Source organism: Peromyscus leucopus, chromosome 2, assembly GCF_004664715.2.
Source record: "Peromyscus leucopus breed LL Stock chromosome 2, UCI_PerLeu_2.1, whole genome shotgun sequence".
Lineage (NCBI taxonomy): Eukaryota > Metazoa > Chordata > Mammalia > Rodentia > Cricetidae > Peromyscus > Peromyscus leucopus.
In genome coordinates, this window is record NC_051064.1 from 54,355,825 (window position 1) to 54,477,720 (window position 121,896).

The following is a 121,896-nucleotide window of genomic DNA, read 5'->3' on the forward strand; positions in this document are numbered from 1 at the left end:
CCACAAAAAGAAATAAACTCTACAAAAGGAAAATTAAAATACTGTTCATCACTCATATCAACATGAAGAGTCACTGCACTTTCTTCTTTAAAATGTAATAATGTAATTATTAAATTAATTAAAATCCATTAACATTTCTTGTTCTGTAATTAATTTAAATTTGTTAACCATATACATTTCTATACTAGCATGCTTATTCATCTACAGAGTTCAATAATTTTAAAATTATATTCCTTGTCTGTGTCTTTCCTGGTTTATTTTTTATTTTATTTTATTGAAAACAATTTTGACATTTAGAGAATTTTTAAAAATATCTACTTGGAGGGACTGGAGAGATGGCTCAGAGGTTAAGAGCACTGGCTGCTCTTCCAGAGGTCCTGAGTTCAATTCCCAGCCACCACATGGTGGCTCACAATCATCTCACAACCATCTGTAATGAGATCTGGCGCCCTCTTCTGGTGTGCATGCATACGTGCAGATAGAACAGTGTATACATAATAAATACATAAAATATCTACTTGGGGCTAGAGATGTAGCTCCATTGATAGCATGGCTACCTAATAGTCACACCTCCCTGGGTTTGATAGCCAGTACTAAATAAATTGCACACCTACAATCCTAGCACTCCAGAGGTAGTAGGATCCAGAAGATCAGATGCTCAAGGTCATCCTTGCCTATATAGCGTGCTCAAGACCAGCCTGGATTGCACAGGTCTTGACTCAAACATTTAAAAAATCTACTTGGGTGTCAAACACACTAAGTATAGCATTGATTTCTTATCACCATTTAAAAACAGAAAGATTCCCAGCACTTGGGTGGTGAGATCGGAGGAGCATGAGTTGGAGGCCAATCTGGGCTATGTGATGAGTTCAAATTCAGCCTAGACTACATAGCATGAGCTTGTCTTTAAAAAAAAAAAAAAAACCACAAAATTTGCAAGCAAATGAATGGAACTAGGAAAAAAAAAATATCATTCTGAGCAAGGTAACCCAGACCCAGAAAGACAAGCATGTTATGTACTCACTCATAAGTGGACATTGGCTGTAAAGGACAATCATGCTACAACCCACAGACCCAGAGAGGCTAAGTAACAAGCAGGACTCTCAGGAAGATGCATGGATCTCCCCAGGAAGGGGAAATAGAATAGATTTTGCAGGTGGACTAGGGTGAGTGGGGATGGGAAGAGGGTGGGTCTGGTGGAGGGTGGGGGGAGGGGGAGAATATGGAGAGAGATTGGAATTGGGGGGCATGGGGGGGGGGCGATATGGAAACCTAGTGTGGTGGAAACTCCCAGGAATCTACGAGGGTGACCCTGTCAAAGACTCCTCCGTAGAGGATATGGAGCCTGGACAGGCCATCTTCTGTAACCAGGCAAGGCTTCCAGTGGTGGGACTGGGACACCAACCCTGTCACCACAGAACCTTTGACCTACACTCTGTCCTACCTACAAGATGTGCTGGGGTGATGGAGGTGCAGAACTTGTGGGCGTGGCCGACCAATGACTGGTCTAAATTGAGACCCACTCCACGAGAGGGAGCCCATGCCCGACACTGCCTGGATGCGCAGAAATCAGAGGCTGGATAGTCCAGAGACCTAGGATTAAAAAAGAAAATCAATGAAATAACTTCTAATGATACTCTGCTGTATTCATAGATCGGTGCCTGGGCTGGAGAGATGGCTCAGCGGTTGAGAGCTCTGGCTGCTCTTCCAGAGGACCTGGGTTCAATTCCCAGCACCCACATGACAGCTCACAACTGTCTGTAACTTAGTTCCAGGTGATCTGACTCTTCAGCACAGACATACATGCAGGAAAACATCAATACAATAAATAAATAGTCGTAGATCGGTGCCTAGCCCAATCATCATCAGAGAGACTTCCTCTGGCAGCTGATGGGAGCAGATGCAGAGACTCAGGGCAAAACGTGAGGCAGAGAGAGAGCCCAAATTGGAGATTCCCATTGGGTCCCTCCCCGTGGAGTTCGGGGAACCCCTGAGGAAGAGGGGGAGGAAGAATTGTAGGAGGCAGAGAGGTGGAGGACACCAGTGAGAACACGGTGGACAGAATCAACTAAGCAGGCCTCCCAGGGGCTCACAGAGACTGAAGCGAAGACCAAGGAGCCTGCAGGGGTCTGCGCTAGGTCCTATGCTACGGTTGTTTAGCTTGGGGTTTTTGTGGGACTCAGAACAGCAGAAGTGGGGGTGTCTCTGACTCTTTCACCTGCCCTTGGGACCCCCTTCCTCCTGCTGGGCTTCCTCGACCAGCCTTGATGTGAGGGTTTGTGCCTGGTCTTCTATCTTATGCTGTGTTCGCTTGATATCCCTGGGAATCCTGCTCTTTTCTGAGGGGAAATGGGAGAAAAGTGGATTTGAGGGAGAGTGGGGGGGCAGTTGGGAGGAATGGAGAGAGGGGAAACTGTAGTCGGGATGTACTGTATGAGAGATGAATAAATTTTTTTTTTTTGGAATGTAATAGGAATGTTTTTTTTAAAATTTTATTTATTTTATTTTACAATACCATTCAGTTCTACATATCAGCCATGGGTTCCCCTATTCTCCCCGCTCCCATCCCCTCCCACTCCCTCCCCTTCCCCCAGCCCACCCCCCATTCCCACCTCCTCCAGGGCAAAGCCTCCCCGAGGACTGAGATCGACCTGATAGACTCAGTCCAGGCAGGTCCAGTCCCCTCCTCCCAGACTGAGCCAAGCGTCCCTGCATAAGCTCCAGGTTTCAAACAGCTAACTCATGCAATGAGCACAGGACTCGTCCCACTGCCTAGTTGCCTCCCAAACAGATCAAGCCAATCAACTGTCTCACCTATTCAGAGGGCCTGATCCAGCTGGAGGCCCCTCAGCCTTTGGTTCATAGTTCATGTGTTTCCATTCATTTGGCTATTTTTTTTTTCAATAATTGAGTAAAACCGAAATTTATTATAAGCCACAGTCGTCTTAGGGACCTCCATGCTATATATATAACCTCCATGGTTCTATGGGTTGTGGTCTGATTGTTCTTTATTTTATATCTAGAATCCACTTATGAGTGAGTACATACCATAACTGTCTTTCTGGGTTTGGGATACCTCACTCAGGATGATTTTTTCTAGTTCCATCCATTTGCCTGCAAATTTCATGCTTTCATTGTTTTTCTCTGCTGAGTAGTACTCCATTGTGTATATGTACCACATTTTTTTTCATCCATTCTTCCGTTGATGGGCATCTAGGTTGTTCCCAGGTTCTGGCTATTACAAATAGTGCTGCTATGAACATAGCTGAGCATGTATCTTTATGGTATGAATCAGCATTCCTTGGGTATATGCCCAAGAGTAGGATGGCTGGGTCTTGAGGTAGTTCGATTCCTAATTTTCTAAGAAACCGCCATACTGATTTCCACAGTGGTTGTACAAGTTTACATTCCCACCAACAGTGGAGGAGTGTACCCTTTGCTCCACATCCTCTCCAACATTGGTTGTCATTGGTGTTTTTGATCGTAGCCATTCTGACAGGTGTAAGGTGGTATCTCAGAGTCGTTTTGATTTGCATTTCTCTGATGATTAAGGATGTTGAGCATTTCTTTAAATGACTTTCAGCCATTTGTGTTTCTTGTTTTGTGAATTCTCTGTTTAGCTCTTTAGCCCATTTTTAATTGGATTGTTCAGTATTTTGATGTCTAGTTTCTTGAGTTCTTTATATACTGTGGAGATCAATCCTCTGTCAGATGTGGGGTTGGTGAAGATCTTTTCCCATTCTGTTGGCTGTCTTTTTGTCTTATTGACTGTGTCTTTTGCCCTGCAAAAGCTTCTCAGTTTTGAGAGATCCCATTTATTAATTGTTGTGCTCAAGGTCTGTGCTGTTAGTGTTTTATTTAGGAAATGGTCTCCGGTGCCAATGCGTTCAAGAGTGCTTCCTACTTTCTTTTCTATTAAGTTTAGTGTAACTGGATTTATGTTGAGGTCTTTGATCCACTTGGACTTGAGTTTTGTGCATGGTGACAGATATGGATCTATTTGTAATCTTTTACATATTGACATCCAGTTATGCCAGCACCATTTGTTGAAGATACTTTCTTTTTTCCATTGTATAGTTTTGGCTCCTTTGTCAAAAACCAGGTGTTCATATGTGCATGGATTAATGTCAGGGTCTTCAATTCGATTCCATTGGTCCATATGTCGGTTTTGTTATTACTATAGCTCTATAGTAGAGTTTGAGGTCAGGGATGGTGATGCCTCCAAAGGTTGCTTTATCATATAGGATTCTTTTAGCTATCCTGGGTCTTTTGTTTTTCCATATGAAGTTGAGTATTTTTCTTTCCAAGTCTGTGAAGAATTGTGTTGGGATTTTGATGGGGATTGCATTGAATCTGTAGATTGCTTTTGGTAAGATTGCCATTTTTACTATGTTAATCCTACCTATCCATGAGCATGGGAGATCCTTCCATTTTCTGATATCTTCTTCAATTTCCTTCTTTAGAGATTTAAAGTTCTTGTCAAAAAGGTCCTTCACTTGTTTAGTTAGTGTTATCCCAAGGTATTTTATATTATTTGTGGCTATTGTAAAGGGTGATGTTTCTCTGACTTCTTTCTCAGCCCTTTTATCATTTGTGTATAGGAGAGCTACTGATTTTTTTGAGTTGATCTTGTATCCTGCCACTTTACTGAAGAAGTTTATCAGCTGTAGGAGTTCCCTGGTAGAGTTTTTGGGGTCACTTATGTATACTGAGATGAATAAATTTAAAAAAAATAAAAAAATAGGAAATGTCTTGTTGTTTTTGTCTTGTTTGTTTGTTTTCGAGACATGGTTTCTCTGTAGCTTTGGCTGTCCTGGAACTCGAGCTGTAGACCAGGCTGACCTCCAACTCACAGAGATCCACCTGCCTCTGTCTCCCTAGTGCTGGGATTAAAGGCATGCACCATCACTGCCTGGAAATAAATAAGAGTTTTTAAATCTTTTTTTTTTTTTTGAGGGTCTTACTGAGTACCTCTGGCTGTCCTGAAACTCACTCTGTAGCCCAAGCTGGCCTCAAACTCACAGAGATCCTCCTGCTTCTGCCTCCTGAGTGCTGAGATTAAAGGTGTGTGCCACTATGGCCTGACAATTCTTTAAAATCTTGATTGACTGATTCTCTGGAAGAAAGAAGTTGGAAGATGTGGCAATAGTGGACCAGGGTTCTCTGAGGTAGCAATCTGAGCCCAGGTGTTGTGACACATGTCGGAGGGATTAGGAGTTTGAATCTAGCCTGGACTATAGAACGAGACCACGTCTCAAACTAAAACTAAAACAAAGACAGTAGCTGAGGTCACAGCTAAATGGTAGAGTACCTGCCTACCATGTGTGAGGGCACTGGCTAGACCCCAGTACCACCAAAATCAAACACCAAGACCTCATTCTGAAGACCAGGTTTGGTGGCACACACATAGAGTCCCAGTGCACTGGACAGAAAAGCAGGAGGTTCAGAAGTTCAAGGCCATCCTTGGCTGTATACATAGTGAGTTCTGACTGGGCTACATGACTCAAAAATCCAAAGACAAACAAAAAGGCCACCTTCAGGTGAGAGAGATGTATCCCATAGAATGGGCCTGAACTTATTTACATGCACTGTGCCAACTGGCATGGACTCGAGGTTTGTATTACCCTACTCTCCCATCCCAGCCGTCTTGGAGCAATCAGACTTTGACAACTCCCATTGCCCTGCCCTGCCCTTCTGCCTCCCTTTCTGGAAAAACAAGAACAGACTCCCATATTTTATTCCTTTATTTAACACACGTGTACCTCTTGCCCGGTGATTGCCAAGCCCTGAAGCTAGATGCAAATGGAACATGCTTCTTCCCTTAGAGAGCTGTTCATCCCGTTGAGAAGATGGCCCTGTGTTGCCCAGCTAAAAGGTAACGGGAAGCTGGGCGTGTTGGCTGCAAACCTGGTAACCCCAGTGTTCCAAAGACCACAGCGGGAGGATCTTGGACTTCAGGCCAGTGTGGGCTACTGAGACTGTCTCAAACAAGTAACACAACACGGGGCGGAGGGTGCAGCACCATGTCCTAGTTCCTTCTTAGTTTCTGAGTCAGGGTCTCACTACGCAGACCAGGCTGAGCCTTGAACTCACAGATCCGCCTGCCTTTGCCTCCCAGTGCTGGGAGTAAAGGCGTGCGCCACCGCAGCTGGCAGTTCTGATTACTAACTAACCTTGTGCGGTGCCGCGAGGCTCTAATCCCAGCATTTGGGATGTGGAAGCAGGAGGATCAGGAGTTCTAGGCCAGCCTAGGCTACACCGGACCCAGAAGAACCTAGTTATATTTACCTTTCGGGTCGTTGTGAACATTCATTCATTCATTTCATTCGATTCCTCAAGCGTCCGCTAGTGACAAGTGCTTTGCTAGGATCGGACAGTAAAGTAGGAAAAGAGTCATGGCCATGCTCTCTTGGCACTAGCAGCCTAGTGGTATTAAAGAAAGAATTGGCCGGGCGGTGGTGGCGCACGCCTTTAGTCCCAGCACTTGGGAGGCAGAGGCAGGCGGATCTCTGTGAGTTCGAGGCCAGCCTGGACTACCAAGTGAGTCCCAGGAAAGGCGCAAAGCTACACAGAGAAACCCTGTCTCGAAAAACCAAAAAAAAAAAAAAAAAGAAAGAAAGAAAGAATAAATTAGAAGTTAAGTTTTGGGGGTTTTTTTAGATCGTGTTCTTGGAGTGACCTTGAGCAGGATTCCTGATCCTCTGGCTTCCACTAGAAGTCCCATTCACAGTCTTTAAGATGCGTATACGCTAGGCACGCGCGGGAGGGAAAAGAGCAGCCGCGCTGAGAATGAGCCCCGTGTGGTTGGTGCGCGCGCGGCGCACTGCCTGCGTCACTAGGAGAGCTGACGGCTGACGCCCCGCCGCACGCCGCTCGGCTCGCCCCGGGGGGGTCGCTTCTTGGCGGACTAACCGTGGCAGCGGGGTAAGTCTACGCGCGTGTGCACGCGGCACTCTCTGCCCATGGTCCGGGGACTTTCCCCTAGGCGGAAGGGTAAGGAACGAGTCCCTCGTGTGTAGCCTAGGAAACAGGCCTTCAGAGCGAGCTGCTCCACAGTGGCACGGTGCGGCCATTTTATAGCCCTACCACAGCGCTTATTTTTTACTTATGGTGACGAAAATTGGTCGTTTGCACTCTAAAACCTACGAGCCACCGCCTTAGGCATGATACTTTAGGCTGAACGGTTCTGGACCCATTCTTACTTAAGGAATATATAAGTAGATAGGAAATTAATTAATGTAGAAAAGCTATAAGGGCGTGGTATTATGCAAATATTATTTGGCCCGCCCCGTGAGGTGGGCGTGGCCACCCAAGGCGACCCAGAGCGGGAGCGGCGCTGGTCGCCTGCGCGTGCGCACTACGGCGGGAAGCCAGCGCTGGACCGTGCGGGCCCTGGGCGCACCTTCCCGGTGAGCCAGGCATGGCGGGCGCGGGCCCGGTGTCGAGCGTGCTGGGGCTGCTGCTCGTGTCGGCTCTGTTTGGGGCCCTTGGAGAGCGCCGCAGCCCCGATCCGGGGGCACACCCAGGTACCCGCGAGGGCTGCTGGAGGGAGGCTTGGACCGCCTGGGAGAGGCGTCCTCTCCGCTGACGGGTTGTGCTTCAATCCGCAGAACGCCGCTCCCAGGTCGGTCCCGGGGCCACCGAACCCAGGCGGCGGCCGCCACCCAAGGACCAGCGCGAACGGGCCCGGGCCGGAGCGCTGCCTTTGGGGGCGCTGTACACTGCGGCCGTCGTGGCTTTTGTGCTGTACAAGTGTTTGCAGGTGCGGTGTGGCCGTGGGGTGGGGGGGAGTCCTGGGTCTCAGTCTCCTGGGGGCGCCACGGGGCCAGGAACGAGACGCCGCTGCGCGACTGCCTGTGAAATGAAGACCAGTCCCTTGGTGCTCCCACACTGGGAAGTGACCGTTACGTTTCCTCCTCCCACAGTCCCGTGAAGAGCGATTTTCTTACTCGAGATCATCCACCTAGTGTCTGATGAGAGTGGGGTTTTAAACCAACTGAATGGTGTCTGCATGTGAAAAAAAATGCAGTTACTGCTGAGCCTCCAGCCATGGCCCCAGGGGTTAACCACTGCAGCAACAGTGTTAGTGTGCCAGACACCAAGCTGCGTTCATGTTCTCCTTGGGAAGGGAGCCCTGAAATGTGAACGGACAGCAGGACATTCTGACCACCCAGGGCTGTATCTTCAGCCCTGATCCATTACTTGTATTAGGAAATAGAGACTAATAGTGACATAAACTGAACTAGATGAGATGGCTAGGAACGAGGCCAGGCAGACTGGACAGGCTGGAGTGGGGATTGGAATTTAATGATTAGTAAATTCTAGCCAGGCGTGGTGGCACACGCCTCTCCTTTAACCCCAGCGCTGGGGAGGCAGAGGCAGGAGGATCTCTGTGAGTTCGAGGCCAGCCTGGTCTACAGAGCAAGCTGATAGTTTCCCAGTGTGCTATAATAACCTACTTTGTAATTAAAGGGTCCAGCCATCTCAACAGTGGGAGAATTGTATCCTAAAAGTAAACCTTAGGGCACCGACTTTAAGAACACTATATATTCAGTAAAACAACCTGGGGGCAATGGGAATTGAAAACTGACTTGACAGATTGGGGATTTTGTACCAGCAGAAACTGAGGGAGTTGGACATAGTGGCACAGACATGTTGAGGCAGGAGGATTGAAAGTCCAAAGCCTGTCCTGACATTAGCAAGACCCTATCTCAACGACAGCAAATAGCACGGAGGGTAGGGATGCTGAACAAGGAAGCAGGGATATGACCGGCCAGTCTTCAGAATCCTGCTGTAATTTCACATTCCAAAGAGTGCTTTAGCAGTCTGACCATATGTGGGCATGCCGACATGTTGTTTCATGTCCTGGGTAAGCAGCTGGACTAGAAACCATTGTGATTCTGAGGTGGATGCCCAGAGCTTTCTCTGGTTCCTGTCTTCACTGGCCTTGAGGACTGAGGTGCTGGGGCCTTGCTGCTGCAGCAACTTTACCCTTTCCTGCTTCCACAACAGGGCCCGGATGAGGCTGCCATTCTCCAAGAGGAAAAAAACAAGAAGAAATCCTTGCAGTCAGGTGGGCTGAGCAGTAGTAGTGGATTTTGTGAGGGAGTTGGTCAGGGGACTGCAGGAGTAACCATCCTGTCTACCTTCCTCCCAGAACAACAGCTGGTGCAGTTGACGCAGCAGCTGGCCCAGACGGAACAGCACCTGAACAATCTCATGACCCAGCTGGACCCCCTTTTTGAGCGGTGAGCATTTGTGGGGTGAGTGGGGAGCCACGGAGAGAGATGGAGCAGCCCCTGAGTGGGTGTTTCTGCAGGGTGACTACTCTGGTTGGAACCCAGCGGGAACTCCTAAACATGAAGCTCAAGACCGTGCACCAGCTCCTACAAGACTGCAAGCCTGGCACGGGTGTGCCAGTTCCAGGTACACGATCGGGAAGCGGTGGCTGGGAGACGGAGGCCCTGACGCTGGAGCAAGCCGGTCTTTCCCTCACAGAGGCCAGCGTACCCTTTCCTGAGGACGAGGGGCAAGAGGACCAACAAGAAGCAGAAGACAGTCAGGCCTGGGAGGGGCCCGTAAACTGGAGCCCAGATTCATGGAACCTAGCTCCTTCCTGGGAGGTGCAGCAGGGGCTGAGGCGAAGATGGCCCAAGACTGTGACAGAGGACCCAGCAGTGAAGGGGGGACAGCCACTGGAGGGTTAGTAAAACCAGGTCACCTTGTCCTGGGTGCTCCTCTGTGCTTTTCCTGCTCCCAGCTGGTCGGACACAGGAATACGAGGTACTGAAGCCGACTGAGCCTCCCAGAAAAGGTTCCCTTATTAGGAAAAGAGAGAATGCCTTCCAGAATTCCTGAGGCTCTCGATACGGCAGCCATCAAAGCTCAAACGCCTTTTTCTTGTGGTTTAGACAGAAGGGTCTTTCCAAAAACACAATAAAACGCACTTTATTAAAATCCAGTAGGAAAATAAATTATAGAACTTGTACAAAATAGGAGGTAGTTCAGGAAGATCTAGAGTTCAAGGACAGCCTGGGCTATATGAAACCTTGTCTCAAGAAAAGAAAGGAACTGTATACAGTAGCCAGGTGTGGCAGCATACACCTGTAAACCCAACACTTGAAAGGCTGAGGCAGGAGGATTTCAAGTTCACAGTCAGCCTGGATCACATAGTAAGACCCTGTCTCAAAAAATAAAAGAAGAAACCACAGGTAACAAAAAGTGGCCTTCTTTGCAAAGCTGCAAACTGAGTCAGTGTTGAGCCCCCATTGGCATGGTATTAAAGGAGCTGGATCAGCTGGGGCTCAGCTGGCTTGGCCTGCTTTCTACTTCTTGTTTTGTTTTTTAAAATGAGACAGGGTTTCTCTGTGGAGCCCTGGCTGTCCTAGAATTCGCTCTGTAGACCAACCAGGCTGGCCTAGAATTCAGAGATCCGCCTGCCTCTGCCTTCCAAGCGCTAGGATTAAAGGCATGCACCACCACCATCACCACCACCAGCTTGCTTTCTGATAAGCTAGTTAAATGCCCAGTGTCAACCTGTGGAGGGCTCTGTGGTTCCAGAGCTGAAGTTTGATTCCCTTTTGTTCTTGGCTCTGCCCTTCCCTGAGTATCCAGAGTTCGGGAATTTTAAGATTCTTAGGCATGTCCAACTGCCACATATATCCCAGGATAGCTATGAATGTGGCCCAGCACATTTATAGATGACAATGTCATGTCGCAGTGTCAAAAGGTTGGACGCGTCAGTGAGTCTGCCTCTTCTGGCTTCTGTGGGAAGGAAACCGTTCAGGCGCTGGGATGAGCGCTCTGTACTAACAGTTGCCTATGGGGCGGGGGAGCCCTGCCGTGAGGGAAGCACTCCTTTCCAGCTCACAGCTTACCTGATAGCCACAGTCAGGCTGTGGTGCCACCGTGACAGCTCCTCGTGGTCAGTGGACATAAGCAGTAGCTTCTCGTCGGGAAGGACAGCTAGGGAGAAACCACTTTAGTTCAGAACAAGTCAGGCTGCAGCTGTCGCTGGCTCCACAGCGTGAATTCAGGGATATGATGACGAAATATGAAAGCTTAGCCCTGACAATGCCCTTACTCATGCAAAGGGACCCAGGCCAGGGGGTACGCTGGTCTGTGAGTGCCTGGAGTCTGTTTGGGGCTCAGATTTCCCATCTGCAACTTACACTGAGCAAACCACCACACGCTCCTCCCGAGTGGCCGAAGACCCTGTTCAGTTGGCACTGGGACATGGGGTACAGGGCCCTGCAGACAAAGGTGCCACTCTTCAGCAGGTGCAGCGGGGGGCGAGGCTTGGCCATGAGGAGCGCATCAGAGAAGAGGAAGAACATGCGGGGTCGAGGCTCCCCGGTGGGAGGCACCACTAAAAGCCAGCCCTGTCGTAGGAACCATCGCCCTAGAAAATGAGAGCCATTACCTTGTACAGCTCAAGAACCCATAGGAACACAAAAAGGCAGAGGAAGTTCAGGGGCAGGGAGGTAATCTGCTGGCTTTGTATTTTGGTTTTTTGTTTTGTTTTGTTTTTATTGTGTGTATATATGGAGGTCAGGACAACTCCGTGGGGTCCGTTCTTCCTTCCACCTTTATGTGGGTTCCGAGATTAACTCAGTTCACCCAGCAGATGCTCTCACCTGCTGAGCAGACATCTTGCCAGCCCAAGAAGCTGGCTTTGTGGAGGCAGAGGGGTGGGTAAGCAGGGTCGACTGAGGACTGAGGGCAGAGTCCATGGTCTACCTGAAGTAAGCCCTTTGGCTTTGCGTCCGCTGAGTAGAGCCTGGACACGCAGGAGGTGCTGGGCGTTCTTCTGGCTCTGGCCAATGGCGTGGACTCCCTGGGCCGTCTCACTCACCAGGCGGGCAGCCCCTGGAACAACACCCTCCACCTCACTTCCAACAGAACTTTGGTGGTGAAAGATAGGCTAGCCTGGAGGGGCCTGGATCAGGGTCCCGCTTCTTGAAGAAGAGGCAGGGAGGGCACGTAGGGACACTGTACATGTAATGGAAGATGGGGACATACCAGACACTGTTGGAGGTCAGACCCAGAAAGGCTTTGGGACAGGCAGCCTCTGCCTGGCTTGGAGAAGAACAAGAACCTACGTGTGAGCTGGTGGTAGTCAGGGCTGTTGGGAACTGTGTTTTCAGCCAAAGCCACGACGAGATTCTCATACCTGGGAGTAGACAGTTGGTAGTGAAGGAAGAGAAGTAGAGGCAGGCAGAATGCCCTAGTTTCAGATGACCTGGACGTTCATTCCTTAACTGTAAGGTCAGAAAAGGCCCCTCTTTAACCCGGGACTTCGAATCTGGGCTCACACTACACAGGCCACTTCCATCCCACACGGAAGAATCACTGGCAGACTAGAGTTCACGAGGCTGGGCCAGAAGATGGAAGTTCATCAAACCAAGGAGGCTATCACAGACAACCTAGGAGCCCTGGGATAGAACTTCGAGACTAGGCTAACCCCTCATCCCAATGAGCTTTTCCAGATAGCCTGTCTCAGGCCTTAGTGCAGATCCCCCCACTTCAGTATACAGCCCCACAGCTGCAGACCTGGGTACCCCTGTACTTCAGTAACAGCCCCACAGCTGCAGACCTGGGTACCCCTGTACTTCAGTAACAGCCCCACAGCTGCAGACCCTGGTACCCCTGTACTTCAGTACCCAGTCCCACAGCCCCAGTCTGAGGCTGCAGACTCTGGGTACCCCGAGGGTTCACATTTCCTCTGATAAAAGCTCCTCAGAAGTCCTTGGGCCCAGAGAGGCAGAGCTGGGGTGGCATCCCCACAAAGCTGCAAGCAGCAGTTACGCAGCCTGGGAGATAATTCCAGTCTAGAGGGGTTCACTCACTGCTGGAGCCGCTGCAGAGGCAAAGGGAGCAGGTCCTGGAGCTGAAGACCCCCAAATTCAGGGCGGCCTTCCTGAAGCCGCACAAACCTCCGAAAACGTTTGTTCTTCTTCAGCTGCGCCTGGATGGAGAGGGAGAGTTTGCATCAGGGAAAGAAGTCACTCCTTATATTGCATGTATCTGTGTACACACTCCCAGGCTTCAGCAAGCTGTGCACTCCTGAGGGAAACCCGGCCCCCCTAGGGATGTTAGCAAAGAGCCGGGCTCTAACTGCAAAACACTATTTAGTTTAGGTCTCTGATTAAAGAGTTAAAGGAGGAAGCCAGGACGAGACAGTTACCTGAAGGGTAGTCTGAGAACTCTCGGCATTGGCAGCAAATTGAGTGTAGAGCTCCAGGTGGGAGCAGAAGCCCTCCAGCCCCGGCCCCCAGTGTCCTTCTTCCAAGTAGGGAAGCAGCTCTCTGTGTGGGCAAAGGACATGAAAAGGGCAGGCCAACAACTAACTACTCAAGCACTCCCTCATACACTTGCCATAACCCTGCCTCGGAGGCAGTGCTATTATCCCATTTTACAGCTGGAGCACAGGGAGGTTAAGGCACCGGGCCAAGGCCACAGGTGAGAAAGTTGGCAGATGAACTTGGCCTTTCTGACTCGGCTCTGTGGTCCCTCTCCAGGCAACGCTTCCACTCACAGGCTAGCGGCATAGATGCGCTCCCAGGGCCCAAACAGGGTCTGGCGCTCTGGTGGTCGTAGTGTCCCCTTGGCTTTCAGGATCCCCAGGAAGTACTGTGAAGGGAAAGAACACAGTCTTCTTAGTCTCTAGCAAGAGGACGCCAACGTCAAGGTGCAGTCAGAAACAACAGACGTCAGTCTGAACTCCCGATCCTGGGGAAACGAGGTCTGAGACCCTCCCACCGCCCGGCCGAGCCCCACCGTGGCCACCAGCCCCAGTTGTTCCTGGTAGCGCCGCTCGGTCTCCAGCAGCTCCCGAGCGGTGCAGACACGTTTCCGTTCCCATCGAGCACGCTGCTCCTGCAGCGGACAGCGCGCGGCGGCGCCCGGGCTCTCCATGGCCGACCCAGGCTTCCCGGCTTCCCGCAGCGTCGCGCCGCAGATTCAAATCCCAACCGCCCGGGGGGGGCGGGGCCGCGGGGGTGTGGCCCCGGAGCGGAGCGCTCAGCAGAGAGCATGCGCGGGCAGCGGCTCGCCGGCCCGGTCCCCTCCGCTGGCGTCCGCCCCACCCGCCAGGGCGGCGCTGTCGGAGCGCTGAGAGGTCGGAATGCCTGGTGTGGCCGCTGTGCACCAGGCGCCAAGGTGGCACAGCAGTCGGAACACGGAGACAAGCGACTCCAAAATGCAGACGTTGTCAGGGCCTCAGTGACCAACTGCAGAGTTGGGAATGTGGGGAGTAGTACGGCACACACCATGTCCTGATTCCATGCCGGACAGTGAAGCGGTTGGCCAGTGATTCCCAGGGCTTTCACTAATTAGGAACCTTGGGATCTGGACAGAAGTGCGCAAATTTTAAGTTACTATTTGTTTCTTTTTGTTTGTTTGTTTGTTTGGGTTTTGTGGTTGTTTGTCTGTTTTTGAGATCGGGTCCTATAATGTAAGTTGGCTCTGAACTGAATTTGAGAATGACCTTGATTTTATCCTTCTGCCTTGAGCTTCCAAATGCTGAAATTAGTCTTGTACCATCATACCCGGCTTATGAGGTGCGGGGACGGAACCCACTCATGCATGTTAGACAAGCACATATAGCTACACCTCCAGTCCTTTTTTGTTTTGTTTTTCATTTCATGCTGATCTCAGCTTGATCACAAACTAGCTTCCAGTAAGGAGTCAATAATGTGGTAAACTACTGGGTTTCTGTTGTTTTTTTTTTTTTTTAATTTTTCTCTCATACCATACATTCCAAATGTGCCCCCCCCCACTCCACTCAGTTCCCCAACCTCTCCTCTCCCCATTCTGATCAAAGGCAAGAGCTTTAATGTGTTAACTGCATTACCTTATCAAAAGGAGAATGCTCTAAATTTTCCTTAGGACTTTGAGGAATTGGGTATACTCCTGTGAGGTAAATTTGCAGGGACATGTTGTCAATATGTATCAGGAATCTCTTTTTAAAGATTTTCATTTTTAAAAAACATATGTTCACGTGGGAGGGTATGTGTACATGGGAATGGGGTATGTGTATATGTGAATGCCAGTGCCCAGAGTCCAGAAAACGATGTCCATGGAGCTGGAGTCATGGGCAGATGTGGCCACCTGGTGTGGGTGCTGGGAATCTCCCAGGGGCTGGAGTCATAAGCAGTTGTGGCCACCTGGTGTGGGTGCTGGGAATCTCCCAGGGGCTGGAGTCATGAGCAGATGTGGCCATCTGGTGTGGGTGCTGGGATTCTCCCAGGGGCTGGAGTCATGGGCAGATGTGGCCATCTGGTGTGGGTGCTGAGAATCAAATCCTGGTCTTCCTGGAATCAGGGAGCACTCTTAACTCCCCAGCCATCTGTCATACAAATACACAGATAATTTTAAAATAATAAAGATAAATATTTTTTAAACAGGGGGAGGGGGCTGGAGAGAAAGTTTATTAAGAGTGCTGGGTACTCTTCCAGAGTACCCAGGTTCAATTCCCACTACCCACATGATGGCCCATAACTACCTACAAGTCCAGTTACAGGGCATCTGACCACTCTTGTGACCCTCTCAGGCACCGGGTATGCATGTGGTACACAGACATAGGCAAAACAGCCAGGTGTGGTGGTGCACATCTTTGATCCCAGCACCCGAGAGGCAGAGGCAGGCAGATCTCTGTGAGTTCAAGGCCAGCCTGGTCTACAGAGCTAGTTCCTGGACAGCTAGGGCTACACAGAGAAACCCTGTCTCGAAAAAGACAAACAAACTATATATCGATATCTTCAGACACAGGTCTACAGAACATTGAGATTTAAAAAAAAAAAAAAAAAAAAAAGCAGCACCAGAAGACACCTGGTTTATGGAGATATGTACATAACTATCAAAATGGGAAACACTCATAGTGAGTATGATGCGGGGGAGGGGGGGAGCTACAGAGCTGCTTATGTAATGTGATTCCCCCTCTGCATAAAAAAGGACATGAAAGGCTGGAAGATCTGCATAAAAAGGGACATGAAAGGCTGGAAGACTCAGCAATCAAGACCTAATTATGGTTTCTAATCTCTGGGTGATGAAACTGAATATAATTGAACAAATGAGTCTACCTGTGCCAGGCAGTGAAATGCTGAGGCTAAAGGTCTATGTGAGAATGGGACAAGTAGGAAGATATTTTAAATTCCCAAAGACTCCTCTTCATTTTTCCCAAGTTTCCTGCATCGAGCATGCACTATTTTGTAATTATAAAATATATTTTATTTTGGGAAACTAAATGTAAGAAACATTAGACCCCATTTCTTCCATGGACTCTTAGGAATCTGGGCACCAAGCCAAAAAGCAGGGGATTGCCAGGGTTCTAAGCTCCTCCAGCTCAGATATTCTAAGAATCCTGAAAATGTTAAATGCTAGGCTTAGACCAGAGAACAACTGAAAGTCTTGGAGAAATGGCGAGTTTGGACCAGACTGTTTCTTTGGTTTGGGTTCCAAGAAAACTGGTGACACCCAGTCAAGGGCCAGTGACACTTTCAAGTGAGTGGAGAGAGCCTGGCCTGGTGGCTTACGTCCATAATCCCAGCATGTAGAAAGCCGAGGCAGGAGGATTGCTGAAAGTTTGAGGCTAGCCTGGGCCACACAATGAGACCCCGTCTCAAAAAAATCAACACAAAAGAAAAGCAAATGAAGGCCAGTCCATGCTAATAGAGCTCAAATGTAGAATAGCACAGACAATCCCATGTGGATCATGTAAACCTAAGCAGTGAGAGGAGAGTTCAGGGACTGGAGACGTGGCTTGGAGGTTAAAAGCACCGGCTGCTCTTGCAAGACCTGGGTTCAGTTCCCAGGATCAGATACCCTCTTCTGGCCTCCTAGGGCTTCTGCACGCATGTGGTGCTCACACAGGGACACACGTACACAGGAAGAATGGAAGAACTGGAGGAGGAGGAGGAGGAGGAGGAGGAGGAGGAGGACGAGGCAGTGGTGGTACAATGCCTGGGGCACAATTGGTCTTGGGTATGTTTGAGTATTGTGGGGCGTTTACCCACCACCCCCACAGCTTCCCAGAGTTTTCTTGAGTGCGAGCAGCAGGAAATATTAGATAGAAGGATTTATAGCGGAGAATCTTGCGGAGATAAACAGATAGAAAATAAAGGATAGCCTCGAGAGGGCCTGGAACCTATTCCAACGGGCCGGACTGTCTCTGGCCAGGGTTTTATAGAGACGCCAAGGGGGTGGAGCAAAAGACCTCCTCCCCCAGCACAGCCAAGTGCAGGCCATCTCAGACACCTGCACTCAGGCCCGTGGTCCTGATCATCCTCTCTATGTGGACCTGCTGGGTAAAGCCACAAGGAACCCCAGAACGGGCTCCCACAGAGTATGTCACTAGCTTGTGTTTTTTAGGTGGGTGCAAGAGGGGTTTGGGAATGGAGCTCACTATGAACTCAGGTTGGGAGTATTGTCTAATTGCTAAAAGAGGGCAAGGCTGAGGAGACACACTAAGGACTTATTAGTATCCACTCAGTTCCACTACACTGATGAACTAAATGGTGGCTACATAAAGACATGTCCATGGCCAACCCCCAGACCTGCAAGTGTAACCTTATCTGGAAAAGGGGTTTTTGCAAATATAACTCAGATTTTTGTTATTGTCACATGTTTTTTGTCTATTATTATTATTATTATTGACAGGGTCTCACCATGTAACTCTGGCTGGCCTCTAACTTACTATGTAGATCAGGCTGGCTTCAAACTCACAAAGATCTGCCTCCCAAGTAATGGGTTCTAAGGTACACACCACTAGAATCCAGGAGTGGCAACCAAAGAGTCTTCCCCTGAGCCTCTGATGTAGCCTGGGCCTACCAATACAACTTCAGACTTAAGGCCTATAGAACGTTGAGATTTTAAAAAATCACATTGCCATAAGACACCTGGTTTATGGGTCTATGGTGATTTTTATGATAGGCCTAGCAATAACAGTGTGATGGGCCAGAACTACAGGACAGCCTCAAGACCTCAAAACAGCTCTGTTCTTTGCTTCCAATTCATGACTAGGGAGAAGGGAACTTTGCTCCTGCTCTACCAGTGAGTAATTCCCTCTTCTGCAACCCAGGGCTAATCAGAAACCTGTTTTAGGAATGTGTTTCTCAGGGTTTAGAAACACAGATCCCGGTGACCAAAGACTTGGCTTTAACCACCGTGGAGGTGTCCTGTGCCAGGCAGGGAGTGTCCCAGGTGGTTAGATTCAGGATCCAAGAACTCTGAGAGCTCTAGCTTGTTTTAGGGTTTGGCAGATTCCTGATTATAAAGGTGTGATTCAGGATCAGAGTCCATATCTCCACCCGAACCAAGGAAATGGCCACACGGAGAGCTGGAAGACTAAGGGACACGGAGCTATAGAGAAGAACCCTGGGAAAGTTAGTGAACTAGAACAGGATGTTGCACCTACAAACACATCTGTGCTCTGTAGCACAGACACAAAGCCCTACGAAGGGGAGGAGAGATGTGGGATCGTGGTGTTTCCAGGAAGTAAGACTGAAATGGTCAGAATATTTAGAAAGAAGGAAAACGAACAAAGCTGAGCTCGGTGTTAGAGAAAGGATCCATGCGGCCCCCAGCTCCAATGTGCAGTAATGGTCATCTATGCTCCCGAGGCCTCTCCCTCCCAGACTAGTCTAGTTATCGCCACAGTCTGCCTTCAACAAGCCCATCCATTCATATATTACCATGATCCTTCCATATGCTAGAGTCCAAGCAAGGTTCTGAAAACAACCAACTAGCCAGAGTACATGATGGGTCAAAATGTCGTGGATAGTGCTGAATTTAGCTTCAGAAAGGCCAACCGGCCTTGTGCATGGTAGGCAAGTACTCTGTCATTGAACTCCATCCAAAAGGCAACCTAGGACCCTTGGCTACTTTCTACGGACATGGGGAGGAGAGCTTTATTCAGTCATAGACATCTTGATGTGCAATATGACTGACGGACAAGGCAGACAATTTGAAGTATCATAAAACTGATTTAATGTCCAACACGGTCACATGTACCTGTAATCTCAGTACATAAGAGGCTGAGGCTAGAAGAATATGTGGGCTTTGAGGATACAGAGAGTTCTAAGCCAGCCTGGACTACATAATGAGACCATGTCCCAAACAACAGCAGAAGGAGGGTTTTGTTTTCAGGGGGGGGCAGTTGAACCCCTAAGATAAGAGTACCTGGCAAGGTGTTCTGCAAGGAGAAAATGCTTGATAATAGTTGTTGAATAAAAAAAATGACTCAAATTTTGAACCCTGCCCTCATGGAACACAGGCTAGTAGAGCAGATAAAAGTGTCATAAATCGTTGTAATATGAATTAAAGTGTGAGTAAGATTATTAATGAGGTCAAGCACAGTACAATGGTAGTTCAGAGGCACCATTGAACTCTTCCAGATTGGAGGCAGAGGGTTGGTTAAGAAAGGTATCTTTGGGGTTGAGGATTTAGTTCAGTGGTAGAGCACTTGCCTAGCAAGCGCAAGGCCCTGGGTTCGGTCCTCAGCCTGGGAAAACAGAAAGGTTTCCTTGACCTTACTCCCATGAGGAGTGAATGGGAGGGGGATGGAAGAAGGGGGACGGGAACAGTGGTTTTGTATGTAAGATGAAAAAAATTTTAATAAAAAAAGGTTTCCTTGGGTTAGCAAGATGGTTCAGCAGATAAAGGCACTTGCCTTGCAAGCCTGAACATGAGAGGCAGCCTACAAATGAAGGCAGAGATACACCTAGAGATGTGATCATGGAGCTGCCAGGAAGTACACAGAAATCCTGACAAGGCGGAAATGTTCAGAATGTTTAGAAAGAAGGAAAATGAATAAAAGATGAGACTGATGTTGGAAGAAAGTATCCATGCAGCCCCCAAGCTCGAGCTTGCAGTACGGTCCTCTATGTGGCTGCAGACAATCTGAGTTTGACCCCTGGAATCCACGTAAAGGTAGAATTGACTCCACAAAGCTGGCCTCCAGATCCAAATACACACAAGCCCACACCCATGTGAACACAGGAATCCAACATCTCTGGCTTCTGTGGGTATCTTCTCTCTCTCTCTCTCTCTCTCTCTCTCTCTCTCTCTCTCTCACACACACACACACACACACACACACACAGACACACACACACACACACACTTAAAAATAAAAATTAAAAGCATGGTGGCGCACGCCTTTAATCCCAACATTCTGGAGGCAGAGGCAGGTAGATCTCTGTGAGTTCCAGGACAGCCTGGTCTACAGAGCAAGTTCCAGGACAGTCAGGGCTACACAGAGAAATCCTGTCTCAAAAAACCAAAAAGAAAAGAAAAGCTTCCTAGAGAAGTTGTTGGGATCTGAGTCAGAACAGAAAGGATTAAGAAAATGTAAGATAATGAAAACATTTAGCACCATGGTGGTTTACAAACATTAATAACTAAAGTTAAACCTGAGTCCCTCAGATGAGGTTCCTTGGACCTTCTGTCCTAGGTATTACCCTCTAGATCAGGAATCATCTAGAAGGTACTCAAAGAGAATCTGGGATAGCAGAATTACCTGGAGCCATGGGATAGGGATAACAGAATTACCTGGAGCCATGGGAATATGGCAATATGCTACAGGATTAAAACTATCTCAAGGTATTCTTTTAACCCATACAACCACTCTGCTGAATGTTTGTGGTATAATCTTAGATAGGGCATGAAATGGCCTTATTCTTTTGTGATTTGTTGAGGCCATGGGAATCTCCTGAGAATGTGAGCTGCAGAACTAAAAGTTGTCCTCTGTTCTATGTGGCAAGCTTAGGGACAATAGCAGCATCTGGAAGATTGGAAGAGGCTCAGTAAATGTTCATTAAATGGACAGCCTCACATCCATTCTCACTCTGTCCCAATTCTTTATACCCAGTCTCCCGGTCCAATCCATACTCATGGTAGACTTCAAACTGGCCTAACATGAAAACTGGATTCTGTCGCTCCCTTCAAGGGATTTCTTTTTAGATCTCTTATTATTGTGTATTTGCACATACACACGTACCATGGCACCCATGAGGGACAGAGGATAACCTGTAGGAGATGGTTCTCTCTTTCCACCATGTCAGTTCTGGGGGTCCAGCTCAGATCATCAGACTTGGCGCCTTTACCCACTGAGCCATCTGGCCAGCGTCTGTTCAAAATACCCCATGTCTCTTCTTTGCCCAGAATGCGATTCTCCTTGCTGTGATTAGCACCCACCTCCCCATGGAGCTCCTTCTTCAAAGGTGGGATCAGATTTTGCCCACTTCCATACTTTCTTGAGGCAGAATTATGATAATATGTCCCTGGAGTGAGAGAACTCCTCAGATAAGGACTCTTCATTTTTATTTCCGTATCCCTAGTCCACCGCCTAGCATGCTGCAGGTATTAAATGAATACAGAACGCAAACAGGAGTGGCCTTCTGGGCACTGAAACTTCGATTCAAAAAGGCAATAAACGGTTTGGAGGAAAAAAAAAAAAAAAGAATAGTTTAGGGCTGGGAGTGTGGGTCAGTGGAAGAGCACTTGCCTGGTACACATGTCCCTGGATTTAGTTTCCAGCACTGAAAAACAAGAACGAAGTGAGGGGGGAGGCAAAAAAGTGTACACACACACACACACACACACACACACACACAAATAATCTGACAGGAACATTAAGGGGAAAAGCAAGAGACAAGACTGAATGTTTCTTGGGTGAGGTTTTGCAGACCTGTAAGTTGGAAAAAGAAAATGGTCATACTTTGGCAGGCAATGGGGGAGCCATCAGAGTCTCTCATATACATATACACTCAAACATTCATGCTCAAATTTGCCTCCTGCTTACCCATGCGCCCCTCCACCTACTCAACCCTAGGCTCCCCCAAGTGTCTTTACCTGAGACCCAACTGGGGCAGGATTTATACACGGGTTTCTTGTCTCCTCAACTCAACTACACGGGGGCCCAGCTCCCTTCTTTCCCCTTCCTTCCCTGCCAGGGCTGGGAAGCAGGCCAGGCCTAGCAGAGACTGCCGGGCAGAAGCTGGGTGGTGCCACGGAGAACCTATACAGTGCCAGGTGGTGCCTTGGGCTCCAAGCTGAGCTGGTGATCCTGATAACCTTGTGCCTGTGAACACACACTTGCCTATCACCCCAACCCTACCTCTTACCCGACCTGTGTCCAGGCTTCGGTATCGGGGAGGGGGCACAGGGCCAGACAGACCTGTGGGACTTTGGCTCCATCTCTACAAAAGGGCATTCTCTGAGTCAGCCTGCTCCCCTCAAGGCTTGCTCCTCCCCCACCCAGCTCCTGTTTCCGATGCACGTACAGCCCGTACACACCGCGTCCTGGGACACCCCAGTCAGTCGCATGGCTGCCCTGGGCCCCAACCCCTGGCCCCCTTTACTAATCCCAGCTCCTACTGTACCACTCCTGCTGCTGCTGCTGCTGCTCCCAGCGTCTGCTCATCCCCAGGGCCTGTCCGGAATGCCGGGGGAGCCCTCCTTGGGAGAAAGTTCATCTGGGGAGGATGTTCTGGGCGTGGAGGATCTGCCCAGTCAAGAGGATGCACCTGGAGAGGCGGATCCACCTGGTGGGGAGGACCCACCTGGAGGTAATTCTGAAGCCCAAAAGGAGGATTCCCTGAAGTTAGAGGATCTACCCACTGCTGAGCCTCCTGAGGACAGTCAAGGTCCCCACAAGGACGGAAAAGGTAAGTGGTCATCAGCTTCAGCTTCCAAAGCGGGGCTCAGGTAGTTTCAGGCCTCCCCTCCCCACACCCCAACCCTAGCAGAGCGTGAAGGAAGAAAACTGTAGTCTAATAGGTAGCCCTTCTCCCTAAAGGAGAGAATAGTTGGGAGGGGGAGAGAGAGAGAGAGAGAGAGAGAGAGCGAGAGAGAGAGAGAGAGAGAGAGAGAGAGAGAGAGAGAGAGAGAATGATGAGGAGAGAATGGGGTTCTGAGAGGGCCTCCAGAGAGCATACAGCTGTCACTCATTTACAATTGCAGCGTAAGAAGAAGCAATCAACAGGTGGAGAACTTTGGTTTGCTTGGGGAGGCGGGCAAGGGGTGAGGCGGGGTCTTCTTGTTAGATCGGGCTGGCCTTGAACTATTTTCTGCCATCCCCCGTCTCTACCTCTGAGGTCTGGGATTTCAGGCGTGCACCGCCACACTGGACTCTAAGGTAGGAACTTTGGGGAAGAAGCTGGAGGCAGGGAAGAGACAGTGGGAAGGTGAGATGAGCCGAGAAAAGGACGGACGATCTACTGATTTGGACCTGCAGACTGAAGTCACTCTCCAGACCTGGCATTTGCCAACTTTCCCCAGTGTCCGAGTCACAGCTGGTGGCAGGCCACCATGCTTGGCACCCAGCCTGCGTCTGCTACCTGCACATTCTTGTCAGACATCCGGGGCTGTGAGGCCCCACCAGAGCCGGAGGGACTCTTTTTTCATTTGGGGCACTGGGAAGTGACTGGACTGTAAGAGTGGGCTTATTAATTCTTCTTATTTATGCAGGGGGTGGCCACAGTCTTTGGAGCTATAGAGGTAAGACGCTGCCTCCTACACAGACCTAGTCTGGGAGTCCAGCCCCATTGATCTGCCGTGTCCCCCGTCGTCGTCCCCCCCCCCCCCCCGTCCCCAATCTCCAATACTAGCTCTAGTCTGGACTCACGTCTCTGATCTCCAGCCCCATTGATCTGCCGTGTCCCTCCTCCCCCGGTGTCCCCCCCCCCCCGTCCCCAATCTCCAATACTAGCTCTAGTCTGGACTCACGTCTCTGATCTCCCCCCACCTCACTCCGGCCTCCAAGCTTCCTGACTCCACCCCCTACTTATCCTAACGGTTCTTGTCCCAATCATCAGACTTCTTGCACTTTTTCCCTCTCATCCCAGGCACCCTACTCTGGCCCCAGGTGTCCCCAGCCTGTGCCGGCCGATTTCAGTCCCCTGTGGATATCCGCCTGGAGCTCACCTCATTCTGCCGCGCCCTGCCACCCCTGGAACTACTGGGCTATGAGCTCCAGCCTCTCCCGGAACTCAGCCTGTTCAACAACGGCCACACGGGTGAGGTGTCTGGGGCGGGACCTACGGAGGGGGTGTGGCAAGTAAGCTGTGCCTGGGGGTTCTGCCGGTGCCCGCGGGTGGGTAGACCTTGCTCCCTTGCCACCCCCCACGCAGTACAGCTGACTCTGCCCCCGGGGCTGAAGATGGCACTGGGACCTGGGCAGGAATACCGGGCCCTGCAGTTGCATTTACACTGGGGGACTTCAGACCGTCCCGGCTCAGAGCACACTGTCAATGGCCACCGTTTCCCTGCTGAGGTGGGCATCGGGCTGTCCCAGGAGGGACAAGGAGGGTGTGCTCAGGGCTCTGGCCTCAGTCTGACCTGTACACTCTTCTAGATCCACGTGGTTCACCTCAGTACTGCTTTCTCAGAGTTTCATGAAGCCTTGGGTCGCCCGGGGGGCCTGGCTGTTTTGGCTGCCTTTCTGCAGGTACTGCACTTGACACTGTGTCCCATGGGTTCAGTGCATCTTGTTAGCAGAGACTTGATTCCAGCACTCTCAAGCCGGTCCATTAGCTGTCAGCTCCATTCACTCCTTTGTTCATTCAGCAGCAGCAGGGGACCAGGGAACAGGTTACAGGAAGGCTTCCTTTAAGGAGCCCACAGACAGAGCAAAGGCTGACTTGACAGTCATAAGTGAAGAACACTAAAAATCGTGGTCACAGAGGAGGTGAAACTTACATCCTTCACTGGTGGGAAAAAGGAGGAATGCCGTGCACAGAGAGAGAACACGATGAGCAGAGACAGAGTGTGGACCATTCAGGGAATGCCACAGGCAACACACTGGGCCTGGGGAGGAGTCACCTCTCTGCCACTTCTGTGATCCATCATCTCCCCACCATGAAATGCAGCATTCAGTGACCTCTTTGCACCTGTAGCGATCAAGAATGCACTTAGCCATGGTAGGAGGAAGCCAGGAAGTCACTCACTAGTGTGAGGTTCCCAGCACGAAGTGCCTCAGGTGTAGCATGCAGGACCACACTCCCAGAGTCAGACTCGTGAATTATCAGGGTGAATGCAGAGGTAACACAGTTCAATGTGTATTATGGTTTCCTTTGGAGACCGTGGAGTGTATTCGGAAATAGCCCAGATCACCGAGGGGCCAAGCATCTAGTAAATTTTCTCCTCCTCCTTCAGTTTGCCATTGAAATCCAGCACACCAGGCTAATTCATTTGTAAAGCAAGAGTGATAGAATTTGAATAATGAGATTTTTATATTCCCCCAGCATTCTTAGAGGCGGGGAGTGGGGAAAGACTGCCGGGCCCTATCCCGTGTTCGGGCCTCCACCTGTAGTCCTAGAAACAGGTCTCAGTCTGCCTTGCATTGCGTCCCACGCCCACCCTGCAGGAGAGCCCAGAAGAGAACAGTGCCTATGAACAGTTGCTGTCCCATCTGGAAGAAATTTCAGAGGAAGGTCAGTTTGGGGCGTCCTTAGGAACTGCACATCTGAGAATGGGGGTATGGGAGGAGTTGGGGTGAGCCGCTCTGAGCTTGGTAATAACTGTTGAGAGACAGGGGGAATGAGGAAACAGGAAATAAAATTAAACAAAAAAGCAAAGTTGAGGCTGGCCATGGTGGCATGTGTCTTAAGTTCAAGGCCAACCTGGTCTACATAGTGAGTTCCAGGCCAATCAGAACTACATAGTAAGACCCTGTCTCAAAAACAAACAAAATAAAATCAAAGTAGAGAGAAAAAAAATGTTTAAAACATATGATTGAGTATGGAAAGCTAAACTGTTTTTGAGAACTGTCTACCATTTATAAACACCAATATTTTCTATTTATAAATGTTTTAGAGCAGGGCATGGTAGCGCACGCTGATGGAACCAGTGCTTGGCTACATTCCAAGTTGGAAGCCAGCCTGTGCTACATGAGACCATGTCTCAAAAAAAAAAAAAAAAAAAAAGCTAGGGATATAGCTTGGCAGCAGATCGAGGGCATGTATGCGGCCCTAGGTCCAGCATTGAAAACCCACGTTAGCTGGAATCTAGTTCCCTTCTCAGTGACTGAATTATTCTTTTAAATCTCACTTTACTAGACTTTTAGGTTTTTGATAAACTGAAACTCACAGAGCTTTTGTGTCTGTTTTTTTGTTTTGTTTTGGTTTGGTTTTGGTTTTTCGAGACAGGATTTCTCTGTGTAGCTTTGCGAATTTCCTGGAACTCATTCTGTAGCCCAGGCTGGCCTCGAACTCACAAAGATCCGCCTGCCTCTGCCTCCCGAGTGCTGGGATTAAAGGCGTGCGCCACCACCGCCCGACTGTCTGTTTTTTATAGTTACAAATATTAAATATATTTACAAGTTATTCTATGTGTGTTTGCATGTGGGGGTGTGCTCACTAGACAGAATACAGGGCCTCTACCACTGAACTACATTCCAGCTCCATTCCCTCCTTTTATTCCAATCTGGGCTTAAGTCAGCTGCCCTGCCTGATACGGTAGTGTACTCAGAAGAACGAAAGGAGGGCTCGTGAACTCTCTTCTTGGGACTGTGGGGACCTCATGATTCTCGGCTACAACTGAATTTCCGAGCCGCACAACCTTTGAATGGCTCCGCAGTGCAAGGCCCCTCTAACTGCCCAAAGCCCTTTCCTTCCCTTTGGATTAACCACACACAGTGAGAAGCAGTGACAGTATGCTTGTGCTGGGAGCTTCCGGGCGACGGGATCCAGGCGAGAGACCTCAACCCCGACCCTATCCACAGGCGCGAAGATTGAGATCCCAGGTCTGGATGTATCTGCTCTGCTGCCCTCGGACCTCAGCCGTTACTACCGATACGAGGGCTCTCTGACCACACCCCCCTGCAGCCAGGGGGTCATCTGGACGGTGTTCAACCAGACAGTGAAGCTGAGCGCTAAGCAGGTGAGTGTGGGGTGTGGGTCGACGCGGAAACGTTGGAAAATGGGCATGCGGGAGGAGAAGAGGATGGGCCAAGGGGATAGAGGTTTGGGGACCCCTTGCTTCTTTTTGTCTTGTGCTACCTATTGACCCTCCCTCCCCCAGCTCCATACTCTCTTTGTTTCCCTGTGGGGACCTCATGATTCTCGGCTACAACTGAATTTCCGAGCCGCACAGCCTTTGAATGGGCGAGTGATCGAGGCCTCTTTCCCCGCCGCCGGAGTGGACAGCAGCCCGGAGCCAGGTGCGCAGATGTCTGATAGGCCACGCCGCCGCCCCATCCCTTAGCCATGGGCCCCCCCCCCTTCCTGCGCCTTCATTGGTGCCACAGCCTGTCACAGGTACTCATGGTTCCCTTGTCTCTTTTTCTCTCCAGTCCCCATGAATTCCTGCCTTGCTGCTGGTGAGTCAGGGTCCCTCTTGTTCCTGATGCTGAGGGGGACACCCTTTAGTAAATCATTCAGCCCAGGAGCTAGGATAATAAATGTCCCCAAACCAATACGATAGGTCAGGTGGGGGACCCTCTCCCCAGCCGCCACCTCAGCCTCCTTGTTTCTCTGGTTTAGTTTATCAGAATGGAGCTCCAGAAATCTTCTGTGATGCCCCTCCCCCAGCATCCCTCTCGCCTAGCTGCTAGAGGGAAAATGGTGCCTGTCTGCATGGTTCTTGCTGTCCCCCGTCCCCCTCCATCCTCCAGCTGGCCTGTTCTGGAGACGGAAGCCCTGGGGACTGCCTGAGCACTCACTCGGGGGAAAGGGTCAGGAGTACAGGAAGCCAGCTTGGAGGGAAACCCACGGCACTCCCTGAGGCGGCCCCTCCTTTCCCCTAGGTGACATCCTGGCCTTGGTGTTTGGCATCCTCTTTGCTGCCACCTGCGTGGCCCTCCTCATACAGCTGTGGAGGCAGCACAGGTATCCACGGCCCCTCCCTTGGCACAGCCTTTTTGGTATAAGCCGGAATTTGGTATATTCCGGGACTGCAGATGAGCTCATTCAGGGCCGGGTTTCTGACTCTAGTTCCCTGATCTATAGGTACAGAAGTGAGACCAAAGACGGAGCCAGCTACAGCCCAGCAGAAATGACAGAAACTGGAGCCTAAGAAGCAGCCAGCTGGAGGATGCTGGGAACCCTGTCCTGTCCCGCCCATCTGCCCCTTATACAGCTTCTTTTAACCACCAAGGAATCTTTCTCATCTTAACTTTTCTTCTTTTCCTTAAAGTACTGTCATGGGATCTTATAGTGAAAAGGCAGGATTGGACTCAGTTCTTGCTTTTTTTTTTCTTCTCTTTCTTGAGACAGAGTTTCTCTGTGTAGCTCTGGCTGGCTGTCCTGGAACTCGCTCTGTAGGCCAGGCTGGCCTTGAACAGAGAGACCTGAAGGCCTCTGCCTCTGAGTGCTGGGATTACAGGCATGTGCCACCACCGCCTGGCATGATATTCTTGCTCTCACTATGCAGTCAAATGCTCTACCACGGAGCTATACACCCCTTGATCTTACTATATAGCCCAGGCTGGCCTGGAACTGAGTGTGTGTGGTAATGGAGTTTGAACCCAGGATCTTGTTCCAGCTAGGCAAGTGCTGTACCACTGAATAAGCATCTAGTCCCTGAACTCTCTACCCCTGTCTCAGCCTCTTGAGTGCTGGCATGACAGGCATGCACCATCATGCCTGGCTCATCTCGATTATTTTTAAAATAAATATTTCTAGTAAAACACGTATAAACGGCTTTTGTCCGTGAATCAAAGGATGTTCTATTAATTTCCTATGGCTGGGGGGGGGACAACTCCCACGAGCTCAGAGGTGACACTCTTACAGGTCCCGAGGCAGGGATGTCCAAGATGAACTTTATGTGCTAGTCCAGGTGTGAGTGGGCTGTGTTCTTCCTGAGTTTCTCGAGGGGGACACGCCCACTTCCAGACTCTAGCTGCCCCCTGCACTCCTGGCTCACGGCCCCTTCCCACAGTACCCCGACTGACTCATTCCCGCTGTCACACCTGCACCTGCTGCCTTTCACCTTATCCCCACCCCCACAATAGCCTTTCCGCTTCCCTTCCAGACAGTCTTACTCTGTAGCCCAGGCTGTCTCAGGACTGTCCTAGCCTCAGTCTCCCGAGCGCTGGGACTACAGGCCCGCACCATCATGCTCGGCTTTTTCCTGACCCTCTGAGCCTGACCCGCTAACCCAAGATGAGCCCCTCCATTTCAGATTCTTTGCTCAGCCACACAGAGCCTCTTTCTGGCTAGCGTGGCATTTCTTGGGATTAGCATATGGATCTTGTTGGGGCAAGAGCACAGAGCAGTCTGGAGTCAGGAGGAGGCTGGCGTGGCCACACCCTCTAAACTTCAGTTCGCACCCAGTGAGCCTTTGCGCTTTCACCCTGTCGAGGAAACTGTCCTTTCTGGCAGATTCGCCTCTAGAATGTCTGCCCAGTGACTGTTGAGACAGAGTTGTGCCGTGGATGGTGGCTTTGCCCTGTGAGGCCTGGAGGCCAGGACAGTTTCCTAACCACTAGGAAACAGTTGTTTGCTGAGTCCAGCACCCACAGCTCAGAGCTCCCATTAAAAAGGGGACCCCGCTGCAGGGACGGGGGCCAGGCCCCGCTCATTCAGGGGTCTTCCCAGCACTACAATCAAAAGAAGACTCCAGGCCCTGGCATGCCAGGAACATCAGTTTATTGGCCTGAGGAGGCAACTGTATAGTCTGGTAGGCGGCAGGGCCAGCCCTCACAGGTTGTTGAGTTCCAGAAGGGTCTGGTCCAAGGTCTGGTGAATCTCCACGTTCTCTTCCTTGGCACTAGCCAAAGTCTCTGTGAGGGGAAGCAACAGGTGAGGTGGGGGAGGGGAAGCGGGAGGGAGGGAGGGAGGGAGGGAGGGAGGAACATGAGGGAGCCAAGGACAGGGAGGGAGGGAGCCAAGGACATGGAGAGGCGGCACACACAAACATGGTAGGAGACACTTGTGGACCTGGGGCCTGTGGCTGGGCAAACGGGCCGACTGACAGACCCAAATCCTACACCAGGCCGTGGCTGGGGTAGTGTCCGTGGCGTGAGGAGGCCTGTGTTGTAAACGGGGTTGTCTTCCTTTAGGTTTAGGAAAGTTGGAAACGGAAGGGAAGACACAGGTTCAGCCAGGAAAGGGAGGGTCAGACAGACAGAACTGGGACAGAAAACAGACCTGCGGCTGCCGTGAAAGCCCCTCTTGCTGAGATCCAATACCTTTCCGACTTCACGCCAGACCTTTCCTGAGCTTCCGACCCCTGCCCTGTGCCTCACCACCCCGCTGCTTCCCTCCCAGCCATTCCATCAGATTCTGGAATCCCAGTTCAGTGCTCCAAGGTCAGTGATGGGCGGCAGACGAGAGGGGAGGTGGTGCTCGAGAGACCCCCATGTGTCACGTGCATTGATTATCAGAAAGTGACAGGCTGGGAGTGTCATGCAGAAGGAGCTGTGAGGGCCACAGTGTTCCGTGGGAGGGCCGAGGGTCACAAGACTGGGGACGTGGGTAAAAGCCAGGGTCTCAGGAGTAAATCAGTGCGTCTGACAGTGATGAAGAGCTGGGGGGGGGGGAGAGGGCAGGAAGACAGCGTGGAGACCAAGTTCAGAGTTTATTAAGTAGTAGTAGCGGAGGTGGGAGGTCAGTGGATGGTGGATAGAGAGCAGGATAGAGCCAGTGCCAGAGTGGGGGGGCTGGAGTGACAGGGGCTCCCTCCGCTGCCCGGGGCCTGGCTACGCATGTTGCCCATTTGTGCTCCTCCTGGCTGCCCCGCCCCCGGGAGAGAACGGAAAGAGAGAAGAGAAGAGGGTCTGCGAAGGCCACAGCAGCATGGACTCAGAGGGAGGTGATGTCATTGAGTGCGTTGTCCAGCTCCTCGCTGATGGCCTTGTACTTCATCTTCTGTGCGTAGACTTCGTCTGGGGAGTCCGAAGAGGGCGAGGGCGGGAGGGAGGAGCATGGGGGAGGGAGGGCAGAGCATGGGAGGGGGGAGGAGGTGGAGGAGGACAGGAGGGCAGAAGGAGAGAAGGGAGAGAAGATGATGAAATGGAAAACAGAATCAGAGAGATGGATAGAAGAGAGAGGCCGGAGGATGGCAGTCAGGGCTTCCTCTTCCCCTTTCTCTCCCCTGGCTTCTCTTGGTCCTCTGCACCCCAACTTCTCACTCCCCGCTGCAGCATCTCCCAGGAGCCTGTGGGCGGTGCTCTGGTGCTCTGAGCAGGCAGGCATGCATGCTTAAGACAGAAAGGAAGCGTGCTGACCAGGAAAGTCTAAAGTCCTGAAGGTGGAGATAAACGGTCCTGCTTGCCTGAGAAGACTGGGAAAGGAGGCATGAGGGCTAATGAAAGGAAAAGGTTGTCAGAATAAAAGAGAAAGGCGACCTCCGCTGATACGCGCAGTAGCCACAGACCAGCCAATACCTGGATTTCCGGTTTTGCCAAGTGTAGCTCAAAGTAGTATCTTCCATTAACAGTATTGCGTAAATCCTGATATTTGATCACATAGTGGCTGGGGTATAGCTCAGTGGCAAAGAACTTGCCTGACATTTATAAGGCCCTAGGTTCAATTCCTAGCACTGAATAAAACCAACGATCAGATAGCTCTGGATTCCGTAAAGAAATCTCGGGGCTGCAGGCAGGTCTGTGGTAGAGCACTGGTCTAAAACATACAAGGCTGGAGGTTCCATCCCCGCACAAGGGGGTGGGGCGTCCTTACAATGCAATAAGATGATTTTTTTTTTTTTGTCCTTGGACAATAACGGCATCAGCATTAAGGAGCTGGTGGCCCAAGCCTGTAATACTAGCATTGTGGAGCCAGATTTGCCAGCCTGGTCTACAGAGTAAGATCCTGCCCAGGGCCGTGCGGTGGTGGCCCATGCCTTTAATCCCAGCACTTGGGAGGCAGAGGCAGGCGGATCTCTGTGAGTTTGAGGCCAGCCTGGTCTACAGAGTGAGTTCCAGGACAGCCAGGGCTACACAAAGAAACCCTGTCTCAGGGAAAAAAAAAAAAAAGATCCTGTCCAGGGAAAGAGATCATTTGGAGTAGGATCTAGAATCTGTTTTTCTTTTTTCTTCTTATTTATTTATTTACTCATTCATTTATTTCCATTAAACCAGGGCCTCCCATGTGCTCTGCCACTTCAGCCCTCAGGAATCCAATTTTTAAAATGGTGTGGATATGTAATGATGTGTGTGTGTGTGTGTGTGTGTGTGTGTGTGTGTGTGTGTGTGTGTGTGTGTGTTTGTGGGTATGTGTATCCTATGGTGTCTGTGTGGAGGTCAGAGATCAACTTTGATGTTGGTCCTTATCTTCTACCTTGTTTGAGACGAGTCTTATCATCACTTCAAATGCCAGGCCAGTAGAGCTTCTAGCCATCCTCCTGTCTCCACGCCCCCTTTCCTATGCTATAGTGTTAGGAGCGCCGGAGCTACAGACACCGTGTCTAGCTTTTCCATGCGTTCTGGGTATCAGAATTCACGTCCTCACGTTGTGGGGCGGTGCTTTACTCACCAAGCCACTTTCCAAGCCCAGGAATATGTTTTCTATTTTTAGATTTGAAAAATGTGCTGGGCAGCAGTGGTGCACGCCTTTAATCCCAGCCTCAGGAGGCAGAGGCAGGTGGATCTCTGAGTTTGAGGCCAGCCTGATCTACAGAGTTTCAGGACAGCCAGGGCTCCATAGAGAAACCCTGCCTCAAAAAAATATTTTTTTTTTCACATGTATAGGTATCTTGCTTGCATGTCTGTGTACTATGTGCATGCCAACAGAGGCCAGAAGAGACCAGAACTGGAGTTACAGAAGCTCGTGAGCCACCGTGTAGGTGCTGGGACTCAAGCCCGGGTCCTCTGGAAGAGCAGCCAGTTCTCTTAACCACTGAGCCGGCTCTCCAGCCCCAGCAATCTGTTTATAACTCTTCATTCATTCTAAACTTGAGAAGCAGTGGAGTGGACTGTCCTAATTCCTTGGACTATGGACATGGCCCACCAGAGTCTGCAGAGCCCCGGGTAATCCAGCTCATTTAACAGTGAGATCAGGGACAGGCTGATCGGGATGGGTGTGGAGGAGTATCCATCCTTTTTACCTTCCAGGTCATCAATGGTCTTCTCCAACTTTGCCACAGATCTTTCAGCAAACTCTGCTCGGGTCTCGGCCTGGAAAAAAGAGAAAGGATGGGAGGCATGGCCAAGAAAGAAGCCTTCCCAGAGAGCCTCCCCAATTCACCCTTTTTTTTTTTTTTTTAAATATTTATTTATTGTGTATACAGTGTTCTGTCTGCATGTGTCCCTGCAGGCCCGAAGAGGGCACCAGATATCACTACAGATGGTTGTGAGCCACCACGTGGTTGCTGGGAATTGAACTCAGGACCTTTGGAAGAACAGTCTGTGCTCTTAACCACTGAGCCATCTCTCCAGCCCCCTCATCCTTCTTTTCTGGTCTCAAACACTCAGTTTCCTGCCACGGGCAATCTCACCTCCTTCAGCTTCTCCTCCAGAAGTTTGATCTCTTCTTCGTACTTGTCCTCTTTGGTGGAATACTTTAAGAGACACACACATGCTGTCAGCAAGCTGCTGCTTCCTTCATCCGGAATCCTCCAGCGAGCTCCTGCTGATCTTCTCGAAGCAGCTAGTCCGCCCTCCCTACGCCCTCCCTGCACAGCCCCGTCCTCACTGCCCCGCCCCCTCTACCTTGTCCGCTTGGGCCTCCAGGGATTTCAAGTTGTTGGTAACAATTTTCAGCTCCTCCTCTAGGTCCCCACATTTACTGCAGGGGTGTGTGCCAGGGTGGAGGGTGAAGGCACAGGGAGGTGGGACAGTGGGGGTGGCCCAGTGGGGGGTGGGTGGGAAGGGGGGAGGAGAAAAGAGAAGAGCAGAGAGAGGTGAGGGTGAGAGCAGTGAGCCTGGAAGCCACAACCCCACCCCCAGCCCCGGATTCCTGCTGCGGGAGAGAGGCAGCAGCCGGAGACGCTGAGCTGAGGACAGACGCGAGGTGGGAAAAGCTGCCATTGCCTAGAAAGGCCCAGAGAGGTTACTACCTCCTCCTCGGAGGCTATCAGCGACTTGAGGGCCTGGTCCATGGTTCGAAGCTCCTCCTCCAGCTGCCTGGCTCGGCTGGGGGCAGCAGGCATAGATCAGAGGGCAAGGCTTGTCCCTGTGGCCTCTGGCCTGGGGAGCTACCTGACCAGTGTGCACAGTGCCCCAGACAGAGCCTCGGCTCCTCTACTGTTCCCTTCGCACCCCCAGGGCAGCCTTACCTCTCAGCCACCTCCGCTCTCTCTTCTGAGCGCTCCAGCTCTCCTTCCAGGATCACCAGCTTCCTGGCCACCTGAGGGGAAGTGGGAGAGAGAAGTGGGTGAGCAGTGACCGACTGGGTCTCTGGGGACCGTGGGTGGGAGTGAAGAGGGGCGAGGCCATCACCTCCTCGTATTTGCGGTCTGAGTCCTCAGCGATGTGCTTGGCCTCCTTCAGCTGCATCTCCTGCAGCTCCATCTTCTCCTCATCCTTCATGGCCCGGTTCTCAATGACCTTCATTCCTCTGAGAAGCGGGAGAGAGGTGCATGTGGGGTCGGTGCCAGCAGAGACAGGCCCTCCCCCTGCAGCCCCTGACCTGCCTCCCTCCGGGCCCCGGCTGGTCCCCACCTCTCGCTCTCATCAGCCGCTTTCTCTGCCTCCTCCAGCTTTTGCAAGGCTGTGGCCAGGCGCTCCTGCGCCCGATCCAACTCCTCCTCTACTAGCTGAATGCGGCGGTTCAGGGAGGCCACATCTGCTTCAGCCTGTGGGTCAGAGGGCAGAGGTCAAAAGGCTTTGTACACCTTAGTGAGGATCAGCTAAGCTCCAAGGACAGCACGACGCCTCTCCTGAATCTTAGCTTTCTGGTTTCTGTGTGTTCAATGTATTTGCCCCCATCTAAACAATCCTCTCTTAGGTGAAAACCTGCACACACACACACACACACACACACACCCAACAAGCTCCGTTCTCCCCAGGTGCTGCCTCTTTCCGCACTATGCCTGGTTAGCAATTAGAGGGTCGGTTCCTATAATCCCCTGGAGACCACTCCAAATGCGGACACCTAAGTCTGAGGCAGCTGTGGTTCCTACAAAGCATAGCCTGGCTCAGGTAAGGGGGCGCTGAGAAGACTCAGTACAACCAGACTTTGCCGCTGCTAAAAAGCAGCCAATCACAGAATCAAGTTCCGTGACGTCAGCAGCCACCAGGCAGACTCTCAGCCAGGACTCCCGAGAGACGAGCCAGGCCTGCAAGGAGCTAGGAGGGGCTCCCTGCCAAGGGGACAGTGGGGTGGGAGGAGGGAATGCAAGTGATGATGCTCAGACTCTGAATATGGAAGCAGAACCTCAGAGGTTCTGGAGCAGATCCACGGAAACCCAGGCTACCCTGAGAAAAGAGAGGTAGGGTGGGGCGAGCCGGCCTGTAAAGGAAGATGATAACAGCAATGTGGTGTTTAGTGCGCTGGCGCCGAGTCAGGCGGCCGTCTTGGAGCCGTGGCTCAGCTACTCCACGCTTGTTCCATGACCTTGGGCAGCACATTTGGCCTCTCTAGGCCTCAGTTTCCTCCTCCATAAATCGGAGCTAACAATCACAGCTCCTTCTTTGGACGCTTCTGAGATAATCCCCTATGAATCAACTAGACCAGCTGTGAGGTTCATAAAACTAATCAGGTTTTCAACTCCACGCTAAGATTCACTGAACTGAGCCCTCCAAGGGACTTGGGAGTCTTGTGCCTTAAAAAAAAGTTTTGTTTTGTTTTTTATTTTATTTTATATGTATCGGTGTTTTGCCCGCATGTATGTGCACTGCATGTGTGCCTAGTGCCCATGTGGTTGTGAGGCATCGGGAACTGGACCCAGGACCTCTGGAAGAGCAGCCAGTGCTCTTAACCACTGAGCCATCTCTCCAGCCCCTCCCGGCTTTTTTTTTTTTCTAAGTTCCCAGTTGGTTCTAATTATCACTATGGGAAATAGTGACACTCTATAGATACCGTTCCGAAAACATGGCCTGCTCAGAGTCCTCCCTTCATAAAGGTTAGAGGGCCCCTTCTCATTCTCCAAGACAAAAACAGAGACCCCTGTTGAGATTTAAGACCGAAAAGAAGAAAGGCCCGGACTAGTGGAGGGGAAGAGCTGGGGGGCAGCGCTCCGCTGGGCGAGGCTGGCACGGAAGGCAGGCCCTGGACAACGCTGCAGGGCACGGGAAACATCGCCATATATAGAACGTGGTCTCCAGCTTGTCCTCCAGGTGCCTTCCATACCTGGAGTTTGGCCACCTAGAACAAGAGTCCATCATGGGCGCAGGGCCCAGTGACTCAATGTGGAAACACTCTGGAGACAGGGCAGGGGAGAATGTCTCTGGGGGGCACTGAGGGCTTACTCCAGAGGGGTGGTAGGGCAACACGTGACTGCCAGGTTTGAGAAGTCCTGGGGTCAACCCAGGGCTGACATCTGTCATGTCTGTTCTTCTAAGCTGTGGATGCTCGGGGCTCTCCCACTACAGGACAGTCACTACAATAGCCCCCCATCGGCGAAATGGGAAACAGGAGAGAAGAGAGATCGAGGCACCACGTAAGTTAACTGCTGTGTTCAAGGGGACGCTATAAAATCGGGCCACATTTCCTATTGACTACTGGCAGGGCTGCCTGCTTCCCCAACTGTCCCTGCCCACCCCCCCACACCCCCCATCAAGCTCCTTGGGTTTCCAGTCTTGCCTCCAGCTGCACTGAGCCTTGGTTATTTATAGAGTATCAGATGCCCAGGGTCAATTTTGCTAGCAGCTGCAGGTCAGTTCCCTCCCAAGTGCCAGAGCTGGTCGACAACCAAAGCTGGAGAGTAGAGGTCAAAGAAGCCCAGCTCTGGGGGGCTGGAGAAGTGGAGAATGAGCAACGCCAACCCCATCTCAGGTGCTCAGGCCAGGGCTGTGCTACTCACCCCCGGGCCCTGCTTACAGACTCACCCCAAACTTAAAACAAGAAACTGAGGCAGGCAAGGGTCAAAGTGCCGTTGTAGTGCTATGATCATCCTGACTGAAGACGTGCGTGCATGCGTGCGTGGGGAATGGAGGAAGTAGAGAGTCTGGTTGGGGACAGACAGGGAAACCTCAGGGTAAGCGGAGCCTGCCAAGGTGGCTGCTTTGGCAGTTGTGGCCCTGTGCCTCTGCCCTGTAGCCTGGCCTGAGGTTGACAGCTTAATGAGGGTAAATGAGGAGCCATCAGAACCTGAGCCGGGCTCCAGGGCAGCAGCTGGTGCCAGAAGGTCAGGGGCAGGGACTTCCTAAGGGCCCCCTAGTGCTGGAATTCAAACCAGAGCCCCATCTTTGGAACACTCTCCCTCTCCTGCCCGCTAGCTCCCCACATTCAATCCCAACCCTCACACACACCAAATGTGGCTGCCGTCTCCTCCTCTTGGTTCTCAGAAGGAGGATTAATCAAGGGGGAGGGATGGTAAATTCTCACCTCCCCCCCCACAGTGACTCACCATTCAATCACTGTGCATTCTAAGGGCTGGACCCAAAGGGAATTACAGGGCTGAGTCCCGGGGGGAAGTAGTAGGTGGTTTTGATTTACCCAGAGTTACTTGTGTAAACCTGCCCCTGGCTGGTGTTACACAGAGTAAACCATGTCTGTTCTGGTGCTAGAGACCGAGGTCCGCTTCTCCCTTCGAGCTCATGCCTAGGGCTCCTCGCCAGTGTCCCAGGGCCGCTAAACCTCCCCAAACCCACACTCACGTCGGTGGCCTTCTTCTCGGCCTGCTCCAGTTTCTCCTGGGCATCCTTCACAGACTCGGAATACTTTTCCACCTCATCCTCTGTCCCTTTCAGCTTCTTCTGGAGGGCCTGCTGCTCTTCCTCCAGCTGTGGAAGAGCGAGACTTGATCATCCAGGTCTGGGTCAGGCCCTGGAGGCAAGGAAGGCCAGGCCTGGGAAGGATGTGTATGTGTGTGTGTGTGTGTGTGTGTGTGTGTGTGTGTGTGTGTTTCTAGGAGATACTTGGAGATTGCTGGGGGAGAAGAAGGGTGAAGGAGAGACAGTCCAGTCCGCAGGAGGCCCTGGGAGGAGAAAGTATAAACCTCAAGAGGCAAGGACCCATTGCAGCTTTGGGATGACAGGGGCGGTAACTGGGGACCCCTCAGGCTATGGTGGGTGGGGTGAAAGTTCCAGTTAGGGCTGAGCTCAGGAAGGTCCGGGGAAGGCCCAGCCCCCACATTGATAGGAAGGCCTTGGAGAGCAGACCCAAGGCTGGGGGAGAGAGGGGGAGGGGGTACACTGGACCCCACCTGCTTGCATCGGTCCTCAGCTTGCTTCTTGTCGGCTTCGGCCTGCTCCGCGCGGTCGATGGCATTCTCCTTGTCCAGTTTCAGCATCTGCATCTTCTTCTTGATGGCGTCCATGGCTGCAGTGGGGGGTGGGCCGACGGGCGGGCTGTGAAGACTTGGGTAGACTCGGCTGTCTGCGAGCCCTGGATGCACAGGGAGGGGACAGATCAGGAGGACCGAGAGGGACTGGGATGTCCCAGGAGCGCGGGCGCCTAAAAGGCGGGGAGGGACCGGGCGGAGCCGGGGGCCGGGACCCTCCCCCACCGAGTCCCAAACCTTGTAGGGGCAGAAGCACTGCCCGGTCGCGGGGCGCGGCTGCTCTTTGCGCCCACCCCTCCGGTCCGCCCCCTCGGGTCCTGGCCCCGCCTCCCCTCTTCCCCCGCCAGCCGTCGGAAGGAAAATTAAAGGCTGAAAAAACCTTGGTCAGCAGAGGGGCTAGGACCCTTGGGCCGGGGGCTCAGCGCTTCCTCTGAGTGACAGCCGGGCCCAGTGGCAGCTGGGGCTGGGGCCCGCGGGGCTATTTCAGGGCGTGAGCTCACGGCAGCTGCCCGGGCGCAGGGACCGCGTGCCCCCCCTCAGCTAGCAGCAGCCGCTGCCCTTAATTTAGAAGTTTCCTGTAAATCCCCCCAGATTAAATGTCTCTTAGGAGGCGGATCGCCTGCACGCCTCGAGTGCCTCAGTTTACCCCGGGTCCCAGACTCCGGGTTTGCGCTACCGAGACATGAAGGTGGTGGTGAAGTCTCTTGGAGTGCTTGGGGAAACTGAGGCAGGAGGCCTGCTGCCCCCCCAAGGGCGGGCCTGGCATCTATCAACCTAGTGTCTGTCCTCTCCCAGTCTCAGTGCCCAGAGCCAGGTTCTCCGCGCCCGCCCGCCCCGCCCCCCACGTGCCCCGCATATTTTCCACGAGGCTGCAGCCCGGCTGGCCAGGGTGCTCTCCCCACCCCCACTCCCACCCGGGACCCGGCGCTCCCGCCCCCTCCGGGCTCTGTCTGCTCCCCCCACTTTCGCCGCTCTCTCTTTCCCCGGCGCCCGCCCTCCTCCCCACGTCTCCCAGCGGACTCGGCGGTCTTCCCCAATGGGCCAACTTGACTCCGAATTTTCTTTTCTGACCTTTTTTGGGATGTTTCCCCGTGGAGGGGCGGGGCCGGGCCACCGAGAGCCGAAGGGCACGCCCGGCGTTGGGAGCGGGCGGTGAGACGTCCCCTCCTCCGAGGCTTCTAAGAACCTCGGCGGAGCTGGGTGACCGTGGCGGGGTTCTTCCCCCTCCGGGGTGGGCGAGGGGAGCGAGCGCCCCGGCGCCCGGGAGTGGGCAGCGCCTCGCCGGGACCAGCGGGTGCAGAGGGGTGGGAGGCCTGGGATTTGCTGGCGGGCTGAGGACCACCGTGGGAATCCTGGGCAGACCACTCCTCATCTGCTTCGCTAAGTGGACTCACACCCGCTAGAGCGCACAGGACTGACCTTGGCCTTGACTCCAGCCCACTGCGGCGTGTTCCCTAAAGTCTGTGAAAGACAAAGATACCTCCCGTCCATCCGATAAGCCGATGCTAGACCCCTAGGGTTTAGCTTTCTCCTGGTCCTTGTCTTTCACTCTTCATACGCCCAGAATCTTGGAGAGCCTTCTTGCTCCTTCTGGCTCCTGGAAGTCGAAGTGGGCTCCGAGCTTGCTTTCTTGAACAGTTCCTGGTGCTTTCTGGGTCGGTTGTGGCCTTTCTTGTTTCTGGTTCTCTAGTTCCTTCATTTATTTAACTACCCCTGGCTTTTGCTGCCAAATATTTTTTTTTTAAGTTAGTAGAATAGAAAAATCCTCCAGTGCCCCATCCCCATCCCTTCAATATTAAAAAGAAAAAAAACAAAGCCCATTCACATTTCTTAATATGGTAGAAGTGCTCTTTGTTTGGGCCTCTGCCTGCTTCGCTAGCCTCATTTTCAGTTTCCAGCCTCATTCCAGCCCCTCAGATTAATGCTTCACCTCACATTCATGTTGAGCTGTGGACAGGGGCTGGAAATAGCCAGACCTTTCTTAACAGCGTCCACATTTTACGCATGCTGTTCCCTCTCTCTAAAACACCCTTCCCTAAATTGATTGCCAGTGGCCTTTAAGGCTCAGCTCAGGTGTCAGCTCTTCTGGGAAGCCCTTCCCTGGCCGCTGCCCCTCCTGGCCCCTTCCATCTAGGAGGCCCTTGTTTTCCAGTGTAAACCTTGATTCTCAGCCTAGTCTGCTACAAATTCTTGTGCCTGTTTGTCTTGTGAGTCCTCCAGAGCAAGGACTCTTGTCCTTAGTTGAGTCCACAGCCCCTTGAACAGTACCAGGCTTAGAGTAAGTAGTAGATATTCGCAGTGTGGATTTTACGTAGCTTCCAGGCACTCAAATACGCCAGCTAATATGCTGTGGATTTAGAGAAATGAACGGCCTACCTAGTGCAGAATGCCGCAACTGTTTTTGCTGTTAGAACTATGAGTTTAGAAACCATTGAAGATCCCCCAATAGCTTTTGTTGAAGGTGTTATTAGAATCAACACTCGCTACATTAGGATGCAAGCCCCCAGAAAATGCAAAAAATAGTCATGAGTTCATTAAAAACCACAAAAGTCAAGGCTGGAGATGGAGCTTAGCTGGTGTGGTTTGCCTAGCATGCTCCAAGCCTGGTTCATCCCTAACACAGCATGAACTGGTCAGTGTGGCTCACACCAGTGATCCCAGCACTCAGGCGGTGTGAGAGGAGCAGACGTTCTAGGCCATCCTTTGCTACATATCCAGTTCAAGGTCAGCCTGACTACATTAGACCTTGTCTCAAACAACACACACACACACACATACACACGCACGTGCGCACACACACATATACACACATATATACACACACATACATATACACACACATATACACATACATACACACATACACATACACACATACATACACACACATACATACACATACACACACTTACACACACATACACACATACATACACACACATACACATATGCACATATACACACACACACACATGCGCACACACCTATTATACACCATCATGTTAATATAAATAACATTTTGAATAATAAAGTATATCCCCCTTGCTCAAATTAGTGGAGCATAGGAATGATTACATTTGTTAATTTTTTCTGGGAGGGGATTGACAGGGTTTCATGTATCCCAGGGCTGGCTGGTCTTGAATTGCTGAGGATGACCTTGAACTTTTTTTTTTTTTTTTTTTTTTTTTTTTTTTTTTTTGACACAGAGTCTCTCTATGTAGCCCTGACTAATCTGGAACTTGCTATACAGACTGGCCTGGCCTGGACCTCTCACCTTACTCTGCCCAGGATCAAAGGTGTGTGCCACCATGTCCACCTTGAACTTCTTATCCTTCTTTGGGGTAATCATTTACTCACATATAGTTTTGTTATATCATTCATTGGTCATTTAGAAAATATTGATTCACTGACCAACACAGATGTTCCAAATGTTGACACATTTCAATAAATTTACTATATCAAAATATTACATTCCTTAATATCTTGATTTTTTTTAAAGGTTTATTTATTTATTATGTATACAGTGTTCTGCCTCCATGTATGTCTACAGGCCAGAAGAGGGCATCGGATCTCATTACAGATGGTTGTGAGCCACCATGTGGTTGCTGGGAATTGAACTCAGAACCTCTGGAAGAGCAGTCAGTGCTCTTAACCTCTGAGCCATCTCTCCAGCCCAATATCTTGATTTTTTCATCAGAGAGTCTACAACTATGTTTTAATTTGGGGAAGCTATGAAGTCATGGTGTCAGAGAAAAGTTATTTAAAATTAGAATTTTCACTTGATATTTTTTTTTTTTTTTTTTTTTTTGAGACAGGGTTTCTCTGTATAGCTTTGATGCCTGTCCTGGATCTTGCTCTGTAGACCAGGCTGGCCTCGAACTCACAAAGATCCGCCTGCCTCTGTCTTCCGAGTGCTGGGATTAAAAGCGTGCGCCACCACCGCCCGGTTTCACTTGAAATTTTTAATTGTATAATTGGTAACAAATACTGTCAGATTTTTCTCTGATGTGACTGATTCATTGTTCCTTTGTGAGAACAGATCTGCCAGATATCCAAGTCTGAGAACCAGAGTTATTCGGTCACTTCTCAAGTAAACATGGTATCACACACACACTTACAAACGGCCTGCGTTCCTCAGGGAAGCCATCACACTTGTGCATGAAGTGCTTCGTGTGTATTTCAAAGTTCATCGGAGGAGTCACTGAAAAGGCTTTTGTCTAGGCATAGTCAGCATGGTCATAATGCTAGCCCTTGGAAGTAGAGACGGAAAGATGAGGAGTTCAAGGCCAGTTTTGGCCACATAGTGAATTTGAGGCCATCTTGGTCTACATGAGACCCTGTCCCAAACGAAGATAACAACAATAACACACACAGAGAGGAGAAGAGAGAAGAAAAGTAAAGTTTTTACTTAAGAATTAAGATCCAGGGGCTGGAGAGATGGCTCAGCAGTTAAAAGCACTTGCTGTTCTTGCAGAGGACCCAGGTTTGGTTTCCATAACAGCCCACAATGGCCTGTAACTTCAGTTCCAGAGGATATAGCACCCTCTTCAGGCTAAAGCAGGTACTTCACACATGCGGTGCACATGCATACATTCAGGTACACTACGAATGGGTGAACCCACACGCACATAAAATGAAAATAAATCTTCAGCACCTATGAGTTCAAGGCCAGCCTGGTCTACATAGCAAGTTGCAGGACCTCTTAATGAACATGGAGCTTCCAGTTAGGCTACACTGGCTGGCCACTGAGGCTCTGGTGCCTGCCTTTCTCTGACTCTTAGAACGAGGTTATAGATCTGCATGGGCACACCCAGTTGTTGTTGTTGTTGTTTTTGTTTATTTTGTCTTGTTTTGTTTGAGACAGGCTTTCTTGTGTAGCCCTGGCTGTCCTGGAACTCACTCTGTAGACCAGGCTGGCCTCAAACTCACAGAGATCCACCTGCCTCTGCCTCTCAGTGCTGGAATTAAAGGCATGCACCACCACTGCCCAGCTACACCCAGTTTTTATGTGGGTGCTGGGCGTCCCGAATTCAGGTCTTCATGCTTGAGGTATCTTCCCAGTCCTGAGACTTTTTCTTTTAAAGAGGGGAATGGCATGATGGCTAGGTGGGTAAGAACTTATTGAGCCAGCATGAGCATTCATAGCCCAGCACTCACTTAAAGATCTGGGTGTGGCCCCTATGTACCTTTAACCCCAGCATTGTGGGAGGTGAAGCCGGGATTGCTAGGACTTGTTAGCCACTAGCCTCGCCTGCTGTGGATGATTGAGTGATAAATAAAGTGCTGATTGGCCAGTAGCCAGGCAGGAAATATAGGCGGGACAAGAAGAGAGGAGAATTCTGGGAAGTGGAAGGCTGAGGCAGAGAGATGCTGCCAGCCACCTCCTTTGGGAAACATGATGTAAGATACTGATAAGCCACGAGCCATGTGGCAAGGTATAGATCTATAGAAATGAGTTAATTTAAGATAGAAGAAGTAGATAACAAAAAGCCTGCCACAGCCATACAGTTTATAAGTAATAAGTCTCTGTGTGTTTGCTTGGGTCCAAGGGGCTGTGGGACTGGCGGGTGAGAGAGATTTGTCCTGACCGTGGGCCAGTCAGGACCAGGAAAACTTCAGCTACACTCTCCAGGCTCAGTGACAGAGCCAGTCTCTAGAGGATGAGGTGGAGTGTGAAGAGGACATCAATGTTTTTCTCTGGCCTCCTCACATGCACAGTTGTGTACACATGAGCACATGTGCACACGTATGTGCACACACATTTACATACACTAAGTGCACACACCAAAAATCTCAAAGACAATAAAATTAATCATTTTTTTTACAATTTATTTGAGACTTTTTTGAACTCTTGAATCTTCTGCCTCTACCTCTCTCATGCTGGAATTACATGTCAACATGTCTAGGATACTCAAGAACATTCTTAAATAAGCAGGATGTGGTAGTGCACACCTTTAATCCCAACACTCAGGAGACAGAGGCAGGTGGATCTCTGAGTCTGAGGCCAGTCAAAGCTACAAGCTACATAGCGAAAGCCTGACCCTCCTCCCCCCCAAAAAGCTTACGAAGTTGCATTTGTCTTATATGCTAATGTATAGTGACTACATAATGATTAGTGTAATTTGGGGCCACCACCTTGATCTGTGCTGTGACAATTTTACTCCACAGTATTTTTTTCTACACTGTGAAATGTTGATGGTGTGAAAAAGAAGTTTTTCTTCAGTGCCTCATTGTGAAGCTAATTTTGACCTCTGGATAGCCGGACGGGGAGACCCCATCTGAACAGTGAACAGCCAAAGGCTGCTGCAGCAGCTTCCCTGGTTTCCAGGCTATCACCACAGAGATGGCCGTGATTGGCTGCAGTTCCTGAGGACACCATAAGGAAGTGCAGCAGGAGGAAGCAGCTGTCCTGGACTCACGGCTGGAGCTGTCTAGATTACTATTCATGTGGGAGGCTGGGGAAGAGACTTGATCTCCCGGGCCCTCAAGTCACAGCACTGTGACATTGAATCTGGGGTTCAGGGCCTACCGCCGTACGTGGTGGAGTTCCCAGTCTGTGCGTCAGAGAAGTGATAATACAGCTTGATTTTCCAGTGCTTTGCACAGGCATAACTTAGTAAATATTGAATGGCTGAATCACAGGCGACAGGAGTGACGGTAGGAAGCTGGCACCGACCCCAGTGGGCTGCCCTGGAGAGGACAAACCATTTCCATCCTCTTCAAACTTACTGTAATGGGGAGGAAGCCGATGGTGCGAGGTACCCAGAGCAGCAGCAAATGAGCGCTGTTTTCTACTTGGAGGGCGAGGTACTGAAATACTACACTGGGCAGCAGGATTGGCTCAAGACCCACAAAAGTCACACATAAAAACACTCTTTGACACAAGAGGGCTGTCATGCTGTGGGCAGGGGGGAAGAGGGGAGTGGAAGGCAGTATGTATGTACCTCCTTGACTGGCTCCCTTCATGGAACCCGGACAGTAACCAACTCTTGCCTGGCCACCAGGGGGCGCTCTGCCCCTCTAAAAGACTATAGTCTCAAAGGTGGATCAAGTTCCTCTTCCTGTTTTTTGACAGGAATACCCCAAATCAATCAACAATACCACCCGAGAACCACACACAAATATTTAAAAAAGGATTTGTGTGCGTGTCCCCTGGAGGCCAGAAGAGGGCATTTATATTCTCGTCTTCATTTACTTATGTGTATGCGCTTATGTGAGTTCACGTGAAGGAGAACAGGGTCACAAGGCAGCATCGAATCCCCCTGGAACTGGAGTTACAGGCAGTTGTGAGCTGCCATGTGGGTGCTGGGAATTGAATCCACATCTTCTGCAAGAGCAGCCAGTGCTCAACCACTATGGCTCCAGCCTTATACGCTTATTAATTTCCAGTGAGGTTGCTTTTGAAAACTGGCATTTGGCCAGGGACTAAACCTGAAATCTCTTTATATACTCCTAACTGAGCTGGGGCTCACTAGCAGCGCAGTGCTTGGCCCGTGAGATGGGAATAGAGGGTGGTTCTGCAGGCACAGCTTCCCGAGGAGGTGACTGCGGGGTGCAGGCAGGAGGAAGGGGCCCATGAGCTCCAATCTCCTCTGCTCCCCTCTTGAACCAATCAAGCCAGGGGACAGAACTCACTCCTGCTCGCTCTCCCCCAGTGCCCCTGGGGAAGATCTTCCATCTCCTCACGAAGCCAGGCTGCAGCTGTAGGTAGAATCACCTTTATTGGAGCGTGACCTTTTTAGGGTTTACAACCCTCAAGCTCCATAGGTAGCTGGGGTAGGGGACATAGTATCAAAAAGGGCTGAGCTGAGCGGCTGTGGCTGTGGGGACTGGCTGGAAGCTGCTGGCAGGGTGGAGCAGCTGGGGCCCTGGCAGGTTCACACTGAGGTACAGCAGCGTTAATAATACTCTTGGAGCGTTAATACTCTGGGGAGAAACAGGCACTTAGGGGCCCTAGGGTACGAAGGCACTTGGAGTCAGGAAGAGGACAGGGTTTGCGGAGGGGCTGGGCAGGCCCAAGCCCGGGTTTGGCAGGCACTTTGGGGAAGTGCTGGGACTGGGCAGGCTGGGCCCTGACAGCCCAGAAGGCTTTGGTAGTGGCAGGCACAGTCTCTGGGCTGGGTCTGCATTAAATAGAAGCGGCTTCCCTAGTGCTCATCTCGAAGCTCTGAAGGCAAAAACTTGTACTGCTGCTGCCGGATCTGGGCCAGCTTCTTCCGCGCCTCTTCCAGCTCTCGCTCCTTCCGAAGCATCTCTTCCTGGGCTGCGATAATCTGAGGGAGGAAGGCCAAGAGAGCTCAATAAGATGTGCACTAGGGGCGGAGGCCGGGTGACCGCGTCCCCATCTGAGTGCCCCCGGAGTGGCTCACCTGGGCGATGCCCCCAACCATTTTCTCCTTCACCACCACCGTCTCGTTCTCCTGGTCCTCAAAGGCTGCGGCCTTCTGGGCCGCCTTCACCAAGTTATCTGAGGCCCTCTTCACCGCGTTGCCTGCAGCCTGCACAGGAAGGAAACGGCAACCCCTGAGAATCCAAGGGTCTAGTGCAGAGAGTCCCTTGACTCCCACAAACAAAGTTATCTCGGGTGTGACAGTGTTAAGTGTCAGCTTTACACAATCTGGGATCACCTGAGGAGGGAGTAGACACGAAGGCTTGTCTGGACTGGGTGGGCCTGTGGGTGTATCTGCGGGGAACTGTCTTGACTACGTTAATTAAGCTGGGAGGCACTATTCCTTGGGCACTCTGGACTGTGGGAGTGGGAGAAGCTGAAGGCTAGCATGCACACAGCATTCACTGCTCTCTGCTCTAGACTGTGGATATAATGTAACTACTGCTTCAAGTTCCTGCTCCCTTGAGTCACCGGCAGTGATGGCCGGTAACCCAGGACTGAGAGCCAGATGAACTTCCTCCCTGAACTGCTTTCTTTGCTGGGGTACTTGATCATCAGCCGGCACTGTAAAGCAGCGCAGCGGAGGGACAGTGGATGGGTCAGGGTTTCTCACCTGAAGTCGCTTCATCGCCTCAGAGTCTTGGTCGGCTTTGACCTTGCAAGCTACCAGGAGCTGGGCTGTGGAGGCAGCGACCTGCTTGGCTGAGGAAATGAGTTTCTCCTGGCTAGCATGGCCCTGGACAGCTGCATTGGCTGCCTCACACAGATTATTGGTGGCCGCAGCCACCATACGGGCCTACCGGAGAGAAAGAGTTAAGATTAAAGTATGCCTCTCACTCTGGCCCATCCCATTCCAGCCTCAAGTCTACCCAGCTCAGAAAGACACAGTGGGTGTTGTACACTCACAGCAGAAATGAGGCCCTGGGACCACTGCCCATCATCCAGTGCATTGGCTGGGATGGCGCCCACCTGCAGAAGAGAGAAGCGAGCCCACTTAGACCTGTGCTGTCCTTCCTTCGGGGGGGGGGGGACTCTGGCTAAGGATGTGGCTGAAGTACCGACCTTTCCCTGGGCCACCAGTTCCCTCTGGGCTGCCGAGGCGGCCTTTACTAGTGCGCTGGTGGCTGCGGCGATGGACTTGGCAGCTTCCAGGATCTGCTCCTCAAAGTTCAAGGACTCATCCGCCTCCTACAAAGAGAGGTCACAGAGGGGCAGGGCGCGGGGAGGCTCTAAGAAAAGGGACCCGGGGGAGGGGAGGGGACAGTCCTGACCTTGGGTTTGGCTCGGGGCTTCAGCTGCTCTAGCTTTTTGGCTGCAGCCTCGATGGCAGCTGCAGCTCCCAGGAGCTCGTTCTCAGCAATGACAGTGGGGTCCTCTGGGTCCACCCATTCTGTTCCTGCGGGAAGAGACACAAGGAGGAGGCTGAGGCAGGGCAGGGAGGCAGAAGCACCGGGGAGTTTGTTTAGCGTCACAGTCCCTGGCACCCATGAGGACCAGAAGCAGGGCCAGCTCAGAGCTAGCCATCCATCCAGCAAGCAGAGACCACACCAAGACAAGACTTTCCCCTGCCTCCTACCTCTCATCCCCCTCACCTTTCATGGCCTCGGCAGCCTGGATGAGCTCAGTCACTGAGCCAGCCACCCGCTTGGAGTGCCCTGTCAACTGCTGCTTCAGTTCTGGGTTTGGCTTCTGAAGGGTCTGGGGGAGGGAGAGCGCACAACAAAGAGCATCAGACCCGAGGCTCCACCTCAGCCTGTGAACCAAGGCAGAGCCTGCTCCCGACCCCAGTCCCCAAAGCACGCCACAGCACAGCCCCCAACACTGTCCTACTCAAGTACACACAGTGCGTGCATCATGCTACACACACACAGTGCAGGGGGGCTGTCACTCACCGGCTGACAAGCCAGAATGATGAAATGAGAGGACATGGTAAGGTAGAGAAGGAGGGGTCAGGAGGGGAAAGGAGACAAAAGAAGAGGAAGAAAGAAGAGGTGAATGGGAGGAACAACGACCGTAAGAACAATGGGGTCCCAGAGAAAGGAGACTTGGAAAGGAGAATGAATTTGGGAAGAGGCGGTAGGGTGGGTCTGGGTCCGAGGTGCTCAGGAAACTGACTGTGTTTGCAAAAGGCTGGGACGAGGGGCAATGCCTCCTTACCAGCAGCACGTGGTCCAGCAGCTCCAGGTAGCCGTTGGCACACTCCCGGCCATAGTGCAGGGCTCGAAGCCGCACCTCAGGTGCCACTTCTGGGTGGAAAGCTGCTTCCTGTCCCCAGAGCAGCAGGTTAGCGTTAGGGCTTCAGGCCTCCCGAATCCCGCAGTGTGACCCCCTCACTACCAGCATTCCTACCTTGCAAGCCCGAAGCATATCCGCAATAGCCCGTCGGCTCAGGTTGGCTGTGGCAATGACATCTTCCTGTCGGCAGGAATTGCCAGCAGCAACAGCTTTGGCTGTTGCCATAGTAATACCCTTGGTCATTCGGATGAAATCTTCAGGGGTAGAGGTCTTGGCAGGTGGTTCTGGGGAACAGAAGACCTGTTGGGAAAAAAAGATGGAAGGTTTTATAGTGTCTAAGACTGGAAGACAAACAGTCACGTGATTTAGTCCACACATCCATGTGTTCCTTCAAAAAGCTTTTCTTTTCTTTTCGTTTGTTTTTTTTGGAGACAGGATTTTTCTGTGTAGTCCTGGCTGTCCTTGAACTTATCATCCTCCTGGCCCCTGCCTCTGCCTCTGCCCCTGCGGCACGCGGCACCACTGCCCAGCTCAGAAAGCTTTTCTTGAATAGCCACTGTAGGTCAAGTCCTTGCGGATATGCCTGCATCACAGCTAATAGAGAGCCACGGTCGGCCACGGCTCTGACCGGGGAGGCTGTCTGGAATTTAAGCAGTGCCTTTTGGCCGGGATGCAGCTCAGCAGAGACATGACAGGAGGTCAGGTGGGGAGTTTGGTAATAAGCAAGCAGAAGGCTGAGGAATGCAGGTGAGGTCCACCTTCAGCTTATCACCCAGCGCCCCGGGCTTGTGCTCACCGCCAGCTCCTGACGTATGTGCTCTGTGGTTGCCTCGAGGGCCCGTGTGCCTTTGGTGGCCTCATCTTCCACAGCCTTCACTGTCTTGAGCAATGATGTCACATTGGTCACCATCACCTGAGGGCAGCAGTGGGATGAGGGTGGAGATGATCGTAAGAAGCAGGAGGAAGAGCATTAACCACCCTCCTGCTCCTGCTCCTCACGGCCTCCCACCTTGGCGGAGTTCTTGAGCTGCCACACTGCAGGGTCATCCCCCACTTTGCCCGCCGCGGCCTTCGTCGCACTGATGAGGTCTCCCAGGGCCTTGGCTACATCCTTGACAGCGTTGATCAGCACCACCTGGGGGGAGAGGTCACTGGTTTGTGAGAGGGAGAAAGAAGGGCAACAGGAAGTGAGGCTCGGGACAGGACCGGGGATGTTAGGCAAATACCTGAGTTTCCGGGTCTTCAGCTCCCAGGCTGGCTGCACCAAGCTTGACTACGTCAGCGAGACGGGTGATGGTGGCCACTGAGGACTGGGCAGCCTGTGCCAACTTCTCCTGGCTCCCAGCTGCATTCTGCACTAGGACTTTGGTGTCCTCCACAAGAACCTTCGCCGTCTTTAAGATACCCTCCCTGGGAAGTCCCAGCCTGGTCAGCTTTCCTCAGAGCCCAAGCCTCCAGCCCCTGCTCCCCAGGCTCAGGCCCCGACCTGCCTCCCTCCGGCCAGTTCCCTCCTCACCGGTGGTCCGCAAACGTTCTCAGCACCCTCGCGGTTGAGCGTGCCAGCAGTAGCGAACATGATGGTGGTGTCCAGGTCGGCAATAATCCCAGACACAGCACTGGCCGCGGTGATGCAGGCCTGGGTTCCACGGTTCCCAGCCTGGAGCGCGGCCAGCACATGGGAGACCTGCGGCAGAGTTATACAGCGCAGTCAGAGGGGAAGGCCACCCACGCTTGGCTGGGGAGGGGACACATGCAGCCCCAGGAGGTCAGTGCTCACCTTCTCGGATACTCTCCGGGCACACTCTATGAGCTCCTTCTTGGTGTAGGCATCACTGGGGCTACACTGCAGGGCGCCTGCCTTCGTGACCAGAGCAGAGCAGCCATGGCCCAGCTCCTGTACTCGGTGCTTGATATGGGCGCCTATCTGTGAATGACATAAGGAACATTGATGGTTTTGGAAGGGTGCCCAGGGGACCTCCACTGCACCTAGAGGAATCACTGAGGATGCATAAAAACTGGAACAGCGGGATGGCTGGATGGGCAGGAACGCCTGGTGTGTGAGCCTGATCACCTGAGTGAGCCTCCTGGAACTCTCGGTGGAAGCAGAGCCCTGATTCTGGAAAGCTGTCACGTGTGCGGCTCCACATGTGCGCTCACACACATCGCACACACACACTAGCAATAGTAAGTAAATAGACTTTAAAAAGAAATGTGTACACTGACTAATGGAGTTGTAAGAAAAGGTTCCCAGCACAGCCTTTCTGGATTTCTTATTCAAGCAGGAGTCCCCTCCTACACATGGAAAATCACAGTGAGAAGGCGCCACTGTGTGAGGATTGTGTTAGCACCATGGGACGAGGGGGAGAAGTACTTCATGCCTGGTTATCTGAATCAGAGCCATGGATTAGGAGCCGCCAGCCTGTTGGGGTTTATGGAGGGTTTGGGGATTAGGTGTGTCCTGCTAAGATCCAGTTACTCACTTTCTTGGAAAGAAAAGCCAAGAGCTCGGGCAAGAGCGAGCTTCCTGAGTATGCAACAGTAAGTACCGAGGAGGGAAGAGACTCACGGCCCAGCAGAGAAGATGCCATAGGCCTCACAGGGGTTGGCAGAGGCAAGAGAAGCAGAACCCAGAAGCCTACGGGTCCTGAGCTGCCCTTTGTCCCTGTGACTGAAGGCTTGACCCTTCACGTCTACACACAGTCCTGCTCACTCTTTATGGAGTGGCCGTGAAGGTGGTGCCCATTATCTAGAGAGAGGGAGCTCAGGACAGCTCTGGAAGCTGCCATAGGAACAAGGGGCATAACCCGGTCTCTCCTGAGAAAAGGCAAAACTGCCTCCATGTTTACCTCTTCATTTTCAGCCGCCACAGCTGCAGGCTTGGCTTGTGAGGCCAGTCGGCCATAGTCACTGGTCAGCTGGTTGGCTAGAGGGCCCAGTTCTTCAGGGCTGGTATTGGACTTGGTCACCTAGTGGTAAGGGAAGAAGTGAAGTTCTGACCAAGCTCGGCTCTCTAGGGTAGTCCTCTTATGTCCCAGACTTACCATTTCCTGCACAGTGACAGCAATGGCCTTGGCTGTCCTCACCATGGTTGTTTGGTAATCTACGAAAGAACCTTCTGGTTCACCCATAGGTCCTTCATCTAGCTGAGGAAGAGGACGAGCAAAGAGAAAGACGGTCAGGATCACTGCTACTGAGCCCAAAGTCCCCAGACCAGGGCAGCCCCTGTGTCCAGAGGCAGCCAAGGCTCTAACCTGGTTGATGGCCTGGGTGATCGAGTCCACCATGCCACCGACGACCCCTGCAGCACTGGCTGCTTCATTGAGGGTTGTCGTCAGGTCCTCCACAGCCTCTGTCATCATCTGCACGGCCTCCTCCAGGGCTTCCTGGGTGTGTGCCGCTTGCTACGGGACAACGAGCGAAGACAGCCTGTAGCTCCTGCCTGTCTGGCTCTTACTAGCAATTACCCTCCCGGGCCCCTCACTACCTTGGGGTTACCGCCGGCCTCCTTGGCAGTGTATAGCAACTGCAAGGCAGACTCTGCCAGCGTTTTAGTCTGGTCCAGAAGTGCCATCTGCTGCGGGTGGCTCAGTGTCTTCGAAGCAGCGCCCACCGCAGCCAGGGTGAGTGGCTCAAAGTACTGGGCCATCTGGGACACCTGAAGCAAAAGTTGGGGTGAGGGTCAGGTACTCTCTTAACTTGTCCCCTGGGACTCCTTGCACGATCCCCTAGGTACCTTGTGTCCCAGCTGGGAGGCTTCAGCCCGGGCGGCAGTGGCCAGCGGCTCAATGAGATGGGAAATTTCCTGGACTGCGGTGAGCATCTGAGTGTGCAGAGCCTGGGGAGAAGGCAGACATCAGGCCTGATGTGACTGCAACAGGGCCGCTGGGGTACAGAATCTCATTCTTCCTTCTAACTGTCTGGGGATGGGCATGGTACTGGAGATGGAACCCAGGGCTGTGTGTGTGCGGAGCATACACTCTACCCTGAGCTACACCCCCGCCCCTAGGTGTCCTTCCGTATCTACCGCCTGAAGCAGATCCAGCGTGTCCCAGCCCTTGGATGTGTCTGTGAAGATATCCCTGAAATCCTTCTCCCCCAGCCCCATCTTGGAGCCTGACGTCTCCGTTCTTGGATACGTTCTCCTCACCTCTTGAGAGATTCCTTCCCGGGGAGCTAGCTGTTGGCTGACGGCAGCAAGAGAAGCCTGGTCCAGGTCCCGCAAGCAACTGTTCAGAGCCGCAATGGCAGTCTCGCACTCCAGCTGCCCTGGGGCTTTGTCTCTGCAGGTACACCACAGGGTTCACATAAAGACCATCTCTTAAAGGCCATTTCCTCAACATCCCCAAATCTGGAATCCTGTCCACCGACAGTGTGCCATCTCATTCCAGCTCCGCCATCTGCCATGCTGTTTGTCCCTAGCCACACACGCTTCCTAACCCTCAGTACCTCATGCTGGTAATGAGTTTCTTGATGGAATCGGAGACAGTCCGAGAGTGGCCAGCCAGCACTGACCAGCGTGGGGGGTCCCGGGGATTGACGGCTAGCGCCCGAGCTGTCTGGATGAGCCCTCCAGCGCTCTCTAACATGGTCTTAGCAGAGATCACAATAGGCTCCATGGCAGCTCGGCCCTGAGGAGAGAGGAGGCAGGGAGGCAAGCCTCATGACTTGTGTCCACGAAGATGAAGTGGCTCATCAGTTCTCTGTCACAGAGCCTCACCTCAGGGCTGATCTGGGCAGGAATGCTGGAGAATTCAGGGTTGGATGCAAAGGCACTCAGATTATCCACAGCTTCCAGCAGAGGGGCTGTCGCTGCTCGGCACTGGGCACGATTCTCTTCTGTGAAGGCCCCATCTAGTGCCTGGAATTGAACAGGGGGCCTCAGGACTCAGTAAGTAGGCACACAAGTGAAACCCAGGCCATCCTCAAGGGCGCAGAGAGTTGACGAGCTGGAACTGGTAAGTCTGGATAGGCAAGGCCAGGGGAATCTAGCAAAAGACCTAGAAGTAGATAGGCTAGTACGGCAGTGCTCGAGAGTGACTTTCCTAGTCATTCCTAGACTCAGGAAGAGAAGGAGGGATGGGCCAGGGGACTTGAAAACTCAAACACTGCGAACCTTGATGGTCTTGACCAGATTGGCTGTACTGTTGGCCACCTCCTTGGCTGACTGGACAAACTGGCGCTTGGCAGTAGGATTGGCGGTCCGAGCAGAAGCCAGGCGGCAGCTGTTACAGAGCGCAGAAGTGTGTTTGGCCACGATAGTGGCTGCGGACAACACCTGAGGACACAGAGATGGGACAGCTGAGACAAGAGCAGGAAGGAAGAACGCAGACCTAAGGGGAGCCATTTTCGAGTGGAGGATGGAGGAGGACTCCCTGGGAAGTCTGACAGGAAAGAGAGTTTCTGGAAAAGTGGAGACCTGGGAGAGAAAGGTGCTTAAAGATGAACTGGACGTGGGGGTGGTTAAAACGGACAACAGATACATTAATGGAGAAAAATCAAAATGGGGCAAGTGGGGGGAAGAGCTCAGAGGTGTCTAGAGAGGTTGTGACCTGAGAGAGGCGTTCTGTGGAAGGTGGAGGTGTACCCCATCTTCCCTCACACGTCCTTCCTCCCCCCTTTTCCTCTCAGGGTCTGCCCATCCTTCCTCAGCCTTGCCCACGGTACCTGCACTCTTGCATTACCTGGGCCTGGGTACAGCCGGGCTCCCCCAGACTCTGGCAGGCCATCTGAATTGCCTGGTTTGCCCGGGCAAACTGCGTGGGTTCCACCAGTCCTTGCTGGCCAGCTTGGCTATTGGGGTCGGAGACACCAACCAGATACGCTGCCTGAGGAGAAATGAACATGGTGGGGGAGAAGGCAACTCTGAGGACAGCTGTGTCTTTCTGAGCTCTGTGCACAGAAGCAGTACTAACAGACCGCAGCTTCCCTCCCTGCTCGTGTTGTTAAAGACACCTCAGCATTTCAGAAGACTAAAGAAGTAGATAGGCTAGGACGGCAGTGCTCGTCTGTGACCCCAACGCCAGGAGACAGAGGTGCTGAGTGTGAAGACAGCCTGGAGGAGTGAGGTACCATCTCAGAACAGAACAACACACACACACACACACACACACACACACAAAGGATTTTACTGAACTTCATCTCCGTTTAGAAGTATGTGTGTCTGTGCTGGATCACAGAAGGAAAAGTACAAAGTACAGCGCACTGTTAAGAAGGAGTATAAACATTTGAAAGGCACATGCATACAAAGAGGCAGGAGTGTATGAAGGGCTGAGGCTAGCCTAGTCTACATAGTGAGTTTGAGACAAGCCAAGGACTGGTCAAAAAGAACAAAGAAACAGAAGATACAATTCTAGGACTCTAAGGCTCTTAAGCCAGTTAGCATCAGCAGCACTGTCAAGCTTGGAGTCTGCGAAGTGGCAACAGATGGATACAACACTTACTGTTTGTTTGTTTGTTTGTTTTGTTTTTCAAGACAGAATTTCTGTGTAACAGTCCTAGCTATCCGGGAACTGGCTCGCAGACAGGCTGGCTTCCACCTCACAGAAATCCACCTGCCTCTGCCTGCTGAGTGCACCACCATGCCCAGCAATGTTTACCACTCTTATAATGGGAAGATCATCATAATGTTTAATTCATACTTCAGTCAACATAGGATAGTTTTGCTTTTTCTTCTGTATGTTTTCTCAAAAATAAAACAAGAAACAAAACTAGGAAGATTTTTAAAAGTCGAGCCTGGGGCTGGAGAGACGGCTTAGTAATTAAGAGTACTTGTTCTTGCAAAAGACCTGGGTTAGCCAGGCGGTGGTGGCGCACGCCTTTAAGCCCAGCACTCAGGAGGCAGAGCCAGGCAGATCTCTGTGAGTCCGAGGCCAGCCTGGTCTAGAGTGAGATCCAGGACAGGCACCAAAAACTACACAGAGAAACCCTATCTCAGAAAAAACCAAAACAAAACAAAACAAAAAAGACCTGGGTTCAATTCCCAGCACCCACATGATGACTCACAACCATAACTTGTTCTAGGAGATCTGACACCCTCTTCTCATCTCTGAAGGCACCAGGCTCTCACATGGTACACAGTCATACATGCAGGCAAAACACTCATAGAGCTATAGTAATAAAAACAGCTTGGTACTGGCATAAAAACCGACATACAGACCAATGAACTGAAGACCGCACATATGATTTTTGACAAAGAAGCCAAAACTATACAATGGAAAAAAGAAAGTATCTTCAACAAATGCTGGCATAACTGGATGTCAATATGCAAAAGATTACAAATAGATCCATATCTGTCACCATGCACAAAACTCAAGTTCAAGTGGATCAAAGGCCTCACCATAAATCCAGTTACACTGAACTTGAGAGAAGAGAAAGTAGGAAGTACTCTTGAACGCAGGAGTTTAAGTACTTTTGGCACAGGAGATCACTTCCTAAATATAACACCAGTAGCACAGACACTGAGCACAACAATTAATAAAGGGACCTCTTGAAACTGAGAAGCTTTTGTAGGGCAAAAGACACAGTCAATAAGACAAAAAGAGGGCTGGAGAGATGGCTCAGAGGTTAAGAGCACCAAGGTCCTGAGTTCAATTCCCAGCACCCACATGGTGGCTCACAGCCATCTGTAATGAGATCTGGCGCCCTCTTCTGTATACATAATAAATCAATAAATTTAAAAAAAAAAGTAACAGCAAAAAAAAAAAAAAAAAAAAAAAAAAAGACAAAAAGACAGCCTCCAGAATGGGAAAAGACCTTCACCAACCCCACATATGATAGAGGACTGATCTACAAAGTATTTAAAGAACTCAAGAAACTAGACATCAAAATACTGAACAATCCAATTAAAAATGGGCTAAAGAGCTAAACAGAGAATTCTCAAAAGAAGAATCTCAAATGGCTTGAAAGACATTTAAAGAAATGCTCAACATCCTTAGTCATCAGAGAAATGCAAATCAAAATGACTCTGAGATACCACCTTACACCTATGATCAAAAACACCAATGACAGCCAATGTTGGAGAGGATGTGGAGCAAAGGGAACACTCCTCCACTGTTGGTGGGAATGCAAGCTTGTACAACCACTGTGGAAATCAGTATGGCGGTTTCTCAGAAAATTGAGAATCGATCTACCGCAAGACCCAGCCATCCTACTCTTGGGCATATACCCAAGGAATGCTCAATCATACCACAAAGATACATGCTCAACTATGTTCATAGCAGCACTATTTGTAATAGCCAGAACCTGGAAACAACCTAGATGCCCGTCAACTGAAGAGTGGATGAAAAAAATGTGGTACATATACACAATGGAGTACTACTCAGCAGGAGAAAAACAATGAAAGCATGAAATTTGCAGGCAAATGGATGGAACTAGAAAACATCATCCTGAGTGAGGTAACCCAAACTCAGAAGAACAAACATGGTATGTACTCACTCATAAGTGAATTCTAGATATAAAGCAAAGAACAATCAGACTGCAACCCACAGATCCAGGGAGGCTACATAGCAGGGGGGACCCTAGAATGACTGTGGCTTATAACAAGTTTTGGTTTTATTTAACTACTGGGCAAGCTTCAATCAAACATTTCACTATTAGGATAAGAATTTGTACTGTATCGCCAGGCGGTGGTGGCGCACACCTTTAATCCCAGCACTCGGGAGGCAGAGCCAGGCGGATCTGTGAGTTCGAGGTCAGCCTGGTCTATTGAGCGAGATCCAGGAAAGGCACCAAAACTACACATAGAAACCCTGTCTCGGGGGGGGGGGGGGAGGAATTTGTATTGTATCAAGCTAATAATAGAAAAATAAATAAATAAAAATGAAAAAAAATTATAACTAAAAATTCAAGCCATTTACAGCAGGGAACCCAGGGCAAAAGGAGGTAAGAGAGGGAGGAGAATGGTAGGCTTCCAGGAAAAAAAAATAGCTGGAAAGAAATTCTCAGGGTGGTTTTTATTTTTTTGAGACAGGGTCACCTGGGACTCACTATGTTCACCAGGCTGACCTCAAACTCAAGAGATCCACCTGCCTCTGCCTAATGCTAGAAGTAAAGGCAAACACTACTACACGTGACCTGCTTTCCCTGTAACTACTCTAATAAGAGTGCTTCACCTAGGTGGGAGTGTAGCTCAGTAGTAAGTGCTTGCCTAACATGCCACGAGGCTTAGTTCAATTCGAGCACCATTTAAAAAAAAAAAAGCCTCACAACTGGTCAATGTAAGCAGACCCAAGAGTTACAGCAACCTGAACTGCTGGTGTTCAACAACCTCTGAGGACATCCCCTCCCCACAGCAGGGCACCCAGAATCTGCACTAGCGTCCTGATTTATGTCCTTGCGCAGGGAGCATGGGCATGGAGTGCGAGAGCTGCTCTGGGGTCCACGGAGAGAAATTACCTGTGCAGCTGCCTCGGTGAAGCCACAGAGGGCCTTGGAGGCTGTGGCAATAGCATCTCCAAACTCCGGCAGATTTCCATTCTTGGCGTTCTGGGAGATGCCAGTCATGGCCTCACCTAGGACCTGAGGAAGAGGGGGATGAGGAGAGTCAGATCACGTCCTGGGCACCAAGGTGTTAAGGCCACGTTCCTGTCCCTGCCTCCGGAGGTCCCCGTTCCACTAACCTTCGAGTTCTCCATAACACTGTCCAAGCAACCAAAGTAAGACATGTCGTTGATGGGCTGGACTGGATTCTCCAGGAGTTCTCGGACTGTCTGTGTGGGGAGTGACATGAAATTTGAGACAGTCCCTCGGCCCTAGCTCTCTAGGCCCAGCTACCGTGCTGAAGGCTCACCTCGAGTTCCCGGAGGGCATTGTCACACTCCTTCTGCCCAGGTGCTTGCTGGGTGCACATGGTGATGAGCTGGTTGATGCTGTCTGTCACTGCCCTGATTTGGGGGAGGGACTGAGTGAGTAGGTGATCTTTCCTGAGTCCTGTGTGCATGGGACTGTATATATTTTCTTTTGCTTTACTATTGGCAAACCTGGGGATGTCTCATGGAATGTCCCCTCTCTGGCCTTCTCACAGGTCCCCAGAGCTGGGCTTTCCAGTTCCTGCTTACCTAGCAGCTGCAGCCAGTTGACTCTTGAGGTTGGGAGCAGCAGGATCTGTGGACAGGGCCTTAGCAGCCAGAAGAAGTTTGCTTGAAGACATGGAGATGCCCTTCAAGTTGGACACCACCTGGGCTCGGTCCTCTTGGCTCTGTTAAAGTTGATGCCATACATCATCCTGTCATGTCTGTTTCTAAAAGGCTCTTCTTTCCCAAACATACACGTTTTGTTGGACACTGGGGAGGAGGGAACCAGGAGACCTAGACTCTGGATACCCACGTGTTTCCTACCGTACCCCTCACTGCACCCTCTGCCCCTGCGTACCGGCGCCTGCCCTGCCATCTCCACCCCGGCTTCCAGGAAGGTGCTGAAGTCCTGTCCAAATCGACCTGAGGCCCGAGCCAGGTCCTGAGGGGTTCCTCGGGAGGCCTGCACCAGTTCTGTGGCTGCCTGATTTAATCCAGCAGCAGCTTCATTCAGTCGGCTCTGAGCTTCTTGAAATGTCCCCGTGCTGGGAGGAAGCTGCAGGGTCGGAGGAAAGTCAGAAAGACGAATGAGAGGTGAGACAGAGCTTTCCAAAAGCAGGCTAGTGAGATGGGCCCAGGACCTGGATTAACAAAAAGGGACAGCTCTGGGAAGGCAGGGTCAAAGGAGAAGCCCACGTCAGAACGCTCTCCTCTGCTAGCCAAACCTGTTCCTACCGAGTCGCTCAGGAGTCGCTTGCTGGCATCTCCAACTGCTCTCAGGGCATTATCCACATCTCTTTGGCCAGGCAGGCAGCTAACACAGCGGTTCAGTGCCTGGGTCACAGCTTTCGCCACCTGGAGTGAGAAAGAAACAGGGTTGCCAAAGACGGAATAATCCAGGAGACCCTCCTTCCACACTGGGACGTGGACGATAACCAGCTGCCCTGCCACTGAAACTGGAAGAAGCTGAGGTCAAGGTCACAGACAATAATCACCAAGCATCCCCAAACCAGCTGCTCTGCAAGTTTTGGGCCTAAGTCTAACACACTTCTAAGACAAGAGAGAGGGTGGGATTCAGAGAGGCCCGCTATGAGCAGACCTGAGAACGCATGAAGAGTGTGTCCTGTAAGGGTGGGCCTTATGGAGACGTCTAAGGGAGGGGTGGGCAGGAGCCCTTCCCAACACCTGACCTGAGCAAGTCTTTGCTGGCTCTCTGGGTCCCCTGGATGGCCAGCTGCTTTTTTTGCCTCCTCAATGAGGCTGCTGGCCTTGTCCAGGACGTCACTGGCTGTGTCAAGTACAATGGCCTGCACCGAAGGATCCGAGGTCAGGGCAGCTACGCCCCGAGCAGCCTGGGCCAGTGACCGCAGTCCACCGGCCACATCCCGAGCTGCAATACCTGGGGACACACAGAGAAAAGGGGTTGGCTTTTTTTTTTTTTTTTTTTTTTTTTTAAAGAGTATTTACGCAGGGCGGTGGTGGTGCACGCCTGTAATCCCAGCACTCGGGAGGCAGAGGCAGGTGGATCTCTGTGAGTTCGAGCCCAGCCTGGGCTACAGAGCTAGTCCAGGACAGGCTCCAAAGCTACAAAGAAACCCTGTCTCAAAAAACAAACAAAACAAAACAAAACAAAACAAAACAAAAAAACAAAAAAGAGAGAGAGAGTATGAGTACTCTATCTGCATGTATGACTTCATGCCAGAAGAGGGCATCAGATCCTACTATAGTTGGTTGTGAGCCGCCATATACGTGCTAGGAATTGAACTCAGGACCTCTGGAAGAGCATGTTAACCGCTGAGCCACCTCTCCAGCCCCTCCATCAGTTTCTTCACTCAACAAGCTCCTGCTTCTCCACTTCCTATCATATGCTCCACTCCTAGCTTGCGCCTACATACCTGCATAGTTCTCGTTGCCCTGGGCAACCTCCCCCAGCAGCTTAGCGATGGCCGAGCTCACTGCTTTGGTGCTGTTGCCAAGATCTTGGGCACACTTCTCCATCTGCAGACAAGGGGGTGAAGGCTTAGAAGGAGGAAGTGAGAGGGCACCCGAGAAGGTTCTTGGGGACAGCTGGCAGATTAAATGAAGGTTCTAGAGCACAGCTGAGCAGACTTTCAGGGTCTGAGTGAGGGCATGTTATTAAGACTACTCACTGTTTCCCCGGGCAAGGGTTTCAGCTTGCCATCCCGAGCTGCTGCCTTGACTTCTTGCAGGTCTTTCTCTAGATTCTGTACGACACTCAGTGCAGAATCCATCTCCAAAGGTCCACATGCCTCCTGAGCCTGTGACAGTGAGCGGCAGGGGGTATGGCGACATTGCTGGGTTAGTCACCCTCTTAGAGGTTATACTGGGCAAATGCTCCCCGTCCCAGGCGACAGCATGCAGAGCCTCGTCTCCCAGTGAGCGCCTACCTTCTGGGCGGCAGTGCGGAGTTCTGCCAGAGCAGTGCCTAGGTTCTTTGCACACTGACTCAGCTGCATCGCCGAAGCCTGGTCCTGAATCGTTGGCACCGAGGCTTTGGCGGCCGCCACCATCTTCCCACCTGGCTGTTGGAGAATATGCAAATGAGGGGCGACACCCTCTCTCTAGCCTTCCAACGGACACTGGTAGTACCGATGTAGTAAGCACTCGGGTTTGGTCTTAGCTACTAGCAGATATTCAGATTGCGGGAGATCTAAGATCTTGGGAAGGAGGGAGAGTCTGCTCTTAGAAGTGGGGAGGAATGTCTTGCCTGCAGGAAGCTCTGGCTGGCAGCAATGAGGGCGAGCTGAGCACTGGGGCTGTCCGGCTGAGCTTGGCTTCCTCGGACGCCCTGTACCAGCAATGGAATCTGCTCCGCCACAGCCTGTGGGTCAAAGGACCATGAGTACCATGCTCTTGAACTCAGGGAAAGTAAAGTACTACCTTCCTTCCCACCCTTCCCTACTCCCACGTGCCTCTTGGAGACTTACCTTGCAGCTCTGTACCAGCAGGGGCTGGGGGCCTGCAGAGGCCTTGGGGGCAGAGGCTGCATGCTGGGCTGCGGCGATGGTCTGCGTAGCAGAGGCTGCAGCTTGCTTGGCTGCATGCTGGAGGACAGAGTAATCAGAAGACCAGGCACTCCCAGGCCCTGGCCTACCCGGCCCACAGTGTACCTTAAGGAAATACTGACTACCCATCCGTCCCTGCCCATTTCTCTCACTGCATCCATGCACTTATCCCCCGAGCCGCTCCCAGACTGCCCAGCCTTACCTCCAGGCGCTGCACCAACTTTTTCTTGATGGCATTCTGTGCAGCTGCATTGGTGGCCATTCGGAGCCCCTCAGCGGCCTCCCGCAGCCGCTGCTGCTGTTCCTCACTGTCAGGGTGGGCAGCTGCTCCCTGAGAGGAGACAGTCATCATCCATCCTCATAGGAGCAGAAACACTCTTTTCCGACTCCTCTACACCCAGCTGAAAGCTCACTCCTTTTCCTAAAGTAATTGCTAACTACCTGCACTCGGGTAGGAACTGCTCAGAGTTGAGAACTGTTTCAGAAGGGAAGTGTGGGGGTGGGGGGGAGTGGGAGGGTGGGGGGCGGGTCCCAGGTCCTTAATTTCCTCTGGGATGTGAATCCCTTCTTGGAATTGTGCCTGCTTCCTCTCCCTGGGGAGAGGAGTCTTTTTCTTGCTGTTCTCTACAGAATACTCAGAATGCTATGTTAATGTAGGGTGGCCTGGGAAGAGGAAGACTCTCAGGAGAAGGGGTCACAGCAATTTGTAGCAGCTGCAAAGCTCAGGGGATCTCTGGTGCCTCCTTCCGACAGTCTTCACACCTTTGTGTGTTGACATCTAATGCTATCTTATTGTGTAAGGCTAGCAGAGACCCCTGGGCCAAAAGGCTGTCTGCCCTCACAGGGGTCCAGGAAAGACGCCATGCGGACGTGGTGGCGTCAGAAGGAAATGGGAGCAGCAGACCTTCAACGGGAAAGAAAAGACGTGGACGCTTACAGCCAGAGTCACTGGGAGTCACAGTCGCTGGAAGCCTGGCTGGTGGCCCACTGCAGGCTGGGAGCTGGGGGTTTCCTGGGGGTTTCCTTATCTGTTCTACTTCCTGCTTTTCTTGGGTCTTCCCATCAGACAAGGTCCCCACCTGGACCTCTCTCCTTCCCTTCGGAAGGGCCCAGTTCCGGGTCTGTACAGAAAACTACTTTGTACCTTGGCAGCCTCCACCATCTTGGCAGTGGCATCAGCAAGGATCTTGGCAGCACTCAGGAGCTTCCGAGAGTTCTCCAGATCACTCTCCCCCTCAGCATCAGCCTTGATGGCATTGACCAGGTCCGAGGTGGCTTGGGCCAGGATGCGGGCTTGTCGTACCATCTCCCCTGGAACACAGGGTTATCATCAAGTAAGAAAGCCAGAGACACTGGAAGAGGGTGAGGGAGGAGGGTGAGTGGGCCAGACAACGTAGACAGGGCTTTTGGAGACAGAGACGACGAGACTGGCGAAGTTCTCGAGTGATTTCCTCTGAGTTCCAGCTTTCTGGGTTAAGATCTTGGAGAACAGATCTCCCAATGAGCTCCCACGGGAGGAAGGACAGTTTCCAGCCAGCATTTCCAGTAAATGTCTTTTGAGAAGAGAGACAGTCTCTGAATGATTTGGGGTACAAAGGTAAAGTGGAGGAGGCTACATCCCCCCCTCTTCTCGTTTGCAGGGCTAGCTCTTGACCATGCCCTTGGCCACCTATGACTGTGCAGAAGTTGGTATCGTCTGTAAATGCTGCACGAAACAGAACAAGGCCATCTTTCTGCTTTAGCGATGGACGGGGAAGTGGAGGCTCCAGACTCCAGAAGGAGCCTATGGTCACACAGCTGGGAAGGCCACTGTGCCGATCCTCAGCGGTGGCAGAGCTGGGTCTAAGGGAAATGTCCACACTGGGGCTTCTGTCTCCCTGGGGGTGAGGACTCTTACCGGCATCACCCATGGAGCTGAAGATGTTCTCAGTGACAGTGAGGATGGTGTCAGTGGCCTGGTCGTACCGGCCAGCAGGCCCAGCCCCTGTGGCATGGGCCTTCACGTGCTGCAGCAGCTCATTGAGGGCCTGGGTGACAGCTGTGGCTGCGGCTCCCACCCCTCGCAACAGCTGCCCATCTTCTGTGGCTGCCTGGGAGGCAGACACACAACCCTCCACAGCCTTGGCTACCAGTCGTCCGGCCTCCACCAGCTGTTCTTGGCAGACCGGTGAGCTGATCGTAGGGGCTACCACCTACGGGGAAACGGAGCTTCAGAGCTGTGGCCAGGGAGAGAGGCCACGAGATGGGGTGTTTGTGGTTCTTACAGCAGTCACTGGGATGACTGACAAGGCCTCGAGAGTCAGAGATAAAAAGAGGTTTGTGGGAGTGTGTGTTCACACTAGCCACAGGCACAGGGCACAGCAAAGCCGGGCTCACCTTCGTGCAGGCCACCAGCTGGGAGGTAGACAGGGCACACTGTGTAGCTGCAGCAATGACCTGGGTCTGAAGCCCCGAGTCCTCTGTGCGCTGGGCCACGCTCTTGGCCTTGAGGACCAGGGCAGCTGCCGCGCTCGCCACTGCCTTTGCTAGCTGCATTAGGACATCCTGTGGGGAAAGAGCAGCCGGAAGACCTGAGCCTGAGCCTAGGAGCCACGGGTACCTCTCACAGGCTCAGCAGCTTCATTATCCCCACCGCTCCAATCAGAGCACAGCGTATGCAGAAGCCTTCAGAACCTGTCCCAAGCCCCTCTACCTTGAGCACCCAGAAGGACAGACCCTCACCGAGAACAAACCCTCACCAACAGAAAGAGAGTCTACACCAAAGGGAGAAATGCTTGAGGCGGATACACTCGGACAGTGATGGGGGAGGACTGGGTAGTACAATGGGGTGGGTGCTTCATGTCTCCATGCCTCTCAATCTCAGTGTGCAAGGAGCAAGAGCCTGTCCTGCCCTGTCTGATCTCTCTTCTCCAACCCTGCCAGTCTAGGCCTCCCCATCTCCCATCAAGTCTGTTCCCCTAGGAGACTGAGGAAGAGGTGTGGAGGAAGCGAGTGTATGCGGCTCAGAGAGGACCAAGCTGGGAAGGCCCAGGCCAGAGGCCGTTACCGTAGGGGAATCGGGGGGAGATCGAGCCCCAGCCCCTCTGGGTACACACATCTGCATGGGAAATCCAGGATGAAAAGTCAGCTGAGGCAACTTGCCTCGGGTGGGGGAGGGGGAGCCCCATCCTCAGTGTGGCAGGGGTGTCTGAGACAGCTGAGAGCTGGGGCCATGGCTATGCACAGGACGTCAGGGCTAAGAACGTCACCAATGAGGCCCAAAGAGAGCTAGATTATATTTGCATTTAGGGGGTCTCAATTCTCACCCCAAGAGACGAGAAGTTCTCATTCTCATCCCTGGAAACAGGACCAGGCTGGTCTGGATGGGCCAATTTACAGAACTAGGGACTGAGATCTGAATTCTGGATCAGAGATTACCTCCTGGTAGCGGGGGTTCTAGGAGCTGGGTACATCACCAACCTGGAAGTGGGGGTCAGTGTCACTTTCCCCAATTTGCTGCAACAGCTCCCCACTGGCCTGGCCCACGTTCCCAGCTGCCTGCAGCAGGTTCTGACGGGGCTGTGGAGAAGGAACACCGTCAGAAGCCGCGTGGTCCCTGGCCATGTGCCCACAGGGCTCACAGGCTCCTGGGTCACATTTTCAACCCCCACCTTGGACGGCCCTTCCTCCTTGGGGTGGAACCGTGTGTCCACCCTCCCCCGCCCGCCCCGTGGCCCTCACCTCAGCGCTGGCTGGCTGAGCACTGCGGAGCAGCTCTGATACTGCCCCTGCGAGGCCCTTGGCTGCCTGGAGAAGGGGCCGGCCATTGCCGCCTTCGTCCTCCAAGAGGGCGGCCAACAACTTCACCCCGCGGGACATCTCCGTCAGGTTGGAGGAGATGGTGGTGACCGCACAGCCCACCGCGGTATAGTCTGTCTCTGCGGGGTCTCCTGAAGACAGAAAGGAGGAAGAAGCTGAGGTGGGCCGGGGAAGGAGCATGTGTCCTGAGAGAGATGTACGCACACAACCTTCCACGGAGTCAAGAAACGGAGATCACATACAATGCTTGTGCACACTGGCTCCCCATCCCCGTCATACACACACACACACACACACACACACACACACACACACACACACGTTGACATCCACCTACCCGCCGTCAGGTTCACCACGGAGGCAGTACCAGCTGTGATGGCATCTACCTGGGAATGGATCTCATGCTTTGATTCGTCCATCTTGTTCTTACGCCAAGCTTTGGAGGCCTGAGAGAGGAAGGAAAAACCTTAGGGTCTATTCTGGTTTAATCATCCCCTCTCATTCCTTAGAGCTCAGCTTCAAATCACTTAGCTCTTCTCTGCCCCATACTCACAGCGTCCTGGCCAAGAGGAGGCAGCGTGTCGAAGTCGTCCAGAGTAGCCTGGGCATCCTGCACAGCCTGCATGCTGGAGTTAATGGTTCCAGTGAGTGCCTGCTGGGCTGACGTCTAAAGACAAGGAAAAGAGTAACAGCGACTCGAACAGGACTTTTGGAAGACGGAAGAAAAAGCCAGAGGCTAGGGAGAGGAGTATAAAACACTGCTCACTCGTGACACTTGCAAGAGGGACCCAGGAACCACGGTAGAGGTAGGAGCACCCTTACCAACGGCGGCATGTGTCCCCGGTGCATCTGGCCACTGGTAATCTGCTGCTGGGCAGGTGGCATGCTACCCACTTGGAAGTTCTCAGGACCAGAGGCTCCAGAGCGCATGATGGCTGGCAGAGCCACAGAGCCATGTTCTACCTTCCCCACGCGGTTATACTGCTGCTGAAGGACTGTCGACCTGGAGACAGAATGAGCAATTACAACCTCTGCAACCTAGGTTCTAAAGCAGTGGTTCTCAACCTTCCTAAGGCTGAGACCCTCTAATACAGTTTCTCATGCTGTGGTGACCCCAACCATAAAGTTATTTCATTGCTACTTTGTAACTGAAATTTTTTGTTTTGTTTTTTTGAGACAGGGTTTCTCTGTGTAGCCCTGGCTGTCATAGATCTTGATCTGTAGCCCAAGCTGGCCTCAAACTCACAGAGATCCATCTGCCTCTGCCTCCTGAGTGCTGGGATTAAAGGCGTGTGCCACTATTGCCTGGCCATAACTGTAATTTTGCTATTGTTATGAATCATAATGTAAATATCTGATATGCAGGATATCTGATATGAGACTCCCAAAGCAGCTGTGACCCACAGGCTGAGAACCCCTGGTCTAGGGTGTCATAGGGTCTCGTTACAGCCTGAGCCTAGTGAAAGAACTATGGGATGGACAAAAGGCTCGGCAGTTAGGAGCACTTGCTGCTCTTGCAAGGACTAGAATTCAGTTCTCAGAACCCAAGTCTCTGGCCTGAGAGCATCTGAACCCACCCACACAATTAAAAACCTTTTTTAAAAAGAAGAGAGAGAAAAGAAAACCATTCTAAGGATGTCCAGCACCCAGTGACTCCTTGCACTCAAGCCTTCCTCTCCCTACTCATGGAATGGTATCAGCCCAACTCCCTTCCTACTTTTTGGGAGACACCGAGTCCTCCAACATAGTAGACTCTTCATCTCCTTCCAGCCCAAAGTGGTCCTTGCTTTTTTTCTGTAAGAAGAAGAGGGAAAAAGAGCTGAGGCAGTTAAGTAAGAGGCCTAGACCTTGGGCCTGTTTCTAGAGGGCTGGCTGGGGGCGGGGCGCTGGGGAGCAGAGCCGAGGAGTGCACAGGCTGGGGGGCAGCACTCACCTTCTTAAGGATGATGTCGATGTAGCCGGCGATGAGCTGTGCGATCTGCTCGCCTTCAGTCGTCTGTACTGAGTAGTAACCGTCCTGATAGTCTCCAAAGTCCTATGGTGACAAGGTGGGGGGGGGGGCTGAGCAAGAGACAAGACTCTACCCAGGGGGAAATGGAGGAGGAAAGGCTCCACGTCCACCTGGCAAAGTGAACGCCCATGCCAACAGCCCTCCAGGAAGCCGGCCCACCTTTCTTCAACCACTGATTTCTTGACCTCCCTTCCTCGAGGGGACTTTCTTCTGAGTAGTGGCCTTTCTGCCACAGTTGCAGATACAAGCCGTTTAAAAGTTCTCTTTTACCCTTCCCCAGAGGACACAATTGGGAGGACATTGTTTATTAAATGACCATACTTGAAGGTTGGCAAAAAGATCCAAAGTGGAAAAATAGCATCTATCATTTCTATTCCCATTATCTGGCACTCTATCAAGTTGGTATCAGTATTCAATTCATAAGCTCAAAATTATAAAGCCAGAGGGAAAGAATTACTGTAAATGGCTGGTGCTCAAAGAAGGGAGGCGTGTCTTCCTATCAGCATTTCCTCACATTCACATAGCCTCAGCTGGCCGTAGTACGTTCTGTCGACTTTTCTCTTTTTGATACTATATAGCCCTGGATGGTCTGCTAGTCACTAATTAGTCCAGGCTAGCCTCAACTCGTAGCAATCCCCTTGCCTCAGAGTGCTAAGTGCTGGGATTCTACTCACAACCATGCCCAACTTTGTGTGTGTGTGGTACTGGGCATGAACTCCTGTCTTGACAAATGCTAGGCAAGCATGTATCACTGAGCTTACAGCCCCACTGTGGTAGTCTGAATGAGATGCCCCCTCCCACAGTCTCAGGCATTTGAACACTCGGCTGTGCTGTTTAGAGAGGCTTAGGAGGTGTGACTTTGCTAAAGAAAGTATGTCACCGGGGGCAGGCTTCGAGACTTGAGCCATTGCTGGTTTGCTCCCCGCTTCCTGCCTGTGGTTTAAGATATGGTCTCTGAGCTCACTGCTGCAGCAGCCACCGTGACTGCTTCAGGGCATTTCCTAGTGATGATGGCGGGCTCTTATCCCGCTGGAACCATAAGCCCAAATAAAGCCTTCCTTCTGTAAGCTGCCTTGGCAGTGTGTTTCAGCACAGCAACAGGAAGTCAAGAACACTCTCCACGCCTCTGCTGAATTTAAGGCGTGTATCCATCACCTGTTCCACTTATGCATCATCCACCCCCTGAGTTTCTCTATCTGCTCTAACCTCCACTTCCCACAACAGTTCTTTTTTTCTGGAGTCCCCTAAAGGAGGGAGGAAAGACCTTTGTACTAGCTCTTCTCGGACGACCCCAAAGCCCTTCCTCATTGGAATCCCAGCACCCACCAGAGTAAAGCTCTTGGGAGAGGCAGCCCAGCGTTTGATGTTGGTGAGGCTCCATTCCTGGATCACCTCCTTCGTCTTCTCGTCCACACGCATCACACACTCCTTAGTGATGCCCAGCAGCCTGGGCACGAGCTTATTCTTCCCCTTCATCTTTTCCTGTGACACAGAGGTTGCAGTTGGTGTCATGGGTTAGAGGTCAAATGGGAGGCAAATGCTCAGATCAGCTCTGGACCACAAGGGCTGCTGAGGAGCCAGGAGGGCTAAACCACTGTGCTCAGGAGCAGGCCCCGGACAAAGCCCTACTGCAGAGGACTCTGCTGGGGAGAGGAGGAGGCGGCGGCGATGGGGACTGAAAAGAGGCAGGTTTTTACATGGTCAAAGCACAATTAAGAATTAGATTCCTGGGAACTGGTAGGAAAGTCTGAGGGCAGAGTCAGAGGAGTCTGGAGAGACAGGAAAGGGTAAGAGTTAGAAACAAGGAAGACCCGAAGAAGGAGCCAGAACCCACCTTGACTAGGAAGAAGGAGACGCCGTAAGTCTTGAGGGAACGGGCCAGCTTCACATAGCGTACCTTGGCCTCAATTTCACTCATCTGCCCACAATTCTTGTGTGCCTTCAAGTAGGAAATGGGGAAAAGTTAGCGATCTGGGGATAGTATTGCAAAGAGGAGTCAAGCTGGGATGTTAACTGTAATGACAGAGTATCATGGGCACACAGAAAGATTTAGGAATGCAAGAGACGAGGGGATGCAATGTGGGCTGGCGACGTACGGAATAAAGCTAAGGAACTTGCAGACATTCTAGAGATGGGACTGGGGAGGTAAGAAGCAGGAGGATCCAGGATCGTCCGAGTTCACAAAGAGAAGGTCTTTGGGGCTGAGTATTCAGAGTGGGAAAAAAGATCACACAGTCATTTCAGGTGCAATAGCCCAGGGATGCTCCTATCTGGCTTCCACCGTGCAGGCACTATTATCCCAGACAACCCAAGGATGATACTGAATTGTGCCAGGCACGGTAACTCATACCCACTATCCCAATACTCAGGAGGCTGAGATAAGAGGATTGCTGTGCGTTTGAGGCCAGCCTGGGCTACAAAGTGAGACCCTGTCTCAAACAAAAAGCAAAACCAAAATGGAAATTCCATAGCAAAACTGGTGACGAACTGGGACTAAAATCCAAATCTTCTGCTTTCTTGGCATAAGTCGGGGGGTGGGGTGGGGAGAACAGCTTGGAGAGCAGAAGCAGGTGAGCAGAGACGGAGAGGAGGTGGGGGCCACTTAGCCAGGAGAATCATGCAGCCAAGCTCCCGGGCCACCCAGACACCTTCCCCTACCCCACTCACCTGAAAGATCTTCCGCTCTCCCTTCTGCTTCACATACTCCTTGGGCAGGAAGTCCTTTAGGCTACACCAGAAAAGGGAGGGTCAGCATGTGGTGGACAGCATCAGGGCCATGTGGGCCTAGAGGTTTGAGGAAATGTCTAGGACAGTATCACCTCTGAGAGACTGAGGAAACTGGTCTGCACTGGCTTTTGAACTAGTGGGAACTCAGCATGAGCTCCTGAGCGACCTGTGCCTTCTTGGGGAGGGGGTGGTCGAGGAAACTTAAATTGGCGGCCTTGTTTTCTGAGAAAGAGGGAGCCAAGAAGAGAGGAGACTCCTTAGAAGGATGGCCATGCACTCAGGAAACTCAGAAGGCCTTACTAAGGTCTTTGCATCTGGAGAAATAACAGTGAATGAAATTTGGGGGACCTTTTAATCTAATGTTCCCCACAAGGAAATGTTGTCCTATTTTACTCTGGCTAATATAGCAAATTCTTCAGAGAATCTAAAACAAACAAAAACAAGTTACAGGGGACAGGGCAGAGACACTGAACAGCATTCACTCTCTGATGGGGCCAGTGAGGAGACAGTGGATGACTGTGGCTGAAGCATGATGACCTGTGGGTGTCAGATCCTCACACTTTGGAAGAGGAAATCGGGGAGGAAGGCTTGGGATGCAGACCGGTCCACTGGGTCACAATGGCAGGGGGTTCCAAACCACGACAGGGTATGGGACGTGGGTCACTTACTCAAGGAAGCCAGCCTTGTGCTTCTGCTCATTGTGAGGTCCAAACTGGATCTGGCATTGGAAGCCTGCAAATTCACAGGCCTTGTCAAAGGAGACGGGGTGGGAGCCGTTCAGGATGTCATCTCGTGCCTGGAGATCACAGAAGGAACCAATGTTGTGTGGGTGCAGGGACAGCCCTGTTAACACCTGCCCTGCCCCATCTCCCCCCATCCAGGTCTACTCCATACCTGCACGTAGAGAAGGTTCAGCTGCACAGGGTCCCGGGAATCCACATTCTGGTCCGAGTAGAAGAACTTTCTCCGCAGCAACAGCGTCTCGTGCTCCTCTACTCCCTGCTCCCTCAGTGTCCGCCCGTGGTCCAGCCAGTTCACTGGAACACAGACAGCGCCCTCAGCACCAGCCCCACGGTCCTCATGCCGCCTAGTGCTGGGCTCTCACTTCTTCACGCCTGCTTCCCTCATCAACATGTAAGTTCCATGACTCAGGGTAAGCACAGGATAAATGGCTGCCCCCCTTCCCCTCCATTCTCAAAGACCCTTCTGGTCCTGCTTACACTCATCATCTGTGTGCAATTTCTGCTTGAGTTTCTCCATCTTCTTCTCGTCTCGCAACAGGGTCTTGTCTTTTCTTAGGGTCCCGGTCCCCTCGTCCTTTTTCTCTTCCATCAGCTCTCGAACCAGTGAATACTCATCGTGGTTGGTGATGCCTAGGGAAAGGGGATGGCTTGCTACCTCCTCAAGCAGAAGAGCCTTTTGCCAGAGTTGGCACGTCCTGGCCCAGGCCTTTGCCCTCCCAACGACCCTTACCAATTCGGGCACAGATGGTCATGAGCATGTCAGTGACAGTCTTGGAGTCATCCACCATGATCGTCTTCACAGTTCCATCTAACATCCGGATCTTCAGGGGTCTCTGTTTCTTCCTGTACTCCATGGTGTCCTGTTGGAGCCGGGAAATGTAGTCAGGGCCTGTTTAAACTAGTTCCCTTCACACAGCCAAGGAGAAGGGAAGTGGACTTCTGAAAGGAGGACTATGGGGCTCATCCAAAAGGAGTTCTGACTGCTGTAATCGAAAGCCACATGGGCACGCTGGGGGTATGCGGATCTGGTGCGTGCAAAGCCCGGGGCTGGGGGAAGGAACTGGTAATGAGGGAGGAGGAGAGAGGAGGGGCAGAGACCATTACAGTGTGGAAACTAGTGAGACGTCGGGGAGAGGACGCAAGTGGTCACGGATGAAGACACTCACCCCATTTCGGAGCATGTAGTAGTCCAAAGCTTTTCCAGCCTCCAGCCATATACCTTTTTTGGGGTCATCATCTGACAGAAATAGCCCAAAGTCGCTGGCTGAAAGAGATGGTAGATCACCTTAGACTTATAAAAAAGCCACTGTGGCCAAACGGTTATACCATTGTCTCTGTCTATTATTTTCTCCCATGACCTTAGACTTCAACAGGAGAAGAGACACTGGAGCATAGGCCTGAGAGGTGAGGAGTCTTAGAACACAATGTGCTAAGAGCCGAGGTAAGGGATGGAAGATTCCTGCCCCCCACCACTTGGGTAGTCAGACTCACGAGGGCCAGCCACGGCCTCTGGGATCCGCTCACGAATCATGCGGCAGGCATCATACACCATGGTGGACGGCTCAAACTGCATCGTCTTCACCACATTCCCAATGCTGATCTTCAGCGAAAGGGCCACCATGGTGACGGCTTCTGCTCTTCAGCCTGGCTGTACCTGGCCCGTGGCGTCACAGCATTAGCGTATACTCTCACTGGAGTCCCCCAGACAGTCCCAGGGAGAGGACTTTCAGGGGACTCAGCACAAGAGAAAATAGTAACATTGTTTGTCCTATTGAATGACTTCAAAGGTGAAAGGCTGCCGCTATCAGATGGCTCAGCCCTGACCATCTGAGGCATCCCAGAGAGGCTGGTCTCTGAGTACAACGGCAGCCTGAGATGCAATGTCACCTGAGGACACCGTCCCGCCTGCACCTCTGGAATTTGTGCCTCTCTGGTTCCCAGTGCCTCAGGCTCTCCTCTTTTCCCAGCGCTGCCTCTGCTTGTTTTCCACTCTTCCTGGGTCAGTGTTTTTCCTTTTCTTTGTCTCCCATTCTGTCCTGGGATTTTCAGAGCGCTGCCCTGACCCATCATGTGACCTTCCCCTCAGCTTTTGCCCTCTTCTTGGCAAAATGCAGACTCCCAGGGGCTCCGGAATCCCGCAAACAGTCTGTAGCTAGCGTGGTCGGGGACACCTACTTCTGTCCCTGCTCTCTTCTAACCCGAATGGTCTACGCAGGGCCTCCCAAGGAGCTGTGCAGTCAAGGTAGAACTACGATCCTGTCTACCGACCTTAGAAGTGACCCAGCCAACACTTCCTGAGAGGAGAAAGTTCAAGGCAAGCCAGACAAAGTGCCCAGACCATTAAACTCAGTTGTTGACCCTTCTAAGTGACCACGTTGACACTCCAGCCTTACCGCAGTCTTACACTCTCCTTCATCGATCCTTCTCAGACTGTCCCCACCTTTCCCAGGTGCCCAGACAATGCTTCCAGTGCAGCTCAGCATTTGCAAAGCCAACTCCTTGCCTCTACCTTCCAGCCACCACTTGTCAGTGGGCTAAAGAAGCCGCTATGAACAGCAGATTGCATACAGGCCCAAGGAGGACAGGCCTGCCCAGCAGCTGATGATGTGAACCAATGTGGTATGTGACTGAGTGCCTCTTAACTAAGAGGGAAGGGACGGAAGGCAGCCTCCCATTCCCTACCTGGCAAACTGCTAGCCCAAGGGGGTAAGCAGGACTAGGGAAAGACTGGGAAATAGGTGGGTGTCACGATAGAGAAGGCACTGGAGAACCAGGTAAGTTAGGAAAGGGTAGAGGATAAAGAGTTTGGGAAAGACGGAGCAGGAGAGTGGAGACTTGATAGAAACCAGATAGAGCTGTAGGAAATAGCTGGAACAATGACCAGGAGAAAGCTTCTGACTATACACACAGGCCAGGATTGCAGAAGCCAAGTGGCATAGCTTGCTCTCCATCTTTACCCAGACGAGAGGACCCTCCCAGCCCTTCGGCCCCAGCTCTCTGCCCTCTCCTTATTCCCAGGGAACCTTTCCCAGCAGTGGGACAGACCTGGCTCTCAGAGAAGCAGGAGTCCGAGGAGCCGGAGCAGGACTGAAAGGACCCTTCAGCCTAAGCTGAAGCTGCATGCATGCCCCTCCGCCTCATTTCCTCCGGACATATGGATACCCACTTCTTCCTCTGGTAAGACCCTGATAAGAGAGTTGAGTCATGCCTGCCCTAACTTCCAGACCGTTCTAAGTAGTTATCCACACAATTAATTGAGAGTGAAGGGAAGTCAAGGAATTGGACACTGAGTTTGGACTAGTGGCAGACAAGATCCTTGGAAGTGTGAGTAGAAGCTATCTGCTTCCTGTCCTGATCTGAGAACCCTGGCCCCCTTCTATCATGTTTTATGAACAGCGACAACACCCCCTCCGTGTCCCCCTCCCAGAGAACTCCTCCTCCCTCAATACATTCCTGAGATGCATTCCAGAGGCGTTGGGCAATTGGAGGGGGGGAGTGGAGGACAGGAGGTCAAAACCCAGCAAGGAATGGAATGCAAGTATACTAGGGCTAAGGAATTTGGGGTACATGGAGAATATCATCAGTATAGGTACCTACAAGAGGGAACTAGAGAAAGACAGGGAGGTACAAAGGGGACAAAAGGAGAGAGAGAGCTGAAGACAGAGTCAGAATGTACGAGGGTTGGGGGAATAACACTCAGTCTGTTACCAAATTTGGCCTCTGAGTCCTCAACCGCTGGGAGGGGGAGGGGTTTGTGGGTGAGACTGACATATCCGGCCTCGGGCTGCTGGAGGCTCATTTAAGGCTGGACTGGGCAGCTGATGGGCTGGACCTGACTTCCTCCAACATAGGGTCTTCCTATCCATACACGCAGACTCATTCTCCAGCAAGGCACCTTAGCCTACACACACAACTCTTTCCCACAAAGCTACTTACGCTGTCTGTACACAGACCTTATCTCGGCCTCACAGCCCCTACAAAAGATCTATCTTCTTGTAGGTACCACCCACCCAGCCACACAGCTTCTCACCCGTGCACCAGGCCCCAGTGCCCAGGTTCCCGCAGCTCTCCTTCCATTGTGCACATTTCCCTCTATGCCTTCTTTGGAGGGCCCGCTGCGGGAAGGCCCTGGGCCAAACTCTCAGTGGCTGAGAACCAAGATGAGTAAGACCTAGACTTTGCTTCCCGTAGGTTGCCAGCCTTCCAGGTGGGTGGATAAGCTAAATACAGAGTTACAACAGAGGGCAGGATGTAAACAGAGCCAGAATGTGTATGCTCAGAAAAGGGATCCCTTTAGGTTAGGGAAGTGGGACCCAAAAGCATTCCTGAAAGGTATCATTTGCAGTTAGGATTTTAAAAACATGAAGATAATGAAAAGCAATAGCGATGTGCCATTTATTGACTATATGTTAATTGCATTGCATACATAATTTCAGTCAATCCTTACAACAACCCTGCAAGGTAGGTGTCATCACTTCCATTTTTACAGATGAGGAAACTGAGGCTCCAGAATGTTAAATACTTTCCCAAAGTACTTGTCCAAATAGTAAGTTGTGAAGCCAAGATTCGAACCCAGGTCTCTCTGACTCCAAAGCCCAAGCTCTCTCCTTTAGGTCAGTCGAAGATGAGGCAAAGGTAGCATCCAGGCAGAGAGAATAGCATTAGCAAAGGTGGAGAGGCAGGAAATCGTGGAGGAACATTCAGGAAAGTGAGTAGGCAAGCTGGCTGAAGCGCAGGGTACCTGCAAGGGGTGGGGAAGTCAGGGTTAAGATGGGAAGGCAAACGCTGAGCCAAGAGCAGGAGGAACTGAACTGCCCGGAGGGGAACAGGAGGGCAAGGAACTCTGAGCGGGGACATCCCCAGAACTGGATTTTAGGGTAACTTTGGGGCCAGGTTAGGAGACTGTTATTAGTAAAAGAGCTAATGGAGGCAGAGTTAAAGCTGTGTGGAGAGGAAGCTGCCATTCAAAGGAAAAGTAGAACAGAGAGTAGAACCAATGAGCCTCAACTCCCAGAAACCTGAGCCCAAAGTCAGCCTCCTAAGACCAGGAGCCATTTGTTAACGAGACAGCTTCATTAAGTAATGCAGCTAGGGAAGGGGATGGGATTCGATTAGGATGGGAAGGTGGGATGAGCTGGGGGGAAGAGGGATGGGATGCGATAGGATGTGTAGGTAGAGGCAGATGGGTGGAGCTACTGACTACATCAGACCGCCACTGGAGATGACAGGGGGGAGGTGATGGCAGGAACGAGACATGTGCTGAGCATCTGAACCAGATGAGTGATTCCATGGATGGTGACTAAGCTGGGGAATGACAGAGTGAGGTCAGAGGCCAGGTCAGGCGTTTCAGACGAGCTAGGGATGTGGTAAGTGGCTAAATTAGGCTGGGGCTGGGGTAGTGACGGGACACTGGCGGTGTCTAAGCAATGCTGGGGTTGGGAGGGGCAGCATGGGGTAGAGCCCGTGGCTGAATCAGGTTGGGTAGGGGACGGTACTGTGGTCAGTGGCAGGGTCAAGCCGGCAGTGACATGGGAGTGTGGTCAGTGGCCTGGCTGGGCGTGGGATCAGTAAGACCCAGTTTCCTCTTTGGGTATCACTTCCTCTTTTCCGTTGGGGAGTGGGGGAAGGGGACCTACAGCTGGACCTAGAAGTTAAAGGGGACTCAGGAACTAGGGGGACACCCAGCAAAAGCTGGGGAGGAGGGTGTCAGCGGCTCAGGGGAGTGTGCAGGTAGGAGAAAAGTGCTTTATGATGATGGGAAAGCTCAGATCTGAGTGATGGGAACTAAAGCAGGATGTGTGGATGAAGAGATGGGGAAAGAGGATGGGAATGGACAGCTAAGATGGACAACAAGGAAAAGCTCAAGGCTAGGAAAGGATCTATAAGGAAGTACAGAGGGTGGGCAGTGTAGGGCCAGGGACCAGAGACTGACAGAGGGCAATGAAGCTGTATGGTTAAACTGTCACAACTCAGTGGAAACATTGTTTCCTTGGTCAGCTTCCCCCTCAGTCTCGGGCCTCCTCTTTCCTAGTCTTCCCCACTTCGGACTAGACCTTGTCTCTCCACTTCCCACCTTCCACCTAGTAAACAGCACAGTCCAGAAATCCCTGCCTCCAGCCATGGTGGCTTCAGGAAGTCTTGGGGGTTAGGTAGCAGAATAAAGAAAGCTGAGTCCCAGGCGTCGGTAGTTCTAGCTGAAGCCCAGGACTGTGGCCTGAAGTTAGCCTGTCGGCTCTGGGTAAAAGAAGCCTCTGTGATTACACAGGAATAAGGGACCTCACCACAAAACAAAGGCAGATACTTGCCGCCAACCTCTCACGCTTTTACCTGTTCAACAGTAGCTGCAACCTTGACCCCGAGGCTGCCACCATTCCTAACATTAACCCTGACTTTAATTGGTTTCCTAATTCCCCATACTTTGACACTCATCCCTTTCATGGCAGACACTCGTACTAATCTAGCTTTTATTTTTAAGCCTACATCCCTCCACTAAAGCTCCTTTCTAAAATTGCTTCCTAATTCACCTTTTCACTGTTCATTCTTAATATTAACCATGATAATGGCCTTTAATCCCTAAAACGGGCTTCTAAGCCAATTCTTCTTGTTGATCCTTAACCTGATCCTGTACTCTGATTTATGCTGGTCATTTCCAGAGAACAAAATAATGACCTCAATCTAAATGTCACCTACACCAAACAGGCTTGACTCATGAAGCTAATGCTTAAAATTTAGTCCAGCTTCATAACTTCTACCTTGCCTCCTAAACCCGACCTAATCCCAAACTCACCCAAAGCTTTCCTAACCACATACTCACTATCTGCTAACACCAAAGGCCATCCCCGCCCAGCGCCTCACTGCCACCCCATTCCTCACCCTCCCCCAAACCTAGCAGAGACAAGAGAACTGCCCGCTCCCACGAAAGGGGCCTGCCTCTCGCACCACGGCTAGCTTCATTCCAAACCCGAAACGAAACGCGCTGGACGCTGACCTCCCCAACAGGACCGGACCGGACACAGGATATGCAGGAGGATCGGGGCCCCGCCCGCCGCTTCCCGGGCTGGCCTGTCCCCGCAGCCCCACCTAGACGCTCCGGCGCGGCCCGCCTGGCCTACCTGCGCTGCCCGGCTCTGCGCCCCGCCCGCCGGCCCGCTACCCGCTCTGGATTCTCTGGGTTGCACTGGGGCTCCGGCCTCGCCCTCCCTTCGACACTCTGGTCCACTTCCGTCCTGGAAACGTCCCCCACCCGCCGGCGGCGCCCTGGGCCCGCGCTCTATGGTCGCGCAGACTTCAGGAAGCTGCTCTAGCCGCAGCTCTCGATGCTCGGGCACCCGCGAAGCCTGGCCACCCCTCCCCGCCAGGAAGCGAGGGCGCGGCGCGCGGGAGAGAACGCCCAAACTAGGCTGAAGTTCCCTCTTAGACTCAGTATTCTTTTAGACTCAGTATTCTTTTTCCTAGCTCGCGGCGAAGGCGGACCCGGATCTCCCAGATCCCCGCCCTGGGGTGTGGGAAGCTGTAGGGACGTCCCTAAATTTGCATAGCCCCCGGGACGTGGCGCACACGAGCCACTTCCGAGTTGGAGGGAACTCCAAGTCCCAGGGTGCCATGAGGCTCTCGGTGCATCACTTCCGTTGTGTTGGAGGCTGAGGAGACTAGGAACTGGGAGGTGGCTGTTTAGAGTGACCGCTGGGTCCTCGGCCCTGCATCCTGGAGTAGAGTGACTAAGGTAAGTCAAGCCGATTTGACAGTTAGGCCCAGGGGTCGTACCTAAGGTCCGGAGACTGGATCTGCGTGCAGGGATTTCTATCCATAGATATCCCAAATGGATCCTGGTGGTCAGGACCAGCTAGCTTTGGATCCTGGTGATCAGGACCTGCTGGGCTTCCTGCTAGAGGAAAGCGGAGATTTGTGGCCTGCGAACGAGCAGGACGTGGAGGCTCCGCTGGACTTGGAGCTGTCGCCTTCCGAGGTGGGTGGGGGTTCTGGTGGGGAAGAAAAGCGACGTCCGTGAGACCCAAGGGTACAGAGATTAAATCAAGGCCTGTAAATTTGTTAGAACTCCGTGCAAGAACTGAGCGACTGGGAGGTAGAGGATTTACTGAGCTCTCTGCTCAGTCCCTCGGCATCGCTGGATGTTCTCAGCTCCTCCAGCTCTTCCATTCGCCATGATCACAACTATTCCCTCCCACAGGAACATGTCTCCATAGATCTAGGTGAGTGTGGAATGTTAAGTGATGGGGGAGGAAAGAGCTCACTGGCCTAGCTAGCCCTACTTTCGCTTTCGCAGATATTGGGAGCTACGAAAAGGAGGGGTTCCGCGTGACTCCACTGCGTGTGGAGGAAACAGCAGCAGAGCAGGTACTGGACTTGACTTTTCAGGATTATCTCATCTTGCAGGACTGGGGCCAAGATTCCCCTATTCTGCTCTGACATCCCCATGCAACTCTGCTCTCCACTATTTCCTCCAACCCTAAGGAGATTTCTAGGCTGATGCTGACTGAGGAAGAGAAGAGGCTCTTGGAGAAGGAGGGGCTTACCCTGCCCTCAACTCTTCCCCTCACTAAGGTAATGTTTCTGTCCGGGGAACAAAAGCTGGAGGGGGATTGTATGACCCAAGAAGGCAACTTCAGTTTATTTGATACCAGTAACTTGAAAAGGGACTGAGGTCAGAATCTAAGCAAACTTGCTGCTGGTGGGAAGCTGGGACAGGGAGGTAGATAACGGGCTAGATGCAAGGGCAGTTCCTGATCTTGTAGGGTGTATATACATTTTGGTGTTCCTTTCAAAATTACCAGTGTATGGCTTAGCAAGAAAAGGCCCTTGCTGCCAGGCCTGACCTGATATCTATCTCCAGGACCCACATGATGGAAGGAGAGAACTGACTCCTACAAGTTTTCTGATCTCCAAATAAGCCCACACCCACATACAAAAAATAATTTTTAAAATGCCAACTAACAGTATAGAGCCTTGAAAAGGACTGTAAATGAAGGGCCTTTGTTGGTGGTTATTTTTACTCTTTTGGGGGGCCTACCACCCAGCTACCAAATAAATCACACATGGAGGCTTATTCTTACTTATAAATGCCTGGCCTTAGCTTGGCTTATTACTTGCCAGCTTTCATTAATTTATCCCGTCTACCTATTGCCTCTGGGCTTTTCCCATTCTCTTACTTCTGTACATCTTATTCTTACTCCGTGGCTTGAGCTGGGAGGCTGGGCCATGATGCCTTCCTCCTTCTCTGGCTCCTTCAACCCTCTCTTCCCAGATTTCTCCTTCTATATATTCTTTGTGCCTGCCAGCCCCACCTATCCTTTCTCCTGCCTTGTTTGGCTGTTCAGCTCTTTATCAGACCATCAGGTGTTTTAGACAGGCACAGTAACATAGCTTCACAGGAGTTAAACAAATGCAACATAAAAAAAGCATACCTTAGAATAATATTCTACAACAGGCCAATACAGATTTCATTGTGATCATGGTACTCCACCTCTTGCTCAATGGTAGAAATGTTTGGGAGGCTGAACCAGTCTAACAAAGACAATTATCAAAGCTGGGCATGATGGCTCACACCTCTATAGTCCCAGCACTCTGGAGGCAGAGGCAAGAAGGCCCTCCTAAAATCAAAGCCACTTCCCAAGTGCTGGGATTACAGGCATACACTACTACATCTAGCTTTTGTGGCAAACCTTTTTATGTCATTTTCCTTTTTAATGTTTTCATGGTATCTCTTGTTATATAGACGTTAAATTATTTAGGGCAGGAGAATCAGGCGTTAAAGGCCAGACTTAGCTTCATGTTGAGTTCAGGCAAGCCTGGGCTCCATGAGCCTCTGTCTCCTGTTCCTCCACCACCATTACAAGATGAGTGAGCACTATATTAGTTAATAGGAAAGAAAATAGAATTTGGAAATTATCAATAGTGGTTCTGTCCATAGGACAGTAACTGTCCTCCTTTACACTGGCCAGACGTACCTTAATCCCCCACCCACTGAGATTTGAATATGGCACCTCATACATGCTTGTCAAGTGCTCTACCACTGAGCCACATCCTCCAGCCCTGTTTGTTGTTCAGGGTCTTTTAGCCCTGGCAGGGCTGACCTCAGACTATGGAGTGCATAAGAAATGCCTTTGAACTCCTGATCTTCCTGCTCCCGGGGACTAGATTACAGGTGAATGACATCACTCTTGGCTAGTGTCCAGGTTTGACAAGACTATATCAGAGACTATAAGAGTTAACAACTTTATTCAGTTTTAACTTCTGAAAAAAGTTTAAGTGCCTTAAAATGAGGATATATTCTACATAGTCCTGGAGATTCTAGGTAAATACAATGGGTAGGAATTATAAGAAGATTGATATTGGTTTAGGTTAAGGATGGATTTTTTTTTTTTTTTGTTATTGTTGTTAGTTTTGAGGCATGGTCTTATGTAGCTCAGTCTGGCATCAAACTACTCTAGTCAAGGATGGTCTTGAAGTCCTGATCTGCTTCTTCTCCCTCCCAAGTGCTGAGATTACAGGCCTGTGCTACCACATCTAGCTGAGGAATTTTTTTTTTAATAATTAAATTAAAGGCTGGAAGGATGGCTCAGTGGTTTAGAGTACTTTCTGCTCTTCCATGGGCTCCAGGTTTGAGCCCTGGCACCCACACGACAGCTCACAACTGTAACTCTAGTTCCAGGAGATCTGAAACTCTCTTTTGGCCTATATAAGCACCAGGCAGACACATTACACACAGACATACACACAGGCAAAACACCCATACACATAAAAATATCAAAAAATAGTCTGGCTTTTGTGCGTTAAGCACCTGGTCCTTGGAGGCATTCACACAGAAGGTGAATGCCTACTGATCATAGAAGCTGTGGGAGTCTTTCACTGGGAAGAGGGTTGACCTTAGCTGCCGTCCAACACACCTGAATAATACGATATAGGTATATAATAACACACCTAGGATGACCTTTTTCCTGTCTTCTCTTAGGTGGAGGAACAGGTTCTCAAACGAGTGCGGAGAAAGATTCGAAACAAGAGAGCTGCTCAGGAAAGCCGCAAGAAGAAGAAGGTGTATGTAGGAGGGCTGGAGAGCAGGTAGGAAAGAAAGAACACGGGGAAAACTTTGGAAGCCGTACATTTTTTAAGGGAAGACACGGGCAATATTTTGACGTCCATGTTGTCTTCCAGGGTCTTGAAATACACAGCCCAGAATCAGGAGCTACAGAACAAAGTACAGCTTCTAGAGGAACAGAATCTGTAAGCAACCATTCATGGCCGTTAATCTTTTAAACTCCTTTTTCTAATGACTTATTTTTACTTTATGTGCATTGGTGTTTTGCCTGCATATATGTCTGTGTGAGGGTGTCAGGTCCTCTAGAACCGGAGTTACAGTTGTGAGCTGCCATGTGGGTGCTGGGATTGAACCTGGGTCCTCTGGAAGAGCAGTCAGTGCCTTAAGCACTGATCCATCTTTCCAGCCCCGTCATTAATTTCTCAATGCTTTCTCACTCTTTCCACTATTCCACATTTGACTTCTAACTGGACGGTTCCTAAGTGCAAACACCTGGTGGTTGGCCTTTAGTACCAGGTCTCAAGCTCAGAGTAATGGTAAATAAATTCACAAGTAGTTAAGGAGAAATTAAGTACCAAGACAAAGAGAGGGGAGATAAGAAAAGACTGGAGGTAGTCAACGTCAGAGCAGTTGCAATTATGGGGATGGGACTGGGTGGGGAAAACATTCTAGGCGGAGAGAAGACAATACATTTGTGTTTGGCCGGAACTCTAGCACTGGGGGGTTGACCTAGAAAGCAGAGAACACAGTACCCGGTGAGGATTACATGCATAGCTGACCAGGTGGTAAGAGAATTCTGGAACGTATTTGCAAAGGAGTTTAAGTCAAGGCAGAGAAGTTTTTATTATTATTATTTTTTGTTTGTTTCAATAAGGAACTACAGGCATTTGTCCACAAAGAGGACATTTGGGAGTCATTTGGGGAAAAAAGGCAAGGCAGTTAAGAGACTGGAGCCACTGCACCGGTGGAGAGGGCGGCCGAACCGGAGGGTTTCGGTGTGACTCGGTGCCAGGCCAGGGCACGCTCACCACTGTTTCCTCTCTTCCCTCAGGTCCCTTCTAGAGCAGCTGAGGAGACTTCAGGCCTTGGTTGTTGAGATAGCCAACAAATCCAGCAGCGGCAGCACCTGTGTCCTGGTGAGAGGGTGGGGCAGAGATCCTTTTCCTGGCAGCGACAGGGCGTGTGGCCAGGGCCCTTTCTTCATCTCCTCTCCTTGTTTTCCAGGTCCTTCTCTTTTCTTTCTGTCTTCTTCTTGTTCCTGCCATGTACTCCTCAGACACCAGGGGGAGCGTGCCCGCTGAGTATGTCGGTAAGAGGCTTAGGCCACCTTTAAGGCATGGGCTCTGGTAAAGGGCTTCTTGAGTGCTGTCTCAGACAGACAAGTCTCTGTCCCTTCAGTGTTGCACCGTCAGCTTCGTGCCCTCCCCAGTGAGGACCGCCCTCAGACCAAGCTGCCTGCCCAGCGGTCAGAGTTTCCGAAGGACAGCACAACCCGGCTGCTGGGCAGCTCCGAACACAGGCTCCAGGCCTCCGGCAACTTTTCCTGCCTGCTCTACCACGTGCCCCAGGAAGAGCCACCCCAGCACTGGCCCCTTGATGGTTCCTCAGAGACCCCCTTCTCAGGCTCCAACCCTCCCCCGCAGGCAAATCTCTCAAAGAAACAGGGGTGGCTGCCTCCCCACAGCCCCCCTTCTGTCCTCCTGCAGGGCAGGTATTCAGGTTAGAGGTGAGAATATCCTCAGCCTGAGGATTCCTGTCTGTATTCAAATAAAAAGGAATGGGGGAAAGAAAAGCTGGCCTTGGCTCTTGTGCCTGTTAGGATGCCCGGGAGCTCAAACACACCACACTCGCTAGCTTTAGGGATCTTTTATTTATACCCATGTGTATCTGTTGTTCCATGAATAGACTTGGAGAAATTTACTGGCCTTGACTATTTCATCCACGAAGGAACGGGGAGGGGAAGAAATAAATAAGTGGTTCTTCAGCCCCTTTTTACTGGCACAGCTGGGGAGGAAGAAGGGAAGGGGCGTGATTGTCCTAGTGGCTCAGGGCTGCAGGAGTATGGGAAGGAGGAAGACCAGTCTGCAGGCTGGGCTTCCACAGTGCAGAGGGATCGCTCCGGACTTAGCTTTGGTCCACACTCAGGTTCTGTGCTTAGTCCTGTGCTCTGTGTGAGGACAGCGACTGGCCGCCGCCCTTCTGCTGCTGCTGCTGCTGCTGCTGCTGCTGCTGCTGCTGCAGGGCCAGCTGCATGGCCCAGATGCTCAGCGGCCGCATGTAGGCCAGTGAGCGGAACACTCGCTGCTGGCAGTATGCCTCTGGGGTCTGGAAAGCCAGGCCCAGGCGTTCCCATACAGTGCGGTAACAGCCTTCAGCTGTCCGGAAACCTTCCCAAGTCAGACCCTGCGCGGAGAGGAGAAGCCATACATAATAACTGGCCTCGTGGCACAATTACCTTAGCTGAGCAGAGAAGACAGTATGCCTTTTGCTCTCGGGTTAGGACCTAAAGGCAAGAGGTGGAACACATCACATGCTAGGGAAAGGGGGGCTCTGTGGACGGGTAAGGTGACATTAGGATGTTCCTGGAATAAATTTAGTGGTTGAGGAAGTTTTGTGGACCACAGTACAAATGGAGAAGGGATGGGAAAGGGAATACCTTACCTCTTGAATCATGGTGGCTGCCAGCCCGTAGACCACACCCACCCAAACTTCATCCGACTGCACACTGGACCTATCAGGAACACCATGGGGCTGCATCCCATTCACAGCCCCCATGGCTCCCCCTGCAAAGGCCTGGACATTGAGCTCAAAGATGGTTTGGAGAGCACGGACCACATGCAGGGTAGGAAATACCTAGAGCGGGCAGAGCAGAGGCACAGAGAGTCTCTTAGACTTGCTTCCCACCTCCAAGGAAAGCCATCTTCCTGGCTTTTCTCATCTCTCACCTCAGTGTCTCCTTCTCCCAGGCCACAGGCCCTGAGGAACCACTGCCCAGCACACTGGTCAGACATGACACTACGGGACTGAGGCTGGGAGCTGCTGTCATAGTTGTAATAGCGACCTGGAGTAGAGGAAGGACAGAGTAAAGCTGCCTGTGTCCGTGGACACAAGCTTTTAGATGCCCCAGGGTGCTTTAACTCACCATTCCAGAGCAGTCTCTCATAAGCTTCTCGGCCTCGGCAGAGAATGGAAGAAAACTTATCCTGGACATCCTGGGCCCCACACAGAACAGCCATCTGAACCATCACAGCCACGGCGGCCAGCCACAGCCCTCCACAGTAAGCACTGATCAGGGACAGGGGCTGGGTGAGATTGGCAGTTCCAGCCCCTCCCATGCATGAGCGCTACCATCCTGACGTGCCCAGTTCCCCACCTCAGACCCGGAAATCCCTACCCCCCAACCTGGGGCCTGTGGTAACCCATCCATCATAGGTCTGGTCAGCGTAGCCTCCATTCTCAATGAGTCCATCCTGGTCCTTATCAAACTGCATTTCAGACTCCATCACAGCCTAGAGAGGGATCAAGACACTGAGGCCAGAGGTTCTAAGAAAGGTACTAGCCATCTGGGTTCTCCTGAAACATCATTCATGTCCCTGGTGGACTGGATACTATATACACATGCCTTACCAGACACACAGGCCACATGTCCTTCAGGAAGCCTTGGTCACCTGTCAGGTAGTAGTCCCGGTAAACTTGCAGCACAAACTTGAGGTTCAGGTCCTTCCAGTCGGCGGTGTCATGAATCAAATATGCATTGACCCGGAGCCATGGCTCGTCATCTGTTGGAGGGGAGGGGACGTGCTTTATCTGCATCGGTGGACAGGATAGAGGGTATGAAGACAGGAAAGCTGACCTTGGGATGGCGGGCCCTTACCTGGGTCCCCGATGTCATGAGGGATAACGTTCCTCCTTTTCACAGGCGCCACCACGCCACTCATGAGGTACCGTCGCCGTGTCAGGTCCTCCTTGAAAGTGGCCAGAGCTGGGGGAGCAGATTCGCAAGTAGGTGAGGGAAAGCGAGGACTGGGCAGGCACGGGGTGGGTCACAGAGCTGTGTGTGTGACCCCGGAGGAACACCAATAGGCAAGAGGTAGGTATGTATGCTTGTGGCAAGGGGAAGGACACATCATTTGAGACTACAAAGGTTCAAGGGTAAAGTAAGCTAAGAGAAGTCACCCTCACCCATATCGTACTGTAGACTGAGCTCAAGTTTGGGCCACAGCATGACAAGGGCAAAAGAAGCATAAAAGTGGACATCATATGTGTTGTACATGCGATACTCCTGGCCTGGAGGGAGGACAGAGAGAGACAGTGTTGCAAGAATCCCAGCTTCCACTCGATAGCCCTTCAAAGTTGGAAGTAGGGCACACGCATCTGTCCATAGTCACCATTTATACCCTTACCCCATCAATATCTTGGGACAGGCAAAAATCTATCATTTTGCTTTATGCAGGACACTAGCCAGCCCAAAACACCCCAACCCACCAGCCGCCCATACCCTCAAGATAGCCAAATCGCCCATAGTCCTGCAGGATGGGGCGGAGCTGATGCATGCTGCCTCCCAGCTCCTCTGGGAGAGAGTCTTCAGGAACTTCCAGCCATACTGTGCCTCCATCAGCCAGGAAGTATAATTCATTGAACAGTGCAGATTTGTACCAGGCAGGCAAGGATCTGGGAAGCCAAGAGGAGGGAATAGATCTTTATGAGCCTACCAGGATAGAGAGGATTCTAGAGTTCAGAGGAGTGGGGCACTAAGTGAATCCCAACACAGCCCTACTGAGTGGAGGGTAGAAACAGATCAAGTCCCATTTGGAGTAAGTGCCTGGGAAAAAGTACAGGAGGGCTCTGCGGGCACCTGTCATCCAGTACTGGGCTCTGCCATGCGGAGATTCTCTTCTCCCAGTCTGCATATTGGCACAGTGCGTAGTGGCTCAGGGCAGGTGCCGCATCACCATCTGAACCAAAGAACCGTGTGTAGCGCCTGAGGTGGAAGGAAAGGCATAAGACCGGGTACTGGGTCAGAGCCCTGGTGCCTTTGGATCCCTGCGTTTACCTGTAGTGGACTTGGCCCTTAGCTCCAAACATGATCCTGGGCATGTCCCAAGCCAGTGCAAACTCCAGGCAGCACCGGCCCCGTGGTGGCAGCTTGCTGGAGACACAGACAGCCCCAGCAACACCCTCTCCTTTCTGCGAGGGGGTGCTTTGGCCTAAGAAGCACAGAAGAATTCAGCACGGGCACTCCCTTGAGCCCCAGAGCTAGCGACAAGACCTGTTCATTATTAGGTCTTCCACTCTGGTCCTAAGACAGGACGCAGCCTTTCTTCCCAACACCTCCCAGTCAAACCCCCGTTACCAGCAGGGGAGTCCAGCTGTCCATCCTGAAGTAGGTCCTGCCACACCTGCTGCCCAGTGCTGTCAGGGTCGAAGGCTGTGATGTGGGTCACCGTGGTGTCTGCCTGTAAAGGGGTCAAGGACTCTGTGAAGTACAAGGACACGGGATGCTGCCTGGCTCTTCTGCTCCTTTACACACTCCACTTCCGAGTTCGGAGGCTGAGGGCTGGGATGAGGATGGGACTTGGGAGTTGACGACATGAGAGACTGAGAGGTGAAGTAGGTTCAGGGTCGGGCTGGGAGGGCAGGGGCGCAGGCGTAGAGGTACAGGGCAGCCTCTCCCATTACCGTGCAGCGTGCAGCCACAGCCATGGTGTAGGGGTTCGGGGGGCTGGGGTGATGCAGGAGTAGGCCCCGCACAGTCTTCCCATCCCGGTCCAGACAGAAGGGCTCATTCCACAACCCTCCTGGTGCATCTTCTTCACCCCCTAGTCCATTCCGCATAGAGAACATGATGGACACATCCAGAGCTTCATCTCCTTCGTTTTCTACATCCCACACAAAGACTCCTACAGGGAGGCAGCTGTCCTGGGGATAAAAGGCCGGGCTCAGTCTCGGTGGATCCATCCTGGGCTTCGCTTCTCAGGATCAGTCACGGGCACTGAGAACCTTTTCAAGTATTCCTCGCCATCCTCCCATCTTCCCGGAAAACGGCCTACCAGAAGATCCCGAAGGCTAGAATTAATGGGCCTGGGAAGCCAGTGTGATGCTCACAGCTCCAACCTCTCCCTTTCGTCGGTCATTAAACTTCTCCAGAGCTGGATCTGGGGAGGGGAGGTGGTGGAGGAAGCAGGAGGAAGCCTCACCTGGTAGTCATGTGGCAAGATAGGTGTGACCTGGCGGCAGGTAAGAGTGACACCCCTGCCAGGAAGCTGGTAGACTGTCCAGGCTCGGGGGTAAAGGGCATGGTAGAAAGCAAAGTGACCACACAGGCCCCAGTTCCAGCTGCGCAGGACACTTGGACGCTCCACGGACAGAACTTGCTGATACACAGTCCGCCCATCCCGACGCAAGCATACTGTAAACTGGATCAAGAGAGCAGACAGGCTGGAATAAGTAACCCACAGCCACACACACTGGTCCCTTCTCAGACTCTCACCACCACCTTGCAGGCTGCTCTTCCCCCGAGCTTCCCGCCCTCCAGCCTGTAGCCATCCAACGTCTCCTCGCGCATACTACTGCCTCCGCGTGATGCTAGCTGCAGCTGCGCGTCAGAACCTTTGATCATGATGCCGCGAGAGACAGTCACAAAACTCGCATAATCGCTCTAATGACGTGATATCCATACACTATTGTGTATGCCTCTAACCCGTGGCCTTCCGAGGTCTCGCGTACTTTCCAGAGCTTGAACTCCTACAGGCCACTCAGTCCTCCTCCCCTTGTAGGAGGCATAATACTTGCCGTGAACCAGCCTCGCCTATCTGGTTCACAAAAACTGAATACTCTTTGTAAATCGCTGACGCAAAGCACTCTTCTTCCATTCCTCTTCATAGCTCTGCCCATGTTCATCTCCGGATCTAGTGTTCAATCGCATCGCCCTTTCATTTCTCCAATATCCCAAGGAGTCACAACTAGATTATCTCTATAACTCTCTGCCCATCCTTCTCCAGTCCAGCGGGCCTACTGCATCCGTCGTTATGTGCATCCGTCCTTCTTTTATTTCTGGCGATATCACAAATGACGAAGTGTATGGATTAAGACGTTTCGTGCAATGGTCTTGTGTGAGCATTCTCGTTCTCCTGGTGGTCCCAGCGTGCCCGCCCTCTGGGTCTGTCGCTCGTGTTGGTAGAGACCTAGATTGTCCATTTCTGCTGTGACGTCAGCGCGACCCCCTTCTCATGAGCTGGGGTGTTGAGTTGCTAGCTCGACCATCTAGAAGAGTCTGCCCCAAGAGGTTGGGGTGCACAACCTGTTCTTTGTGTCCCTCGTCTCTTACTGTCACTCTGGTACATCCTGATCGCCCTCATCTGGGTTGCGCATAAGATCTGTTGTCTATACTGCACCAAGCCCCTCATGGTTGGCTGTCTGGTCTACTCTGCACAAAGCCCCCTGCACCTTCGGTGGCTGTTTCTGAGCTGGTCCCTAGCTCCTTTTTGCGGTGGTCTATACCCTGCTACATTGGTCCACAATAGCGTATTCGATGTGGGCCTGTAATCTGTGCTTGGGTCCTGACCCTCTACCAGTCTTATATCTGGTCTCAGGTTTAAGATACTTTAGCGGCTCCGAAGAGATCAGGAAGCATTCTGTCGGTTTATACTCTCTCTCCTTTCCCTGCAGTCCCATTACTTATTTTAATTTGGTATTTTCTCTCGTGTGTTGGTGTTCGATGTGTGTTTCCTTTTCCTTTCGTGCGGTACGCCGACGGACGTTCGCGCATACGTGGGCTCGTGTTCGCACCGCTAATCTCTTTGCGAGGAACCAAATAACAATGAGATTATTCGATATATATATATAGTTTTTATAGTTTTTTTGTTTCCTAGTACAGGGGTTCTCATATGTGTATGCTTTGCTCAGAGACATATCCTGGAACTCAATGGTTTGGCTCGAACTGCGCCAGAGATCATGCCTCTCTGGCTCCGCTGAGGCTCGGTGTCTCTTCTAATAATGGGTGCGTGTGCGCCACCGACCCCTGAGCTCTAATAAATACTTTTTTTTCATATGGCTCGCTCGCTCTTCGCGTTAGAGACCACCCGGTCTTCATATATAGAATACACCAGGACCGGTACTTGGTATGACTTTCTGATTTTCGCCTACCATGCTGAGCCGATGTGCTTGAGCCATTCTTTTACTTAATTTCACTTCAGCGATGTAGATTTCGCCTCGTGTTCTCTTTCATACCTGTAAACGGAATGGCCATGCCGAATATAGACTCTCTGTTAATGGCTTTTGTTAAGGAATAGGTCAAGATATCAATCGAGCACGGTCTACCACAGTGTATTGACACAGGTAGCACACGCTACCATAATTACATGCATGACTCATGTTGCTTTCCAAAGTGCATTCCCCTTGGAAATAAATGGGATAGAGATGATTGGCGCAAACGATGTGGACAAGAAGATTTGTGAGGCTTTGGTGCGGCATGCTAAAGTGGTAGTAAGCCACAGCCACTTAAACTTGAATCACCTGTATTAAGTGAGGAGCAGTCGTTAGTTCTATGGGGCTAGGGTGCTTGACCCCGCGATACATAGAATCATATATATCTTTGATCTTGTGTCGGGCTAGTCTAGGGCTCGCGGTGTGTGTCAGACTCGTGTGCTCTAGTTCTCTTAGCTGCCTGTTGTGACCTACTTTAGATGCTATATTCATCTCAGTGGGTCGCCAAATAGTCATCTCGCTGGAGATAGGGGATTTGTGCGCGACTCCTACGTCTTCGATCCTATGCCGGTTTAGTGCCAGTCGGGAGAGTGTTATTCTTTAACTACTTGTGCGCAATCCTGGTACTGGCTGAGGCAATGACTCGAGAAGACTGTGAGCTGGGAGACCAGTTGGGGATGACAGGCAATTTATCAGGCATGTTTACTCTTCTGCCGGCTTGTGTGATTCTGGTGCGCACTTGCCATCTCATCTCTCGCATATACCGTAGTTTTGTCGGTCAATCGTGTGTCGTGTGTGTAGAGCGGTGACATGCTGGCTGAGCATTTTGATGGTAGAAAAAGCTAACATAGAAGTTGCTGCCATAGGTCGATTGTCGAAAGATATTCTCTCTCTCGCCACCTCCAGTTATCCGTTGTGGTTGTTCTTGGCTCAGCTCCGGACTCGAGCCACGCTTATCGCTTATGCCTGTAGTGCCCCTATGTTTGTAGTCTATTGTCCTACTTCGCATATACTTGGTCTGCACATGTTGTCTTGGTTAATTCGTCCGGACTCTCATGGGCTCTGTGTTCACACGACGTAGAATTACCTCGCGCCTCTCATTCCAGCCCGTACGTGCTGGTTTGGACTTAGCCTCTCTATCTTCCTCTCAGATTGCCGCACTCCACGACAGATAGACAAGCATAGAGAGAATAGAAGTTACAATCACATACAGTGATCGGTGGTCCAGTGTGGTTGTAGTAGATATCTAACTATAGGGATACCATGCAAGACACAAACCTGCCCCACGGTTCTCCTGTCCTGGGCTCTAAAAACCTTAGGTAGGCCTGTGCCCCAGTCGTGAGATTGCCAGCGTATGCATCTAACTTAGGAAGGCCTTCTTTGCCTGCCTCTGCAAGAAGCATTAGAAAATCAGACCTCTATAAGGGCGTGGAGCTTTGGACTCACGCATAGATTCCTGTCTTCAGGGGTACAGAGTTGAACATGTCGATAAAAGGGGTCTTCTTTTCCACCTGGGTCTTCCGGTACCACCACTTCAAGTACCTGAGGAGCAAATGTCAATGTGAGTAGGAGGGTGAGTGGGCTGTTTCTTATCTGCCTTTGTCTTGATATTCTGCTGTGATCTCCCCCTAAATGTCCCAAGAATGTCAGGCTCCACGAACAGTCCTGTAATCATAGCATTCTGAAGGCTGAGGCAGAAGGGTCACAAGTTTGAGGCCAGCATAGACTACACGGTGAGACTCTGTCTCAAACAATAACCTAGGACCCATCACTATATCTTCCAAACTGTCTTCCTCTGGATTACTCCAGTTCAGGGTCCCCTATCTTCCCAGTTGCCCCAGTCCACATGCAGGACACCCTTGTTTCTCTATTCTGAAGGAGACCTGATTGTTCTGACTCCACCACCGCTGTGTGCGCTCAAACCTCAGGAGCTTTTGTCTGTGTTCAAAGGACTAGTTGCCCTTCCCTGGCTACATCCTCTACACATCCCCCTAATTTCCAAACAAGCAGAAGCTGCCAAAAGGACTTCCTCTTTTAAAAATGACTTTATTTATGATTATGAACGGTGGCATTTAAAGACTACACCAGGGAGACCAAGCACCTCGCTTAGAGATCGCTGGTGTTTCTATCCTGGACCATTTCCCTGTGAGGCCGTCCCCCTTCAGATTCTGCTCTTTAAAAACACCCAGTAAATGAACTGGGTATGATGGCTCACACCTGTCAAACCAGCACTTGGAACTGAGGTTAGCCTGGGCTACATAATGATTTCCAGGACAACCTGTGCATCAGTGAGAACCTGTCTCAACAAAATAAAACAAAATCAAAATACCCACTATAGTAAAGCTTTCTAAAACATCACAGCGTTAGCCGGGTGGTGGTGGCCCACACCTTTAATCCCAGCACTCAGGAGGCAGGCAGATCTCTGTGAGTTTGAGGACAACCTGGTCTATAGAGTGAGTTCTAGGACAGCCAGGGCTACACAGAGAAACCCTGTCCTGAAAACAAACAAACAAACAAACAAATCACAGTGTTTCCCTGTTCTTGCTCCTCCCTTTGTATCTAACAGGAAACAATCAGGACTGTCCCATACAAGTAGACGGTTCTATTTTGAAGGCTAGGACATCTGCCTCAGCCTGTTTCTAGTCTTATTCCTTATACGTTCTCCTTCAGGAGGGTCACTAAGCAAGCCCTGCCTGCCAGGCTTTCCCACGTCCACTCTCCTCCTTAACCAATCACTTTATACCCAACATTCAGTCACATCTAAACAAGTAATTAGATATGTGAACCCTCAAGTTTTTGTTTCCTCATCTGCAAAATGGGAATAACTCTGCCCTAGCTACCTCATGTTATCACCGAAAGATCAAATAGCCTAACAGATAAGAAAGTCATAAAGCAGAATATTGGTGACAGGTATGATTACTGCCACACACTATCTCAGTTCCTAATTAGACACTGCCTTGTTATTTCATTGTGTTCCTCACGTGAGCATGACATTTTTAAGTTCCTTGGGTTCGGGGACAATGACCAAGACTAGATGAATGTCAGCCACAGCTCGAAGCACAGGACAAGGCACAGGGCCCGCAGCCCATAAATATTTGATGAATTCATAAGTGAATGGATGTACAGACAGTTGACATAGAAAGAACAATGGAAGGCAGACTGGAGCGAGAGTTGGGAGGGAAGAACGTATTAAGAATAATGGAAGGGTGAACTCCAGAGACAGGGTAAAAGGCGTGGAAGACAAAGGATAGGTGGGGGCCAGTTTAGAGGAGAGGACCGTGGCGAGAGGCCAGAGGATTGGAGAATTAGAAACTACTAAGACAGGCAGAGCAAAGGACTGTCAGGGAGTAGACACTGGCCAAGGGGACAGCAGTCAAACTGAACTCGAAGTTGAGACTCCCACAACTAGCCTGACAGCACTCCTTGTGCTCTCTCTCTCCTCTCTCTCATTGCTCACTCCAGGGTATTCCCTTGCTCAGTCTCGGTCGCTCAGTGCATCTCGTGTGTGTGCCTCTATTAAATGTACGCTGCTCGAACGTCCTGAATGATAGACTCCTTACTGTATTCTTCTGCCAGCACCTTCCGTGATCTCCTCCTCTCTCGTGGCTCCGCTCTAAGCGTAGCGCGCTCGTGGGTGGATTTTACCAATGCGAGCCTTAACCACGCTCTCCGTTCCGGTCTACTTTCGGTGGAAGCCAAGTCAATAGTTGTGGTGAGGACGCGCCGCTTATCATAAACCTAGGTAGCGCCCTCTCGCGCTCGACTCAGTTCTTCCACACTGAGTGCAAGAGGCCATGGGACGAAATGACATCTCTCATTTGAACGTTAACACTTCCTGCTGTCCGTCGTTGTGCGCCCTCGTGTACATAGACCCTGCGGATATACAATAGATACGTACACAACTGGGCTATATGGGCCAATGGTTGCTGATCGTGGGACGCTCGTGAATTAGGTTGCCGCTCTTATGTGCGTCTCATGTAGGACGTGACACAACGGGTGGGGGCAATGCCGTTAGTGAGGCACTATAGAGATAACTCGATTATATATGTGGGTCCTCAGGGCGTGGTTCTTATATATACACTGCTTTCCGTGGCTTCTTAAGTGGTGCGCTGGCCGCCGCCACGCCCCATGCGGGCTGTGGTCACGTCTCTAAACCGCTTCCCGGATCGACTTGAAAATGATAAGATGGTTATAACGCGCGGTTAGGTTTGGAGCGTGTGATAAGACTAGGTACGCTGCCGTCCACTCTCGTTCACCTCACTTGCACCTTGCTCCTGCTTCTGGTCTCTGTCGACACTACTCTAGCTGGCATGGCTTTGACCTGCTGCGTTTCTCCTGCCCACCTCATTTCCTCCACCTGTTACTTTCTACAATAAGACCCTGCTGACGTAGTGTATCCGCCCAAAACTGTCTAACGCCTAAAACACCAGAACTGCCCGTTCACACTTACTTTTGTCGCGCGGTTGATCATTAGCCACATGAACAGAAAAGTTAACTAACATCAAGATATCAGTTTCCATAAGGCTGGCCAGAGAAGGAAGATGAAAGAGGTTGCGTCGATGAATGGTACGCTGCATGTCGTTGAGTGGGATGTATAGGCCGTAACCTACGGGAGCTCTTTTTGCGAGGTCGCCACGCAGTACTTTAGGGGTCCTGTGTTCCTCCATTGCCCTCGCTCGCTGATGTCCGTCGGGCGGGTGTGGTTCCCCCCCGGTAAGTGCCGCACTTTCGCCGGCCCCCGGCACTCACTGGGGCGGGAAGGGCTCTCCCTATGTTTATAAGCCTGTGCGGGTTGAGTTCCCCAAACCGTTTGTATGCATCCCTCCCCAGGCACTGTGCTTACAAGTGCGCTACGTCAGAATGACCTCAGAATAATGCTGTCTGCCTTTCTATCGCACCTCTGTCTCGTGTGTGACTAGGTATGGGGTGGGCTCATCGGCTAGTTCTTTCAGTACTGTCCAGAGGTGTCTAATAAGAACATACATAGACTTGGCCGCGAGTGTGCTGTGAGACCTCTGAGAAGCGGAGGTGTCGCCCAACTGACGTCTCCTTGGTCCAGACACAGCCCGGCAAGTTGGTACACTTCGCGTGCGATGTGCCGTCTTGGAAGATCTAGCTACTAGCACTGTTTTGAGCCCTGAAGCACATTCTTGGCTAGATATTCATCCGTAGCGGCGCTTCTGTGGAATCAGTCCTCCAGTCGTGGGTGCGTGTCCCACGCTGAGCTCTTCTCCCCAGGTCTCCCCCTATGGTGACCTGGGGGCTTTCGACTGTGGTGTTCAGTCTTTCTCTGCAGCTCTTAGAGTTGCAAATAATCCCTTGCCTCAGGCCGTGGCCCCTCTCAAGTAGGAGATGTCATATATTGTGTACACTATATTTTCGGTATGCACATTCATTCTCGATATCTTTGTCTTTGTTGTATCAGAAGCCTTCGGTCACAGAATAGAGTGACTTCTCACCCGCTCTTAGGTTTGACACAGCCAGACTTCAACTGACTGCCAGGAGTTCAGAGCTAGAGAAAGAGACCAGATGAATGCTGGACTGAAGCGGCACAGCTTAATAGTACACAGACTGCTTCAGCTTGCTCAAGTTAACAAGGGCTGGGAGGAAACTCCTCCTCGGCAAATAATCACTGTCTCAGACAACAGAGGCGGTACTATACTTTGCCACCTCGAGAGTATAAAGTATAAGTCTGGAAAGAGAGTGCACAGAGCGAGCCTAAAAATAGGAAGATTGACTCCCCACAAAACCGGTCCCAAGCCTTACCGCTTACTGCTGCGCAGACACATTGCAACCACCGAATAATCTTTCCCTCATTTCTTCGCATGCGTTGCGTTGCCCCCTCTCCGTGAGGTTCGGATACTCACTCTTGCTAGCCCCGTATACAGTGGTAATTAGCTCAGTTCCGATACAGCTCGCCCAACACCACATGTCTAAGCCTATAGCAGTCGTACTATCAAGCTGTTCACTATCCTGCATATACTCACTGCACGTTACCGCTCCGTCTGTGTGGTCTGCGCGTACTCCCCCACTAAAACTAATATAATGCGCCTTATAGTATCATAGCAACTACCACGTGCCCGCATCGGGCCTTATTCACCGCATCACTCCATCCGGATACACACCCGTCGCCAGCACTTGACGATCATTGAAGTGCAACGTCTCCTCCTCTCCTCGGAGTCTATAAATCGAAACACTTGTGTGGGAATCGCGGATTCCACACGCCTTCATGTGTCCCTTCTCGCAGGACGCGTGGGGCAAGATTGCTATAGAGTATCCAGGAACTGTAAGTCGCGTGGGCAGAAACCTCTTCAGCTCTCTCATTCACCCGGAACAACTGGCACTAGGGTTCACAAGAGATGCTGGACATGCGGGACGTGTGTGTGGCTGCACCAGGCGCCCGACTGCCCATTGGATCCTTTTCCCACTATGCACTAGCCGGCATCCAAGTTTTTGGAAGATAAATTGTCTGGCCACCGTCGCATCTGTGCATAAGGCTCTCTCGTGACGCGTCTCTTCTGCTCTCCTCTCTCACCCTCCCATATACGCTCATCTTCAACGATCATATCAGCTCGCTTAGTTTCGGCCTCTCTCCACAGATATAGATATAGAAGAGATTTGTTAGTACATTGACAAGGCGCTCTCTCCTCTCCTCTGTCCACAACTCAGATCTACTCCGTCCATACACCTGTATACAGCAGGCAATGCGCTGCGAGCCCCGAGGGAGAGACTGGTACGAACTGTTTCCCTCAGAGCTATACCGACTCGTTGGATATTAATCTTGGTCGACTAGAGCGTGGCTCCGCGCAGGAATATCCTCTCCGCTACACGTAACAGAATTGCGCTCCCATACGTGGCTAATCTCGCTTGTCCCGAGATTCAACTCTCTGCTCTCCTCGTCAGGGCCTCCCGCAGTCAGGAACCCCGCCACGGCTCCTCCGGTTCCCCAGTAATTCTTCATGCAAATAACTTGGGGCTCTCTCGGCCACAGCTCTCGCATCTCTCGCTCTGAAACCCCGTGGGTACGCAGAGTTCCATGTTCGCACTGGTTCCTGCCCGGTCTAATCGCTCGCCTGCTAGTCCGCTTGCAATAAATAACATCCGTACTCCACGCTCTGGGACCTTGTCCAGACTGTTCGCTCTTCAAGGCCGATTACAAGAGCGTCCTATTCTCTACAGCGGGAATAGAATTTGCGCTATGACCTGTCTATCACCGATCCCGCCTGCTGCGTGCAGGATCTCAACGTTATCTCATCCTCTCGTGCACTCTGTCAATACCGACAACGTCTATATAATGAGATCAGTTCTAGCGCCTAACGTTGCGGTTTACGGTGCGGTCCCGCCTCGAGCGCGGCGCGCTTTAAAGATCCGCTGCGGCTATTGTATCCGCTCCCAGAGCGCTCTCACTCGGTTATCTAGTGCACGTCTAACGGACATAGTCGTGTCTGGTCGTTAAGCTCTGGGCCCTGCATCGTTTTTTGGACGTGCCTCCATCTCTGCGGTCAGTGTAGCCCGTAAGTAAGTAGCGCGGGTTTCTTGACTCTATGGCAGCCATCCCCCCTCTTATTTATCTGCAGCTTGTTGGTGACCTTACTAGCGTTAGTGTCACACAGCTTATTACATAGTCAAAGGCGTCGGAGTATGGGCTTTCGGGTGGGCCTGTTGTCTCTGACGGCTCCTTAGCATCTCAGTCTCCCAGTCCTGGTCGAGACACTCACAGACTCGCCTGAAGGCCCGACGGCTCGGCACGGGCGAGCCGCCCATAGGATAACCTGCCCGTAAGCACCGCCCCTGGACCCGCCCAGGAGCTCCGGCGACCCTCGGACCACCGCCACGGCCCGGCTCCAGCTGTCTCCACGGCTGCATGGTACCGCCGTCCCTAGCCGCTGGGACCTATTTTAGAGTTCTGCCCATTTGACTAGCTCGAGGCCAATTCGATCGCTCCATTCTCTCTCCTTGTCCTGTGTGTGTAGTCCAGCTATGCAGATTCACCAGAACTAGAAGGAACAACAGTGTACACTAGGCCGGTTCCTCTTTTGTTATTGAGAAGTGCTTATGAAGCCAAAGTCCTCCAACCAACACAAGACAACCTCCAATAGAATTAAAACAAAACAACAAGAAAACTGGCATGGTTGCACTCAGAGCGGTCTACCTTCCCTTGTGCTGTGACCTAAAAGTTGATCATGTTCTGCGGCCCGCGCCCCCACCGACATAATTTTTATCAGTAGCTAAGCCCAGCGACCCAACTCACCAAGAGAGAATACAGACTAACACTCACTGAACGCTTACCCCCCACTACCCCCACAGGCGGATCTCAATAACGACGCGCTGCGGATACCCGAAGCACCCCTTTGCTACTATCTCTCCTCCGTTCTCACTGTACGCGAAGGGTATTCAAGTGTCACCATAATCGTGACCGCGGTAGCAACATCGCACCTATTCTCGCCTCTCAGGTGTCAATCCCCGTTTCCCCAACCCATTCTAGAAAAATCTCCCACGCCCTCACATATAACCACTACAATTTAGGGCTATGCCTCCGGCAACATGTACCTCCTCTAACCAAAGTACTCCTCCGAACTCCGGGCATAGTCAATCGGCCGCACCCGCAACGGCATCGCTCCCGCGGCCGAGCGGCGCGACCGCACCCCGATCTCCGATGAGCGCCTGCGCTCCCTAACGTTCGAGATCCGCCGCGGGTCTCCCATACCCGATTGCAGATTGCTCCGCGCTTTGTATGCGGGGTGTGACGCGCAGCGGGGTCTTGGGCTAGGATGTGGAGCCTCGAGGGAAGCGGGCACAGAGGCAGGCCTGGGAGCCTGTGGGTGGCGGCGCAGGGGGCCTAGTCCGACTCTGGACTCGGAGAGGTCTGGGCAAGAGCGACGCCCTCACGCCGGCAGTAGAGTCGGTATCCGTCGCCCATCCAATCCGCCTGCAGCTCCCCAAATCCCAGCGCTTCCCACCCGCACCGAAAGGAAAAACCCTACGTCTTGCCCCCTGGGACCCAGATCGAGACATAACCCTAGGTCCCAGGCACCACCACTTCTTTCCCCGGTACTGACTTGTGGCACTGTGTGTTTCCTTCTAGATTTGGTTCTGGAGCTGCCATGATTGAAGTGGTGGCTGAGCTGAGTCGAGGTCCTGTATTTCTGGCGGGGGAGGCTCTGGAATGTTTAGTGACTGTCACTAATCCCCTGCCCCCGACCGCCACTTCTGCATCCAGGTGGGGATGCTGGCACTGAAGGTGGTGGCGCTCGCTCCTTCGAAATCAGAGCTTTGCTTGTCCTGTCACTGCGCTACCGTCACCTCCTCCTTGCTCATTGTAGGGAAGGGCTTTTCGACAAAGATGCGGATGCCATGGCCCCTACCCGCCTCTCCTCCTCCTCCTCCCTCTTTGAACTGGATGCACTTTGCATTGTGTGATGGTTTCACTTTGGGGGTTCTGGATTCCCCGGTCACGAGACAGTCATCTCACCTTGGTGGTCTGGTCAGACAGTATCGGAGGAAAGCATTTGTGAAGTCAGGAACTGTCTTCCCATTCCCTCTTTTTCCTCTTCCACAGTGAGGCTCTGGCCTGGGCCAGTGCCCAGATCCACTGCCAGTTCCATGCCAGCGAGAGTCGAGTAGCACTGCCACCCCCTGACTCCAGCCAGCCAGATGTGCAGCCTGACAGCCAGACCGTCTTCCTGCCGCACCGAGGTGAGAGAGAGAGTATTTGTCTTGGAGGGAGGGGAAGTCATTGTCACCCAGGGGTAAAGCTAAGTTTTACGTGATGTAGTCACCAACACACCACAGGTGTAGGGGAAGGTACTTAACTGTTGATTTGGGGGCCGTATTACCAGACTGTTGCCATATTACAACAGAAAGAGGTGGCGGTTCTCCCTGCCTCCACTTGCTGTGTGACTCTGGTCAGTAATGGACAGTGGAGTCATTTAACTGCAGTCTTCCTTATTTTTCATAGGTGAGAGGGGTCAGTGCATCCTTTCTACTCCACCAAAAATTCTGTTTTGTGACTTGAGGCTTGACCCTGGAGAGTCCAAATCATGTGAGTGATTGCCCTCCAGCCTGGAATTGCCTTCTAAGTGTCCTGGAGGGCGGACGCTGCTGCCTCCAGCTGCCCTGACTGCTGTTTTCTCAACCAGACTCCTACAGTGAAGTGCTGCCCACCGAGGGTCCACCTTCCTTTCGGGGTCAGTCGGTCAAGTACGTCTACAAACTGACCATTGGCTGCCAGCGCGTCAACTCGCCCATCACTTTACTCCGAGTCCCTTTGAGAGTTCTTGTGCTGACTGGTGAGTCAGGTTCCTAGAGGGAGGGTTGGGGCAGAGGCTTGCCAAGGGGACCTGTCAGGACTCCCGGCGGCGGCGGCGGCGGCGGCGGCGTTAGGGACAGTGCTGGGGATGAGTGGGGAGCAAGCCGAGACGTCGACCTTAAAGCATGGCTCCCCTTCACCCTCCTCAGGCTGGACTCTGAAACCAGCTGTCTGCTCACATCTCTGATTCCTCCCAGCATTCCCTCTGCTCATTCTCTCTAGGTCTTCAGGATGTCCACTTTCCCCAAGATGAGGCTGTGGCTCCGTCCAGTCCGTTCTTAGAGGAGGATGAGAGTGGGAAGAGGGATTCATGGCTAGCTGAGCTGGCTGGGGAGCGCCTCATGGCTGCCACCTCCTGCCGCAGTCTCCGTGAGAATCCTTTCCTAACTGCCCTGATCCAGCCCTTCCCTTAGTGTATTCCTGTCTGAAAAAGTCTCCTGGCTACCACATCCCTTCATGGTCCGCTAATATCTTGCCCCCGTTATAAAGAAAAGTCTCATGTTTTGGCCTCTGAGACTCAGTCTAGATTTTCCCCAGGGTAAACTGTAGCCTTTTGATATCTATTCTCCCAGATCTATACAATATCAGCGATGGCCGAGGGAAAGTCGGGACATTTGGTATCTTCAAATCTGTGTACAGACTCGGCGAGGATGTGGTGGGGACCTTAAACTTAGGGAAGGAACTGTGGCTTGTTTGCAGGTGAGAAGGGACCAGCTTTTATTGTGCTCAGCCTGGAGGGCTGGGGTGGAAGGGGGGCCTGCATAAAGAGGGGTGGTTTGTAGAAGTGGAAATCGGGGTTCCTCAGAGCTACCACTCACCTACAGTCCATATTTCTGAATGTCTGCTGCTCTACACCTCACTTCTTGCTCCCAGTTTTCAGTAAGCCTGCAGACTGAAGAGCGCGTCCAGCCCGAATACCAGCGACGCCGGGGGACAGGAGTTGCCCCTTCAGTGTCCCATGTGACTCATGCCCGGCACCAGGAGTCCTGCCTACATACAACTAGAACCAGCTTCTCTCTGCCCATCCCTCTCTGCTCCACCCCTGGCTTCTGCACGGCCATTGGTGAGCGCCCCACTGTTTCGGGGAATAGGCGCAGGGGAGTAAATGCCGGGCTTAGGTCCAATGTAATGGGTCCTGGTCCCCAAACTCCAGACATACACACCCAAGCCTTCGCATTTTCTCACATCTTTCCTCTTTCCCTGTCTGTTAGATGTGCTGACCCCTGAACTCTAGCTGGCTTTAAAGTACCGTTCCTGTCCCCGTGATGCTGAGCTCTGGCTCCTCAGCACATTTACTTCAAGCTACCTAGTTTTGACTATGGTGACCTTGTGTTTCTAGGAGTTGATGCTGCAGTCCTTAATGGCATCTCTGGTGAACATGTTAACACACCAGACTTCTTAAAAAGAAATGTTTGATCGAAGCTCCTGCCCTGTGTCTACTTGTTTTGTTTGTTTGAGACAGGGTTTCTCGCCGGGCGGTGGTGGCGCACGCCTTTAATCCCAGCACTCGGGAGGCAGAGGCAGGCGGATCTCTGTGAGTTCGAGGCCAGCCTGGGCTACAGAGCGAGGATCCAGGAAAGGCGCAAAGCTACACAGAGAAACCCTGTCTCGAAAAACAAACAAAAAAAACAAAAAAAAAAAGACAGGGTTTCTCTGTGTAGTCCTGGCTGTCCTAGAACTCACTCTGTAGACCAGGCTGGCCTTGAACTCACAGAGATCCACCTGCCTCTGCCGGGGTTAAAGGCTTTGCCACTACTGCATGGCTTTTTTTTTTTTTTTTTAAAGACGGGTTTTCACCGTAGCTGTGGCTGGCCTGGAGTTCACTGTGTAAACCAGGTTGGCCTCAAACTCACAGAGATCCACTTGCTTCCTCTTCTGAGTGATGGGATTAAAGGCATGCACCATCACACCCAGTCAGGGAATTTTAAATGCATTTATTTATTGTATTTTGTGTGAGGATCTGGGCAGGTGCCCCGCAGCATGTGTGTGCAGGTCAGAGGGCAGCTTTCTGGGGCTGGTTCTTTCTGCCATAGGAGTCCTGGGAACCAAATTCAGGTCACCAGGCTTGGTGGCCAGTCCCCTTAACCTGCTGAGCCACCCTGGTGGTTCTGAGTCTGTTGTTTCATTTACTAACCACATCCCGTCATCGGCTTTTACTGCCCACCACTTGCTTGCTTTCTTTTTTTCTTTTTTGATATTAGGGTCTCATGTCGTCCCCCAGCTGGCGTCAAGCTGACCTTGAACTTGTGGTCCTGCTGGCTTCACCCAATACTGGGATTACAGGCGTGTGCCACCACACCTGACCTTTTAGACCAGTGGTTCTCAACCTTCCTGACAGTGTGACCCCTTTCATACAGTTCCTCATGTTGGGGTGACCCCAACCCTAAAATTATTTTCATTGGTACTTCATAACTGTAACTTTGCTACTGTTATGAACCATAGTGTAAATATCTCTCTTTTCTGATGGCCTTAGGCGACCCCTCTGAAAGGGTCCTTTGACCCATGAGGGGGTTGAGCCCCATAGGTTGAGAACAGTGGTTTTCAAGTATCTCCCTCTGTCTTTTCCTTTCACAGTGTCTTTGAAGTGGCGATTGCATTTTGAGTTTGTAACATCCCGAGAACCAGGATTGGTCCTTCTGCCCCCATTGCAGCAGCCTGAACCTGCGAGCTGGACAGGGCCCGAGCAGGTGCCTGTAGACACCTTCAGCTGGGACCTTCCCATCAAAGTGCTTCCCACAAGCCCCGCCCTGGCCTCATACGCTGCCCCAGGCCCCAGCACCAGCAGCGTAACTATCTGAGACTGGCCCACATGCCCACCGTGGCACTGGTTTCTTCTAGATGCTGAAACTCAACACCTGGACTTGGGTGGGCCCCGCTTTTCCCACACGGGGCCCCACGCAGCAGGCGACGAGAACCAGGCTTTCAGCTGTGGCATTGATTTATTTATTCAGAGTAAATTGGCAGCTGCTAGTGGTTTCCCTGGAAGTGGCAGCAGCAGTGAGCAGTCAGCGGATGGGTGATCCTTTAGCTGGAGTGGGGAGCAGGAGCCCCAGGAACAGGGGTGTTAGCTGAGCCCCATTCGAGGTCGGGTCCTCCCCCTTTGCAGGGCAGCCGAGGGTCAGATTTTTGCACCAGAGAGAACTGACAGGTTCCTGCCTCCTGGCGTACTTCACACTCAGCGGGGAAGTCAATGGGATGCTGAGACCTAGGAAACCAAAGATGAGGAGAGTCAGAACAGTGAAGAGCCACCTTCACGGCATGCCCTTCCCTCTCAGCCATCCTCCGAGAGCCTCCTTCAGTGTCCCCCAGACGCCCTCCCTTAGCTCTCTCGTCCCATAGAAGGACTTCTTAGTTTTCCAAGCAGGAGTGTGTCCCTCCAGATCTACCTCGACTCCCTTTCCCATCGGTGCCTTCACATCTGCGGTTGCATGATGCTCTTCTGTTTATTCTCGCCTCACAGAAGTCTAGTTGGTCCCCGGCCATCCCTCAGTCACACCAGTGGCGTTCCCTCTGGCCACTCTTGGTCACTTACGTGTCACAGCAGCCCACACCAACAGGATGCAGACAGGTACAATGGAAACAGTCCTTGCGGAGCCAGGATTCGCCCAGAGTGAAGAACTTCCCGTCATAGCGGCAGGGGGCTAGAGAAGAATGAATCGTCCTGTCAGTGGGTGAGGATTGGGAGTGCTGGCCACAGTCCTTCTGGTCTGGGGCAGGAGAGAGGCCATGCACACCAGCCCTCTCTATCGTCCTTCCGGTTTCACAGATCGAAGGACTGAGTATTCGAACATAGGGTCACCCCTGAGCCGTCGGCACCACCCCCATCTTTCCCCTAAGCATCAGTCCACCTTACCTTGAGCTTGGAAGTAACACTTGCTGTTAACTCCCGGGTGCTGCAGGAGCAGAGACACCACCAAGCCGATGATCCTCCAGCCTCCCAGGATCCCCTTGCCCTGTCCAGCCCAGAGCATCCTTAGTGCCATTCCTGCAGCTCAGCTCTCAGACCCTTCTTGGCGTGGGTTCAGATTCCTCTGGCCGGATCCCCTTGCTTTCCTTGCCTTGCTCCTTGGCTCTTGGGTTTCTCTCTCCTTGGGCTCCTGTCTCATACCATGGCAGTGCCCTCTGCTCTTACAGGCTGGAGATGTTTATAAAGTGAGGACCCTGGCCCCCTGCTGAGTAGAACTGGACAGGCTGTAACTCCGTTTCCTGAGGTGAGGGCATGAAAACAAGAGGTCCAGCTTTTAACAAGCTGTGAGAGCTGATTCATGCCCCCACACAGCTAGGAGGGGGGAGGTGGCCGTGGAAGGGGCACTGGACTGGGCACTACCCCAGCCAGGAGGGGGAGGGCTGAAGGCCCCAGGTGGTCCCCAGATCTCCTTGACCTGCGGAGAGGAAGCATTCCATCAACCCGCCCTCCACCACCAGGGGTGTGTGTGCTGGGATCCCTGCCTGGACCGGAGGGAGGCATTTCCTGGGGATGGCTAATCCTGTGCCCCAGCCAAACCAAGGCGCTGCAGCGGCAGGGTGCAACTGCCAGAGACTCCAGGAGAGCCAGCGGGCATCTGTGTGGAGAGCACGTTTCCTTCAGTTCCTGGGCAGGGTGTCCCTGATGCATCTGAGAAATGGCTACCCTCAGCATTGTGGGAGAGGGCTTCATCCATGGGCACCCCAAAGATAAACTTTCCATTGTTTTTTACCCCAAATAGGCAGGAGATGCCAGATTGCCCCATGCCTAGCAATGCCCTACCTCAAAGAGAAGCATCTCTTCTGAGTACCGTAACAGAAATCGTCCCACTTCCACAGATATACCCCCTCTTTCCTGGTGGCAGAACAAGGCCTCGTGGACTTCCGTCTTGGGCATTCTTTGAGTTTTGCAGGCTCTGGAAGGCTGTAGATGGACTGCTGGGATTCAGGTGGTGACTCTTACTGGCCATCTGCCTCACACAAGTCACCTCACCTCTGCTCTCCTGTTTCTTCACTGTACATTGAGAGTGGAAACGCCAGCTCATGGGCTCCTCATGAGATGGCATGTGGGATGTTCTTAGCACCGTCTTTGGCCTGTGGCCCTCAGAAAATAGCCACTTACTGAGGGTAAAGCTCAGGCAAAATGCTGGTGTTCTTTCCTCTGGAAGCCAGGAAACAGCTCTACTGTGGACTGCACTCTCCTGGTCAACTTCTGCCTTCCACATTTAGGCTCCCAGGTACCCTACTGCCTCCTTCCAAAGCAAATGTGGACCTGGGAGCCACATGGTTTCAGTCATGACGTTTGATGTCCCTCATATCTGGTGTGAAAGGTCATGCTGCTGATTAAGCCTCCTTTCCCACCTCAGTACCTTGGGAGAGGGTTCGTCTTACCCTCCCTGCCTTTCTCTAGCTTTAGGACTTTGTTTTTTTTTTTTTTCCTTATTTGATCCTGACCCTTTTTCCCCCTCATGTGCATCCCAAATCTCCTTTGTGAGCACTTATAATAGTTTGTTACTAAGGCCCTGCTCCAACTGGACTTCTTTTACCTCACTTTCCCACATTTCAAAGGCCCAGCGTTGTTCCAACTATCCTGCTCCTGCTCACAGATGTTTGCTCTGCTTTTCATTCAAGTCTGTAGTCCATTCACTCCAAGCTTTACTCCATCACCTAGTACAGCACATAGGACCTACTTCTGGCGGGATGCTGGCCATCTCTTCATTCAGCAGTCACTGTCCCCTCTAATTCCTTAGCTGTCTTCCTCCAAGATGCCCTTTGCTTTGGCTGGGCATGTGGTTCGTTGATAGAGTGCTTGTCTCAATGTCCTGGGTTCCACCCCAAGCACCCCCCCCCCCCACCAAATTGAGTGAGAGAACAAGATTCCCTTTCAGAGGGGTGTCAAGACAAAAGCAAAGGAAAACTTAGCAGGGTGCACCTAGGTTAGCTCCTGTAGGGGGCATGGCCTTGACTCCCTGCTGTCTTGGCTGGAGAAGGGATTAGAAGGCATCAAGCATAGTATAGGGCTTAGGAGTCTAGTCATCAGGTAGCTCTACCACAGCTTTGCGGGGGACCCACCTGACGGCTGATGCAGACTATTTTCTCAGTAACTACTGACTAGAAGCAGAAGCTAGTGGGAGGCTGGAGATCCTGGAGGCGGTGGGGGTCCAGAAGTGGGACCTGGTGGGCACTGGTGTCTGACCCACAGCGAACTTTGAAGTGAGAATTAGCCTCCTGGAATGCAGATGAAGCAGGCATGTAGCTGTGGGAACTTCTGGAAGGAGGCTGGGGCTGAGCAGGATTACTTTTTGAAGTTTCAGGGCAGTGTAGAACTGGTTGATGGGCTGCTACTGCTGTGGATGTGTAGGGGGGTGGCCTGGGCACTGCTGTGGACGTGTAGGGGGATCGGTGGTTAAAGCGCAGCCCACTGAGTCTCCGGAGAGCAGCTTTGGGGCAAGGGGCAGGGCAGGAGTCTGGGTAGGGGTTGGCAACGGCCACCTGTGCAGGGGAAGGAAAACATCCTCTGGTGGGGGCCAGGCTGTGTTCCAGCAGTGCAGGCAGGTGTGCAGAGTGGGGAAGTGAGCACATTCCGGGGCTGAGTCACCCCACACTGCCCGCCTTGCCCAGATGGGACAGAGCATGGCCTTTGAAGATCATGGCTCTGGGAGATTGGAGGTCTGGAGCCCGGGGAGGGGAGGGTCTTAAAGGAGCCCAAAGAAATCATGGAGGGGGCTTTCTGCACAGCTGGCACCACAGTGCAAAATGCAAAGCCCCCAAATCCAGTTTGTTTCTGAATAGAGGCAGCCAGGCAGGGTAGAGCCCCTGGGAAACTTGCGCGCGCGCGCGCGGGGGGGGAGGGGGGTAGTCCTGCAGTCTTCCTAGAGAGAGGAGGATCCAAAAAAACCGGGAGGCAGATGGTGAGGCTCAGGCTGGGTTAGGCTTCTGAGAGCAAAGCATCTACCACCCCAGCAGGTAAGGTGTGATGGGCCAGAGGTGTGTGTCCAGAGGCCTGTGTGAAGGAGAGGCTTCAGGGAGATGGAGAGTTCGATTATCTGGATCTTTGCACTAGTTCCTGGCTCTGAAAAGGCTTTCCGTGGTGGAGAAATTATGTTTGGATTTCTCAAGTACCCTGGAACACCATGTTGGCCGGCCCAGCAAAGGTAGTGGATGGTGTAAAAACAAAGTAATCTGTCTACTGTAGCAACCCGCCTGCCATCAGTACCCCCGTCCCAGGCCCCCAAAGTAAGACCGTTAGGGTTGTTTCCATATAACCAGCCCTGAGTCAAGAAAACTGGGTTGCCACTAGCATGAGGCCAGCTTGAGCTAGAGTGAGACCCTACCTTAAAAAAACAACTTACTCTTACTGAATTTTAAAATAAAATCGTGGATAAAAGTTGAAAACCAATGTTATGTGTTTGACTTAATACCAAAACTTAGGTCATTAAGATTAGTTTTATGGGGGCTGGAGAGATGGCTTGGGGTTTAAGAGCATTTATACTTGAAGTCCTGGGTTTGATTCCCAGCACTCACATGGTTGTTCACAACCACTCATAATCCCAGTACCAGGGCATCTGACAGCCTTTTCTGATTTTGGGAACCCAGCATGCCCATGGTTCTCATAAATACATGAATGGAAAACACTCATACACATGAATAAGCCTTAAAACATTTTAAAAGATTAGTTGATTATATGGCCGAACCTGGTGGCTCCTGCCTGTGTTCTCGGCACTTGGGATGGGGAGGCTGGGGTGGGAAGATCATCTTGAGCTGGTGAATTGCAGAGCAGAAAGAAGAGAGAGGGACAGAGAGAGAGAGAGAGAGAGAGAGAGGTGGGGGGGATGGGCTCTATGATGTTGAGTGTTTTTCTTTCTGATCTGGAGCTCCTCGGGGCTTTTGGACTGCACTGAATTCTGCATATCCGTCTTGGTTCTTATCAGCAACACACTTCTGCTTCCCTTTCCTTTAGTTAATTGTCTTTATTTTTAACCTTAACTTTTCCTCCACAGCCCTTTAGCCTGTCCTGTGCACTCTGACCTAAGTAAAAGATTCCTTGGGATGGGCATCGGATTCCAGTAGGCAAAGAAAAGCGGGTCACAGTCCTGCCGTGTGTGCTGGGTTACCGACTGTCTAGTGTGAACTGGTAGGCAGCCCTAAGTTGCTGTGTTTGCTGTGTGGCCCACAAGAGGAAGACAACTGTCTAACTCACAGTTGTGTGTCTACAGCACAGCCACTTACAGTGGCTTCTAAAATGGATTTGTTTGTGCTGCGACACAGTCTGTCTTGATCCTTATAATGTGTGCTATCTTGCCCCAAAGGCAATCGCAAGGGTTAGGATCTTTGTCATTTAAAGAGCGTTAAACTCCGCAGTTGTCTTTGGTCGCAAACAAGGAAATCTGGGTCAGTTCATCAAAAGAAGAAAATGCCCTACTCTGGACCCTGCTCCTCTGTCTCACGGTGTTCCAGCCCCTCCCGGCCTCCTTCCCAGGGCTTTTATTTCTTCTTGCTCTGCTGGACATCTTGAGAGGAAAACTCCACACCAGCTTCCTCTGCTATAAATTTTCTCCTTCCTCTCATCTCTTCATTTCTTTCTGCCAACATACACCGCTACTTCTTCGCGCCCCCTTTTTAAAAGCCCATGGCCCTCTTTGGCTCTCTCCCACGTTTAACACCCTTGTTGAAATGCTCTGTTTTTCTTTGATGTGCCCTTGGGTCTCTAAAAAGCTCTGCTCTGGTTGTTTACTCTGCACGCTCCATTTCTGCTTTCCTTCCTCTGCTATCACCTGTTTTTCTTTTTTATTCCAGATTATTTCTAAACTACTTTTACCACAGCTTAAAATCCTTCCTCCAGATTCAGTAAAAGATGTTTGTGTTTCTATTATTATTATTATTTTATTAAAGTTCTCAGTGGCTGGAGATGTAGCTTGACTAGCGTGCATAAGCCCTGGTTGGATCTCCTCCAGCACCATCTGGGCTTGGTGCGTGCCTGTAATCCAACACTCAGGAGGTGGAAGCAGGGTAGTCAGCTGTTCAAGTTCAGCCTCAGCTACATAACTCAAGGCCAGCTTAGACTAGTAAGAGCTTGTCTTGAGAGGAAAAAAAGCATTTTCAGATTCACAGTTCCTGTAAATTCTTCTCTCAACATGATGTGTCCAGAATTATAGTAAAACTCATTGATGGGTACTTTAAATTGGCCTTGACAGTCAGCGCTGTGTGAAGAGTTCCATAATTCTGGTACTGGATCCTAAGTGCTTCCCAAACAAAGATGCATCATGTATCTCAGTGAATGAATGCTATAATATGCATATACACAAATAACAGCCCAAAGCAAATATATATATATATATTTAGTATATCACCTTACAGTCAAACAAAATACATTTTTGGGATGGAAGATGACATTGGCTGAATTTATAGTTACAAGTTTAACAGACAACCTCTTTTGGCATTCTGTATGCAGCCTGGAGAAGGGTGAGAGGGGGGTCATATGCTCTTGAAGAAACTTCACTGAGGAGGCGGAGTTTCAGGAATTAGGATGTAAGGCTGTGGTGAATGGCAGGAACATGGATGAGGTGCACACTTCTAAGAGTGTCTAATTGCTGTGTCCAAACAGCCCAATATTCTGACAGACTATAAAAGATCCTTCTGTAGCCCTGACTGCAACTACGATCTGTCTGTTCAGACTCACTGAGGCTGGGTATGGTGTAGGCTAAGGCAGGAGGATTGCCATAAGTCTGAGGCCAGCCTGAGCTATATATAGAGTGAGCTTCTGTCTCAAAATGAAAGTTCACGTTGAAATTTCCCACCCTGTCACTGTACCATTGGAGCCATTCTATTCATAGCTTACATTGTTTTTTGCTTGTAAGTTACTACATTCGTGGTAGTTCCTCCCACCAATAATCTCCGGCTAGTCCTCGTTGACATCCCTATTCATCTGTGGGCTTTCTCTTTCTACCCTGCTGCATTACCTGATTGTAATAATGGTCACTTACAGTTCCATTTGTAGCTCTTGCCTTTCTTACATTTGTAAATTACTTATACTTTTATTAGTTCTTTGAGAATTTCATACATACATACCATGTATTTTGATCATACCCACCCCCCACCCCCGCCTCTCCTAACTCCTCCCAGGTCTACCCTACCCCTGTGTGTGTGTGTGTGTGTGTGTGTGTGTGTGTGTGTGTGTGTGTGTGTGTGAGAGAGAGAGAGAGAGAGAGAGAGAGAGAGAGAGAGAGAGAGAGAGACAGGGTTTCTCTGTGTAACAGTCCTGGCTGTCCTAGAACTCACTCTGCAGACCAGGCTGGCCTCGAACTCACGGAGATCTGCCTGCCTCTGTCTCCTAAGTGCTGGTATTAAAGGTGTGCACCACTACTGCCTAGCCCCCTATTTCTGAAAATAGACTTAAAACTAGATTACTAAGAAGGCTTCCAGTCTTTTGTTTGATTTATACTTCTACTCACTGCTGACAACAGTTGGCCGGGTTGTCTGCTAAATGGAGCAGGTTGCTGCCGGCTGAGGCAGAGGCTGAGGCAGAGACTGAGCAGAGGCTGAGCAGAGGCTGCCGACTGGACTGTTACTACAGAATTGTGATACTGGTCTGTTTTTTTGCTCATCTCTGCATTTTTTCTCTTAGTTCTTCTCTTGGAAATAATTTGGGAGAATTATTATTATTTATCTATTTGTTTTGTTTTTGAGACTATTTATTTTGTTTTCTCTGTGTAGCTCTGGCTGTCCTGGAACTCACTATGTAGACCAGGCTGGCCTGCCTCTGCTCCCAAGTGCTGGGATTAAAGGCATGTGTCACCACTGCTCAGTTTAATGTTCATGAATTTATACGTTATCCTTGCTTGGAGCGATGCTAACTTCTGTATCACTCCAGTTTCAGTATATGTGCTGCCAAAGTGATCACAACCGTTATTTTTACAACATGACTTGGTTTCTGTAATTGTTTTTGCTTTGTGTTTTGTTTTCGTGGTGTTTTGTTTTGTTTTGAGACAGTCTCACGGTGTAATTCTGGCTAACCCGGAACTCTCTCTATAGACCAGACTGGCCTTGAACTCACAGAGATCTACCTGTATCTGCTTTCCCACTATGCCAGGAAGTTATCTTACTTCTTGAGACAGAGTGTCTCACTAAACCATTTTTGCTCTGCTAGACTGGCTGTATTCACCTGTCCCTGTCTCCTTAGTTCTGGGGCTATAGGGGTGCACCATCACATCTGGCTTGTACAAGGGTGCTGGAGAGCCAAATGTGGGTCCCCACACTTGTGTGGCAAGCACCTTACTCAGCCAGCTGTCTTCTCAGTCCAGAACTACTTTTTAAAATTAGGTTTTAAATTTTATTGTATGTGTATAGGTGTTTTACCTATGACTGTGCACTACATTTGGGCCTGGTGCCCACAGAGGCCAGAAGAGGGCATGGGATGCCCTGGGACTGGGGTTAGAGATGGTAGTGAGCTGCCAGGTAAGTGCTGGGAATCAAATTTGGGTCCTCTAGCCGAGCAGCCAGTGCTCTTAGCCACTGAGCCATCTCTCCAACTCCCCAGAAACTACTGTTTGTGAATTTCATTAAAGAGATAGGAACGGAGATGGGACAAGAGACAATAAAGGGGTGTGAGAAGGACAGCAACTAAAGAGAACAAAAGGAGGATGGGACACCAGGTGACCGACTGCGTAGGGACATGGCTGCTGTGTCCTCGGTGGACGGAGCGTAGTTATGCTCAGAAGCCTGGCAAAGGGATGATAAGCCTCTCAATAGCAGAATTGGATGCAAAATAAGGGGCCAGAGAGATGGCTCAGCAATCAAGAACACTGGCTGCTCTTGCAAAGGACCCAGACATGGTTCTCAGCACCCATGTGGCAGCTCACAGCCATCTGTGACTCCAGATCTGGGAGCACTGTACATAGATGATGCACATACATACATGCAGGCAAACACACACATGAAATAAAAAGAATTTAAAAAAAAAAAAAAAGGAAAATGCACAACTTAAAAAGCAGACCAAGAAACTATCTTTAGAGTCTACCAGAGTAGCTTTGGGGTGTGTCTCAGCTTTACGATCTGGAATGAAAAGAAAACGTTAGAGATTTTTTCAGAGCAATGCTCAAATAATCTCCAGGCCAGTGGTGGTAGCATGTCTGTAACCCCAGCGCTTGGAAGGCTGAGGCAGGAGGATGGCCTCAAGTTTAAGGCCAGCCTGGGCTACATAAGTACCAGGTCAGTCAGGGTTACACAGTAAGACACTGCCTAAAATAAGACAAAACAAAACCTAGTGTCTTTGACATCCTTGGTAGGAGACAGCCTCATGAACTTATAGGCCCCTGAACTCTTCGATGATCTGCTAAGCGGAAATGCTAGGTGTGAAATCCAGAGATCTGAATTTTATACGACACTCCCTTCCACCCACAATCAAGTAACTCTTCTGTCCTAGGCCTGACCCTCCTGTGCCATAACTGTTACCTTGCCCACATTTCTCCCCCTGCACGTCTTCCTGGTGCTCCAGCTCTGCTTCCGCTCTCGGCCTCTGATGCCAACGCAAATAGGGAGGCCTCAGGTTACCAGGGCAACCAAAGCACAGGAAACCATAAAGGTCCAGCAACCCCACAGGCATCATGGCCAATGGCTGTGCTGCTTGCTTTTTTCCTTAGGGACTAAGTCATGCTTCTTACATGCTGTGTCCCATAATCCTGACACTAGAAGGTATCCCAGCCCACACCACACGCTGACTTCCTGAGGTCGTGGGATTTATTGGGTCTAGTGAGGGACAGTGAATGAAGCTTTTGTTCCAACACTGCTATTTCCTATTGCCTCGACAGCAATCAGATTTCATAGTGGTGAGAATTGTATTTCCCTGAAGTCTGGTTAGATCACAAGCTTGGACGGCAGGATGCTTCTATCTATTTACATTACCGATTCCTATTTCATTGAGCCTCGAGTCTTGAATGTTTTTTTCATCCCTCCCCCCAACTAGATGTCTTCATAATTTCCTTGGGACCAAAAGTTGTAGCTATCTACTTTTGACACACAGAGAGCAGCTACTGTTTAGCCTGGAAAGAACAGTGGCCAAATAATAAAATGTGGGTTCTGTGTACGTGTCATTATCAGAGCTAGCTGTTTGTGCGAGAGCACTCAGCTAGCACACGCTCTTGTAAAGCCACAAGTAAATGAAAATCTACTTGCACTTAAATACTTGAAAATGTTGAATTGAAGCCGGGTTTGGTAGCTCATGAATGTGATCCCAGCACTCAGGAGGTTGAAGCAGAAGGATCACTATGCATTCAAAACCAGCCTGGGCTAGATAGCAAGTTCCAGTACAGCCTGAACTAGAATAAGACCCTGGTGTATGCACGCGTGCGTGTGCGTGTGCGTGTGCGTGTGTGTGTGCGTGTGTGTGTGTGTGTGTGTGTGTGTGTGTGTGGTGTGATGTGTGTGATGTGTGTGTGTGTGTGTGTGTGTGTGTGGTATATGTGTGGTGTGTGTGTGATGTGTGTAGTGTATGTGTGTGTGATGTGTGTAGTGTATGTTGTGTGTGTGTGTGTGTGTGTGTGTGTGTGTGTGTGTGTGTGTGTGTGTTGGGGAGTGGGTGTTGGAAGATCTGAAATGAGGAAACAGAAGGTCATCTTTATGGACTATTCATGGCAAGAAGGAGCAAGGGAGAAGAGGTAGTAAGGCAGACTTGATAGCTCTCTTCCTGCGAAGGTGTACAGGATGGATTGGACTCCCTTGCTTTAGCTCCAGAAAGCAGAACATGAGCATTTAAAAAAAAAAAATGACTACAATGGAGAGGAATTTTGACTTGACAAGGAAGACCTTCTGAATAAGGATGCTAGGTTAACCGGGCGGTGGTGGCGCACGCCTTTAATCCCAGCACTCAGGTGGCAGAGGCAGGTGGATCTCTGTGAGTTTGAGGCTAGCCTGGTCTGCAGAGTGTGTTCCAGGACAGGCTCCAAAGCTACACAGAGAAACACTGTCTCGAAAAACAATAAATAAATAAATAAATAAATAGGATGCTAGGTTAGAGTAAGTATAAATGATTAGGGAGTCGATTATCTGGGCCGTGTATATAGGTTAGATCATGGCTTATATAGAAGTTACCATTTGCACAGATTCAGATGTTTGGGGTGTTAAATTGTTATAAGGAGAGTCAGGCAAATTTAACAAAACTCAATTTTTTCTATTATATGACAACTTCCTGGCAACTATTCAAATTTATTTTTATTTGCTAAGACAGGGTCTTATCATGTAGCCTCGGCTCATCTGGAACCCACTCTGTAGACCAGGCTGGCCTCAAACTCAGAGATCCGCCTGCCTCTGCCTCTGCCCGGATTAAAGGCATCACCATCATGCCCAGCTTCAGTTGAACATTTTCAAGCATTTAAGTGCAAGCAGCACTCAATATTTTTTTCTAGGTATCTCTGCCAACTTTACACTTTGGGCCATCGAATAATAGAGCTGGTAAGGTCTTTAGAGGTTTCTGAAGCTTTTCCTCCGGCCTCCTGGAGGTCCAGGAGTGACTTGGAAGTGGCAGAGGAGAGTGGGACAAACTCTGGGGCCTTTACCCTTGCTCCGACTAGAACAATCTTGCTTTTACTTTATTTTTTATTGTGTACGTATATGCCTCCTGTGTGGGCGTGGGAGCCACAGTGTACATACGGAGGTCAGAGAACAACTTTATACAGTCCGTTCTCTCCTTCTGCCCTTCGTGCGTTCTGGGGATTAAACCTGGGTAGCCAAGCTCGTGTCTCACTGATCTTATTTGTTTCACAAATTAGATTTCCTTCAAGACTTTTTTTTTTTTTTTTTTTTTTCAGAAAAAAGGGGGGCTGTTAAAATATAAGTCAAAGCCTCTGATATTGTAATATAATTTTATTGACAAAGAAACTGAGATCTGGAACAGGGAAACTCTATCCCAAAGGTCATACAGCCAATAAATGTTACAAGTGGCCTTCAAATCTCACCGTTATTTTTTTCCTGGTAGTGCTGAGGACTGTAGGAAGGGTTGTGTGTGTGGTAGCTAGTCAGGTGCTCTGCCATGAAACTGGATCCCTCAAGTCTTCAACCCTTCTAAGTAGAGAGTTCCTCTTTCATTTTACTAATTTACCTTATGATTCACCAAAACCTTCTGCCCAGAGTGCTGGCCGCCACTGTAATCTAGAACAGCATTGCTTCTGATCTGTCGTTTGTTTATTGAAGCAGGGTCTCACTATGCATTAACTGTTACCCTGTCTCCTTGCCGTCCCCTCTCCCTCCTGCTCTGTATTACTTATACCGTTGCCGTCTTTGTTTGCATATGAAGTTGGGGTGTTCTGAAGCGGCTTTACTATGCAGCTTCTTAGGGTGCTTGGCCTCCCCACCCTGCTGTCTCTGCCCCAACCCTGCTGCCTCTCTGCCCCTCGGTGCTCGGATTTCAGGTCCTTACTTCCCGCTGTGTCTGCAGCTCTGGAAACATTGCCACACCTGAGATTTCTCTGCTTAACAACCTCCTCCACATGCGCGCCATGCACTGGGTCCCTGTCACACACCCATACAATTACTAATAATAGGAGTAATAACAGAGGTTAACAAAAAGAGCCATCTGTCTATAGTGAGGATGGAAAGGGAAATTATCAGAACATGAAAGGGAAATGAGACCCTCTGGGGTCTCATTCAAGCCTCTCATTAGCTGAAAAGAATTCTAGTACAATTAGCATTTACTGTTAGGCTGCCAACAGAGAAATAATACTCGTGAGCATGCTCCTTGTCTGCCGAGTGTGAGCCCAGTCCATCCCCCTGTGACTCATTAATGGGCTGTACAGTAGTGAGATTCACTAGGGGTTGATTTTCAGGCCTCATGCATGTCAGACGATGCTTGACCTCTGACCTCCACCCCCAGCCCCATATACATATATATATATATGCAGTGTGCAGTTTTTCTTCAAAGGTGGTAAGAAGAGAAAATATGCCAGAACCCAGCAGGCAGGGACAGCATGATCTAAGTACGGAGGCCGGCTAGGGCTACACAGCAAGACCCTGTCTCAACCTCCACCCAAACAAATAAATGCCACGGCTCATGAAAAGCTGGATAGCAGCATGGATAATATAAGCCTACTTGTATCAAACATGGTACATTTTTTAAAAAACCAAGAATGAGACATCAAATTCTCTGGATGAGATCCTCAAACTGGACACAGACATTAGTTCTGACGAGAGGGAAGTTGGCGGGGGAGGGGGGGGGGGGAACGATGGCGGGTGGGGAGGGGGGACGGGGACGGACGGGGGATGGGGACACACACAGACAAGGAGAGGAGAAGGGAGAATTTGAAGTATTTCTTTCACTGTTGTTCCTGTGCGTGAGGTGGCGTGCGCCATTTATGCCGCAGTGTGCCTGTGGAGTTGGTTCTCTCTTCCCACCCTTCTGTGGGTTCCAGGGATGGAGCCTGGCCAGGCTTGCAGGACGGCAAGTGTCTTTACCTGCCGAGCATCTCTCAGGGCCCTCGGGCCCTTGTTTTCCAGCACTGCCATTTGAACCCAGTGCCTTGCTCATGACAAGCAAGCACTGCACCATCGAGAGCCATGTCCCCAACACTAAAGTATTCATGTTACTGCTCTAAGACTTGTCACCGAGGGAGGGGGACCTAAGGAGCCAGGCTTGGAACCGACAAAAGAGGGCTTGCCAGCAGGGAGTACTCAGCAGCCTTCCAGGCTCTTGCCAGTGATGACGTTTGCCTCGACTCTTCTAGCAATGAGCAAGCTGAGATGCCAGTGTGATTTGGTTAGTGCCATCCTTGTTTCTGGTAGCGAAGAACACGTGTGCTGTTACCGAGTTCCCAGCACCCACATTTGCCTGGACCTCCACTTCTAAGGGATCCAACACCCTCTTCCGGCACCCATGGGCATCTACATACACAACCCCCGCCCTCCACACACACACACATAAAAAATAATGGAGTTTTTAAAAGAAGGAAAAAAGCAAAGACCGGAGGAAGAACCCTAGGGCGTCCTCATGTTCCAGTTGAGGGAGAGAGTGAAGAATTCTATTCTTCCAACAAGGTTAATACATAGAGGGGGGAGAAAGGACATCAGAGGACTCAGAAAGATGGCATGTATGTTGTGACCTGATATGACAGATGTCCAGAGCGCTGAATCCCATCAGCCCCCCCCTTTCTTATCTATACACCTTGATCCTAGTCTTTTTGCTTTGTTTTTGTTTTTTGAGACAGGGTTTCTCTGTGTAGCTTTGGCACCTGTCCTAGAGCTTGCTCTGTAGCCCAGGCTGGCCTCAAACTCATAGAGATCTGCCTGGCTGTGCCTCCTGAGTGCTGGATTAAAGGCGTGCGCCACCACCGCTCGTCAATCCTAGTCTTTTTCTACTTTACATTTTTGTCTAGCCAAAGCCCCTCTGGCGTGATTTTGACACGTGCTGAGGGTTGTGAGCAGCGAGGTAAGGGACATGTGAGAGGAGGAGGTAGGGTAGCCAGTGGGTTTAACCTTTGTCTTTCCTTTTCCTGTGTCTTTTCGGTGACTGACAGTCAAAGTTGGTTAAATTACAAAGAGAACCCACATCCATCTAGTTCTAACAATCTGTGCGTCCAACGGGAAACCACTCTTCCGTGTGTTGTATCGATTGTGAGAGAGTCATGTTTGTCCATCTCCCGCCGAAACATCTACCAGATGATTCCCTGGGAAGGTTCAGGACCCAGTCAGTTATGCAGTCAACGTGTCCTGCTTTGCCATAATGGAGAGTGTTTACTTTGGGAGCATCAATCTTCTGATGAGGTCTTAATGAAACTCTTATCGGAGCTTGGGACTGGTCTTTAAAAAACAGATATGACAGCTTAAGTATGTGGTCCCAGACTCTGGAAGCTGAACCATGAGGATCTGAGTTCAGGGCAAGCCTGGGCTATGTAGTAAGTTCCAGGAAAGCCTGAACTATAGAAAGAAACCCTGTACATAATACATAAGTAAGTAAGGTTAACTCATAAGAGGAAATGCAACTCCCTAACCTATTGTCTCCACTGAACAGAGAACCTTTCAGAAAGCCAAAGGATCAAGGCTAACCGTGTTCTAAATACCTGACAAACATTTGCCTTGGTTTCTTAGGGCCAGCTACAACTGATAACTCCTTAACTGCTTCAGAATAATTATTTTTAAAAACTGTACCAATATACAATTTACACTCAGCAGATTGCGGGAGGCTTGAGACAAAACCTCACTCTGCCACTCAGGCTGGACTAGAACTCACTGTCTATCTCAGGCTAGTCTAAAACTCAGCAGTCCTCCTGTCGTAGCCTCTCATGTGCTGGGAGGTGCCCGGGCCACCTTGTCCAGTAGTACACCACTTTGATGTATGATGTGGTAAGCTGACAGATGTGCATGCCTCTGTGCCTATGTAACCCTCTAGTGCCCGGCAAAGACACAGAACATCTCTGTTCCTCCTCCCTCTCTTTTGAAAAATTCATGTTTTCATTATGTGTGCACCCATGTGGGTGTGAGCATGTGAGTGCAGCTAGCTGTGGAGGCCTGAGGAAGGTGTTAGATTCTCTAGGGCTGCAGTTCAGGCAGTGTAAGATGCTCAGTATGGGTGTCTGGAACTGAACTTGGGTACCCTGTAAGAGCAATACACGTTCTTAACCAGCCTCCCTGCTGTGAATATCGTTCTATATAAATAAAACACTGATGGCCAGGGACCAGGCAGGAAGTATAGGTGGGACAAGGAGAGAGGGGAATTGGGGAAACAGGAGGAAGGAGGAGAGACACTGCAGCCACCGCCAGGACAAGCAGCATGTAAAGATGCCGGTAAGCCACCAGCCACGTGGCAAGGTATAGATTTATAGAAATGGGTTAATTTAAGATATAAAAACAGTTAGCAAGAAGCCTGCCACAGCCATACAGTTTATAAGTGATATAAGCGTCAGTGATTATTTTATATGTGGATTGTGGGACTGCGGGTTTTGGTGGAACCTGGAGAGACGCTCTCCAGCAACAAATGGCGCCCAACGGCTCGAGTTTCCACCTTAAACCTGAGAATATTTAATAACCAATTCTAAACAGAGCCAAAACCAGGTTCCTGCTTCTTGTCTCATACAGGCAGCTAGACACTGCAAAACGCAGGTTTGAACACTGGTGGGTTCCTGGCGTGTGTGTTTGACTAATTTCTCCAATACCTCCCCCCCTTTCTTTCTTTTTTTTTTTTTAAATGATTTATTTACTTTTATTTTATGTGCATTGGTGTTCTGCTCACATGCATGTCTGCATGAGGATGTCAGCCTTCCCTTTTGTCTGTGTGATAGAATCTTGATGTGTTGCCCAAACTCAAGCAACCCCCTGCCTCAACCTTTTCCGTATCTGGGACTACAGGTGGGTACCACGGTGCCCAGCTCTATACTATCCTTCAAAGCAATCCTCTTCCACCCTGCCCCAGACATCTACTCACACCAACTCTTTTTGTTTGTTTGTTTGTTTGTTTGTTTTTCAAGATAGAGTTTCTTTGTGTGACAGCCCTGGCTGTCCCGGAAATGGCTTTATAGACCAGGCTGGCCTCGATCTCACAGAGATCCGCCTGCCTCTGCCTGGTTAGATCTCTGTGACTCCATTTACATGAAGGTCAACAACTCTATAAAAATGTAAGTCAGGTCACTGGTTATGGTGGCACACGCCTTTGATCCCAGCACTCAGGAGGCAGAGGCAGGTGGATCTCTGAGTTCAAGGCCAGCCTGGTCTATAGAGCAAGTTCCAGGGCAGCCAGGTTACAGACAGAAATCCTGTCTGGAAACAACAACAACAAAGCAAACAAAAAAACTTCCTCCCAGCTGGTGCTTACCTTCTTCCTTTTCTTCTGCCCATTTGGTTTTTGAGGCAGTCTCCCATGTGGCTGGCTTCAGAACTCACCATCCTCCTGCTTCAGCCCTCTGTGTTTTGGGATTATAGGTATAAGCCACCTTGCTCAGCTTTCAAAAAATTATTTATTTATTTTTTAATGGTATCTTTTGAAGAGCCAAAGTTTTAAAATTCTGAAGTCTAATTTATTGCTTCCTTCGGCTAATTATTGAATTCATTTTTTCCTTCCACAAACAAAAGTATGACACATCCTCAGCCCTTTTAACTCAAGAATTTTAAAACCACACTCTGCTGACTTTCTTATTTATGTATTATTTTTACTCGGTTTGCTTTACGGGGAGGGAGGAAATAAATTTATTGTCGATGATGTCACCTTCTCCTCACATCCTCCAGGCGGTCTTTTCTTTGGGGAATCACATTGTCGTGTGGCTTTTTCAGGGCTATGTGAGCAAACATTTGTGCACTCCCGATACGGCACCGAAGACCGAAGGATTCCCTACAGAACCAGTTTCATAAAGCCAGTGAGTTGAGTTTCCTGGGGTCACTTAGGGGAATCTAGGTGAGGGGTTAGTTGCAGGCGTGCAGGTGACTTGAAGGTGGCCACATCACCAAAAAGTCTGCCTTGATGACTTATGAAAATTGCATCTCTTTAGCTCCTGGCACAACTTGCTGGCTACTCATCCATTCTGAGAGTCCCCTCTCCCAGTGGTTGTTACGATGAGCTCAGGAAGGACCTGGTGACTCTTGGAAGTGTAGGCACTTTGTAAGCCTTGAAAGTTCCCTGGATTTTCTGAGTCTTAGGAGGCTTCCTCTTCCTTCCAGGAGGAACTAGCTACATCACGCCATTGGTATTTAGCAATCCCCAAATACCTTATCTGTGTAGCACCCTGTTCACACCCAACAAGCAAGTCATCGCAGAAGGTATGTGTGAGGTGACAGGTGATGCCATGACCATGGGTGAACTCACCTGGGAAGCAAGCCCTGCCAAAAGCATGTAGAAATCCAAGGACAAAAAGAGCCTTGTGGGAAAAGCCCACACACTTCGGGGGAGGAAGAGGAATTCTGTAGTGAGAAGTCAGTTGGGCTTTGGGTGGAGAGGTGACTAGGGGGTATGAGCTACTGGAAAAGTCATGATAAGAGTCCCAGGAAGGAAGTGACTACCAGCACTATCAAATGTGATTTCAGTGTCTTAGACATATGGTCATCTCCCAACGCATAGAAGACTTCATCTAGGTCAGTGGTTCTCATCCTGTAGGTCTCGAACCCTTTGGGGATGACTGACCCTTTCACGGGGTCGCCTAAGACCATCAGAAAACAGAGATTTTTTTTAAAAGATTTATCTATTTATTTAT

General features: G+C 51.1%; 9 protein-coding genes and 1 long non-coding RNA gene across 15 annotated transcripts; 4 read left to right on the forward strand and 6 right to left on the reverse strand.

Moving 5' to 3' along the window:
* The first annotated feature begins 7,350 nt into the window (after positions 1 to 7,350).
* Positions 7,351 to 9,961, forward strand: Ccdc107 (coiled-coil domain containing 107). Of its 2 annotated transcripts, XM_028883953.2 has the most exons (6): positions 7,351 to 7,526; positions 7,611 to 7,762; positions 9,013 to 9,073; positions 9,158 to 9,248; positions 9,320 to 9,426; positions 9,499 to 9,961. In XM_028883953.2, exons 1-6 carry the CDS (start codon positions 7,421 to 7,423, stop codon positions 9,705 to 9,707), a joined length of 726 nt encoding a protein of 241 aa, XP_028739786.1. In that variant the 5' UTR covers positions 7,351 to 7,420; the 3' UTR covers positions 9,708 to 9,961. The 2 variants fall into 2 exon arrangements, with proteins under 2 accessions (XP_028739786.1, XP_028739785.1); XM_028883952.2 differs by having other exon boundaries at positions 9,320 to 9,961.
* Positions 9,962 to 10,422: 461 nt separating this feature from the next.
* Positions 10,423 to 13,985, reverse strand: Arhgef39 (Rho guanine nucleotide exchange factor 39). Of its 2 annotated transcripts, XM_037202551.1 has the most exons (9): positions 13,780 to 13,984; positions 13,538 to 13,632; positions 13,187 to 13,307; positions 12,849 to 12,967; positions 12,102 to 12,172; positions 11,740 to 11,868; positions 11,172 to 11,401; positions 10,878 to 10,965; positions 10,423 to 10,764 (listed from the first exon to the last, which is right to left on the reverse strand). In XM_037202551.1, exons 1-8 carry the CDS (start codon positions 13,915 to 13,917, stop codon positions 10,891 to 10,893), a joined length of 978 nt encoding a protein of 325 aa, XP_037058446.1. In that variant the 5' UTR covers positions 13,918 to 13,984; the 3' UTR covers positions 10,423 to 10,764; positions 10,878 to 10,890. The 2 variants fall into 2 exon arrangements, with proteins under 2 accessions (XP_037058446.1, XP_037058447.1); XM_037202552.1 differs by lacking the exon at positions 10,423 to 10,764 and having other exon boundaries at positions 11,172 to 11,250; positions 13,780 to 13,985.
* An 8,111-nt stretch (positions 13,986 to 22,096) lies between these two features.
* Positions 22,097 to 28,241, forward strand: Ca9 (carbonic anhydrase 9). The gene is made up of 11 exons (XM_028884077.2): positions 22,097 to 22,667; positions 23,470 to 23,499; positions 23,847 to 24,017; positions 24,132 to 24,274; positions 24,356 to 24,448; positions 25,367 to 25,433; positions 26,723 to 26,880; positions 27,022 to 27,160; positions 27,293 to 27,319; positions 27,746 to 27,827; positions 27,948 to 28,241. Exons 1-11 carry the CDS (start codon positions 22,274 to 22,276, stop codon positions 28,012 to 28,014), a joined length of 1,371 nt encoding a protein of 456 aa, XP_028739910.2. The 5' UTR covers positions 22,097 to 22,273; the 3' UTR covers positions 28,015 to 28,241.
* Positions 28,242 to 29,571: 1,330 nt separating this feature from the next.
* Positions 29,572 to 38,726, reverse strand: Tpm2 (tropomyosin 2). Of its 4 annotated transcripts, XM_028883948.2 has the most exons (10): positions 38,648 to 38,726; positions 38,191 to 38,372; positions 37,643 to 37,768; positions 34,544 to 34,677; positions 34,322 to 34,439; positions 34,159 to 34,229; positions 33,940 to 34,015; positions 33,379 to 33,441; positions 32,989 to 33,058; positions 29,572 to 29,722 (listed from the first exon to the last, which is right to left on the reverse strand). In XM_028883948.2, exons 2-10 carry the CDS (start codon positions 38,302 to 38,304, stop codon positions 29,640 to 29,642), a joined length of 855 nt encoding a protein of 284 aa, XP_028739781.1. In that variant the 5' UTR covers positions 38,305 to 38,372; positions 38,648 to 38,726; the 3' UTR covers positions 29,572 to 29,639. The 4 variants fall into 4 exon arrangements, with proteins under 4 accessions (XP_028739781.1, XP_028739783.1, XP_028739784.1 ...); XM_028883950.2 differs by lacking the exons at positions 33,940 to 34,015; positions 38,648 to 38,726 and adding an exon at positions 33,593 to 33,668 and having other exon boundaries at positions 38,191 to 38,502; XM_028883951.2 differs by lacking the exons at positions 29,572 to 29,722; positions 33,940 to 34,015; positions 38,648 to 38,726 and adding exons at positions 30,501 to 30,826; positions 33,593 to 33,668 and having other exon boundaries at positions 38,191 to 38,502.
* A 7,244-nt stretch (positions 38,727 to 45,970) lies between these two features.
* Tln1 (talin 1) lies at positions 45,971 to 72,828 on the reverse strand. The gene is given in 57 exon segments (XM_028883945.1): positions 45,971 to 46,541; positions 46,638 to 46,766; positions 47,271 to 47,453; positions 47,564 to 47,626; positions 47,720 to 47,845; positions 47,929 to 48,053; positions 48,250 to 48,355; positions 48,815 to 48,922; positions 49,007 to 49,192; positions 49,689 to 49,805; positions 49,902 to 50,027; positions 50,119 to 50,302; positions 50,409 to 50,425; positions 50,427 to 50,576; positions 50,670 to 50,816; positions 51,739 to 51,858; positions 51,934 to 52,035; positions 52,144 to 52,293; positions 52,377 to 52,547; positions 52,626 to 52,727; positions 53,040 to 53,172; positions 53,339 to 53,520; positions 53,610 to 53,750; positions 54,006 to 54,167; positions 54,574 to 54,717; positions 58,286 to 58,408; positions 58,510 to 58,599; positions 58,680 to 58,773; positions 58,948 to 59,087; positions 59,261 to 59,458; positions 59,638 to 59,757; positions 60,093 to 60,301; positions 60,798 to 60,900; positions 61,053 to 61,181; positions 61,311 to 61,445; positions 61,631 to 61,744; positions 61,851 to 61,967; positions 62,131 to 62,259; positions 63,073 to 63,239; positions 63,826 to 64,120; positions 64,305 to 64,472; positions 65,388 to 65,486; positions 65,649 to 65,857; positions 66,064 to 66,172; positions 66,280 to 66,393; positions 66,549 to 66,729; positions 67,444 to 67,520; positions 67,660 to 67,761; positions 69,064 to 69,219; positions 69,572 to 69,676; positions 70,405 to 70,465; positions 71,133 to 71,260; positions 71,359 to 71,501; positions 71,685 to 71,837; positions 71,938 to 72,067; positions 72,374 to 72,471; positions 72,699 to 72,828. Coding segments are annotated over 57 exon segments (7,626 nt in total). The 3' UTR covers positions 45,971 to 46,415.
* A 2,747-nt stretch (positions 72,829 to 75,575) lies between these two features.
* LOC114703208 lies at positions 75,576 to 78,736 on the reverse strand. Its single transcript, XR_003736106.2, has 2 exons — positions 78,320 to 78,736; positions 75,576 to 75,948 (listed from the first exon to the last, which is right to left on the reverse strand). It is a non-coding gene; the product is annotated as an uncharacterized LOC114703208 (long non-coding RNA).
* An 82-nt stretch (positions 78,737 to 78,818) lies between these two features.
* Positions 78,819 to 84,180, forward strand: Creb3 (cAMP responsive element binding protein 3). The gene is made up of 10 exons (XM_028883947.2): positions 78,819 to 78,930; positions 79,018 to 79,173; positions 79,261 to 79,417; positions 79,492 to 79,562; positions 79,680 to 79,769; positions 82,177 to 82,283; positions 82,377 to 82,445; positions 83,312 to 83,396; positions 83,485 to 83,569; positions 83,659 to 84,180. Exons 2-10 carry the CDS (start codon positions 79,027 to 79,029, stop codon positions 83,982 to 83,984), a joined length of 1,137 nt encoding a protein of 378 aa, XP_028739780.1. The 5' UTR covers positions 78,819 to 78,930; positions 79,018 to 79,026; the 3' UTR covers positions 83,985 to 84,180.
* Gba2 (glucosylceramidase beta 2) lies at positions 84,112 to 88,708 on the reverse strand. The gene is made up of 14 exons (XM_028883946.2): positions 88,458 to 88,708; positions 87,940 to 88,174; positions 87,614 to 87,716; positions 87,314 to 87,467; positions 87,116 to 87,241; positions 86,759 to 86,931; positions 86,443 to 86,547; positions 86,135 to 86,242; positions 85,888 to 86,039; positions 85,663 to 85,769; positions 85,403 to 85,545; positions 85,206 to 85,321; positions 84,922 to 85,113; positions 84,112 to 84,663 (listed from the first exon to the last, which is right to left on the reverse strand). The coding sequence occupies exons 1-14, from the start codon at positions 88,652 to 88,654 to the stop codon at positions 84,415 to 84,417; spliced, it is 2,160 nt and encodes a 719-aa protein (XP_028739779.1). The 5' UTR covers positions 88,655 to 88,708; the 3' UTR covers positions 84,112 to 84,414.
* Positions 88,709 to 99,527: 10,819 nt separating this feature from the next.
* Rgp1 (RGP1 homolog, RAB6A GEF complex partner 1) lies at positions 99,528 to 103,782 on the forward strand. Its single transcript, XM_028883942.2, is given in 9 exon segments — positions 99,528 to 99,685; positions 100,025 to 100,161; positions 100,424 to 100,507; positions 100,605 to 100,754; positions 100,997 to 101,143; positions 101,347 to 101,448; positions 101,451 to 101,473; positions 101,648 to 101,837; positions 103,349 to 103,782. Coding segments are annotated over 9 exon segments (1,173 nt in total). The 5' UTR covers positions 99,528 to 99,569; the 3' UTR covers positions 103,573 to 103,782.
* LOC114703204 (microseminoprotein, prostate associated) lies at positions 103,695 to 108,113 on the reverse strand. Its single transcript, XM_028883944.2, has 3 exons — positions 104,628 to 108,113; positions 104,307 to 104,415; positions 103,695 to 103,979 (listed from the first exon to the last, which is right to left on the reverse strand). Exons 1-3 carry the CDS (start codon positions 104,755 to 104,757, stop codon positions 103,799 to 103,801), a joined length of 420 nt encoding a protein of 139 aa, XP_028739777.1. The 5' UTR covers positions 104,758 to 108,113; the 3' UTR covers positions 103,695 to 103,798.
* Positions 108,114 to 121,896: the final 13,783 nt, after the last annotated feature.

What these genes read in the sequence shown, in the direction of transcription:
- Arhgef39 (XM_037202551.1), bottom strand. Translation starts at nt 13,917, where the DNA reads ATGGAGAGCCCGGGCGCCGCCGCGCGCTGTCCGCTGCAGGAGCAGCGT. An exon ending in AACTGGGGCTGGTGGCCACG is followed by an intron (nt 13,633 to 13,779) that starts GTGGGGCTCGGC and finishes TTCCCTTCACAG; the next exon opens with TACTTCCTGGGGATCCTGAA. An exon ending in CGTGTGGTGGTTTGCTCAGT is followed by an intron (nt 10,966 to 11,171) that starts GTAAGTTGCAGA and finishes GTTTCTCCCTAG; the next exon opens with CTGTCCTTCCCGACGAGAAG.
- LOC114703204 (XM_028883944.2), bottom strand. Translation starts at nt 104,757, where the DNA reads ATGGCACTAAGGATGCTCTGGGCTGGACAGGGCAAGGGGATCCTGGGA. An exon ending in GTGTTACTTCCAAGCTCAAG is followed by an intron (nt 104,416 to 104,627) that starts GTAAGGTGGACT and finishes ATTCTTCTCTAG; the next exon opens with CCCCCTGCCGCTATGACGGG. An exon ending in GGTGTGGGCTGCTGTGACAC is followed by an intron (nt 103,980 to 104,306) that starts GTAAGTGACCAA and finishes TTGGTTTCCTAG; the next exon opens with GTCTCAGCATCCCATTGACT.
- Tpm2 (XM_028883948.2), bottom strand. Translation starts at nt 38,304, where the DNA reads ATGGACGCCATCAAGAAGAAGATGCAGATGCTGAAACTGGACAAGGAG. An exon ending in CAGACCGCAAATACGAGGAG is followed by an intron (nt 34,230 to 34,321) that starts GTGATGGCCTCG and finishes ACTTCCCCTCAG; the next exon opens with GTGGCCAGGAAGCTGGTGAT. An exon ending in AGAGCGGAGGTGGCTGAGAG is followed by an intron (nt 34,016 to 34,158) that starts GTAAGGCTGCCC and finishes TGCTGCCCCCAG; the next exon opens with CCGAGCCAGGCAGCTGGAGG.
- Ca9 (XM_028884077.2), top strand. Translation starts at nt 22,274, where the DNA reads ATGCACGTACAGCCCGTACACACCGCGTCCTGGGACACCCCAGTCAGT. An exon ending in TCCCCACAAGGACGGAAAAG is followed by an intron (nt 22,668 to 23,469) that starts GTAAGTGGTCAT and finishes TTATTTATGCAG; the next exon opens with GGGGTGGCCACAGTCTTTGG. An exon ending in GCCACCGTTTCCCTGCTGAG is followed by an intron (nt 24,275 to 24,355) that starts GTGGGCATCGGG and finishes ACACTCTTCTAG; the next exon opens with ATCCACGTGGTTCACCTCAG.
- Ccdc107 (XM_028883952.2), top strand. Translation starts at nt 7,421, where the DNA reads ATGGCGGGCGCGGGCCCGGTGTCGAGCGTGCTGGGGCTGCTGCTCGTG. An exon ending in CGATCCGGGGGCACACCCAG is followed by an intron (nt 7,527 to 7,610) that starts GTACCCGCGAGG and finishes TTCAATCCGCAG; the next exon opens with AACGCCGCTCCCAGGTCGGT. An exon ending in CTGGACCCCCTTTTTGAGCG is followed by an intron (nt 9,249 to 9,319) that starts GTGAGCATTTGT and finishes GTGTTTCTGCAG; the next exon opens with GGTGACTACTCTGGTTGGAA.
- Creb3 (XM_028883947.2), top strand. Translation starts at nt 79,027, where the DNA reads ATGGATCCTGGTGGTCAGGACCAGCTAGCTTTGGATCCTGGTGATCAG. An exon ending in CAACTCTTCCCCTCACTAAG is followed by an intron (nt 79,770 to 82,176) that starts GTAATGTTTCTG and finishes GTCTTCTCTTAG; the next exon opens with GTGGAGGAACAGGTTCTCAA. An exon ending in CGTGCCCGCTGAGTATGTCG is followed by an intron (nt 83,570 to 83,658) that starts GTAAGAGGCTTA and finishes CTGTCCCTTCAG; the next exon opens with TGTTGCACCGTCAGCTTCGT.
- Gba2 (XM_028883946.2), bottom strand. Translation starts at nt 88,654, where the DNA reads ATGGGCGGACTGTGTATCAGCAAGTTCTGTCCGTGGAGCGTCCAAGTG. An exon ending in TCTTGCCACATGACTACCAG is followed by an intron (nt 88,175 to 88,457) that starts GTGAGGCTTCCT and finishes TCCCCAGGACAG; the next exon opens with CTGCCTCCCTGTAGGAGTCT. An exon ending in CTGTGGCTGCACGCTGCACG is followed by an intron (nt 87,717 to 87,939) that starts GTAATGGGAGAG and finishes ACCCCTTTACAG; the next exon opens with GCAGACACCACGGTGACCCA.